Genomic DNA, 120244 nt, shown 5'->3' on the forward strand with positions numbered 1-120244 from the left:
CTTACCACAGGGCTCCTGAGGGAAGGTAGGGTAAGGGGTTTGGGGTGTTAGAGATGGGTTCGCCTAAAGTGCCACATGACTGTAGGCCTGGTCTGTGGAAGGGGAAAAAACTGCACCAAGCTGGTCCTCCCAGGTCAAAGCACAAACTCTGCCTCTGGGCTTCTTCCCACCCCAAGCTGGACTCTTCAACCCCTGACTCTCTATCCTCATGCCTGGATGGTGCAAACAGAAAGTAGGAGCCTGGGCTGCTTCTCTCCCAAACCATTTTCCATCGAGACACTTTCCTCTAACCCACCACCCTTTTACTGGGTGACTCCCACAGAGCTGGTGAGAGTGGGAAGAGGCTCAGGCTAGGCCGAGAGACTGGGAACCTGAGGCAAATGGCCTGGGTGGGGAGGGGGCCTTTGCCCCTGGTTCATTCAGTTGTACTTGCTGAGCACTTACTGTGTGCAAAGCACGGTACTAAGCACTTGGAAGAGTACACTAGAACACCAAAACAAACATTCCCTGCCCACAGTGAGCTTATTGGTTTCTCCCCCTCCAGCGGGGATCTAGTTAAAGAGCTCATAGCCCACTTGGACTGTCTTCCCTGGGCTGCCCACTGCATACGAAGTCCAGAAGAAGACCAAGCTGCACTGACAGGGCTAAAGTGGCCATGGGGAAGATCCGGAGCAGCTGGCCACCGCTCCCCCCGGAGAGCTCTTGCACTTGACAAGCAGAATTCATGGCCCATAGAAGGGGGTGAGGTGTGTTGGAGTTGCCTCTCCCTTTCCCTTCTTCTCAACAACTGAGAAGCAGTGTGGTCTGTCTAGTGGATAGAGCCGGGACCTGGGTTCTAATCCTAGATCCACAACTTGTCTGCTGTGATATTGGGTGAGTCACTTAACTCTTCTGTGCTTCAGTTCCCTCATCTATAAAATGGGGATAAAGCCTGTGAGCCCCATATAGAACAAGAACTGTGTCCAACCTGATTATCTTGTTCCTACCCCAGTGCTTAGCACAGTGCCTGGCACATAGTAAGTGCATAACAAGAAATTCGGTTCTGCTCTGGTGGTGGGGGAAGTCAGCCATTGAAGAAGCTCAGTGCAGGTGGGCATCAGCTCCTCTAATTCATTCAAATGTATTTATTGAGTGCTTACTGTGTGCATAGCTCTGTACTAAGTCCTTGGGGGAATATAATACAACAACAAACAGACATATTCCCTACCCACAGTGAGCTCACAGTCTCCTTGTTTGGGCAGTTATCCTAGCTGAGAAGAGGGAATGGAGGAGAGAGGGAGGGAAAAGGTAGGGTAAAAGGGTCAAGAGAGAGAAGGGCAGGCCTGATGCCTGTGCGACTGCCCCGTCATCTCCCCTCTTCAGTCAGGAGAAGAGAAGCCCCTTGAGACAGGGTGGTGCTCCTCCTGGAGCCAGGCCAAAGGCCTCTGGGGAGGGGCAGTGGGAAGGCTGTCGGGGAGCATGGGAGGAGGAAGAGCAGGCCAAGAAGACAGGGGTCCAGGATTCCCAGCCCGGGGATTGGAATCCAGCTGAGGTCTCCCCATCTTGGCATAGGGGCCATTTCTGCAGATGGACTGGGGCTGCAGGGGCCGCTGCCTGCTCTAGGGTGGCAGGAAAGAAGAAGCATTCCCCAACTGAACTCATCCTCTAACTCACTCCCAACTTCCTTGATCGCACCATCCCATAAAGTGCCCTCAGCGTTTACTCATCCTTCAGGATTTACCGAGTGCGGTACTCCTCGCTTGGGAGAATACGATCAGAGAAAGGGGACGTTTACCCTGACCTCGAGGAGCTTCAGAATCTAATGGGGGAGACAGGCAGCTGCAAAATTGTATACATTCAGTGGGAACAAGAGAAAAAGCTTAGCTGAAATTGGTAATCAAAGCAGTCAAGATGTCAATTGTATTTATTGAACATTTTCTGTGTGCAGAACTCTACTAAACTTGGGAGAGTATAGTAGAACAGAGTTGAAGCCAGAAGGAGCTTCCACTCTCGGGGCAGAGACTGACATTAAAATAAAGTATGGATAAGTACGTAAGTACTGTGGGGTGAATAAAGGATGCAAATCAAAGTGCAAGGGCAGGGAGTAGGGGAATTGAGGATTTAGTCGAGGAAGGGATAAATAGGGATAATTAAGGAATAAGAAAACTGATAAATACATTAGCGCTAGAGGATAGGGAAGGGCTTATCCGAAGGCATTTGAAAGTCAGGAGAGAATGGGACCCAGCAGATTTGAAGGGAAAGGGAATCCAGGCAGGGGGACTGTGATGGTGGAAGCACTGTTGGGAGTCTTAGCTGGAAGGGATGGGACAGACTTCCTTAGGGCATGTACTTTCAGCTTCTGATGTGCTTGAAGTGATGGAAGTTTGTGAGGTAACCCGTCAGTCACCTTGTAGAGAATGTTGATACGTAGAGAGCCCAAAGAAATTAATCAGGCATAGAAAGTAGCGCTGCACTAATTTACATCCAGAGAAGTAGCAACAGAGACTGGGACTCAGAAGACTCCCAGCTCTACCACTTGCCTGTTGTGTGAGATGGGACAAGTCACTTGACTTCTCTGGGCCTCGGTCTCCTCATTTGGAAAATTTGGATTCAGTTCCTCTTCTCCCTTACCCTTAGACCGTGAGCCTCAAGAGGGACAGGGATGGTGTCTGACGTTTATCTTTTATCTTCCTCGGTGCTTAGTACAGTGTTTGATACATAGTAAGTGCTTAATGAATATTCCAATTATTATTATTAAGGGCTTCTGCACTGGGTCAGAGGTGGGAGAGTCAAGATTGAGGTCCAGTGAGAAGGTGAGCTTGGGAGGAATGAAGGCTGTGAACTGGGAGGTGGCAGGTTATTAGAGTGGCTAGTTAAGAAGGAACCGCCAGATGGAGAACCTTGAAGTGAACCATCAGACTTTCCTGTTTGATGTGGAGAGAAAGGCTCTAGACATTCGAGGTTTTTTTGAGGCCAGGAGTGATGCGTTCTGAACAGCAATTCCAGAATGTGATCCAGGCAGCAGAGTGCCAGCTAGGCTGAGGAAGGAAGAGGCCTGAGGCCGGGAGACCAGCCAGGGGGTAGGGGCGATGGCCCTAAGGGTAGAGAGGAAGAGGCGGATATGGGAAATAATGCGGATGGGGCTTTAGAGACAGACTGAATGTGGAGGTGAAAGAGAAGAGTCAAAGATGTCCGCAAGGTTATGTGCTCTGGGACAGAGAGGATGGTGGTGGCATCAACTGTGACAGGCAAGGTTGGGGTGGGTTTAGGAGGGAAGATGACAATGGTGAATGTTGGTTTATTTGTTCCACTTATTCAATTATTGATTTTTGATTTCTGTCTGGATAGCAAGCAGATCGGGCCTCAGCTCCCCCTCTGGCCAGGCAGGGTTGGGGTGGGGGTGGTGACCTCTGTTTTCTTGAGCTGTCAGGGCCAGAGGGAGGGATGGGGTGGGGGGGAGGCCAAGGCTCCAGGTCTGTGTGGTTAATGGGGATGGAGTCTTTCCCTGCCTCCCCCAGTTCCCAGATGGAACTGAAGCGGCAGTTTCCGCCCCAGCGGCCGTCTGGGCCGGACTCCCGGTCTCACTCCCCATGGGGCTCCAACGAGACCCCCAGAGCTTCCAGGCGAGGCTCTCTGACACCTGGTAGCTCCATGCAGCCCACCTGTCCCTCATTCCCCAGAACACTCCCCCCACCTTGACATTTTACTCCCCCAACGCTTCACAGTGAACAATTGGCAGCTATGGGAGCAGTGGGGGAGAGGAAAGTCAGACAAAAAGGAGAGGAGGGATGGAGGTGAATTAGTTTATTCTGCAAAAATAAATTACTGGAAAGGGAGGTGAGGAGATGAAGGGGTGTGGGGGAAACTCCACTGGTGAGACTGAGAGATGCTAACTGTGCCTCACCCAGTCTCCTCTCTTTCAGCCGTGCCCTCTCACTCCAGGACTGTTCTAGTTGGGCTCCCCCAGCACCCCGGCTCCCCTCTCCAGGAGGGGCCCGGTCCTTCCCCCAAGTAGCCGGAGTAAGAGCCGCTGGCCCCGCAGCCTGGAGTGAGGGGAGAGTGTGAGGGGAAGGAGAAGGGTAGTCAGCCTGAAGGGCGGGGGTGGGGGTGCTGAGGGCACAGGGCCAGAAGAGTGAGGAGTGGCTGGAGGAACAAGAAGGGGACAGTCGTGCGTGTATATGTGTGCACACACGTGCGTGCCTATCTACACGGTTTATGGGACTTGGCCCCTTTTCACGTGTGGGGTTGCATTTGTAATACACGTGTGGGTTTGTACGTTTATGCCCCTGCAGCACGCAGCACAGTCTAGCAGAAAGAATGCAGTCTCGGAGGCCGGAGACCTGAGCCACTGGTTTGCTGGGTGATCTCGGGCAAGTGGTTTAGCCTCTCTGGGCTTCTGTCTCCTCCTCGGTAAAATGGGGATAAGAGTAGCTGCCTCTCCCTCTCCCACAGGGCTATTGCGAGGACAAAGTGCGACTATGGCTATGCAAATGCTTTAGAAAAATAAAAGCAAAATAGAAATTCAGGGGATGACGACAATGATGATGAGAGGGGGTGGGGGGCAGGTCGGGAGAATGCCCATTCCCACAGCTCCTGAGGAAACTGGTTTGGGAGACTCCTCCTCTTCCTTCCCCCCACCCCCAACATCAACCCCACAGGGCCCAAACCCTCCAAAGGTGTCCGAGTTCCCGGCAGGCAGTCGGGGGGGGGGGGGGGGGGGGCTCACCTGAAGCGGCAAGGGGGAGGGGTGGTCAGCTGTCCCGCCTCCTTCATCCACCTGATCGTGGCTCAACTCCCCCCTCCCCCGCCCCGATCTGGTTCTGACAACCCGGGCCCCAAACCGAGGAGTAGAGAAGGGTCTTCTAGGGGTCTAGTGAACCAGCGATGCCCACCTCCCCGAGCCCCAGGGGAAACTCGGGAGCCGGGGCCAGGGCTGGGAAGCAGTAAGAGCTTACATGGTGGCTGCGACCGGACGGGGGGAGGGGAAGACATGGGCTCTTCTCCTGCCCGGCGGGGAGAGATGGGACCGGGGCGGAAGGAACTGGACGGACGCAGGTGGATGTGGACAGCACTCCTCCCCGCGAATCCTGGCTCGGCCCCTCCAGTGGGCCGGGCTGCAGCGGTCAGCCGGCCCTTGAGCGCGGGCAGTGCCTGGCCGCCTCTCGTATCAGGGTGTCTTCGCGGGGGGACCAGGGGCGGGCGTAGCCAGCGCGGGGCAGCAGCAGGCGGTTGAGAGTGCCCTCGTAGTTGACGTGGCGGCGGGCGGTGAGCAGGTACTCCCGCCGCTCGGTCAGCAAGGGGCAGGGGCACACGCCTGGGCCCCACAGGTACTCGCGCCGTTCCAGCGGGTAGAGGTTCTTGTAGGTGTGCTCCACCTGCACGTCGTAGCGGGTCTCCTGCCCCACCTGCCGCCGCGCCAGCACCCGGCCTCGGAACACTGCGGGGAAAGGGGCGGGAGTCGAGTCGTACCGTCCAAGCGCTTAGCAGGGGGGCTCTGCGCACCGTACGCCTTCGCTAAAGACGACCGGAAGAAGGAAGAGGGCCGAGGGGCCGGGCGGAGGTGGAGCGGGGGTCCCGGCCCGAGGCTCCCGGGAAGGGGAGGTAGAGGAGGAGTCCCGAGGGCTGGGCCAAAGGGGCCCCGATCGGTTCCGGGGGGAAAGGACCTGGACGTAGGGCGAGGCCGGGGTCGGGGGCCAGGGGGGCGTCCTACCGAAATCACTCTGGCAGTAGTGCTGCAAGCGGCGGGAGTGGCCCTTGGGGTTGGGGCATGCCGGGCAGGTCCCTGGGAGAAGCACGGAGGGGTTGAGGGAAGGGGGAGAGGAGAGGCCGGCCCCGGGGGATGATGGAGGATGGCGTGTAGCGGGGGAGCCGGTCTCCTTTCCCCCAGCCCCACCCCTCGGATTTGGCTGCCTCTCCCACAGGGGAGGGGAGGGTCCGAGCCCCCACGCTCCCGGGGCACTGGGGGATTGGGCTGGTGGAAGAATCGGGAGGTATCTACCGAGGGGACGGGGCAAGGGAGCGTACCTCTCTCCCCGGAGTCATCTGGGAGTCTCTGCGGGGGATCTCGTGGCCTGTGTGGGGCCTGGGGGCTGGGCCGGGCTGGGAGGGTGGGGGTGGGCCAGGCCCTTGGTGGGGGATCCTGGGGGGGGGCCCGCCTCCACCTCTCGGGGCTGGGGCTGCCGCAGGGCACTGAAGTCACCCCAAGTCCCCTGGAAGCTCTGGTAGAGGGCCCGAGGCAGCCAGAATTCAAACTCGATGCCAGGGTTGGCCTCCTGGAACAGGACCTAAAGGGGAGGAGGGGCCGTCGGGGCGGCCGGGGTGGGGGGAGACAGATGGCACAGAATTCCCAGGTCAAGCTCCAACTTTCCTAACACTGGGCCTAACGCCGGGCCTCAGCCCGGTCCCCTGGACGTCTCTAGAAAACATCCACAAGGCAGCCCGTTATAACAGCTTACCCCCCAGGAGCATGGCCTAGTGGAAAGAGTACAGGCCTGGACTCCCTCTAATCTAATCCCTGCTCTGCCGCTTGCCTGCTGTGGGACCTCAGGCAAGTTACTTAACTTCTCTGCTCCTCGGGTCATTTGTAAAATAGGGATTCGGTACCCGTTCCCCCTCCTACCTAGTCTGCGAGCCCAGGGTGGGAACCGGGCTGTGTCCGAACTGATTCTCTTCTATCTACCCCGTGCTCAGCATGGCGCTTGGCGCACAGGAGACGCTCAACGCTTACTACAGTTATTGTTATTATATTCTACCCTAGTAGACCCCCTACAGTAACAATACCTAGGGAACCAAAATTAATCATCTGTGTCTGCCTTCCTCCCCCATTAAATTGTAGGCTCTTCGAAAGTGGGAACTGCAGCTTCTGTTTTTATTACCCTCCTCCCAGCACCTAGTGGATGCTCGGTAAATACCAGTGAATACCTGAAAATGAATAAGTGAAGGTGAAGAAGTGAAATGAATTTACGTACATATCTATAAATTATTTATTTATATTAATGTCAGTCTCCCCCTCAGAGAGTACGTTCCTTGTGGGCAGGGAACACGTCTACCGAGTCTGTTGCACTGTGCCGAGCACGTGGTACAGTGGTCTGCACATAGTGAGTGCTCAATAAATGCCATCGACTGGTTGAATAAGTTCTTCCCAGAGCCCCATGTGGTCACAATTTCTGGGATTCCTTAGGCTCCTCACCTGTAAGAGCAGGTCCTCACCCGTGGGCCCCACTGCCTCCAGGGTCTCGTGGTGGCCAGCCGAGCGGATGTATCGCACCTGGGTCCCCGCCACCTCGTAGACCCCAGGCCAGTCGATGGCCCAGTCCCCGTTGATCACGTGGCGCCCGTCGCTGCCCATCAGCGCTGCAAAGGGAGGGCAAGCAGGAAGGGGCCACGGGTCAGCGAGTTCCCCGTTCCCCTCCAGCTCAACACTGCACCCCTTCCCTCCTCCATTCACGCCACCCCTCTCCCTGCCCCAACCGGGACCCGTGGAAGAGAAACGGGCACGGGAGAAGAGTTAGGCAAAAGAGGGGAGGGACGCGGGACATGTACCGAGATAGTTGCGGCTCTGATCAGTTACCCTGATGTGCCGGGCCCCGGTGGGGATGCGGGTCACATTTCTATAGCCGAAGAAGCCTGGAAGGTGGGAGGCAAGGGGGAGCAGGGAAGGGGCGCCTGTGACTTCGCCTCTCCAGAACCTCAGTCCGCGACTCTGCCCGTCACCGCCCCCGGTACCCTCCCACACCTTGTCCAACCTGCGGCCCGGAAGCAAGTAAGCGCTCTCAGGCTCACGCACGCGTGTCTGTGGGGATGTGCACAGAGGTGAGTGAAATTAGGCGAGCGGCAGCGCACACCCCCAGGAATAGACAGTCGGAAGTGGAAGAGCGCCAGCAGCAGCGGTTCAGTGCTAGAGTTGAGGGCTGGAAAAGGAGTTCCGGCCCTCAGATCTCTCGTCGGCCAATCAGAACGTGGCCTGCCTCAGCCTCGGCCCTCTCGACGACCATTGGGAATGCAGCTCGACTCCGGACCCAGTTCAAAGGGTTGGTGGGGGGAGGAAAGTAAGTGGGAGAGGGGATGGGAGTCCAGGAGCGGAGAGCCGAGAGTCGGAGCATTCACCCATGGAGGGGGCAATCACCGGAGGTAGGCGCGGCCTCCCGGTACACCCGCTGTATGAAGAGGCAGGAGTCGTTGGCGCCACCGCACGTGCCGCAGTGATCCTCCCGAGCCCCCGAACCTAGGACACCATCACAGCCCGCGCTCTGGAGAAGGAAGGAAGAGGCACGGGGGAGAGAGGCGGTGGAAGGTGACAGGAGCCTGAGAGGTGGCATGCCGGTTCTTCCTCCGACCCCAAGATCGGTAACTGAACCCATGGACCCTACACCGCTGTCCACCCCCCCCACCTCCCCTTCCCCGTTTTGGGGTTGGAGCCGGGGGGGGACCATGGGGACACGGGTCGGGGCTGACCTGGGCCCTAGAAGGGGGTCCGGGATGGGGGTGGGGGCAGGGGTCCTCACAAGGCATCGGCCACTGATGCAGAGGCCGTCGGTGTCCGGGCCACAGCGGGTCCCGTCCAGGACCCGGCCAAATGTGTAGTAGAATGTGTGGCCTTCAGCCAGGCAGTTCAGGTCACACAGGTTGGGAGCTGGGGAGACAGAGAGAGGAAAAGGGTTGAGGGAGCGGAATGGAGAGGAGGAAAGGAAAAAGGTGAGGGAGAGGAGAGTCACACAAACTCCCCCCACCTGCCCGTCCCCCTTCCAGCAGGCTGGGCTTTGGGCAGAACTTTTGTGGTATGGGGGTAGGCAGGGGAGTTTTCTGTAGGGATAAGGTGCGGGTGGTATCCTGTGTATTGTCACTGTGGGTCTATCTGCTGGAAAAATGTGGGCTGCATCACCCCCCCCACCCCCAACCCTCAGGTAAATACGCCAGTGTCTTTCTACTGGGGAGGTTCGACCCTGAAAGGGAGCGGAGTGGGGGAGATGGGAATCAGGATGAGCCCTAACCCTGCCCTCTCCCAGGGGAGCCACTCCTCATCAGGTGGCAGAGGAGAGTGTGACAGAAGGCCGGACAAACTTACCCCCATGGAAGGGCACCCACTGGTAGGTAGCCTGGTGGCCTGGGATCGGCCTGGCATTGTAGAGGGCGCACTGCAATTCCCGGAAGGGCACGGCTCCCGGGGGACAGGCCTGCAGGCAGAGGAGAGGTCAGAGCTGTCCCTGGGGCCAGGACGGGGAGAAGGCCCAAACTTTTTTTTTTTCAAAGGGCATTTGTTAAGTACTTACTCTGTGCCAGACATTATACTAAGCACTGGGGTAGATAAAGGTTAATTGGGTTGGACACAGTCCGCGTCACACCTAGGGCTCACAGTTCTAATCCCCATTTTACAGATGAGGTAACTGAGACCCAAAGAAGTGATTTGCCCAAGGTCACACAGGAGACAGGTGGCGGAGCGGAGATTAGAACCCAGGTCCTCTGACTCCCAGGCCCGTGTGCTTTCCGTTAGGCAACACTGCTTCATGCCGGGGTTGCGGAAAGCGGAGAAATGCCCTCAACTTGTCGGGGAAATTAGCAGCACCAAAATCTTCTAACGAGACCTAGTGTCTAGGGATGGGAAAGGCTGAAATAGGGGTATGTGTGTGCATGTGTGTATTGGTTGGGGGCAGGGGTCCCCTTTCTCTGGACTCAGCTCAGAGGTGTTTTAGGGGGTGCTAAGGAGGGGTGCGGAAGTGTTTCGCCTGGACTCACGGTGATATGACACAGACGGAACTGACGGGAGTCTCCATTGCATGGATCTTCCTCTGGAAGCCTGCAGACAGAACAGTCTTACGGGTTTGGCTCTTGCTGGGGGGCCAGGTCCCCCCCCCCCCGATATCCTGTCCCCTCTCGGGAGGCCACCGCCTATTCTTCTCTCCCCCACCTCCCAAGTCCCCTTCTACAGTTCCCCATACACCCACAAGACCCGGCTGCCCATTCCCCTCCCAAGCACCCGGGGGTGGGTGGGCGGGGAAACAGAGCCACATTCCAATCGGATTAAAGGGCAGAAACATGTGCAGGCGGCAGGCGTGGCGGCTGAGATGGGTGCAGCCAAGCGGCTTTGTCCAGGACATACCGTCCATCCCTTTCCCTCCCTCCAAGCCCTGCCCACTAGCCCAGGTCCCCTTCAGAAGGAAGAAGGCTTTGGGGGTAGGCTGGGAACCACTACAATCATAGGTGCCCGCTTCACGAGAGCTATAAGAGCTGGCGTCCCTTCCCCTGGGTTCCGGGCCAGGGGTGAAGCCACCGTTCTCACCTCCACCGCTGCCTGGGATGGACTCCTGGCCAAGCTTCCCCCGGGGCTCTGAGAAGACCTCAGAGCTTCCAAGCAGAGACCAGAGAGACCCCAGATGGGGCCTCTGACCCTTTAGCTCTTGCAGCCTGCCTGACTCTTCCCAGCCTTATCCCACTGGCTTCCTGCCCACTTTCCACCCACTAAGCTCACAGTGAACAGTTGGCACCTACGCCCAGAATCCCAGCTTGGCACTGCCTGACCCTGGCCTGATGTCCGGCCCCTCTGATGTCCCCTCCCCTCTGCTTCATGCCCACAGGTGGCTTGAAAGGACCTAGGCAGAACACAGGTGATGACTGGATCCTTTCTATCTCAGGCCTTGCTGCCCGGCCGGGGGCAGCCGGAGGGGAGGGCAGCAGAAGGATGCCGGGCACGCTCACTCTCCGGGTAAAAGGGAAGCAGGAGATGGGAGGAGCCAGGAATCAGGAAGGTGCTGGGGGAGCTCATAACCTCCCCTGCCCTATTCCCCACCTCCCCCGACCCTCTCCCTACACCCACACTGCACCGGGCCCCTCACCCACCTGATACACCGGCGACTGCGGACACTCGCCCCATTCCCACAGGTGCTGGAGCAGTCACTCCACGCCCCCCATGATGTCCAGTGCCCAGGCCCCTGTTGGCGAGTGGAGTGGGGCAGGGCCAGCAGGCTGAGCCTCAGTGTCCGGGGGTTGGGTCCCTACTTAAGGGAAGCCAACTGGGGTCAGCCAGCATCCTCCCCCCACCTGCCACCCTGCACCTGCACCAGCCATTCCCCTGCCTCCATCCCCACTCCTCTCTGGCCTTTTCGAGTTACCGGTGCTGGCCTGCTCCCAAGCACCCAAGGGACCAGGCTTCCAGTTTCCCCTCGATAATAAAAATACTAATAATAATTATGGCATTTGTTAAGCGCTCGCTAAGTGCCAAGCACTGTTCTAAATGCTGGGGTAGATACAAGATAATCAGATTGGACGCAGTCTCTGTCCCACATGGGGCTCACAGTCTTAAACCCAATTTTACAGATGAGGTAACTGAGCCACAGAGAAGTGAAGTGACTTGCCCCAGGTCGCACAGCAGACAAGTGGTGGAGCTGGGGTTAGAACCCACATCCTCTGACTCCCAAGCCTATGCTCTTGTCACTAGGCCATGCTGCATCTGCCTTTAAGAGGTGTTTAACTACGGATTGAACATTCGCCTTAGCGCAGGGGTATGCCTCAGTCCTTGGGAAACAACCACTGACGGCCTGCCCTATTGAACCACGGTGACAGCATTTGGGCATGTGAATAAAGTCAACTTGAATATCTACAAAGTGTCCCCAGGGTGGCGGACGAGCAGCTTTTTATCTGACAGAATCGAGCCGGTGCCGCTATATTGTCCCGCAACCTTGGGAAACGAGAGAGAAAACCAAAGCTTTTTCACAGATGCAATCATCCCCGCTTTGTTCGATCCGTGGGTCAGACGAGCAAGGTGTGGGAATCCAATGAATGGATTTATTGGGGGGAAGAAACTGGGGAGGGATTTGCTCCCCTCCCAAGTGGCTCATTCTAGCATCTCGGAGCCCTCCCCCTCTGCCCCCATCCCTTTTTCATGCCAGCCCAGCCCCCACCTACCCCACCTCCTTCCATCAGCACTGCTCCCCAGCTCTGAGAGAGGAGGGTGGGGAGGGCACAAAAAGATAATAAATCCCTCTGACACCTCGGCTGACACACCTTTCTCACTCCCCCCCCGCCCAATCCCGACCACTCCTGCCCCCCAGGTGAGGCTGTCTCTGTCAATATGGTTCCTCCCCACCCTCTTCCTCTGCTCTCCTCTCCGGCTCCAGCTCTGTGCCTGCCCACCCGGGGGCCCCTGGATCAGCGACTGCTGGCGACTGGTAACTGGGTGGGGTGAGGAAACTCACCCAGATTGAGTAGTTACTAGAGGCCCCGTCGGCCCCCACTGTCCCCCTGGAAGGGTTTGTTCTCTATGGTATTTATTAAGCACTTACTATGTGCCTAACACTGTGCTACACACTGGGTTAGATACAGCCATAACAGAGCAGACACAGAGGGTGGGGAAGCAGGGGCCGTGGAGCTCGGAAAGACAACCGTTCCTGGCAGTCCTTTGGGGAAACATGGACTGATTTCTAGGGAAGTGGGGACAGGGGTAAAGCGATGGCAGAGAAATGAGAGCTCTGGGACTGCCCCAGACAGGAGAGGAGATAGGGGCAGAGGGAAAGAGGGAAGTGGACAGGAAACAGCATTAGGATCCAGAGGCGCCAGGGACAGGGGGCCCTCGCCCGGGTTCCCAGCTGGCGGTGTTTGGGGGTGAAGCTGCTGTTCCCATCCCCACAGCCCTCTGGGCTGGACTCTGGACCTCACTTCCCCCCAGGGCTGTGACCGGACCTCAGAGCTTCCAAGTGGGTCTGGGGAGACCCCAGGTCGGGCCTCTCTGACCCCCATTAGCTCTGCATAGTTCCTTCTCGACCCCATACAGACAACCCTGCCCCCTTCCCACTCAATCTTCCTCTCTCCAAGGCACTCTTTGAGGGACAAGGAGAGGGGTGGGGGACTGAGGATAGGACTGAACTGGTGGGAAACCCTGGCTGGGAGGCCGGGGGCAGTGGAGAGGCCACTAGACCTCACCAAAGAAGACTGCAGAGCCCCCCACCCCCACCCCGAGGGGAGAGGGCACGCCTGGCTCTCCATCTCCTGCACTTGCCATGGGTACCCCAGCACCTCCCATTCCTGTCCCCCCCGCCCAACCCCGGCCAAATTCCAGGCCGAACAATGACTCAGGCTGTGGGGGCCTGTTTCCCCAGCACAGGAAATGACCCGGTAAACAAGGCGATGTCTCCACTCCCGTTCCCCTGGGGGAGGAGACCTGGCATCAGAAACACTGCTCAGAGACCCTCATGATCCTGTGGATTGAGGAGGCTTGAGGGTAGGATGGTGGGGGAGATTCTGGAGGATGCTGGACTGTCCTAGTGGGTTCAGAGAAGAGTGAGATTCTCCCTCCTCACCCCCTCCATCTCCCGCCCCTTACCGTTTGGCCTTCCTCCGGTTTGGACAGGAGAGGAGGGGCTGAGTGGAGACCTGGTTGCAGGATCAACGACTCCCAGGATTTAGGGCTGGGGCAGGAAGATTAGAGGAGAAAGGGGGTCCCCTCCCTCCCCCACTTAATTCCAAGTCTCGCTTCTGCAGCTCATCAATTTAGACCCCACTCCACACTCCACCCCTACCAGCTTCCCCTGCCCCAGTCCCATTGGGGTGGACAGGCAGGACCCCAGTCAGCTGACCAGGGAAGAGCTGTTTACCTGGGTATAAGCCCTCCCACCCACTCATCTCCTTTCTCTATCGCCCCGCCCCTCCCCCAGTTATATCTTTCTCCCTGAGGCCTGGCAGTGCCTGCTCCCTGCCAGGCTCCCAAGCACCACCCCCAGGGAGGGTTGTAGCAGGGGACCAGGGAGTGGTCAACCCCGTTGGGTCCCTTCCCAGCTTCCAATGCTCTACTCTTGTGGAAATAGGGGACGGAGAAGAATGAGCTGTGGAGATGCCGAGGGAACTGGTCCTTACTTACAAACCTGGTTTATTCTGCCCCTCCTCCCCTCCCGGAGACTCGGGATGGGGGTGAGGGGCACCCAACCAAGAGGAGTGGGGGGGCAGACCCGGAGCCCCCCAGAGCGTCCCACACCTTTTCCCTTACCTGAATGCGGCCCTCTCCTTCCCAGCACAGGCCGAGCCAGGTCAAGAGCAGGAGGCTCCGGGGAAGGCCAGGACTGATGGAGCAAATGCTAGAGGTCAAACGGTGCTGGTTTCCAAGCCTTGGTCGGGAAGGGGGAAGAAACCTGTTCCTTTCCCTCCCCCTCAGCCTTTGTTCTGCCCCACCGCCACTCTCCTCAGTCCAGCTGCCCGCTTCCTAGGCCCTGTCCCCAAATCTCCAGCAGGTCCCTGTCTATCTGGCCCAAGTTCATGGTCTCCCACCCTCCCCCTGCCCCCCACCCTCCCCAAATCCCTTTGGCTCTTGCAATGCTGAAGCTAGGTCGGGGAGGATTTTAGGGTTGGGGGGTGGGGGGGGAATCACACTTCCCCCACGAACCTTCCCCGGCCCACCCCCAGACAGACTATGGACTTGTTTGGCCAAAGGAACAGATAAAGGATTTGCTCTGGGAAACTGGCCGCTCCCTGAAACCTATCCCTTTAGGGACTTCCCTCGCTCGGGCCAGAGATGAAAGGGAAAACAGAGGTGGGTCAAGGGAGGTCAGCGCTGAAGCCAGTGGAGCCTAAATGTTTGGCTGCCACCTGCCCCCCGCACCCCCTCCCCCGTGAGGGGAGGGAATGGAGGGGGCATCCGGCGGCCTTTAGAGGACACAGCAGAGGCAAGAGGACCCTGGCAGCCCTCCCGGGGCCTGGCCGGGGGCGGAGAGGGATGAAAGGGAGAGGCTGATAGATCGGCCTGCCTTCCTCCTTTGGCCCAGACCGGAGCCGACCCAAACGCAGGTCCCAGCGGTCCAGTCAGGGAAACGACGTGTTGGGGGGGCGGGGGGGAGTCGGGAGGAGACGGGTGGGGGGGGCAAGGAGGAAGAGGGGAAGGGGGAAGCGGGCCCTGGAAAACAAGTCGGTGAGGTGGGGGGGGGGGCAACTCTCCAGGGGTGTGAGTCACCCCACCCACGTCGCACCCCAAACCCCGGTTCGGGTTCGAACCTGCTCGCTAATTATCCGCCCCTTCTCGGTGTGGAGGAGGGGAGACCCCGGGACGTAGGGAAGCCGCTTCTCTGGGATAGAGGTGGGGGTCTGGCCCGCACCTCCAGGCAGCCCTCCTCGGGACCCCTTTTTTTCCGGGGTGGCTGCCACTAGGATACCAGATTCATTCCCGGAAATTCAGCCCCGACGCCACGGGATCGCACGTACACACAGACCTTTCCCGAGGACGCGTGTACACGCGCACACACACACGTACACGTAGACACACACACCTTTCCCGAGGACACCGCGTCCCCCAGCGAGCCCGGGGGCGGCAGGGGGAGGAGAGGCTTTAGAGGCAGCGTCCAGTCTAGGTACCAGGACTCCTGGTTTTTCTCCGTTTCGTGTCTCGGGACCAATCCCTGTCCCTCTCTAGTCTCCCCTGCATCGGTCATTTAGGGGGATCGCGGGGGAGGGGAGAAGAGCAAAAGGGGATGTTCGTGGGGCGGGGGTCCTAGACTACCCCAGATTGGTTGGGGCCAGAATGTCCGCTTGGAGCAATCCCCACTCATCTGCCCCAACTCTGAACCGAGCGGGGCAGAAAGCGAGGGCGAGGGAATCCACGAGAAGCAGGATTGGCGGGGGTTGTTCATGACCCCTCTGCCCATCTGTTTGGCAGGCCAGTTTGGATGGTGTCCCATCGAGTCCGGAGCCCTTTTCCCCACACTCCCAGACCTACGTCTCACCACCCTGGGCTTGGAGGGAACAGATCGTCTTGGAACCCGGCAGAGGGAATTTCCAGCTCTGAAGTCACCCCAATCTCTGATCTTGGGGCAGGGGACCGAGCTGGTTTCACTGGGGAGGAGAAGGGGAGGTGTCGGCCTCTCGGGGCCGTGACCCTCAGGGTCTCGAGTCGGGGGAGAAGGGAGCTAGCTTTATCTAGCTGCTGAGGAGATTCGGACCTTCTCCGGGGACCCCCCCCCCCCCGCCTCCCACCAGGACAGCCCGTCTCGCGTGGGCCCCTTCTAGGTGGGTGAAGGGGGCAGAGACTTACCGGAGTCTCAAGCAGCCCAAACCCGGGAGTGCAGCCCGGATCTCCTGGCTCCCCGCGGCCTTCGGCATGTCGGGCCCACGGAGGGGAGAGGATCGCGGGTGGGAATGGGGGTAGGGGGCTCGCCACAGCCTCTGAGCCCCCGAGGAGCTCTTATTCTGGGACGGCGGGACCAGCCAGGACTGCCGAGTTGGGTGGGGAGGGAGGAAGAGAGAGGTCGGGTGGGAGTAGGGGTGGGGGTGGGGGGACCGCCCGAACCACGGCCCCTCCTACCCCCGGCCGGCGGAGGGAGGGAGGGGCCGGGGAGAATTGGGAAAGGGGTGTCCCAGCCCCGCCCTTCCCCTCAACCCACCCAGATCCGGATTCTCCCCCAACCGCCCCCCCCCCCCCCCAGCAGGAGGCAGGGAAAGGATCTGTTAACCCCTGCGGTACTGGGTCTCCCTCCCCACCCCCGGACCCTTGCTGCTTTTTGAGGTGAGGAGTAGCGCCCCCAGGAGGAACTCGCCAACAGCCCGGCGAGGCACAGGGGCCAAGCTGGAGGTGGCGAGAAATCTCCTGTCCTCAATCCTTCTCCTCAGATGCAGACCTCCCCACCGGGACCCCTCCCCATCCTGTCTTCTCCACCTTCAACCTCTCAAACCTCTGGGTTTCCCCTGGTCCCTCTCACTCGTCCTCTGCACCCCCGACCCCGACCCAAATAGCAGCAGCAGCAGCGGCGGCGGCGGCGGCGGCTGGAAGCCGCGATCATCGGGAGAGGCACTGATGTTTGCTGTATTTCGACAGATTTTGACTGCGTCTCCCCTGGGGAAGCCTCCTACTTCACCCCCTACCGAGCCCGGGAGAGGCCAGTGTCCAGCCAGGGGGCCCCGCATTGACCTTGGGAGTCCCCGGGGAGGGGGAAGGGGCGATCCAGGGCTCCCCCTCCCCCACGACGTTGCTATTTTGGCCATCCGGCTCAGGCCGGGGAAATGTGGAAAAGGGAGGGGAGAGGGGGGCGGGGACCAGAGCTCCATCTCCCCCCACCCTCAGGCGGGACTCTTTTGGGACGGATCGGACTCCGGGGTCCTCGATCTGCTACAGGGACCCAACTCCCCTGCTTCTCTGAGAGCCCGACAGCCCTCAGCCGGGGCGACCGAGGGGGTCCGCGGAGATACGGAGCCAGATAGTGGGAGCGGAGGAGGTGGGCGATGTACTCCGGGGAGAAAGGGTTAAGACCCCCCCCCACCTCCTGCAGGGAGACAGCGCCCCGTTCCGGGACTCATGGGGTACTGCATCCCGGTGAAAGGCTCCGCCCTCCCGGTTGCCCATCCCCCCCCCCCCCCCCCGCCCCGCCCCGGATTCTCAGGCTTGCAGGAAAGAAAGGGGACCCCGATATTTGAGGGTCCTTGCCCAGGGTACCACCTGAGCCTCCTCCCCTCTCTCCCTACCCCCGACCTCCCTCTTCCCTCCCTGTCCTCCTTGGGGGCGGGAGAAGGGGCGGGGTTGGGTAAACAGAGGGATCCGATGTCAGATGAGCATTCCTCGGTACTGCCGTCACTGGGAGACGGGAGAGAACTCTCGCCCCCCACTACCTTACCCACCCAATACATCCCCCACAACATCCCATACCCCGTCCCTTCAGGTCTGAGCTCTCTGCAAAGCCCCGACGGAGGGGAAACAGATGCTGGTGGGGTGGCGGCGTATCAGCGGGAATCCAGAAGATCCAACTGACCCAAGTGTTTCTGGTCCCAACCCGATGGGAAATTCAGGGACGCTCTGAGAGTCCAAAAAGGATTTGAGGGAGGGCGAAGAGGGGACGGCAGGCAGAACAGGGAGGGAATCACTAAGGGTCATTTGGGCCAGCCCCTGCCTCCAAGAGGATGACAGAGGGTCTCCAGGGAGTGGGGGTGGAGGGGAAGAGCTCTTTGGGGAGACCTTTATACCTCTCTCAGTCGCCCGCTCTTTTGTCTAATCCCCATGGACATGATTCATTCCTCCGTTTCCAACACCCGAGACCCCTATTCCTTTACTCACGGATGAATACTCCATCCCTGCCAATTAGAAAGCCTAGAAAACAGGCATTGACTCAGAGAGGGGAAGGAGATATGACAGCGAGTAGCAAAGAAGGTTGGTTTCATTAATTTTACTCGCTGCAGCCCTCAGGGTCAACCTCCTCTCCCTCTTCCGTTCCCACCCCAACTTTCAGCAGCTTTGGTATTTGTAGAGCACTTACTGTGTGCAGAGGACCGGACTAAACGTTCGGGAGAGGACCGAAGAGTTAGTAGACGTAATCCCTGCCCAAGGGGAGTTTACAGTCTACCGAGGGAGACGGACATTAAAGTAAATTACAGATAGGAGGAAGTCATAGAGGATATGATTCGCATTAAGTGCTATGAGGGGGGTGCTGAGTACTCAAGTGCCGAGATGATGCAGAAGTGCTGATGTGAGAGTTGGGCAATATAAAATGGGGAAGATTAGAAATTAATCAGAGAAGGCCTCCTGGAGGAGAAGGGACTACAGAAGGGCTTTGACCATGGGGATAGCAGTGGAATGCCGGATGTGAGGAGGGAGGGAGTTCCAGGCAGGGGTGAAGATGTGAGCAAGAGGTCAGCTAGGAGAGAGATGAGAACAAGGCACCGAGAGTATGTTAGTTTGAGAATAATGAAGAGTGTGAGCTGGAGTGTAATGGGAGAAGAGCGTGGACAAGCGTGGCTTAGTGAAAAGAGTCCCGGCTGGGGAGTCAGGAGACCTGGATTCTAATCGCAGCTCTGCCACTTGTTTGCTGTGTGACCTTGGGTTAAGCCGCTTAACTTCTTTGTGCCTCAATTTTTCTCATTTGCCAAATGGGGATTCGATATCTGTTCTCCTTCTTCTTGAGACTATGAGCCCCATGTCGGACAGGGACTGTCTGATCTGACTGCAGCTACCCCAGCACTTAGTACAGTGCTTGACACACAGAGTAAGTGCTTAAATATCATTATAAATAAATAGAAAGGAGAGAACTGATTGAGTTCCTTAAAACCAACTGTGAGGAGCTTCTGCTTGATGAGGAGAGAAATTACTATTATTATTGTGGTTTTTGTTAAGCACTTACTATGCGCCAGGCACTGTACTAAACGCGGGGGTAGGTACAAGTTTATCAGGATGGACACAGTCCATATGGGGCTCACAGTTTCAATCTCTATTTTACAGATGAGGTAACAGGCACAGAGAAGTGAAGTGACTTGCCGAAGATCACACAGCTGACAAGTGGCAGAGCCGGGAATAATAATAATGTTGGTATTTGTTAAGCGCTTTCTATGTGCAGAGCACTGTTCTAAGCGCAGGGGTAGATACAGGATAATCAGGTGGTCCTACGTGAGGCTCACAGTTAATCCCCATTTTACAGATGAGGGAACTGAGGCACAGAGAAGTTAAGTGACTTGCCCACAGTCACACAGCTGACAAGTGGCAGAGCCGGGATTCAAACCCATGAACTCTGACTCCCAAGCCCAGACTCTTTCCACTGAGCCACGCTGCTTCAAATGAGCAACCACTGGAGGTTTTTGAGGAGAGGGCATTCATGTTCAAAATGTTGTTTTAGAAAATGAGCTGGACAGCAGAGTGAAGTGTAGAGTGGAGAGGGGAAAGACTGGAGGCAGGGGGACCCGTGAGTAGGGTAAAGAAGCAGCATAGCCTAGGGGATAGAATATGGGCCTGGGAGTCAGAAGGGCCTGGGTTCTAATCTAGGCTCTGCCACTCGTCTGCTCTGTGACCTTGGGCAATTCACCTAACTTCTCTGTGCCTCAGTTACCTCATCTGTAAAATGGGGACTGAGACTGAGAGCCCCATAAGGGACCGGGACTGTGCCTAACCTGATTAGCTTGTATCTAACCCAGCACTTAACAGTGCTTGACACCCAGTAAGCGCTTAACAAATACCATCATCATCATTATTATTATCGATGCTGTAATAATAATAATAATGATGGTATTGTTAAGCGCTTACTATGTGCCAAGCACTGTTCTAAGTGCTGGGGTAGATACAAGGTAATCTGGTTGTCCCTCGTAGGGCTCCCAGTCTTAATCCCCATTTTACAGATGAGGTAACTGAGGCACAGAGAAGTGAAGTGACTTGCCCAAAGTCACACAGCTGACAAGTGGCAGATCTGGGATTAGAACTCATGACCTCTGACTCCCAAGCCCTTGCTCCTTCCACTAAACCAAGCTGCTTCTCAGTAGTCAAGCTGGGATATAACAAGTGCTTGGAACCAGCAAGATGGCTCTTTGGCTGGAGAGGAAGCGAAGGATCCACCATGTTGTGGAAGGAGAACCAACAGACTGAATATGGGGGTTGAAAGAGAGAGAGGAATCAAAAATAATATCACTACTACTATGTGGTGCTTGTTAAGCACTTAGCATGTACTAAGCCCTGGGGTTGATACAAGATCATCAGGTTGGGGACAGTCCCTGTCCCACCCTGGGCTCACAGTTTAAATAGGAGGGAGGAGGCTTTACTCCCCCTTTCACAAATGAGGGAACTGAAGCAGAAAGAGAAGTGAAATGACTTCCCCAAGGTCACGCAGCAGGCAAGCGGCAGAGCAGGGATTAGAACCCAGGTCCTCTGACTCACAGGCCTATGCTCTTTCCCCTACACCATGCTGCTTTTCACGATTACAGATTTCAGACGTGGGGAGGATGGTGGTGGTCAGGGTGGAGGTGGTGATGTCTGTGGTGAGCCCACAACAAGCTTCCTTGTTAGTGACTGTTTGCGATTTCGCAAACAGCAACAAGGGAGAGACTTTGTGAAGGCACTGATGGGCTCCATCTGAGGCAGGTGATTGCGGGCCTGGGGGTGGGAGGGAAGCATGGAGGGAGGCAGGGCTTTCTCTCCCTATTCTACCCAGTAAGGGGCCTGGACTAATCAGTGACTGCCACACCTAAGCCAGATAAAAGGCGGTTGCTTTGAGGCATTCAAAGGAGGGCAGAGAAATGGGTAGATATCTCTCTATCTAAAGGAGAGGTAGGTAAGTAAACAAACAAACAAACAAACAAACAAGAGGCAGGCAGAGCAGCAGGAGCATGCAGGGAAGCATGCTGAGAATAGCAGCTTGGAAGTATAAAAAAGAAGTATTGGCAGAAAGGGCTCCTTTGACCACAAATTGTATTGATCTCTTGGTAGAGTAGAGTGAGTGTACGTATGTGTCACTCCCTTGCACGTTTGTAAAACTAAGTAAAAAAAACTTTTCACAGTAACCTTGGTGATCAGAGGTGTGGTTTGAACTCTTTTACATGTCACTGAGGCTCCCCTGGTCCAGGAAGATCCTGGTTGGTACAAACGGGGGGGCTTGAGACAGTGTTGCCTATGATGGGCAAGTTGGGTGGAGAAAAGGATTTGAGCTTTGAATTTGGTTGGGCTGTTGTGGCAAAGCAGGGGCACCAGCAGTTCTCTGCACACAGTAAAAGCTCAATAAATATAATTGAATGAACTCTTTGCTGATGATGGGGGCCTATGCCCCGTTGGGCTCCCAGCTCCCCTGATATGAAGCCACCGTGGCATTTGGGGCAACTGCTAATTCAGCCCTCCCACGACACCTAAGCATTTGAGTACTAACAACCTCATGAAGCACTTACGTACATGTCTCAGATACTCTGTTACTCTCAATCTGCAGCTCTCTCTTTCCCCAGCTAGACTATAAACCCCTTGAGGAAAGAGGCCCTGATTTTTACATCCTCTTCTAATAATAATGATGATGGCATGTGTTAAGCCCTTACTATGCACCAAGCACTGTTCTAAGTGCTGGGGTAGATATAAGGTCATCAGGTTGTCCCACGTGGGGCTCATAGTCTTCATCCCCATTTTCCAGATGAGGGAATTGAGGCCCAGAGAAGTGAAGTGACTTGCCCAAAGGATTAGATTAGAACCCACTTAGGGCTTAGGGCTCTGTGCTCTGCCCATAGTGGGTACTCAGTAAATATTATTGACTGATTGAGTGGAGGTGCTACTTGAGAGCTTCTGAGCAAGGCTAAAAAAGAGCCAGAGATTTCTAAGTGAGAAGCAGCGTGACTTATTGGAAAGAGCCCTAGCCTGGGAGTCAGGGGACCTGGGTTCTCTAATCCTGGCTCTGCTACTTATCTGAGGTGTGACCTTGGGCAAATCACTTCACTTCTCTGTGCTTCAGTTACCTCATCTGTAATATGGGGATTAAGACTGTGAGCCCCCCATGGGCCATGAACTGCATCCTGCCTAGGTGATTTTTTTAATGGTATTTAAGTACTTTACTGTGTTATAAGCGCTGGGGTAGATACAAGCTAATCGGGTTGGACACAGTCCATGTCCCACCTGGGGCTCACAGTCTTAATCCCCATTTTAAGGTAACTGCGGCACAGTGAAGTGACTTGCCCAAGGTCACACAGCAGATAGGTGGCAGAATGGGGATTAGAACCCAGGTCCTTCTGACTCCCAAACCTGGGTTCCATCCACTAGGCCACTCGTAGAGAAGCCGCGTGACTTAGTGGAAAGAGCCTGGGCTTGGGAGTCAGAGGTCATGGGTTCTCATCCTGGTTCTGCCACTTGTCAGCTGTGTGACTTTAGGCAAGTCACTTAACTTCTCTGTGCCTCAGTTACCTCATCTGTAAAATGGGGATTAAGACTGTGAGCCCAACGTGGGCAACCTGATAACCTTGTATCTATCCAGTGCTTGGAACAGTGCTCAGCACATAGTAAGTGCTTAACAAATACCATCATCATCATTATTATTATCAGGCCATGCTGCTTCCCTAATTAGCTTGTATCTACTCCAGCACTTAGTACAGTGTCTGGCACATAGAAAAAGTGCCTAACAGATGCCAGTTTTAAAAAGTGGGGCCAAAATTGGATCTTTCTAGGACTTAGAAGTCTGCTCGTCCCTCCACAGCCCCACCCTCCTTGCCAACCCCTACAGTCACAGTGGAAAGTTGACTCTTTGCCTTTAAAGGGTTAAAATCTCCAAACATCTCCCTTGCCCTCCCGCCCCTCCCTAGAATCCCTAGAATTTGCCCCCCTCCCCAGTGCCCATGGACCTCCCCCACCCTGAAGAGGTGAAATGGACTATTTTCAATTCATTTCTCAGCAGGAAGAGAGTTTCCGGTGAGCATTTGTCCACCTCTCCTCACTTACCAACTTGCAGGTGAGTTTCCCCTCTACCCCTCCCACAGGGATCTCCTACTGGAGAAGTAGCAGGGTTTAGTGGATAGAGCCTGGGTCTGGGAGTCAGAAGGTCTTGGGTTCTAATTCTGACTCCGCCACGTGTCTGCAGTGTGACCTTGGGCAAGTACATTCACTTCTCTAGGCCTCAGTTACCTCATCTGTAAAATGGAGATTAAGAGTATGAGCCCTATGTGGGACAGGGACTGTGTCCAACCTAACTTGTATCTACCCTAGCACTTAGTACAGTGCTTGGCACATAGTAAATGCTTAACAAGTACCATAATAATAATAATAGTAATTATTATTATTACTGGGCCTTCAAAGAAGCAGCGTGGCTCAGTGGAAGGAGCACGGGCTTGGGAGTCAGAGGTCATGAGTTGGAATCCCGGCTCTGCCACTCGTCAGCTGTGTGACTTTGGGCAAGTCACTTAACTTCTCTGTGCCTCAGTTCCCTCATCTCTAAAATGGGGATTAATTGTGAGCCTCACGTGGGACAACCCGATTACCCTGTATCTACCCCAGCGCTTAGAACAGTGCTCGGCACATAGTAAGTGCTTAACAAACACCAACGTTATTATTAAAGCCTTATTCATTCATTCACTCAAGTGTATTTATTGAGTGCTTACCGTGTGCAGAGCACTGTACTAAGCTCTTGGAGCCTGTTGTTGGGTAGGGAGTGTCTCTGTTGCTGAACTGTACTTTCCAGGTGCTTAGTACAGGCTCTGCACACAGTAAGCGCAGATGTTTGGGGGGCTGGGGGGATATATGTTTGCACCTCTGTGCATATATATATGCGTCTCTGAGCATGGATGCAAATAGTTTTCCTTGTATATTTCTGTGTCTGGTGGGTCTCTATAAGTGTGATTGTGTCTGACTGTGCGTATCTATGAGGGTGATGCGTTCTCCTCTCCGGCATGTGTTTTCCATTCCACACGTAAGCCTGTGTCTACATAACTCTGTGTTTGAAAAGTGGCTCTGCATTAAGCATTGCATATTGGACCATGTAAGCCTGGGTGAGTGCAACTTCTGAAGACGTAGTCTGCCTACGTGCATCTGGTGTCCGTCATGATTGTGTCCCGTGTAGACTTGCTGTGAGGGTTGTGTGTACACGCATGTGTGTCGTGTGCCTGTATATACCATAAGCAGAAGCCGCTGCTTAAGGAAAAGCAGCGTGGCTCAGTGGAAAGAGCACTGGTTTAAGAGTCAGAGGTGATGGGTTCTAATCCCGGCTCTGCCACTCAGCTGTGTGACTTTGGGCAAGTCACTTAACTTCTCTGTGCCTCAGTGACCTCATCCGGAAAAAGGGGATTAAGACTGTGAGCCCCACTGTGGGACAACCTGATTACCTCGTATCCACCCCCAGCACTTAGAACGGTGCTTGTCACATAGTAAGCGCTTAATAAATACCAAAGAATATTATTATTATTATAAGCAACATGACCTAGTGGAAAGAGCGTGAGTCAGAGAACCTGGGTTCTAATCCTGGCTTCCCCACTTGTCTGCTGTGTGACCTTGGACAAGTCGCTGAACTTCTGTGCCTCCGTTTCCTCATCTGTAAACTGGGGATTAAGACTGTGAGCCCCATGTGGGAGCGGGGCTGTGTCCAATCTGATGATCTTGTTCCTACCCCAGCGCTTAGTACAGTGCCTGGCACATAGTAAGTGCTTTAACAAATAGCGTTATAATAAAATACAAAGGTGATGGGGGTCTCGTGTGTGTGAGTGAGGACATAGCCGTGGGAATATGATTGGATGAAGGAGTAAAAGTACAATACAGCAATTAAGAGAGAAAATCCCTGTCCACAACGGGTTTACAGTCTAGAGGGGGGGAGGCGGACATCAATACAAGTGAACAGGCATCGATATAAATAGAATTATATATACATATATATGCATAAGTGCTGTGGGGAAGGGGGGGAAGAGCAAAAGGGAGTGAGATAAGGTGATGCGAAAGGGAGGGGGAGCTGAAAATTCCATCTCTTCCAAGAGGCCTTCCTCAATTAAGCCCCCTACTCCCTCTCCCTTCTGCATCTCCCAGGCACTTGGATGGGGACCTTTTAAGCACTTAATCTTCAGCCCACCCTCATCTCTACAGCACCTGTCCATATCTGAAACTGGTTTTCCTGTCTGTTTCCCTTTCTAGACTGTAAGATTGTTGTGGGCAGGGAATGTGTCTTATTATTGCACTGTACTCTTCCAAGCGCATAGTACAGTGCTCAGAACACAGTAAGTGCTCAATAAAAGCAATCGATTGATTGACTGATTGACTAATAGGGTCGAGACCAGAATGGCTTAGTGGATAGAGCACAGGCCTGGGAGTCAGAAGGTCATGGGTTCTAATCCCTGCTCCACCCCCATGTCAGGTGGGTGACCTTGGGCAAGTCACTTCACTTCTCTGTGCCTCAGTTACCTCATCTGTAAAATGAGGATTAAGAGTGTGAGCCCTATTTGGGACAGGGACTGTGTCCAACCTAACTTATATTTACCCCAGCACTTAGAACAGTTTGGCACACACCATAGTGGATAGAGCACAGGTCTGGGAGTCCGAAGGTCATGAGTTCTAATCCCGGCTCCCTCATTTGTCTGCCTTCTGACCTCGGGCATGTCACTTCTCTGGGCCTCAGTTCCCTCATCTGTAAAATGGGGATTAAGGCCGTGAGCCCTACGTGGGGCAGGGACTGTGTCCAACGCAATTTGCGTGTATCCACCCCAGCGCTCATTACGGTGCCTGGCACACAGTAAGCGCTTAACAAATACCATTATTATAATTAGCAGCGTGGCTCAGTGGAAAGAGCCCGGGCTTGGGAGTCACAGGTCATGGGTTCGAATCCTGGCTCCGCCACTTGTCAGCTGTGTGACTGGGGGCAAGTCACTTCACTTCTCTGGGCCTCAGTGACCCCCTCTGTAAAATGGGGATTAACTGGGAGCCTCACGTAGGACAACCTGATGACCCTGTATCTCCCCCAGCGCTTCGAACAGTGCTCTGCACATAGTAAGCGCTTAACAGATACAAATACCAACTGTGGGGAGGTCACTTCACTTCTCTGGGCCTCAGTGACCTCATCTGTAAAATGGGGATTAAGACTGTGAGCCTCACGTGGGACAACCTGATGACCCTGTATCTCCCCCAGCGCTTCGAACAGTGCTCTGCACATAGTAAGCGCTTAACAAATACCGACATTATTATTAATTAGTAGTATCACTATTATTCATCGCTGGTGGGGTGCTGCCCTCTGCTGGCCACTATGTGGCCCTGCAGGTCCCAACTGTCTTTCTCCATCTGGACAGCAGAGGGCGCTGCCTCCTCCTTAATCCTCGCGGGCGGCAGCCCCTTCTCTAAGAGGGCTTCGAGCCTAAGAGAAATCCCTTGGTGGCCCGTTCAGAGAGGAATTGAGTCCCACCTTGATGGGTGGCGAAGGCTGGGGGGAGGGTTAGCACTTATTAATAATAATAATAATAGTATTTGTTAAGCGATTAGTATGTGCCAAGCACTGTTTTAATGGACAGGTGTCTGTCCACCTGGGCCCCCAGGCCTATAGTTGTAAAGTGGGCAGGTGAGGTCGGGGCTGGGGGGTGTTGGAACGAGGAAGAGGGAGCCCTGGAATGGGAAGCAGGGCTTCTAGCCCTCTGGGTTCCCATCTGGAAAAGGAAACATATGTGACTCCTACTGTTTTTGTCTGTCTCCCCCGATTAGACTGTAAGCCCGTCAATGGGCAGGGACTGTCTCTATCTGTTGCCGATTTGTCCATTCCAAGCGCTTAGTACAGTGCTCTGCACATAGTAAGCTCTCAATAAGTACTATTGAATGAATGAATGAATATTCACTGAAAGACATGAATGTATTCACCGGAACACGCATGAACCTGCATACCTGTACGGACATCAACTCACAACTTTCACGTGCACAAACACCCGCCCACGGCTATGTCCTCACTCACACACACGAGACCCCCATCACCTTTGTATTTTATTATAACGCTATTTGTTAAAGCACTTACTATGTGCCAGGCACTGTACTAAGCGCTGGGGTAGGAACAAGATCATCAGATTGGACACAGCCCCGCTCCCACATGGGGCTCACAGTCTTAATCCCCAGTTTACAGATGAGGAAACGGAGGCACAGAAGTTCAGCGACTTGTCCAAGGTCACACAGCAGACAAGTGGGGAAGCCAGGATTAGAACCCAGGTTCTCTGACTCACGCTCTTTCCACTAGGTCATGTTGCTTATAATAATAATAATATTCTTTGGTATTTATTAAGCGCTTACTATGTGACAAGCACCGTTCTAAGTGCTGGGGGTGGATACGAGGTAATCAGGTTGTCCCACAGTGGGGCTCACAGTCTTAATCCCCTTTTTCCGGATGAGGTCACTGAGGCACAGAGAAGTTAAGTGACTTGCCCAAAGTCACACAGCTGAGTGGCAGAGCCGGGATTAGAACCCATCACCTCTGACTCTTAAACCAGTGCTCTTTCCACTGAGCCACGCTGCTTTTCCTTAAGCAGCGGCTTCTGCTTATGGTATATACAGGCACACGACACACATGCGTGTACACACAACCCTCACAGCAAGTCTACACGGGACACAATCATGACGGACACCAGATGCACGTAGGCAGACTACGTCTTCAGAAGTTGCACTCACCCAGGCTTACATGGTCCAATATGCAATGCTTAATGCAGAGCCACTTTTCAAACACAGAGTTATGTAGACACAGGCTTACGTGTGGAATGGAAAACACATGCCGGAGAGGAGAACGCATCACCCTCATAGATACGCACAGTCAGACACAATCACACTTATAGAGACCCACCAGACACAGAAATATACAAGGAAAACTATTTGCATCCATGCTCAGAGACGCATATATATATGCACAGAGGTGCAAACATATATCCCCCCAGCCCCCCAAACATGAGCGTGGCTCAGTGAGAAGCAGCGTGGCTCAGTGGAAAGAACACGGACTTGGGAGTCCGAGGTCATGGGTTCGAGCCTCGGCTCTGCCCCTTGTCACCTGTGTGACTGTGGGCAAGTCACTTAACTTCTCGGTGCCTCAGCTCCCCCATCTGTAAAATGGGGATAAAGACTGCGAGCCTCTTGTGGGACAACCTAATTACCTTGTATCTACCCCAGCGCTTAAAACAGTGCTCGGCACATAGTAAGCGCTTAACAAATACCAACATTATTATAAATCAGGGTACATGGAGGGGCACACATGTATACACGTGGACTCACTCCAGACAAGCACGCGGGCACACATACACACACTTAGAAACGGATCCAGACACTAACCCCCCCACCGGCAGCTCTAGGTTACTTTGCAGCTGCCTCTGTGCGTGACCTCTCCCCTCTCCTTCCCTCCCCCTTCAGCCCCCTCCTCCCCAGGGATTTGGCTTGCCTCTCTTTCCCCCCCATCCTCTGGCCCCCCTTCCTTCCTGGCCATCCAATCAGGACACAGTGGGCGGAAGGCTTAGCCCCTGGGGGGTATATGAAGCTTTGGCCAGCCAGGCTCACCCTGCAGACCGGAGCCCAGTGCAGGACACTGGGGCAGGGGCAGGGACAGGGGCAGGGCCCCCGGGTGGGGGTGGGGGGGCTGCGTGGGGGTGTGGCAGGCGGGTGGGACAGGATGGACCTGAGGGGCTCGAGGCGAAGGGAGAGAGACACCCTGGGCCGCTTCATCCGGGACCCAGGCACCGGGCGCATCTACAAGAGGGGAAAGCTCCTGGGAAAGGTAATGGGGAGACCTCCCCGCTCCCCGACTCCGCAGGCCCTACAGCTCCCTGGAGACCCCCTCCCCAGATTCACTGGCCTGCCCCCGGCAGAAAGCAGGAGAGGGGAAACTGAGGTGGTGGCGTCGTCCCGGGGGGCTAGGGGCAGGGTGGAGGAGGGGGGACTCTCCTCTTGGCTGGCAGCTGGGGAACACGTGTGTCACTGCGTGTGCACATGAGTGTGTGTATTTCAGCACATGAGTGTGCGTCTGTATCTGGATGCGCCCGTGTGTGTATTTCTAGATCCATCTCTGTGTATATCTGGGCTGTATCTCTGGGCGTGCATTCGAGTGCAGCTCTGTGGGCTTGTGTATCTATAGCTGAGTGTCTGGGAGTATCTGGTTTTTGTGTGTGTGTGTGTGTGTACCCCTTTCCACATATCTGTGGGTGTGTCTCTGTGGGTGCACATATCTGTATTTAGAGTGTCTGTGTGGCAACTAATAGAAGAACGGCCATATATGAGTGGAGGGATGGCGGGGAGAGGGCTGGGGCTCCAGTGGGCCTGGAGTTGGGGTGGGGAGTGGGACGCTCCAGACAGAGAGGGAAAGAACAGAGGTAATTCTAAAGAGGTTATTCTGTGCTGAGCACTGTGCTCAGCGAAGGGTTTAGGCACGTTGCCTTCTCTAGGATACCCACAGCTTCCTTCTCCCCAACACCTCATTCCTCGCCCCTCCCCCCAGGGTGCTTTCGGCCGCTGTTACAAGCTGACCGACATGTCCACCAACAGAGTGTTCGCCCTCAAGGTTGTGCCTCGAACCCATACCGGCCATCTGGAGCAGCGGGGCAAGGTAAAGACCAGTCCCCTTCCCCCATCAGCTTCCCTCATAGCTGATGGGGGGCAGACAAAGGGGACCCCTGTACCCCAATATCCCCCCCACCGGCCCTCTCGGCAACCCTGACCCCTTCCCCACTACCTGCGCTCCACCCCAGAAGCAGCCGCATTTCCCGCTGGCAGGTGGAGCGGGAGATCGAGCTGCACAGCTGCCTGCGGCACCGCAATGTCGTTGGCTTCCACCGGCACTTTGCTGACCACGACCACATCTACATGGTGCTGGAGTACTGCAGCCGCAAGGTGGGGGCCCCTGACTCCGTGGTCGGGGGGAAGGGGCGGGGAAGGTTCGATCTCTAGGGCTCTCTGGGTGCCTGCCCTGGGGTGGGAGCGGGCTTCGTGGACTTGGTGGATCTCGGCCCCGGGTTAAGATCTAACCGGATCATTCCTCTGGGATCTGTGGGGTGGGGGAGATTGGGGCGGGTGGGGCGGGGGCAAGGAGGAAGGCAGACAGCACCCACAACCCCCATCTTTCCTGATCCCTACAGTCGCTAGCCCACATCCTGAAGGCCCGGAAGACTCTGACTGAACCCGAGGCCCGCTATTACCTGCGGGGCATCGTTGGCGGCCTGCGCTACCTGCACCAGCAGGGAATCATCCACCGAGACCTCAAGCTCAGTATGAGCCCCTGGAAGGCCGGGCAGATGGGAGGCTGGAGGGAGAGGAGGTGGTGGTTGGGGGCGGGGAGGAGGTTTATGGAGAGGGTCCTGAGCGAAGGAGGCGGGTGGGAGAAGAGGGGATAGGAGGCTGGGGGAGAAGGAGTTGGGGAGAGGAAGTTGGGGGATAGGAGGCTGGTGGAATAGGAGGCTGGGGGAAGAGCGTGTTCACCCCTTTCTCCATCTCTGCCCTCACCCTTCCTTCCCCTCCCTTCTCCAGGTAATTTCTTCGTCAATAAGAATATGGAAGTGAAGATCGGAGACCTGGGACTAGCCACCAGAGCAGAGCCAGGGGGCCGCTGCCGAGGGTGAGTGGGAGAGTGCGCGCGTGTGTGTATGGGAGGAAATTAGGAATGTCTGGGGGAAGGGAGAGGTGTCCAGGAGGGCCCCCGTCGTTCAGTTCCTCCAAGTGTTCCGGTGCCGCTGGCAGAGGGGACAGGGTCCTGGGCTGGACGGCCTTTGGGGCTGCCCCAGAATGGCCTGACTCGGGGTCTCATGTGTCTGGGACAGAGCCCGAATCTGAACCCGTCGAGCACCGTATCTGTTCCCCTACTTGCCTTTCTTCACCCCAGCCGGAGGAGGGCGGAAATAGGGGTGCACGGGCCAGTCCCCGCCTGGCCCTGCCTTCCTCCAGTCCGTGCACGATTGATATGTGTGTCTCAGGCTGGGCGTGGGGGTTACTGTCCCCACCCACGACCCTGTCCTGCCCTCCTCCTCCCTCCAACCACAGGGTGCTGTGCGGGACGCCCAACTACCTGGCCCCTGAGGTCATCTCCCGGAAGGGTCACTCGGTCCAGTCGGACGTCTGGGCTCTGGGCTGTATCATGTGAGTGGCGGGCAGAGCCGGGCTGGCGGGTGGGAGGAGGGGGCGGTCCATTCCCTTGATCCAGGGGCTCTCCCCACCCCGGCCTCTCCCTCCCTCCTCAGGTACACGGTGCTGACCGGCAGCTCCCCGTTCAAGGTGAGCCACCTGCGGGAGATGTATCAGAGCATCAGGGAGGCACGCTACCCCGTGCCCGCCCACCTCTCCCCCCATGCCCGTCACCTCGTTGCCTGCTTGCTGGCCCCCAACCCTGCCAACCGGCCCAGCCTGGACCAGATTCTGGCGCATGACTTCTTCACCCAGGTATGTGCGCTCGCAGGTGGGTTTGATATGGGGGTGTGGGGGAGGGGAACCCACGTGGCTCCGGGTTTCCACACATTCCCCACCCTACAGGCCCTGGCAGAAGTCACACGTGCATGACCATGTGCTCTAACTAGTGATGGCCTGTGAGCTGGTGCGTGAAGGGAGATGTCGGGAAGAGCGGGGACCCTATCTCCCCAACCCCGGGAGTGTCCACCCCTTGCCTCCTGTTCAGGGCCACTGCTCCGGAAAACCTTCTTTGACCCAGCCCTCACACCCCTTCGACTGGCCAGCACCATCTATGGACCTGTTTCTCCTCTGCTCCCTCCTGTCACGGCTCAGTAGAGATGGCTGGCTAGGGCTGGGTCCGTTCCGTGTCCCCCACCGGACCACCTGAAGGCAGAGGCCCCTGGCCCCTCTCCAACAGGGACCAGGCGTGCTCAGGAAAGACTTGGTTACAGGCTGGTACCTTGTGCACCCCTTCCTTATCCAATGTCCCCCACATCCTCCTTCAGGGCTTCACCCCCGATAGGCTCCCCACCAGGTCCTGCTATGCGGCTCCCATCTTTGCGGTCACCCAGCCGCTCGGCAAGCTTTTCCAGAAGGCCACACAGAGGTTCCTGGGGGGTACTGCCCTGCCCTTGCCCGCACAGCAGGCCCGTGAGTAGAGGGGGCACCGAGGAGGGATGGGTGGGGGCAGGGCTGAGGAGGCTGGCTGAGGAGACGGTGGGAAGGCCCCCGGTGTTCCCGGATCCCTCTCCCTGCCACATCGCTTTTCACCCACTCACCCATCGGTCCCTCCCCTAGGACCCCCTGTCCAGGAGTCGCCAGCAAACCACTGTCTGCGGCCGGCCCCACAGGGTCCCAAGAGCCAGAACATTGAGGTAAGTCACTGATGCCCCCTCCCCGCCCACCCCCCAGAGAGGGGAAGGGGCAAGACAGAGGGCAAAGGAGGGCAGAACGCTTCCCATCCATCCTAGTGTGGGGGAGAGGAGAGTGGTCTTTGTCCTGCACCCATCATTATGAATGCGGAAGTCGGGACTGTTAATGGGGGGCTGTTAACGGGGGCACCAGCAGGATGGGGCCGCCCCGGGAGGGTGGTATGGGCAGGCAATCTGGGGTCTGTCTAGCCCCTTCCAGAGGCTCTGGGGCCTTGCGGGAGCCCCAGGAGGAGCGAGGCCGGGAGCCCAGCTCAGACGGCAGATGGGAGTGGGATTGGCTGGAATGTGGGGAAGCACTCCTTCCCCTCCCATCTCTCCTTGCCTGCTCTCCTTCCCCAGATCGTGCACCCCTATGGAGGAGACCCATCCAGCGGTGCCCGACTAGAGCCTCCGACCCTGGACCCTCCAATCCGGCTGCTCATGCGTGGGACCCTCGGGAGCCCCCTGGATGGCAGGGAAGGTGAGTTGGAGAGGAGAGGAGGGAGCGGCTGAGATGTGGGCAGGTTGATTGCCGGCAGGCGTTGGCCGATGGCTTCCCCGACCGTGGCTGGATGCCACCATGGGCTGCCGCCGGCTGAGAATGGGGATTTGGTCCTGCAATTCGGCGAGGGGAGGATGGGGGCAACACCCCGGGTTCCCTTCTCCGGTCGCTCTGGGTCTTCTTCCCTCTCACGCCCGGTTACGGTCTCTTCCTTTCCCACAGCAAGGCCCGAGGGGAGTCCAGGATTGGGGGTGCACCCGGCCACCCGGATCCTGCAGTGCTGCTTGGACTCTGGACCTCCAGGTAAGGCCTCCCTCCCCCCCCCCCAGTTAGCCCCTCGTCCGCACTGGGTCTTCCTACCCACGTGCTCCGGTCCCAACTGTCCCGGTTCCGTGATCGAAGGGGGAGGTCCGGGGATGCTCTGCCCCCACTGAGTTCCTCGCTCTCTCCCCCCCGCCACCTTGCCCAGCGGAGCCGATTCTCTGGGGGCAGCGGTGGCGTCAGCAGAGGTGGTGGCAGCAGCGACAACAGCGTCCCGTGCTCTGCGTCACTAAGTGGGTGGATTACTCCAATAAGTACGGTTTCGGCTATCAGCTCTCGGACGGTGGCTTTGCCGTCCTGCTCCGCGACGGCACCCACATGGCTCTGCGTCCACCCCTGGGGTGAGTGCCCCGCTTGTCTCAGCTGGCTCTGGCTCCAGCCGGGGGTGGGGAGGGGACCCCCCGCAGATTCAGGGCCCACGTCCCGGCTACCTGCTAGACACACGCGTGCACTCTCTCTCTCAGACGCTCACACACTCACTCTGCTCTGGCCTCTCCCAGGTGCGTCTGCTACTCAACGGGGCAGGGGGAGCCCATGACCTTCTCCCGGACGGAGGTGCCCCGGTTCCTGGCGGGCAAACTGGCCGTGCTGCAGTTTTTCACCCGCTACATGCAGCAGCAGCTGCTGGAGGTGAGGCTGGGAGCGGGGACGGGAAGAACCCCGGAAGGGATTTCGGAGCACTCACTCACCTGCTCCGTCCCGCCTCCTGGGAGGCTCCCTCCAACCCTGCCTCTACCTCCACAGGGAGGGAACCCGCCAACACCTCCGCTGGCTGACATAGCAGTCCCTGGCGTCTCCCTGCAGCATTTCCTCAAGTCGGATCAGGCCCTGCTTATGCTCTTCAGTGATGGGACACTGCAGGTAGGTTCCAGGGGATGCTCTGGGGCCAGGGCACAATGGAGCCACATTTTGGCTGGAAGCACCTTGAGGGCAGGGATCATGTCTACCACCCCTAAGAATAATAATCATCATCATCATTATGGTACTTGTTAAGCCCTTACTATGTGCAAAACACCGTTCTAAGCACTGGGATAGATACAAGTTAATCAGGTTGGACACAATCCATGTCCCACATGGGGCTCGCGCTCTTATTCCCATTTTACAGATGAGGTAACTGACTTGCCCGAGGTCACACAGGAGACATGTGGAACAGCTGGGATTAGAACCCAGGTCCTTCTGACTCCCAGGCCCGGGCTCTACCCACTAGGCCACACTACACCTCATCCTTCTACTGGACGCTCCCAAGTGCTTAGTACAGGGCTCTGCACACAGTCAGTGCTGGATAAATGCCGTCGATTGGTTAACTGTGAGAGGGTGGTGGAGAGGGCAAGGGCCAGGTCGGGGGAAAGAGAGAGATAGAGAGAGCCACATTTGTCCACGCCCACGGAGAGTCTGCTGCTCAAGCCCGTCTTCAGCCTTTCCTACAATAGAGTGTCCAACAACATCTTTCTAAAACTCCTCTCCTCAACTGGCTTTCTCACCACCCCTGGCATCGAGCAAAAATTTCCCCGCATTGGGTCTGAGGCCTCCTTTTCATCCATCTGCTCTCTCTTCCTGCTGCACCCCAACTTACTAGACTGTAAGCTCCTCGAGGGCAGAGAACGTGACTACCAACGCTGTTGCATTGTACTCACCCGAGTGCTTAGTCCAGTGCTTTGCACGCAGTAAGCGTTCAATAAATACTGTTGATGTGATCTACTGATTACTCTCCCAGGTGCTTAGTAGAGTGCTCTGCCCACAGTAAGCCCTCAATAGATACTATTGATCAAACTCACACTTCACCCCTCCCAAGCAAACCTCCTTACTGCCCTTCGGGCTTTCCTCTCCCCGCACCCAATCCATTGTTTCTGCCTTTCCCCTTGCCCTGGAACTCCCTGGCACCCCAAATCTGCCAAACCCTGTCCCCTCTTTTCCTTTAAAGACTAACTCCCCCTCTCGGGATCGCACCTGGGGAATTTCAGTACTCTACCAGTCTTGACTACGGGGAGGGAGAGTCAAGCAGAGGCATATTCATTCTTAGCTTGGGCAGTGGCTAGCGAGTGGAAGGCAATCTGCTACAAGTCAAAACTCACCTGCGCTGGGCATGCAGCGGCACGGGAGAGAGTCGAGGGTGGAGACTCAAGTTTACTGTGTGGAAGGAGGCGGTGGTAAACCGCTTCCGTATTTTTGCCAAGAAAACTCTATGGATACGCTACCAGATAGATTGCAGATGGAGGTGGGGTGTTCTGGGAGAGATGTGTCCATGGTGTCGCTATGGGTCGGAGACGACTTGACAGCATAAGACAAGACAAAAGACTAACTCCTCCAGGATGCCTACCCTGATTTATTCCGCCCCCCCCCCCTTCCTGGTCATTCGAGTGTATAGCATTTGCATGAATGTATAATCTGGGGGTTTTTTGCTTGCTCATCAATTTGTTTAATGGCCTCCTTGTTTTATTTTTATCATCTGTATCCGGGTTCTTGTAGCCGGCTCCTCTCGTATGTTTGGCATGTCCACTTGGCTACCCTATTTGATGATGATGAAAATGATGAGTTGGGTGCTCAAGGAGGGGGCAGTTAGAACTTTTTCCCCGCCAACCGCTCCTTCCTCCCCACTCCCAGGTCAATTTCTACCGAGACCGCACCAAGCTGGTGCTGAGTTGGATGGGCGAGGGGCCCCTGCTGACCTACATTGACCAGGAGCGCCGAGCCACCTCCTACCAGCCGGGCACCCTGCAGCGAGAGGGCTGTGCCTCACCCCTCCGCCAACGCCTAAGTTATGCCCTCCGCCTGCTCCAGAAGCTCTAAGGGGCTCCTCCCTCCACCCCAGGGATGGGCTCAGGCTAGGACGACCAGGAGCCAAACGGGCCCCGGGGTGGGTGTGGCGGATCGGCCCGAGGGCTGAAGAACCGGACGACGGCTTCATCGGGAGGCTTTCACCTGGCGAAACAGCCCTGGGATCCGAGGCGCAGAGAGACACTGGGGGATGTGGGGAAAGCGGGGGGAGGGAAGGAAGGAGAAAGGGGAGGGCGTGGGGGCTACAAGGCAGAGATGAGTGAGCATTGGCTGGGAGCAGCATAGGGCTAGGGGCTACCTGAGGGTACAGAAAGTACAGAGGGTTTGACTGGGAGAGCAAGAGAGCAGAGGCTGAGAGCAGGAGGGCAGAGGCTCAGAGCAGGAAGGCAGAGAGGCACAGTCTGAGTTGAAAAGAGACCGAGGAACGGACAGATAGGTTTGGATGGAGGGTGGGGGAAGGGGCAGCGTAGGCCTGCCTGGTGCAGCTTGGGAAACCCAGCAGGTTGGTGGGATGGAAGCTCAGGATGGTGGAGCAGAAGAGGCCGAAGAATGGACATAGCCCAAGTAATCCCCAGGGGGGTTTTCATACCTTGCCTCCAAGGGGAACCCGCCCCAGTGGATGCCAGTCCCTTTGCCACCGCTGATGTTGACCGGGGTAACCTGGCCCGGTTGGTCTCCTGAGCTAGAGGTGGAGAGGTGGGGAGCCCTGGAGTGGGTAGCTTGGAGGGGCTGGGGGTTAGGGCAGCCAGAGGGACGAGGCCAGAGCAGGGTTCTGGACAGGCTACGACACAAGAACCCTGGATCGTCGGCAAGGTGGAGGTCGAAAGGGGTGTATCCACGCCATCGAGGCTGCTTCTCAAATGCTCTTTTTCCATTAAAGTACAACTTGCTGCATGGCGTCCGCTGTCTGTTCTGGTGTGTGCGCCGAGGAGGGTCTGTTAGGGATAGCAGCCCCTCCCCCCACTCCTATGGAGCCTCCCTCTGTGGGCTCTGGCCTAGATGTGAGAACTGGATGGAGCTACCCCAGAGGAAGGAAAGTGGGGGAGCAGCGGTGTTGCTGGATGGGCCCGGATTCACGCTCCTGGGGTTGGGCTCCAGCCAAAGCTGGGCCAGCGTTGGGTCCGGGTGGGGCTCGATTACGGACACGCGAGTCCCCGGCTCAGCCCCAAGGTCCATTCGTCCGAGGGTTGTGTCTCTGACAGCTGCGCTGGGACGCTCGCGGGAATTGAGGAGCTGCGTGGCCTGGTGGAAAGAGCCCGGGCTTGGGAGGCAGAAGTTCTGAATTCTAATCCCGGTTCCACCACTTGTCTGCTGTGTGATTTGGGCAAGTCACTTCACTTCTCTGAGCCTCAGTTTCCTCATCTGCCAAATGGGGATTCAATACCTGTTCTCCCTTCTACTTAGACTGTGAGTTCTAGGTGGGACAGGGATTCTGCCTGACTTGATGATCTTCTATCTACCTAAGCACTTAGTATAGTGCTGGGCACATAGTAAGCATTTAACAAATACCACAATAATTATTGAGTGATGGTGACCCTCCTGGACACCCATCCTCAGTTAGTGATGGATCATCTGACACTGCTGACATTCCTCCTACAACCCTGACTTCCCCTCCAGCAGCCCATTCAAGACCCTCAACCGTCGTTAATTTCCTCTCAACATCCTTAGCTTCTGTTTCTGCCTCTCAGTTGTTCATAAGACCCAAAGAGCGAGGCTCAGCTCCGTGGTCAGTCCAGCCCGGAACTCTTTTGTCTCTTACAGAGGCACTGGGATGGTTGGAGGAACCGGGTGACCATGACCCTCCTGGACCCCCTATCTTCGTAGCCAGCAACGGACCATTCGACACCCTTGAATTCCCCTCTACATCCCCGATTTTCCTTCTAGTCATCTTGCACGGACTGTTCTTCCCTGGACCTATCTAAACCCCTCTTGACCCCCGCTGATATTTTCTGCTACTCGGCTTCCTCTGGGGATGAATTCCATCTGCTCACTGGTTGAAAAAGTGGTTTTTGTTGGATTGTTTTGAACCTACCACCTTGCAGCTCCACTGGGTGCTCCCTCACCTTGGTGCCATCGGATCTGGGGAACCACAATTCCATTTTCTCTCTGTATTATTCTGTAACTTTCAACCTTGTCCCCTCTCAGCCCACGTCTCTCCAGCTGGAAGAGCCCTCAGCCTCTGGCCTGGGTCAGAGGCCAGAGACCCATGCCGGGGAGTGAGAGGTGGGAGATGTGGGGGGAAGGAGAGACCGGAAACCTGCCAGAACAGGAAAATCCACGTGACAGGAGCCAAACCGCTCAGTGCTCTCACAGCGGATGGCACGACCATCCTTCCCGTCTCTCAAGCCCGCAACCTCGGTGTCATCTTTGACTCGGCTCTCTCGTCCACCCCACACATCCGATCCGTCACCAAAACCTGCCGGTCTCACCTTTATAATATCGCCAAGATCCGCCATTTCCTCTCCACCCAAACGGCTATCTTACTGTTACGGGCTCTCGTAATATCCCGGCTGGATTATTGTGTCAGCCTTCTCTCTGATCTCCCTTCCTCCTGTCTCTCCCCGCTCCAGTCTATTCTTCATTCCGCTGCCCGGCTCATCTTCCTGCAGAAAGCTCTGGGCATGTCACTCCCCTTCTTAAAAACCTCCAGTGGTTGCCTATAAACCTCCGCACGAAACAAAAACTTCTCACTCTAGGCTTCAAGGCTCTCCATCACCTTGCCCCCTCCTATCTCTCCCCCTCCTTCTCTCTTTCTACTGCCCACCCCGCACGTTCCGCTCCTCTGCAACCCACCTCCTCACCGTCCCCCGTACTCGCCTAACCCACCATCGACCCCTGGGCCACATCCTCCCGCTGTCCCGGAACGCCCTCCCTCCTCACCTCTGCCAAACTAATTCTCTTCCCCTCTTCAAAACCCTACTTAGAGCTCACCTCCTCCAAGAGGCCTTCCCAGACTGAGCTTCCCCGTTTCCTTCTGCTCCCTCTCCTCCCCCTCTACCTCCCCTTCACCTCCCCTTAGCTAAGCCCTCTTTCCCCCCCTTTCCCTCTGCTCCTCCCCCTCTCCCTTCCCCTCCCCTCAGCACTGTGCTCGTTCGCTCAATTGTATATATTTTCATTACCCTATTTATTTTGTTAATGAGATGTACATCACCTTGATTCTATTTATTGCTATTGTTTTAATGAGATGTTCATCCCCTTGACTCTATTTATTGCTATTGTTTTTGTCTGTCGCCCTCCATTAGACTGTAAGTCCGTCAATGGGCAGGGACTGTCTCTATCTGTTGCCGATTTGTATATTCCAAGCGCTTAGTATAGTGCTCTGCACATAGTAAGCGCTCATAAATACTATTGAATGAATTGAATGAATGCTCTTGCCACGTACAAAAACCGAGCCCTGGTGGGAGAGGAGAACCGGAACGGGTTGGGGAAGGCTGTGGAGGTGGTAAACTAGTTCTCCAGGTAATGACTGTTAAGTGCTTACTATGTGCCAAGCACTGTTCTAAGCACTGGGTAGATACGAGCTTATCAGGTTGTCCCACGTGGGGCTCGCAGTTCTTAATCCCCATTTTACAGATGAGGTAACTGAGGCACAGAGAAGTTAAGGACTTGACCAAGATCACACAGCAGACAAGTGATGGAGCTGGGCTTAGAACTCATGACCTCTGACTCCCAAGCCTGGGCTCTTGCCACTAGGCCACGCTGCAGAGAGCGGGGAGGTGGCTGAGAGGTGAGGATGCAGGAGCCCCCCCCCCCCCCACCCCATCCAAGTGGTCCTGATCCCAAGGACAGGAGGGAAGGATGAAGGATAGGGAGACCCGGACTTCACGCCTTGACTCCCAAGGGCCTGCGCATTTCTCTTCTCCTGACAACGGGGGTGGACAGGTGGGCGAGGCCAGGGAACAGTAAGGCAGGGAAAGGTAATCTGCATTTCGCTTTGTTTTGCTTGTCTGTCTCCCCCTTTTAGACTGTGAGCCCGTTGTTGGGCAGGGGTTGTCTCTATCTGTTGCCGAATTGCACATTCCAAGCGCTTAGTACAGTGCTCTGCACACAGTAAGCGCTCCATAAATACGACTGAATGAATGAATGCATCCCGGGAGAGATGGCTACTGTCTAGACGACACGGGCTGGGACAGCCATGGCAACATCTAAAAGAAATTGAAGGGACGGGTATCGGGGGAGGCTGACTTGAATGGTGTGAGTTGGTGGCCGGCTCTTCCTGGCCCACTTGACCATATAGCCATGAATCTGCCTGGATCTCTGCCTGCCACACCACCCTCTTCCCTTGTAAGGACGGTGGCTCCAGGATGGTGAGGGGGGGTGATGGGGCTGTTCTGCCAAGCTCGGTGGAAAGGAGGGGGTGGGGACAGAGTCCAGGCAGTGAGGATGCTTACAGGAGGGCTGGGGTGGGGGAAGGAAGCTGGGAATCCTTTGGGAGGGAAGAGCAGAACTCCTCTCCGGCCCCCCGCCACGTCTGGGCTGTTAATACCCGTCTGGGCTGGAAATAGCGGGGGCTGGAATTAGGTCGGCGTGGGACGGGGCTGGGGCCCTGTCCCTGTGGGGGGCTGGGAGGGGCTGTCTGAGGCAGAGGGCAGTCGGGGGGGGGGGTACCTGGGATAGAGCACTAACAGTGGAGGAGGGGCTGGGCGTACACACTTTCGACTGAGAAGTTCTTCATGCACCCACATTAACCAGCCCACTGGGACAAATTCAAGATCCTCCCTCTCCAATACAGAGAGCAGGACTTGGAAATCGATTCCCCCCACCCCAAGTCAAAAAACAGAGCTTTGTACTCATGATCGCCTAAAGACTCCCCTGCCGCCGTCCCACCCCCCCGACTCCTCCACCATTTCCTCCCTATAACTTTTCCTCTTGCAACTTGGGTTCCAACTTTCCATTTAATCATCATAATAATAATAGTACTTAAGCGCTTACTATGTACCAAGCACTGTTCTAAGCCCTGGGATAGATACAAGTTAATCAAGTTGGACACAGCTCCTCTCCCCCTTGGGGCTCACGCTCAATCCCCATTTTACAGATGAGGGAACTGAGGCCCCAGAGAAGTGAAGTGACACACCCAAGTTAGAGAAGCAGCGTGGCGCAGTGGAAAGAGCACGGGCTTTGGAGTCAGGGCTCATGAGTTCAAATCCCAGCTCTGCCACTTGTCAGCTGTGTGACTGTGGGCAAGTCACTTAACTTCTCTGTGCCTCAGTTCCCTCATCTGTAAAATGGGGATTAAGACTGTGAGCCCCACGTGGGACAACCTGATTCCCCTGTGTTTACCCCAGTGCTTAGAACAGTGCTCTGCACATAGTAAGCACTTAACAAATACCAACATTATTATTATTATTATAGGTAACACAGAAGCGTGGCTCAGTGGAAAGAGCCTGGGCTTCGCAGTCAGAGGTCATGAGTTCGACTCCCGGCTCTGCCACTTGTCAGCTGTGTGACTGTGGGCAAGTCACTTATCTGGGCCTCAGTTCCCTCATCTGTAAAATGGGGATTAACTGTGAGCCTCACGTGGGACAACCTGATTACCCCGTCTCTACCCCAGTGCTTAGAACAGTGCTCTGCACATAGTAAGCGCTTAACAAATACCAACATTATTATTACGTGGCAGAGCCGGGATGAGAACCCACATCTGACTCCCAGGCCCGTGCTCTTTCCACTAGGACATGCTACTCCCTTCCTCTCTCCCCCACCCAACTCCAAACACCGGTGTCTGTTTGGCAAAATATTTGTTCCTACTCACTCCCGAAAAGCTTACGCTTCCACTGCAGAAACCTAGGACCTAAAGAGGAGCCCTTCAGAGGTCATCGGTACCCACCCCCTTCCTCCCATGCGAGAAAAGAATGACTAAACCCACAATTGCCTATTTAGTGGAATTTATGCTTGGGAAATTGTGTTTTTCCTCCAGATTGGGGCCGTCCCTCCCACTGGTGTTGGGGGGCGAGGGGAGGGATGTTAGGTGTGAGTGCACTTGTCGCTGTCAACCATGTCTTCTCTTGCCTCTGAGGGTCCGATCCTCAGTCTCCTCTCTTCCCAGAGTAGCTCCCCGCTACCTTCCTCAGCTCCTGAAGGGTTAAAGACCCCAGGCAAGCGGGGGGAGGCCGAGAGTAGGGGTGCTCTCCCATTACAGTCCGAGAGGAGCTGGCGGGAGGTAGAAATAGCAGAACCGGTTTCTCCGATTCCCCCGCCTCTCCCGCTTCCCAGGAGGAGGACGGAGTGGTGCTGCTGCAGAGGGCGAGGACGATGACTTCATGGGGTCGGATAAATCCAAGCCTGCCAAGAATGTGAACCCGCGTGTTTTGGGGTAGTGATAGTTTGCATAGGGCCGAGCTGGAGGCGAGCAGCTGAGAATACCCACAATATTAATACCAAGGCAGGGGAGCCCAGACGTCGGGTCTGGGGTGGGGGTGGGGACAGGGGCAGGGGATGGAATCTCAGTCGTTTGGGAGACCAAGGCCTCCCTCTCAGCCCAGGGACAGGATTTCCCCCAACTTTAAACCTTTCCCCTTTTCCACCCCAGGGGGAACGTGCTGGGCAGGGGGACAGACCGAGGTGGGATGCCCAAGTGGCAACGCGCTGCTGCCTAGGGACGGAGAAAGGAGTGACGGGGCCCCGAGAGGTAAATGGGGCAAGGGACCCATTTATCTTTGCTTATTAGGACTCCCCCCATCCCCTCTCTCCACACCAAGGGCCTCAGTAGGAAACACAGATGGGATTAGAATTCTTTTCTCCTCATTTAGCCCAAGCTCTTACCTGAGGGGAAAGGCTTTAGGTGGAGTTGTGAGACTGCACCCCTACAACCCGGCTACCTCCTGGATAGAAACAGAAGACCCAGAGCAGAGGGCTTTGCTCAGAGTTGTGTCTCTTGTGTCCATGTGATATATCACATGGTTCCGCCCCATACACTATTCTGAAAGCACAAGCCACAGAGGTTCTTTGCAAATGCTAATGAATAGTTTACAGGGCTGAGGAACGGCAAAGAAAGCAGCAGTGTGGACTAGTGGAAAAAGCCCGCACCTGGGAGAGGACCTGGGTTCTAATTCCAACTCTAACACTTGTCTGCTGGGTGACCTTGGGCAAGTTACAACTTCTCTGGGCCTCAGTTAACTCATGTGTAAAATGGGGATTAAGACTGTGAGCCCGTGTCCATCTGTTGCCGAATTGTACATTCCAAGGGCTTAGTACAGTGCTCTGCACATAGTAAGCGCTCGATAAATACTGCTGAATGAATGAATGAGCTTCTATCTACCCTAGCGCTTAGTACAGGGCCTGGCACGTAGTTAAGTGCTTAGAGATCTTTTTTTAAAAAAGGATTCAGGTGGCCAAGATTGAGTCACAGGTCTGGTCTAGCCTGCCCACAGTCGCCACGCACTCCATTCCCTCTGGGTGTTCACCTGGCTTCAAACAGCAGGTCCAGGGTCAGGGAGCAGAGAGACACGAACTTGGCCCCCCTCCCGCCCCACCCCTCCCCCTGTTCCCCGCCCCCACTTCAGGACGAGAAACTGCTGCCCCACCAGTAGTTTAGAAAACACTTTTATTAGTGTTGGGTGGTTCACGAAAACCCAATCCTTGTAGCAGGTTGGCTGGGCAGAATCACTACAAACCCTCACCCCCGAGGAGGGAGGGCAGGAGAGGAGAGGGGGTACTGTTTTCCATGGGGGAGGTCCAGGGAGCACCAGAGCAGACTACCCTATAAGCCTGCAGGACATAAGGCTGGAGGGGTGAGAGGCTAAAACCAAATCATTTCCAAGAGACTAAAACCTTAAACTCCACCGAGCCATGTTTGGTGACAACTAAAGCTCGCAAAGAACACACATACATGCACACGCTAGCTCCCTCCCTCCCTCCCTTCCTGCAGCACACACCAGCAGGCCTCGCTGCTCCAGCATTCAGGGAGCCCAAAAGGAAAGATGCCCACAATTCAAAGCTCAACTTTGGAGCTTAAAAAAAAGAAAGGATTTAGAGGGGATGGGGGGAAGGAGGGAAGGAGGGAGAAACACGACAGGTGTGCTCCGAAACTGCAGCCTAATGTTTTCCCCAAAAAAGTTCCCTGATTTTTCCGACTGGAAGGGGGTGGGGAGGGGGGGAGGAGCCAAATGGGGGCCTGGGGGCCATTTGGGCACGGAGGGAGATTCAGCTCTGTCTACAGGGTGCCAGGAAATGACTCCCGCCTGAGGAAGACACCACACTGCACTGGAGACCACCGAAGGGAAGGCAATGGGAGGGTGTGTGTGGAGGGGGTGCCTAGGCTGCATAATGCTGACAGTGCCGGTGGACTCTCACACCTGTCATTAGGTATTTTTAAGCTGGTTCCCACTGTGCTCTTCTCTTCGGAGATTTTGCTGAATACCTGAGCTCTACTCGGCTGCAGAAATCTCCAAAGCACAGGGAATAGCTCATGGGACAGAGCGAGAGAAAACCGCTTATTCAGCTTAGAAACTGGGGAGGAGAGGAGAGGCGGTATGTAATCTGGACTGAGGTTCCCTACCCTCTCCCCGACATGCCCACACACACTTGAGGGAAAGCGATAATAAAACCAAGACAAAGGACTATCAGCTCAGGACCTGCTTCCTGGTTATAGGCCAGCCACCCAAAGCACCTTGGGGGGCAAGGGAGGGGGAGGAGGAGGGAAGAGAGACAAAAACAGAGACACAGTGGTGTGCCCGGGGCCGGCTGGAGAAGAGTAGTATCTAACCCCACGGAGGGACAGGTGTCTTGAGAGGGTGGCCGGGTCAGAACAGCAAATGGCCAAGGATGGGAGCAAGTGCCAAGTCGAAAAGGGGAGTGGGCCATTTCTGGAGAAGCAGTTTAACATCCTTCTTGGGTGGGGGATGGCTGGGCCTTTAAGACTCTGCCCAAACCGCGCTTTTAATAATAATGACGGTGGCATTTGTTAAGCGCATAGCAGCACAGAGCACTGTTCTAAGCGCTGGGGTAGATACAGGGTAATCAGGTTGTCCCACGTGAGGCTCACAGTCTTAATCCCCATTTTACAGATGAGGGAACTGAGGCACAGATAATGTCGGTATTTGTTAAGCGCTTACTATGTGGAGAGCACTGTTCTAAGCGCTGAAGGAGATACAGGGTCATCAGGTTGTCCCACGTGAGGCTCACAGCCTTCACCCCCATTTTACAGATGAGGGAACCGAGGCCCAGAGAAGTGAAGCGACTTGCCCACAGTCACACAGTTGACAAGTGGCAGGGCCGGGATTCGAACCCATCACCTCTGACTCCCAAGCCCGGGCTCTTTCCACTGAGCTACGCTCCATACCCACCACTGCCCCCTCGGAAGCAAGAGGAGAACGGGGCTTACTTCGGATGGTTTCGGGCGGGCCAGTCAAAGCCAACCTTCTCTCCCTCGGCCCCCCTTTCCCCCTTGGGCTTTTTATAGATCTTCTCCCCAGTGCGGGGGAGGGGCACGGGGCCAGAACATACCGCGACACCCCGGCCCAGATGTAGCATTCCCGGGTCACCACGCTGGTCTGGGAAGCGAGAAGGCTAAATAAAGGCGGGCTCGAGGCTGACAGTCTGCGGCCCCGAGACCGTCCGCAGACTCCCCCCGGCCCCTCGGGACGTTTTTAAACCACCGTTTTTAACCGGACCCATCCCCTGGACCCACACCTAACCCCCCCCGCCGGCACGAGACGTGCCCAGGTCCCAGCTCCACACTCTCTAGAAGAACGTGGGGGGTGGGAGGGGGTGAAGAGAACACACTCAACTTTTCATTTCGAGCGCAGGGGGCATGGAGCGTTGGGAGAGGGGCAAAGAGGGAAAAGGAGGAAGAGATGAGGAAAGGAAAAGAGGGGAAAGAGGGGAGGGAGAGAAGAGACTCCAGGCACACGACCATCCCACCATACGGCCAATTTGGGGGAAACCCGACGTTGCCAACCACCCCAAGATACAATCACCCCAGAGAAACATACTTTCACCGCATACATACGCTCTCCAGGTAAGTCAGTCCCTTCCAGCTGCCTGCCCACCTGTCCTGAGAGGGGACAAATGACAAAAAAAGGACCTCGAAGGGGGCTCTGCCCGGGGTCTGCGGGTCAGATTTTCAAGGTGCTGAAGAAAACTCTAAGGAGATGACTCAAGAAGACTCCCCAGCTGGGGAAGCAACTTCATTTAGAAATGGATGGTGCAGCTGCTGCTGAGTGAACTGCCTCTCGTTAGGAGGACCCGTTGTCCGGGGAGGATGCCCCGCTGAACTCCCACGACTCAATTAGCTAGTTGCTCAGATAGATGGAGAAGGAATAGTGATTGCTCCATGATTTAAGTCTTGCATCAATTTTCCCATACTATTTAACAGGGGGCAACAGGGTCGGAATGCCCGGAGCTCATCAAGACCCAGCCCACAGGAAAATGGCTTGAAGCCCCTTTCCAGCAAGGACTTCAAAAGTGGCAGCGTTGGCAGGGTCTTCCTCTTTCTGATGGAATGGAGGAGGAGGCGCCACCATTTTGGCTCTTCCTCTGGCTCTCCACCCTCCCACCACCCACCAAAAAAAAAAAAAGGAACAGGGGAGAAGCTAACTACCCTGCTTCCTCACTCCCAACCCCAAGGGGACAATGGACCCTGTTACCGCCTATGGCTCTGGGGTTAAAGGAGACCACAGAGGGGGCCTAAGGCTCGCCCCCACCTTGGAAAGAGAAGTTATTTCTTCCCATCTCCCAAGGCATATTGGGGTTGGGGGAGGAGAAGAGAGGGGTGAGACACACACCTACACACTCATACACACACCTACGCACACTCATAGACTGCGGCTTTCAATTCCCCGAAGTCCCAAGCTCCCGCTAAATTAAGCATTTAAAAATACACACACACACAAAAATAAAAAAAGTCACCCCACCGCAATCCCTAACTCTAAGTTATGATTTTACCCATTGGAAGCTACACTATCTCATAGGAAAGAATCCTATTTTGCTCTTCCTCTCTGGAACAATTCCTATTTAGAAGTGGGTTCCTATCACGTGGGGAGTTCCAGAAAGGGAGGATGAACAAAGAGGAGACCTGCAGTTTGCTGAGATTCTGTCTGTGTGAGAGAAAGACACAGGCAGAGAGAGGGGAGAGATTGAGCTTGCTGTCTTTGGCGGCTCCCTGAAACGATAGGTCCCTAACTAAATGGCAAATACCATAATTACTTACATAATTGTCTCTACCACATAAGTTCCCCACCCTGGTTTTTGTGGAGGAAATACAAGATTACTTTTTGTACCACATGACTGTAAGCAGTGATAGGCACGAGGAGGGGCTGAAGATGGTTGAGAAGGTGACAGTGGAATGGCAGATGGGTGCCTAGTGTACTCAACACCTGCAAGAGTGCGATAGAAGTCGGAGTCCGTCTCAAGGGGCCTCTTACCTTCCTCGCCTCTTTTTTTTTCTTCATCCGCCTCTTATTGCTGGATTTAATTCCTATAGGTCCTTGCATGACCCCCCTCCTTCTCAGTTTTAGTGAAAAAAAAAATTACAGCCAAAGTGGGACAATTATGTAAGTAAATATGGTAAACCTGACCCCCTTATTTGTAATGGCTACCTGCTGAATTCAAGCTTTGAGGATGGAAACCCTACTGGCCAGGCTCTGGAAATCCTTTCCAAGGGAATTTGCGTGGAGGGGCGGCCGATCCCCTCTCAACCCGTCTCGAACTGGGGAGACCTCTCCTGTTGAGGGTTTAAGGCAACAGGACAAAGGGCAGGACAAAGGGCGTCACGTCAGGTGGGGTCCCAGCAGCCAGCCCCAGAGGAAATGAACCTCACACCATCTGCCCTCCCACCCTGGCCCCGGGGCTGGGCGAGGCCCCTCAGCAGGCTGAGGGCAGTGAGGTACTCTCCACCTTCAGTCCTTTGCTCTGAAGGAAGGCATCTTGCTTGGGGTCTCGACCTAAGAACTTCCTTAGCATGTCGCAAGCATCCACGGAGCCCCCTGGTTTCAGGATGCAGGTTCTGTAGTCTGTTCCAACCTGCCAGGAGTGAGAGGGGGAGATCAGGGGAGGGCAGGGAGCCCAATACCCCCCCGCGAACCAGCCCCAGCAAACCTCACCAACCCCCCCTGCTCTCGACTCTCCTGCCTCCCACCTTAGTACAGTGCTCTGCACACAGTAAGTGCTCAACAAATACCATCGACTGATTCCCTATCCCCACCAGAGTCAAACTCATACTTCAACATGGGGGGGGGGGGACGACGACACGTGTGTGTGTGAGTGTGTTAGTGAGAGAGAGAGAGAGAGAGAGAGAAAGAAAGAGCTGGGTCAAGGGGAATGCCTGCTGGGGCTCTCCCACTAGGGGTGACAGTTTATGACCAAAGAACCAGCTAGGGCATCTTTGCATGGTGGACAGGCTATGCAGGAATCCTGAAAATAACGGGCTAACATGGGCAGAGAAGCCCACAGTGGTCTCCAAAGCGGCTCCCCCTCCTCTAGACTGTGAGCCCGTTGTGGGCAGGGATCGTCTCTATTGCTGTATTGTACTTTCCGAGGGCTTAGTACAGTGCTCTACACACAGTAAGCACTCAATAAATACGACTGAATGAATGAATGGCTCCCCAGCTGGGCTGCGTCATGGCACTGCAGCACAGTAGTGGCACTTTGCTGCAGTCACTTTGGCCGTAATAATAATAATTACGCTATTTTTTAAGTGCTTACTATGCACTGCTCTAAGTGCTGGCGTAAATACAAGGTAATCAGATTGTCCCACGTGGGGCTCACAGTCTCAATCCCCATTTTACAGATGCGGTAACTGAGGCCCAGAGAAGTTAAGTGACTTGCCCAAGGTCACACAGCAGACAAGTGGAGGAACCGGGATTAGAAGCCACGACCTCTGACTCCCAAGCCCGTGCTCTTGCCACTAGGCCATGCTGCAAAAAGGTCCCGCCCGTTAAAAAATCTGCATATGCACCCTTGCCTGCCTTCTGGCTTGTTTCCATGCCCCAGAGGAAACATGACTGGAGAAGAGAGGATGCAGGTCCTCGGGTCTGGGTTCTAATCCTGGCTCCGCCGCTAGTCAGCTGTGTGACCTTGGGCAAGTCACTTAACTTCTCTGTGCCTCAGTTACCTCATCTGTCAAATGGGGATTAAAAAACTGTGAGCCCCACGCGGGACAGCCTGATCACCTTGTATCCCCCAGCGCTTAGAAGAGTGCTTTGCACATAGTAAGCGCTTAACAAATACCACAATTTTTGAAGTCCTTGCGACCGGACCAAGGCTCATCCACCATTCATGGCAGGAGACACCATCAACATTATGCCTATCTAGACTCTACGGTATGTTGGACCAGTTAATGCCTCCTCCCCCATTAGACTGTATGGTCTTTGAGGGCAGAGAGCACATCTTTTTTTCCTTCAGCACGTTCCCCAAAAGTCTGGTAAAGCGCTCTGATGGTAGCAGGTGCCCAGCCCCCATCGGTGAAACTGATATTGTCTGGGGAAGAGGAAAAAACACACAAAATAATCGAGATGCTCTGTAGCCTCCAGCCCAGCTCTCTTATATCAAAATGGGGCTCCGAGTCTCCCCTTTCGAAAAATTGTTTCTAAGACTCACAAACTGTAAAACACCAAGGAGGTGCACGGGGAAAAGGGTCTCATCACTCTCTCCCGCTGACACACTCTGGGGATGGAGGGAAAGGAGAATAGATGAACAAGGAAAAAGAAAGGTGAAAAAAGTAAAAATGATAACTTGAGGCAGCAAGGGTACAGCCTGAAGGGAGGGGGATTTTTGGAGGGGGAAAGGCAAAGTTCCTGATGAAGCTGTGCCCACAGCTGGAAGACTATGTGGAGTTCATTCAATTGTATTTATTGAGCACTTACTGTGTGTGGCGCACTCTAAGCGCTTGGAAAGTACTATTTGGCAACAGATAGAGACAGGTTGAGGTGGAGAAGAGTTGAAGTTGCCAGAGCAGAGAAGCGGGTGGGGAGGGGGAAACAAGCATCCCAGTGCTGCTGCTGCGGCCGGGTGGACAGGGGCCGGGTGGACTGTGAGGAGGGATGGGTATCCACAAAGGTATTTTGGAAAAGCTTCCTTCACTTACCTTCGCATTCAGGATGCCTTCCTGCTTGAAGCGGGTGTGGAACATGTCCATGGAATACACTTCGCTCCAGAGGTAGCCGTAGTACTGTGCGTCATAGCCCCCGGCCAGGTGGCCAAAAGTGGCTGGCATATTAGTACCTGGGAGAGTGAAAAGAGAGGTGCAGAAGAGACCCAGGGGAGTGACAGGCCTCCCTCACTGTGGTCTCCCCCTTTCCTGGGATGTCTGCTTGGGATCGAGGGGGGCGGGGAGACAGAAGACTCTTTTCCCTTGAGAATGCCCTGGAGCTTTGGCCAGGTCGGCTCAGTAAACTATGGGGGACTTCAGAAAGATCCAGAAGGGGGTGGTGGGGGGTTATCAATTCCTCAGTGAAAGCTTAGGGTGGTGAAACACATGGGGGGTGAAGAGGGGGTAGGGAGAGGAGAAAGCAGGAGAAGCAGCGTGGCCTAGTGGAAAAAGCTCGGGCCTAGGATGCAGAGGACCACGGCTCTGATCCTGACTCCGCCATGTGCTTGGTGTATGCCTGCGGGTAAGTCACTTAACTTTTCTGTGCCTCCTTTCCCTCAACTGCAAAATGGGGATTCAATTCCTGTTCTCCCTCTTACATAGACTGTGGGCTCCATGTGGGACTGCATCATCTTTTTTATCTATCCCAGGGCTTAGTATTGTGTTTGGTACATGATGATGATGGCATTTGTTAAGTGCTTACTTTGTGCAAAGCACTGTTCTAAGCGCTGAGGGAGGGATACAAGGTGATCAGGTTGTCCCATGTGGCACTCATAGTCTTAATCCCCATTTTACAGATGAGGGAACTGAGGGACAGAGAAGTTAAGTGACTTGCCCCAAGTCACACAGCTGACAGGTGGCGGAGCCGGGATTAGAACCCACGACCTCTGACTCCCAAACCCGTGCTCTTTCCACTGAGCCACGTTGCTTCTCCACATAGTAAGTGCTTAACAAATACAATTATATATTACATTATTATTACTATTATGGGGGGGGGGGGGAGAAAAAAGGGAGGGGGGGAGAGAAGAGGGGAAAAAAATCTTCCCTTGACCCCAAGGCTCCCTCCAGTTATTGTCCCACATCCCTCTAACCATTTCTCTCCAAACTCCTTGAGAGCTGTCTACATTTGCTGCCTCCACTTCCTCACCTCCAATTCTCTCCTTGACCCCCCTCCAATCTGGTTTCCGTCCCCCTCATTGCACTGAAACTGCCTTCTCAGAGGTCATCATGGATTTCCTTCCTGCCAAATCTGATGGCCTCTACTCCATCCTAATCCTCCTCAACCTCTCAATCGTATTTATTGAGTGTGCAGAGCACTGGACTGAGCACTTGGGAGAGTACGATATAAAAAGACACATTCCCTGCCCACAGTGAGTTTACAGTATAGAGGGAGAGACAGACATTAATATAAACAAATAAACTACAGATATGTACGTGGGCAAGTCACTTAACTTCTCTGTGCCTCAGTTACCTCATCTGTAAAATGGGGATTCAGACTGTGAGCCCCACGTGGGACAACCTGATTCCCCTGTGTCTACCCCAGCGCTTAGAACAGTGCTCTGCACATAGAAAGCGTCTAACAAATACCAACATTATTATTATTATTATCCATACTTTATTTTAATGTGCCTCCCCCTCTAGGCTGTCAGCTCCTTGTGGGCAGGGAGCGTGTCCACCAACTGTTATATTGTACTCTCCCAAGTGCTTAGTACAGTGCTCTGCACATGGTAAGCACTCAATAAATATGAGTTAATCCACTTTGAGTGTTTACTGTGTGCAGAATATTAAGCATTTGGGAGAGTACAATATAACAGAGATGGTAAACATGTTCCCTGCTCAGAAGGAGCTTTCAGTCTAGAGGGGATTGAGGCGGGGAGAGAGACAGGAAAAGGGGGGGAGAGAGGAAAGGGGGGGGGAAGGGGAAAGAGGGAGAAGGGAAAGGGGGGAGAGAGGAAGAAGGGCAAGAAAGAGGGGAAAGAGGGGAGAGGAGAAAGGGAAGAGAGGGGGAAAGGGAGAGAGGAGAGGGAAAGGGGGAGAAAGGGGGGAAAAGAGGGAGGGGGAAAGGGGTGTGTGGGGGTGTGTGGGGGTGTGTGTGTGTATGAGAGAGAGAGAGAGAGAGACAGAGAGACAGAGACAGAGAGAGAGGAACAAATGGAAAAATGCTTTTCTCTGAGAGGGCAGAGAAGTCCAACTCGTCCAAGATGAGAGGTGGAAAAAAGCTACTAAAAGGACCTGCAGTCACCCCCCACCCTTCGGCTTCCCTGGGCATGCGGCGGGACGGGGGTACCTGGAGTGGCTGGGACCCCGAGCACCTCCTCACACAGCCGGGCGTACTCCTCGGCAGGATCTGCTTTGATCTGGGTGTGCAGAGCCTGGTCCACCTTGGCCAAGACGATCTGACGGAGGTTGAAAAGACCTGTCCCCAGAGGGGAGCCAAGGGAAAAAAACAAACATCCATCTGGGGCGGGGAAGTGCTGGGCAACTCGGGGTTGAGATCTGGCAATGTCACTTCCCGTTCTGGAGACCCCTTGTCATTGCTTCAGTTAGCCCTCTTGACAGGCCCTCTCCCCGCTACCTGGCCCTACCGCTCGGGGGTTAAAATACTGTTTCCCTTCTCAGTGGTGTCTAAATCAACCAATCGATCGATCGTATTTATCGAGTGGATTTTGTGTGCAGAGCACTATGTACCCCAAGAGCCAAACCAGACTAGTGAAGGGTCTCGGCGCCTTGGGGACCGGTGCGGTGGGGAGCTGGAGGAAGTCGGGGACAAACGGGTTCAGACCTGTGTTTGCCTGGCGAGATTTCATGAGTTTCTCCAGGAGCTCGTGAGGAATGGCGTTGCCAGTCTTGTAGTGCCTGGACATTCGCTGTAGGGGCTCCTTCTCCCACACCCAGTTTTCCAACATCTGTGACGGCGCCTCCACAAAATCTCTCTCCACGTGGGTTCCGCTGAACATGGCAAACTCGGCCTGTGGGAGAGAGTAGGGCTGGTGTGAATCAGGTGCAGGTGTAAGGCACTGGGCTAGATCTGGCCCCTGCCCATTTTTACCTATCTGCTGCTGCTAATAATAATGGTGGTATCCGTTAGGTGCTTACTAAGTGCCAAGCACTGTACTAAGCACTGGGGGAGACACAAGATCATCAGGTCCCACATAATAATACTAATAATGTTGGTATTTGTTAAGCGCTTATTATGTGCAGAGCGCTGGGGGAGATACAGGGTAATCAGGTTGTCCCACGTGAGGCTCACAGTCTTCATCCCCATTTTACAGATGAGGGAACTGAGGCACAGAGAAGTTAAGTGACTTGCCCACAGTCACACAGCTGACAAGTGGCAGAGCTGGGATTCAAACTCAGGACCTCTGACTCCCAAGCCCGGGCTCTTCCCATTGAGCCACGCTGCTTCCCTAACTCCCTAGCCATGTCCTCTAACTCTATTGTACTCTCCCACGTGCTTTAGCGCGGTGCTTGGCTCACGGTTGGTACTCGGTAAATGCTACCGATGGATAAGCTAGGTGACGCCTAAAGAGTTGTCCTTCCAATCTGACTGAACGGTAAAGGTTACCTCTAGGTTCAAACGTGGCCCAAGAGGCCAATGCCAGCTTTACAGTCCTGATCACCATATGCTCAGATGCAGGGAGAGGAAAGGCAGCAAGCCTGGGAAGCCAGCCTTACGGCTGCTTTTTTCTTTCACCTCCCTCCTTGAACAGTCCCTCCACTGAACTGGCCATGGAAAGGGGGCTTCTGGGGAAGTGGGGTCCCCTGCCTTTAGCACCAAAGCCCCAAGGACCCGCACGTTTTACTACTGTCTTTTCCGCTCATTCACAATCTACAACGGGCGCTGCCTCGCAGAACCCCTTCTGGACGCTGATACTTTTGAACAGGGAGAATAAGTTCCCTACTTAACACTGGGTACAAAGCAGACTGATCTGGAAGTCAGGTGAAAGAGCACGGGCCTGAGAGTCAGGCGACCCGGGTTCTAATCCCAGCTCGGCCACTTGCCTGCTGTGTGGCCTTGGGCCGGTCACTTCACTTCTTTGGACCTCAGTTTCCTCATCCGGAAAATGGGGATTCAATGCTTTTTTCCCTACCTTAGACTGTGAGCCCCATGTGGGACAGGAATTGGGTCAACCTGATTATCTCATATGTACCCCAGGGCTTAGTTTAGGGCCTAAGCACTTAATGCCACAATTATTCTGAAATTTTGTTTCAGGCAGGGGTCGGGGGGATATCCCCCCGCCAACGGGACATGCGCTCGGATTGTTTTTGCAGTAGTGGTGACAGATCCAGCTGAGTCATCCACATTCTCACCCGGGCCCCCTTTGACGGACAGCACACATTATGAGGCTGTGGGTTGGGGGCACGGCGCAGTCGGAGGCGGTGGACCAGAAAAATCTGTGTCTCCCCACTGCTGTGCCCTCGTCTGGTTCAAATGCTGATGCTGAACCAGACACTTCCATTCAACGTACAAACTGCTGGGGTCTTTTCCCTGAAAACTCTAAAGTTGGGAATTGGTGGCTGTACAATGGGGGGGAGGGTCAAAAAGTAGAGCGGAAAGTAGACGACGACTCTGGGCTTGCCCTCTACCCGTATCCTTGGCTGGGGGAGGTAGGCCAGGGACCTCACGCTACCCTAAAAGTGTCCCCTTTCTAGGGCAAGCCAGTAGAGGAACATGCCCCGATCTCGGTCTAAAGCAGACAACACAGACGCATCTGCTTTCTTGGGAGAGGCCAGGGCACCACTTTGGTCTGAGCTGGCATGTCACCTGGCATTTGAGTGGCTCTTCCTCATCGCTCTCTCCCAAAGAGGATTCTAAGAGGGGGTAGGGAGGGATAGGCATGAGAAGTTAGGTTAGCAATCTATCTACCCTCCCTCTCTTTGCCGTCTATGCACTTGACTATGTACCCCTTAAGCACTTCAATATTCACCTCAACCTCACGGCATTTAAGAACATATCCTTATTTCAATAATGATGATGACGGTAACGGTCCTTGTTAAATGCTTACTATATATCATGCACTGTACTAAGTGCTGGGGTAGTTACAAGATCATCAGGTGGGATGCAGTCCCCGTTCACATGGGGCTCACAGTCTAAGTAGGAGGGAGTAAATTTTACAGATGAGGAAACTGAGGAATGGAGAAGTTAAATGACTTGTCCAAGGTCACACAGCAGACAAATTGAGGAGCCGGGATTAGAACCCAGGTCCTCTGACTCCCAAGCCCTTGATCTTTCCACTAGACCGTGCTGCTTCTCTTTTACTCTATTTCTCCTATCCCTAATCTATTTTAATGTCTATTTTATTCAGCTCCCCTCCCAGCTCCTCACCACGTTACTTATCTATATATCTATTTATTTATATTAATGTCTGTCTCCCCCTCTAGACTGTGAGCTCATTTTGAGGAGGGAATGTGACTGATGTTATACCGTACTCTCCCAAGAGCTTAGTACGGGGCTTTGCACACAGTAAGCACTCAATAAATCTGATTAAGTACATATCTGTAATTTCATTTATTTATATTAATGTCTGTCTCTCCCTCTAGACTGTAAACTCCTGCTGGGCCAGGAACTTGTCTACGAGTTCTGTCGTACTGTACTTCCCCAAGCGCTTAGTCCAGCGCTCTGCACACAGTAAATACTCAGTAAATACCATTGCTTAAATGACCGAAAGCCGTTTAGACGGCTGCCTGACCCCACCGTACATGCAAAAAGAAAATCTTCTGCCTCATTTCCTCTCAGTTTGAAAATATAGTTTGACTATTGGCGGTACAGTCGGATCTCCTTGAACGAGCGCTTCCATCGTGCGACTTGGAGAGAACGCTATTGGAGAATTAGGGAGTGTTTTGCCCTCAACAGGCTTCTGTCTGGATGGCGTGCGGACCACAGGCCGGTGCAAGGAGATGCAGTGTTATGAGAAAGGGCTGTGGATGTGTGCGTGGCATAGCGGTTTTGGCAATTTTTCCCGTAAGTGAAGTTCTTCAAGAACAAATCCCCAACGTTACAGAACTGACTACTCTGGAAGACGCCCTCCCTACCCATGTGCACCACCCACTAACCCCCTGCAAAAAAAAAAGAGGAGGTTGAGCAAGACTGTTCCAAGGAGACATATTTATACGGGGCACTTTGTGGTTAAAATGAAGGACCGGCAAGCCCAGGCTCCCAGTCTCTCGACTTCTCTCCAGCGCTGGTCTGGGTCTTACCTGAGAGCAGAGCTGGTGCATCACGTGCCCAAACTCGTGGAAATACGTCTCCACCTCGTCGTGCTGGAGCAGAGATGGGGCGTCCGGTGTGGGCTTGGTGAAGTTGGCCACCATGGCTGCGATGGAGATCTGGCGGCTGCCATCGGACAGGAGGCAGCCGGGCTGCAGGCCAAAGCAGGCCGCGTGGCCGTATTTCCCTTCCCTGGGAAGGAAGGAGAGAGCAGGGGGCGGGGGTCAGCCCCACAGGGTTCCAAGTGTCAGGTGACCCAGGGAGGAGCTTGGGAGCCGGAGCCGTGAGGAAGAGCGAGTGACCCTCCACCGGGAAGCCCTGCCCCACTTTACCCACACCCCGGGATCCCCTCCGCTCTATCTGGCCGCCGAAGTCTCGCCCACGTCCTGCTTCTGGCCCGGGACACCCTCCCTCCTATCCGACAGACAGTTACTCTCCCCCCTTCAAAGCCTTACTGATGGCACATCTCCACTAAGAGGACTTCCCTGGCTAAGCCCTCCTGTCCTCTTCCACTCCCCCTGACTTGCTCCCTTTATTCATCCCCCATCCCAGCCCCTTGGCACTTCTGTACATATCTATAATCTTATTTCTTTTACAACAATAATGATATGAATAATTATGGTCCTTGTTGAGCACTTACTACGTGCCAAGCACTAAGTGCTGGGGTAGATATGAGGTCGGCAGGTTGGACCCAGTCCCTGTCCCAAACAGGGCTCACACTCTTAATCCCCATTTTACAGACGAGGTAACTGAGGCCCAAAGAAGTGAAGTGACTTGCTCAAGGCCATACAGCAGACATGTGGTAGAGCCAGAATTAGAACCCATGACCTTCTGACTCACAGGCCCATACTCCATCCACTAAGCCATGCTGCTTCTTTATATTCATGTCTCCCCGCCCAGACTGTAAGCTCACTGTGGGCAGGGAATGTGTCTGTTATACTGTTAGAGTGTACTCTCTCAAGCGCTTAGTACAGTGCTCTGCACACAGTAAGTTGACTGACTGCCCAGACTCACCGCGGGTACAGGTCCAGGTAGAACTTCCCAATCTCCTTCCCCGAGGCTACATCCCTCACTGAGTACAGCTTCACATCCTCGTGCCACACCACGGCGTTCTCTTCCAGGTTGAAGGTCAGCCCCAGCAGCTCCTGGTAAAGGCCCAGGAGGCCCTGCGTGACCACCTGCATGGGAAAGTACTCCTTCAGCAGGTTCTGGTCCACACTGTAGCGGGTCTCCTCCACCTGATTCATGTAGTAACGCATGTCCCAGGCGTTGATCCGGGAGTCGAACTCCAGGCCTCGCAGCTTGCACTCTTTCTTTTTCAACTCCAGGATGATGGCTCGCTCCTCCTCTCCCAGTGGCTTCAGTTTCTGGGCCAGTTCGTCTAGGGAGGGAGGGACCAAAAGCGTGGGAAAAAGTTGGGACTGCTGTCTCAGAAAGCGGCTGTGGGACAGGTCCGGGGGGAGGGGGGAGGTGGGGAGAAGGGGTAGATGGGTCAAGGGTGGAGAAGGAGAAAAGGAGAGGGGGAGGAGAGAGGAGAAAAGGGAAGGGTGGCGGGGAAGAGAATTAGGAAGGGGAGAGAGAGGCCAATACCTAGGAAAGTAGCCACATTCTTGCTGGTTTTAGCCATGTTCATCTCCAGGACATAGTCGGCGTGAGTGCTGAAACCCAGCAGGCTGGATTTTTGGGCCCGCAGGTCCACTAGCTCCTTGAGGATCACACAATTCTCCTAAGGCACACCAAGAAGTCAGCCAGTCAGCAGGGGAGATCAACCCAATAGCTCAGGCGACCGGCCCTGACACAGCAGAGAACAGGCATCAAGTGCCTGAGAGTCAAGGGTCAGTCCTTCCCAACTCTACTGAGTGCCAGGCCTGTACTAGGCACGGGAGAGGGAGATGGCCAGAGGGAGGCAGAGACTCAGACCTGAGCCTCGAGAGCCTGACAGTCCGGTAGAGACAAACATGCTGAGACCACTGAGATGGTCTCCATCCACAGGGAGCATAATCTAATGGAGCCTCTGGACTCTTTGGAAAGCAATAATAACTGTGGCATGTGTTAAATGCTTGCTATGTGCCAAGCTCTGTACTGAGCGCTGGGGTAGAAATAAGGTAATCAGGTCCCACATGGGGCTCATAGTCTAAGTAGGAGGCAGCACAGGGGCTGAGTGCCCATTTTGCAAATTGAGGCACAGAGACCCGAGGTGACTTGCCCAAAGTCACAGAGCAGGTAAGTGGCAGAGCCTGGACTCAAAACTTCCAGGTCCGTGCTCTTTCCACTAGGCCACGCTGCTTGCCCTCTTGCAACTGGAAATCATTTCCAGCACCCACAGTACAGGTGGCTTTCCTTACAGGCTCCGCTGTGGGCGGAAAGAACACTTTCTCGATTTTGAACACTCAGGAAAAATGTTTAGATTCACTCAAGCCAGGGGAGCATTACCATCCTCACTCCACCCCGCCCCCTTCCCCTGTATGAACTCCTCGGTACCTGTGGACAGGGAGTGTGTCTGTTTATTCTTGTATTGTACTCTCCCAAGTGGGTAGTACAGTGCTCTGCACACAGTAAACTCTCAATAAACATGAATGAATGGTTGGAAGGTGCTGAGATGGGGCGATGAAGATGACTGCTTCTTACCTCCTTGCACCTGCAATTGAACGCTTCCTCCACCTTCCGCCTGGTCTCTGGCACGTGGCACTTCTTCAGGAGAGGAAAGTAATGGGGGTACTTGAGGGTGACCTTCAGCTTCTCATCCTCCGTCTTCTCCAGAGAGTTGAGAAAGTCCTCCGGGAGCCCTCCTGGGGAAACAAGTGGGCCGTTCAGGGGCTGAAACCCCGAGTCCTGAAAAGATGGGCTTCCCTCTGCATGGAGAGTCTCGGGAGGAAGTCGTCCCCCCGCCCCCCACCCCACCTGCCCAGAGAGCAAAAATTGAAATGGAAATTCTCTTCAAAATCTACTTTGATTTGGGTCTCAATTTGAGGGACGCTGTACTGCCGGGGTGCTCCCGAGACTGAAAAACCGGGGAACGGGACGGCAGCCGATGGAGCAATCGGGGACCTTCGAGCATCTGGCGATCTCAGAACTGGGGGAAGAGGCTGGGGCAGAGGCCCAGTTGGACCTAGAGATGATTCTTCTTCTCTTTACAATCCAACCCAGAACACAACATGAGCCAGGCCCAACGCCTCCCTCATCCCAGCCCCCCCGGATCAGACCCATCATCTGCCCAGCCCGGGACCCAGTCTCTGCTAGCTGCGTCTGGGTGTTTGGAGGAGACTGCCAGGGTTGGTCTCTGATGGAACATTCAACACCCACAACTTGCCCCTCCAGTGGCCCGGTACGGACTGCTCGCCCGTGGATCGGCCCACTCCTTCCACCGGCAGAAGCGGCGCTTCCTTTGGTCGATTTGGAACCTACCACCTTCCACCTCCAAATGGACTGCCCCTCCCAGCGCCCCCGGTGCTGCTGTATCGGTTTTGGGAAACAACACGTCCATGTTCTCTTTTGTGAAATCTTTAGTGGCACCTAAACTCCCAGGAGCTAATGCTTGGAGGGCTGGATCGGCAGGAAACCATTCCTCAGGAAACACTCCTTCCCCGACCCACCCTACAAGGGCCTCACCCAGCTCCTCCCTGGAGAAGGGTAGGAAGGTGGTGTCCTCATTTAGGTTCTTGTTGAAGTCGATGCAGAGGAGGCTCAGGTTCTTCTTAATGGCTTTGATTTTCTAAAGGGGAAGGATGTAGAGGAAATCAGGGGACGGTCTCAGTTTTCTACGAAAATTTGGATCTTGCAGGTTTCCTCGAGGGGATCGGGGAGACAAGGGATTTGACGCTCCTACCCTGCGGGCCTTGGGCAAAGGATGAAGCCGTCAGCTTGGGGAAGTGAGTGAAGGGGGTAGGGGAGAGGCCCAGCAGAAAGCAAGCAGGGGGTGGGGAGACAGCAAGGCCCAGCTGTTCCTCCATCTGGGAGGCCCTGGGGGAGATCTGGAAGCTCACTTCTTGAGTCTCTTCAGGAAGGTGAAGTCCGTTCCTTTTCCCCAGCTTGATCAGCCGTTCCAGGTACCGCTTGGCTTCCGGCTTCAGTGACTCGGTTTGCGATTTTTCCTATCAAAACAGGAGAGGAAAAAAAAAACAGCCACCCCAAACTTTTGGATTAGGAATTCCCAAGAGATCACGTGCGCTCTCGTAGACCACTTAGCAACGCCATCCTGGCTAAGCCCTATAAACCAGCCAGCCCACGTCTCTAAGCGAAGTGCTAAGTCCAGTGCTTGGCACACAATAAATGCTCAATAAATACCACTGACGAATGGACTCACAGTGGCCCCTGGATTAGGGGACGAACCATCAAACGTTCTCTTGGACGTCCATCCTCACAGTTAAGGACGGATCATCTAACGCACTTAAATCTCTTTGCCCATGGAATTATCTGAAGCTTCCTTGGCCTAACGTTGCCTACATCTCCCCATGATAACCCATCCAGAGCCTTCTGGAACTCTCTTCTGCCTCCACAACCTCCCTTGGAAATATCCACCAGGTTGGTTTTCCAAAGATTGCTTGTTCTGCTTCTCACTTGTCTGAATGTCACCTTTCCAGAGGGCACCCACTACATCCACGCCCGCCCATCAGTGCCGTGAGGACAAAACTTCCTCATTTGGCTCAGGTCGACCTGTCTGGCCTGACTGACTCTTTCCACCTTCCTCACCTGCAGCCAGACGATTCTCTGGTACACATCATGCCTCATGCTCATTTCCACATCAAACGCAGAGAGCTTCTTGTCCGCCTCGGTACTGGCTGAGCGAATTTCCTTGGAAGGGGAGACGTGCTGGGGGAAATCCAGAATGTTCCTCTGTACTGAAATAAGATCAGCCCACAAAAAACAGGGAGTGAGGTCAGGCCACCCATTACGGAGAGGCTGGGGCAGAGTGGGCAGTCCGGGGGCCCGGGAGGAGAGAGCGAGCAGACCCCAAAGACCCAGTTCAAAATAATCATTATTGATGAACCCAAGAGCTCAACAAGTCTCCCACGCCCTGCCTGCCACAGAAGCTCAGTCAGACCAAATCCTTCCTCGTAAACAGGACCTAAGAACACCATGTAGAGTTCCTGACCTACAGCAGCTAAACTTCCTAAAACAAGCAAACAAAACAGACCCTTTCCTTAGAGCAGGTGACGTGAAGAACACTGGACAGGAGCTAGGTCTCGGGGGGTGAGGTGCCAGGGGCCTGAATTTAAGTCTTCCAAAGGGGCAACTGATGAAAGCTTTCACCAAGGGCCTGAGTTGTCAAGAAGGATTAGGGAAAAGGAGTGGGCTGGGGGTGGGGGAGTGGGTAGCGTTGCAAGTCAGAGAGAGAGGAGACCACTTCAGATACAGTACTTAACACAGAATCATTCACGCCCAGATGCTCAAAAAAGTTCCAGACTTAATAGGGCATCGGAGGTGGGGTAGAAGAGGGAAGAGCAAGAGGAGAGACTGAGATGGGCGATACCACTGGCCTGGAACACCTTCCGACCGTAACTCGGCCAAACCAAATCCTCCCTCGCCTTCGAAGTCTCCTTAAGAAGGCACTATATCTCCAAGAGGCCTTCCCTACATCTTCTCCATCATGCCATCGCTTCAGTCATCTTTGTCTGTTATGAATTATAGCTATCTACACCGCCACTATCAACCATGATCTATCTGTCCATTTATATCCCCCGTCCCTCTAACATAATAAAGCTCTTCCATGGCAAGATCAAGTTTGATACTTCTTTCGTCTGTTTCCCAAGTGCCCGGCACAGTGTCCCGCACGTAACAGATACTCGATAGCCGCTGCCGATCCCGGTACTGAAACAAAGGTTTAGGTGGCCAGATCAGCAGGTCAGAGGGAAACCCCAACTCTCTGAAAAATAAAAGGATGGGGGCAGGCTGGGACACTCAGAGAAAGGTTTAAAAAGGCTAAGGTCTCCTTGCTGAAATCTGAGCCGGGTCTTGCGCGCGTCCACGGTCGATGCCGGTTTTTTAAAATTCCCAGCTCTAACCGGATGAGGACCAGCCATCTCCCCGATCTGGCCTCTTTCAAATAAGGACCCTGGGCGCTTTCCAAAGCACAAGCCTAATCCCTGCTCTGGTTTACCTGTATACTCCACCTCCACGTCAGCCAGAGCCTTGAGGGTGTTTTCGTAAGACACCTCTCTCCGCTCCTGGGCGCCCACCCGATCGTACACCAGCTTGGTTTTTTCGATGAGCTCATCGGTCAGGTTTTCAATTTGTTCCGCCGTCAGGTCCCATCGCAGGTAATTCACCATGGGGGCCTGAATCGAGTTATCCATGACGTCACCTGCGCAGGGAAGACGGAGGGAATGGAAAGGCTTCGTGATCAGGGCAGGGAAAAGCCATCCACAGGCCGGTGAAGCCTGAATAAGGTGTGTGGGTGCGCTTGGGGCGGGGTGGAGAGGGGTTGTTGAGACCGGCAGAACCGGATGGCTATTACTTGACCCCTAACACCAAAACGGGGCCCAAGAAAAGCCAACCCAGCGGGAGTAGAGGCTTGGGGTTCAAAATGGGGCAAGTCTCAAGAGGGAGTGCAGGTGGTTTCGACGTGATGGAAGGACCTAAGGTAAGGAGCGGGGAGAGGGAGGAACCTATAGCCAAACAGGGAAGGGGGATGCCACCTCCCCACAGAATTCCAACGGGGGAGGGGCAGGAGCCCCCCCACCAGACGAGGGGACTCCCAGGAGCCCTTCTCTCATTGCCTCTAGCCAAGGAGGGAGTTCAGGAGACCCTCCCTTATTCCCAGGCGGGGAGCCCAAGGGCCTCCTCCCTCCTCCATCGGGGGGGGACGGGACCCGGGAACCCCTTCTCGCAGCCAGGATGGGCACCCAGAGCCTTCGACGCGTAGCCAAAAGGGAAAAACCTTAGATCCTCCCCTTCTCCCCAGCAACTGGGACGGATGATGGGCGAACCAAGGCCGGTACCTGTGGGGGGCGCCATGACGACGGGAGGGAGGGCGGGGGAAGGGGCCGTTTCCGGCGGCGGCGGCGACTCCCGCCTCCTCCGCCTGACGCGGGAGCCCCGGGGGGATGTTGGGATAGTGGAGGACTGAGCCGTGGAGAAGAGGAGGGGGAAACTACAGAGATGGCGCCTTGAGAAATAGAGAGGGCGGGGAAAAGGGCCATCATGCCGGCCTGCTGGAAGGCTCCACTCTGCTTAAGAGAAGCAGCGTGGCTCAGTGGCTGGGGACGCAGAGATCATGGGTTCTAATCCCGGCTCCGCCGCTTGTCAGCTGGGTGACTGTGGGCAAGTCACTTCACTGGGCCTCAGTTACCTCAAGTGGAAAATGGGGATGAAGACTGTGAGCCCCACGGGGGACAACCTCATCACCTTGTATCCTCCCCAGCGCTTAGAACAGTGCTTGGCACAGAATAATACGGTGCTCTGCACATAGTAAGCGCTCAATAAATACTACTGATTGAATAATAATGTCGGTATTTGTTAAGCGCTTACTATGTGCAGAGCACTGTTCCAAGCGCTGGGTTAGATGCAGGGTAATCGGGTTGTCCCACCTGAGGCTCACAGTCTTCATCCCCATTTTGCAGATAAGGTCACTGAGGCACAGAGAAGTGAAGTGACTTGCCCAGAGTCACACAGCTGACAAGTGGCAGAGTGGGATTCGAACCCGTGACCCCGGACTCCCAAGCCCGGCCTCTTTCCACTGAGCCACGCTGCTCCTCTAGGAAGCGCTTCACAAATGCCATCTTTTAAGGACTTTGAGAAAAGAGGTGGCTCAAGTTCTTTTCATAGCCACCCGTGGGGACTCCCTCTCCCTCCCGCCACAGTAATTCAGCGTGCATTTCCACGGACAAATGGCCTGCTTGTCCCCAGGGCCCCCCGTCGTCCTTCTCTTTCAAGTCTCCCAACCCGCCCAGCCGAAGAAACTTATGCGTGTAAGGGGGAAGGGTGTCGGGTGGATATTTTCCACACAGAATAAGAGGCGTCCATTCATTCATTCATTCATTCAATAGTATTTATTGAGCGCGTACTACGTGCAGACCACTGTACTGTGCGCTTGGAATATACAAATCGTTAACAGATAGAGACAGTCCCTACCCTTTGACGGGCTTACGGTCTAATCGCGGGAGACGGACAGACAAGAAAAATGGCAATAAATAGAATCAAGGGGAAGAACGTCTCATTAAAACAATAGCAAATAGAATCAGGGTGATGTACATCTCATTAATAAAATAAATAGGGTGATGAAGATATATACAGTTGAGCGGACGAGTACGGTGCTGAGGGGATGGGACGGGAGAGGGGGAGGAGCTATCCACTCCAGCGCTTAGTACAGTGACTGGCACATAAGCAAGCGCACAACCAATGCCGTCCTTATTGAAGCGGGCAACCGGGTGGGTGCTGCGCGACTGTCACACAATGCACCCCTCCACCGACCCACTCTACGGTGGGCCTTTAGCACGTCGCGCAGGCCGTGTCCTGGGGGAACGTGAATAGGAGAGTACGAGTGGCGCTGTGCAAACCACGAGCACTAGAATAATAATAATAATGCCGGTATTTGTTAAGCACTTACTATGTGCTGAGCACTTTTCTAAGCACTGGGGTAATAATGTTGGTATTTGTTAAGCGCTTACTATGTGCCGAGCACTCTTCTAAGCGCTGGGGGTAGATACAGGGTAATCAGGTCATCCCAGGTGAGGCTCACAGTCTTCATCCCCATTTTACAGATGAGGTCACTGAGGCTCAGAGAAGTGAATTGACTTGCCCACAGTCACACAGCTGACAAGTGGCAGAACCAGGATTCGAACCCACGACTTAGTAAGCGCTGGGGTAGGTAGAGGGTAATCAGGTTGTCCCTTGTGAGGCGCCCAGTCTTCGTCCCCGTTTTCCAGATGAGGTCCCTGAGGCCCAGAGCAGTGAAGTGACTTGCCCACGGTCACCCAGCTGCCAAGTGGCAGAGCCGGGTTTGGAACCCACGACCTCTGCCTCCCAAGCCCGGGCTCTTTCCACCGAGCCACGCTGCTTCTCATGAGCAGCAACTGTAGAAGCACTCCACGCCGCGGATTCTCCTTCCTGAAATCTGACAGTTCTCGACCGGAGGCGCCACTATTATCACGGTCGCCCTCTGACCTCTCAAAAATCCCCCCCCCCCCCCGCAGCGCCGAGGACCGGCCACGCGGGGCTTCTCGTGCCTTTCAACTTCCGCTTCCGTCCTGGAAGGAGCAGCGGCGGGGTTCTGCCGCGCCTGCGCCGGGTGAGGAAGGGTCGCGGGGGGGGGGGGGGAGGGGCTTGAGGACGGGAAAGGTCGTTGGGGGGGGGGGTTGACGCGCAGTCGCAGTGAGAGAGAGGCGGGGTTGACGCGTGGGCGCAGTCGCAGAAGGGTCAGCGGCCTTCGGGGCGGGCGGGGCGGGTGCTGTGGTGAACCGGAGGAGGTGAGTGGGTCCGCCGGGCTGAGGGGGGAGGGCGCGGGGTACGCTCTGCCCCCACCGCCCGTCCCCTCGGTCTGAGGAGGACTCGAGAGGTTCCTCCCCCTGCCTCCCTTTAGATCCACAAACCCCTCGGTAGCCCCCGTGCGAGGGGAAGGGAGAGCCAATCCTCGGAGTGGGGGGGGGGGGGCAGGGCGGGAAGAAGGGGGGTGGGGCGGAACTCTGTCGCGCTTGGCTGCCTTTTAGGGGTGACCCCTCGGGACTGCGAGAGGCCGGGGGGGGCCTCCTGCTGAGGGGGAAGAGGGAGTTCGGCTTTCGAAAAAATCTCTTTATAATGATGTTGGTATTTGTTAAGCGCTTACTAGGTGCCGAGCACTGCTCTAAGCGCTGGGGGAGATCCAGGGTCATCGGGTCATCAAGCGCTGCCACTTGTCAGCTGTGTGACTGTGGGTAAGTCACTTCACTTCTCTGTGCCTCAGTGACCTCATCTGGAAAATGGGGATTAACCCTGAGCCTCACGTGGGACGACCGGATGACCCTGGATCTCCCCCAGCGCTTAGAACAGTGCTCTGCACATAGTACGCGCTTAACAAATACCAACACTACTATTGTCAGGTTGTCCCCCGTGAGGCTCACAGTCTTCATCCCCATTCTCCAGATGAGGTAGCCGAGGCACGGAGAAGCGAAGTGACTTGCCCACGGTCACTCAGCTGGCAGGTGGCAGAGCCGGGATTCGAACCCATGACCTCCGGCTCCCAAGCCCGGGCTCGTTCCACCGAGCCGCTCCTACTTCTTCTACGTACCTCGGCCCGGAGCCCCTGCTCCATCGTGTGGGTAACTTCCCACGTGTGAGACACCTCCGATAGTTGCCGTTATCCTCAAATCTTTAACGCTCTCAGTAATAACCCCGTGCTCCGGTCCTGTTCCCACTCCGCACACGATGTAGGGTAATGAACCTCCAAACCTGTAGTAACGGTTTGGGAAATAATGATAATAATAATGTTGGTATTTGTTAAGCGCGTACTATGTGCAGAGCACTGTTCTATGTGCTGGGGGAGATACAGGGTAATCAGGTTGTCCCTCGTGAGGCTCGCAGTCTTTATCCCCATTTTCCAGATGAGGGAACTGAGGCACGGAGAAGTGAAGTGACTTGCCCACAGTCACCCAGCTGACAGGTGGCAGAGCCGGGATTCGAACCCACGACCTCTGACTCCCAAGCCCGGGCTCTTTCCACTGAGCCACGCGGGTCAAGTTACAGTAGGACTAGTTGCCCGAGTAACTTTTCCTGAACGCCAAAGTTATTTTCCGGACAGATCATGATAAGAGGGAAATAATAATAATTGTGCTATTTGTTAAGCGCTTACTATGTGCCAGGCCCTGTGCTGAGCGCTAGGGTGGGGCCCATTGTTGGGTAGGGATTGTCTCTATCTGTTGCCGAATTGTACTTTCCAAGCTCTTAGTACACAGCTCTGCACACAGTAAGCGCTCAATAAAGACGATTGAATGGATGAATACGAGCGCATCGGGTTGGGGACAGTCCCCGTCCCGAATGGGGCTCACTCAAGTCTTCATTCAGTGATATTTATTGAGTGCTTACTGTGTGCAGAGCACTGTACTAAGTGCTTAATCCCCATTTTACAGATGAGGTAACAGGCACAGAAAGTGAAGTGACGTGACCAAGGCCACACAGCGGACAAGTGGCAGAGTGGAGATTAGAACTCCTGACCTGAGAACTCCCATAGGTGTGACGTGTCCGAACTTTGTAGAAGGGGGGGGGGGGGTAGGGAGAAGTATTGCTTTCATCAACTGTTTCATATTTGAGCACTTGGTGTGCTGCAGAGAATGTACAAAACGGCTGTTTGTGATCTCCAGCCCATAAACGGAACGTACACTTTTCACTCTTTAAAATTAGGTGTGGGGACTGGTTTATGCTGATCTGGAAGGACACAGGCTGAGAAGGGATACCCCTGAAGATCGTGATCGGCGGACCTGGGAAATTGGTTTCTCCAGATTCCCCAGCACCAGGACCAGGGGGCAACCGCTGGAGCTGGAGGGTCGCAGGAGCAAAGCCAACTGAAGGACACGCTTCTTCGTTCAGCTGGGGGTGAGCAGATGGAATTCCTTCCCATAGAAAGTTGTGTGGCTAAAAATATCAGCTAAAGAGGGGTTGAGCTAGATTTGTGGATGAGCAATCTCTAAGGGGTACTGCAGGGGAAGTTGGGCGGGGTGGGATGTGTGTGTGTGAGGAGTGGGCGGGCCGGGGGGTGGGGAGGGGGCGCTTGGACGGTACATCCCTAGCCATGGGGGTGGGTATCCAGGAAGGCACCTCTTTCACGGGTCCTCCATATGTCCCGGTGCCATGGTGGGAGACAGAATCCCGGGCTGGATGGGCTATGAGATTGGCCCAGGAATGGCATTGTTTGTGTTCTCGAGGGTGACGGAGTAGCCATATGTGAGCTATGTTTTGGGGGTGGCTGGGGCTTCCTGGAGAAGGGGTCTGGGAGAAAGTAGGGAAGTGAAAAGGAGTCTGGACTTGGCGTGCATGTGAGAGAATGAGAAAAATGAGAATTAGCGGTGGGGCCCACTTCCCTGACCAGCGTGGCTAACTCCGGCCGTGTTTGAGTAACTCTTAAAATCATAGACTTTGTTTTTTTTTTTTTTTAAGTATATCTTTCTGTCTGTGCGTTTTTTCTTTCCACTGGGCTAATATCTCGAGTTTACCGTAAGTGCTTTCATACCAGTTATTTTTGAGCCCTTAGTTTATTGAGCGCTGTGGGCAGAGCACTGTGCTAAGTTTGGGGAGAGTACAATACACGGCACCCCCGTGAGGTAAAGAGGAATGAAATTCTCTCCATTTTATAGGTGCGGAGCCTGAAGCTCAGGGAGGTTCCGAGATTTGTCCAGGTCACCCAGAAAGTCAGGGGCAGAACTGGGACTAGAACCCAGGCTTGCTGATTCCCAGCCCTGTATTTGCCCCCTAGACGGCGTTGCCATCCAAGCACCACCCCGGCCCCGTCACTTATGTCCGTATCCTTCCGCTGCTTCCCCTAGCTGTAATTTACTTTGTGTCACCCTCACTCGATTGTAGGCTCTCTGGTCTACTCGCTATATTGTACTCTCCCAGGCGCTTAGTCCAGGGTGCTGCCCAAAGTAAGCGCTCAGTGATCGATTGACTTAAAAAGATTCTGAAGCTGTGGGCTTCCCGGTCCGAACCTGGGGGTGAGCCGGACACTGGAGAGTTGTGGTTCCTCAGTGACGACGGGGCTCTTTGATGGTGGGTATCGAAGCAACTCTTTTCTTGCTTCTCCCTGCTTCTGACCTAGGTGTTTGCGATCCTGCTTTGAAGATAGCGGTAATAGTATTTACAAAGCACTTAGTATGGTTTTTACCCCCCGCCTCGCCAAGAGGTACAGGGATTTGGGTTCCTGGGGATCTCGGCCCGTCCAATCCCAGAAGCTTCTTGAGTCCCCTGTTTGCAGTCGTGGGTTGTTTGTGCTCTCGAGGCACGCGTTGCTATTAATAGTGGGATCACCGAGTCCTCCTCTCCCTGGCCTAGGGAAGTTGGCTCAAGCTACTGCCGCCTGACTGCTCCCCCTCTCCCCTGTCCACCCTCAGCCCGGTGTTTTAGGACTAGGGATTTTTCTGCAAAGCCTTAAGAGTTCATTTGAGGTTACCATGGCTTCTTGTAGCTATTATTGCAAAGGGAGCTGTGCAGAAAACAAGAATAGCTACAGAACCACATTTTACTAAATATCCAGGAGGACATATGTAATCTATAGAGAGCTTAAAGTTCATGCTCGTTTTGGAACAACTGGTGTAACAGAAGCCCGGTGTCCATCTTCAAGGTATCTTTCTAATAATAATAATAATACCAATTTTAGTTTCCTCGTCATAGAGAGCTCATTTTGAGAAGCAGCGTGGCTCAGTGGAAAGAGCCCGGGCTTAGGAGTCAGGGGTCGTGGGTTCTAATCCCGGCTCCTCCACCTGTCGGCTGTGTGACTCTGGGCAAGTCACTTAACTTCTCCGTGCCTCAGTTACCTCATCTGTAAAATGGGGATGAAGACTGTGAGCCTCACGGGGGACAACCTGATTACTCCGTATCTCCCCCAGCGCTTAGAACAGTGCTCGGCACATAGTAGGCACTTAACAAATACCAACATTATTATTAGTTTGTTGAGTGCTCACTTTGTGCCAAAATAATCAGGTTGGACACAGTCCCACTTGGGGCTCACAGTCTCAGGGGAGGGAGAACAGGCATTGAATCTCCCTTTTACAGATGAGGAAACTGAAGCCTGGGGAAGTGGAATGACTTGCCCAGGGTCACTCAGCAAGCAAGTGGCAGAGCTGGGGTCAGGACCCACGTCCTCCCACTCCCAGGCCCGTGCTCTTGCCACTCGGCTTCCCTTAGCTCTGAGGATCAGCTCTCTTTCCCTTGTCCTCAGGGGATCCTGCTGGAAGCCAGCCACCTTCTGCCCCCGGGGAGCATAAGGTAGATGCCACTCCTGCAGGTTCTTAGTTTGTTGTTCATTCATTGTCTTTACTAAGCGCTTTCTGTGTGCAGAGCATTGTACCAAGCTCCTGGGAAGGTACAGTACGACAATAAAGAGTGACAGTCCCTACCCACAGCGAGTTGAGTTTTGTACCCTCCGGTCCCTGCAGCTGAAGTGGGCCTGCCGACTTCAGCTGCCATGCAGGGTCATGGGGAGTGGTTTTGTTTTCCAATTCTGTGCCTCTCTCCACCTAAAAATGGCAGGCACTTTACAGACAAATCTTAAAGCTTTGGGTTAGATCCTTGAGTCCCTCAGATATCCTCGGTTAAATGTAAACAAGGTCGTGATTGAGTCAGACCCACGGTGGGTGTAGCTCAGGACTCGGCTTCCGTCAGCAGCTGCGGGACGCTTGGGGAAACTGCGTGGTTGAGGAAGGGCCGACTGACACTTCAGTGGAAAGAGCGCAGGCCTGAGAGTCAGAGGACCTGGGTTCCCATCCCGGCTCCACCTCTTGTCTGCCGTTGGGTAAGTCACTTCACTTCTCAGTGCCTCAGTTTCCTCATCCGTACAATGTTCTCGATACCTGTTCTCCTTCCTACTTAGACTGCGAGCCCAATGTGGGACGGGGACTGTGTCTGAGCCGCATGTACTGATGTACCTCAGTGTTCGACACCTAGTAAGTGCTTAACAAGTACCACAGTTGTTTTCATTATTATTATTCCCGCTCGCTTTCCCTCCGTGACTCACTATGGAGTCCTTGTCCGTGAGTTTATCGGAACCACTTGATATTTTCAGGTGCACCTAGTTGGGGTGGGGAGGATTCAGTAAATCTCATTACTCGGACTACTACCAGAGAAGCAGAGTGGCTTAGGGGATAGAACACGGGCCTGGGAGTCGGAAGGACCTGAGTTCTAATCCCGGTTCCGCCACATGTCTGCTGCGTGACCACGGGCAAGTCGCTTTAACTTCTCTGGGCCTCAGTTACCCCATCTGGAAATGGGAATTAATAATAATAATGATGATGCTGGCATTTTTTAAGCGCTCACTATGTGCACAGCACTGTTCTAAACGCTGGGGGGGATACAGGGTGATCAGGTTGTCCCACGTGGGGCTCACAGTTTTAATCCCCATTTTACAGATGAGGCAACTGAGGGACAGCGAAGTTAAATGACTTGCTGACAAGTCACTGACAAGCGGCGGGGCCGGGATTAGAACCCATGACCTCTGACTCCCAAGCCTGGGCTCTTTGAGCCCCGTGTGGGACAGGGACTGTGTCCAACCTGCTTAACTTGCCCCAGCGCTTAGACTAGTGCTTGGCACGTAGAAAGTGCTGAACAAGTACTATTATTAATATTACTACCACTCTTTCCTATGGGAGCAAATCCCCTCTGCCTCCTATTATTTGTTCCGAACCTGCCCCGCTCAAGGTACGGTGGGACGCCCCCTCATCCTGGTAGAACGGGATTTGGGCAGCAACGATTCTGCGTCCGCCTTGTCCGCCTTAGTAGTTCTGTTAAGCCTCAGTCCTGTCCCCTCGCAGCTTGCGCTTTTCCCGCCAGTTTTCACTTTGCACACGGGGACGTAAAGGAGGCAGGGATTTGGTTTGAGGACTGGGGTGGTGTGGAGGCTTAGAGGTCTGAGATGAGTGAGGCTGGGAGTCCACTCGTATAGCTCTGGGGGCCATCACTCCATCGCCGCTCCAACCTCGCCCTGACCATCCTGGTTGCTCCCTGACGTCCCTTTTCAAAAAACGGTATCTGTTAAGCGTTTACTATGTGCCAGGCACTGTGCTAAGCGCTGGGGTGGTTACAAGCCAATCAGATGAGACGCTGTCCCTGTCCTACGTGGGGCTCCTGGTCTTAATCCCCAGTTTTCCAGATGAGGTAACTGAGGCCCAGAGAAATGAAGTGACTTGCCCAAGGCCACACAGCAGACAGGTGGCGGAGCCGGGATTAGAACCTGCGTCTTTTTTTACTCCCGGGCTCTGTCTGCTAGGCCACGCCGCTTCTCCACCGGCAAAGTCACTGACAGAGTTTGCATGGGACAGGTGTATTTTTTTTGCTGGAAAACTTCCGCTTTGGACCCAAGTCTACGTGAGGCAAGACCAACACTTGGTGTCAAACCATTTTTGCAGGGAGAGTTCGGTGTAGGCAAGGGTAATATTTCTGGGGCCAAGATTTCAGCGTGTCCTGATTTGACAGACGGCTCTTTGGATTCTTCCGTTTTCCCAGCCGCGTCCCCTCGGGCTGGCGAGCCCGAGGGCAGTCCACGGGGGCAGTCAGGCAGCAGGTACTGGGTAGCGGGGAGGGTAACGGTTCAGAGCTGCCAGGGCCTCTGAGCAGCAGCTGTCGGTGAAGCAGCCAGTGTGGTGTAGTGGATAGAGCCCGGGCCTGGAAGTCAGAAGGTCGTGGGTTCTAATCCCACGGGTTCTGCTCAGTTCTCAAAGTCCGGCACGATGCCTACCGGGGGGGGGCCTTCCGGGATCCTTCTAATGAGAGTGGCCTTGGCCTATCGCTGTGCTGTCACATGAGGCTTCTGGGATTCTAACCTTGTTCGGAACAGCGTGCTTCCCACCCCTCACACCCAATCAATCCCTCCCTCCCACTGCCAAGCCGCAGCCTTGAAAAGTTTAGGAGCGGGAGGCCATCAGCGAGGCCGTCCCGAGCCGGGCCCACCGGTCGCCCAGCCCGGGGCTCTGCCTCCGGACGCTCGGAGGGATCGGGTGACTGTAGCGGGCACTGCGTCCAACCGGATTTGCTCGTATCCACCCCGGGGCTTAGTACGGTGTCTGGCACGTGGTAAGCGCTAAACAATTGCCATTATTATTGTTACTCCACACAGTCGCGTGGTCAGAATTCCAGGTCTACATGGACTCCCACAAGCAGCTTTTAGCCGATCTGGAAAAATTCTGTCCCAGAGGCAATTTCAAATTGAGAAGCAGCACGGCCTAGCGGGTAGAGCACAGGCCTGGGAGTCCGAAGGACCTGGGTTCTCGTCTGGCTCTGCCACTTTTCTGCTGTGTGACCTTGGGTGAGTCACTTTACTTCCCTGGGCCCGTTACCTCATCTGTGAGATGGGGATTATTTTCCTGAGCCCCGTGTGGGACGTGGACTGTGTCCAACCTTCTAAGCTTGTATCTCCCCCAGCGCTTAGTACAGCCCCTGCCACATAGCGCTTAACAAATACCACAGGAAAAAACCCATCCGTGGGTCTGAAAGGGCGCCATTGCGAGTAGCACGGTCTATTAATGATGATAGCATTTGTTAAGCGCTTACTACGTGCAAAGCACTGTTCTAAGCGCTGGGGCGGATACAAGGTGATGAGGGTTGTCCCACGTGGGGCTCACAGTCTTAATGCCCATTTTACAGATGAGGTAACCAGGGCACAGAGATGTTACTTGCCCAAAGTCACACAGCTGACAAGCGGCGGAGCCGGGATTTGAACCCCTGACCTCTGGGGCCCAAGCCTGTGCTCTTTCCACCGAGCCACGCTGCTTCTCACGTTGGTCTACTGGAAAGAGCACAAGCCTGGGAGTCAGAGGCCTGGGAGTCAGAGGACCTGAGTTCTAGTCCCGGCTCTGCCACTTGCCTGCTGGGTGACCTTGGGCAAGTCACTTCACTCCTCTGCGTCAGTTACCTCATTTGTGAAATGGGATTAAGGCTGCGAGCCCCATGTGGAACGTGGACTGTGTCCACCCTGATTATCGTGTGTCAATGTCCCAGCGCTTAGTACAGTGCCTGGCACACAGTAAGCGCTTAACAGACACCATTAAAAACAAACAAAAAGGAGTCCTCCATCCCCAAAGAAGTGTTGGTTTGGTTTTTAAGTGGTCGTATTTCTGAGGCGCATAGTTCTGGGTGCTCTAGAAAAGTGGGAGTACTACAGGCGCTAGAGAAAAAGTAAAGAATTACTGCTATTAGGACAGAGGCCTTGGTAGTCATTTTTAAAACTATTGTCTGGACCCCTATTTTTTTTTTCAAGTTATGCTCTTAATGATAGTCATCTGAATAGGGCGATCAACAGCCCCCTCCTGACTCAGCCCCACAGTCCATCCAGCCCAGGACTCTTGTCTCCGACAGCCACCCCGGGACCCCCTTTGGAGGGACTCTGGGATAGATTGTATTGTCCTCTCCCAAGTAGTAATAATAATAATAATGTTGGTATTAAGCGCTTACTATGTGCAGAGCACTGTTCTAAGCGCTGGGGTAGACACAAGGGAATCAGGTTGTCCCACGTGGGGCTCACAGTCTTAATCCCCATTTTACAGATGAGGGAACTGAGGCCCAGAGAAGCGAAGTGACTTGCCCACAGTCACACAGCTGACAAGTGGCAGAGCCGGGATTCGAACCCATGACCTCTGACTCCAAAGCCCGTGCTCTTTCCACTGAGCCACACTGCGTCTCAAGTGTTTAGTACAGTGCCCTGCAAGCGCTCAGTAAATGCCGTTGGTTGATTGATCACTGTCTTCTTGATTGGTCACTGTCCTTTTGATTAGGGATGGACCGTCTGCCACCCCACACGTTCCCTTCTCCATCTGTGACTTTCCCTCTAGTGATCCAGCGTGGTTTGCTCTTCTATGGATCGATCCAAGTTTATCTCAGGGAGCCGATACCAGATGTGAATAACCAATCATTTAAGCCCGTAGATGGATCCTTTGGGTGAAATCAGGAGGAGTTCCCTCCTTACTATCCAAAGATCAAAAACGGGTTCCCGTCTCTTCGTGGTGTCCCGATTTTGGAAGTGAAACGAGGTGCTTCTTATTTCTGTCCCTCTAATCCTGGTTCTCCTGGGGCCACAACACAGACTGTTAGTTCCGTATATATTACGGATGAGAGGCTCACAAAGGGTAACTAGTGGGAAAGTCGGGGATGTCGAGGGGGAAGTTGGGGGTGTCCGACAGGCCGCCGTTAACCTCGAAGGCGGGTGAACAGGAGGGCTCACCTCCGAGCGATCCCTCCGAGCGTCCGGAGACAGAGCCCCGGGCTGGGCGACCGGTTGGCCCGGCTCGGGACGGCCTCGCTGATGGCCTCCCGCTCCTAAACTTTTCAAGGCTGCGGCTTGGCAGTGGGAGGGAGGGATTGATTGGGTGTGAGGGGTGGGAAGCACGCTGTTCCGAACAAGGTTAGAATCCCAGAAGCCTCATGTGACAGCACAGCGATAGGCCAAGGCCACTCTCATTAGAAGGATCCCGGAAGGCCCCCCCCCCCCCCCGGTAGGCATCGTGCTGGACTTTGAGAACTGAGCAGGTTTATTTTGTTAATGAATTGTACATCGCCTTGATTCTATTTAGTTGCCATTGTTTTTACGAGATGTTCTTCCCCTTGTCTCTATTTATTGCCATCGTTCTCGTCTGTCCGTCTCCCCCGATTAGACCGTAAGCCCGTCAAAGGGCAGGGACTGTCTCTATCTGTTGCCGACTTGTTCATTCCAAGCGCTTAGTACAGTGCTCTGCACATAGTAAGCGCTCAATAAATACTGTTGAATGAATGAATGAATGACTCTGTCCCTCTTGGACCGAGCTTTGAAATGCCGCAACAGGCTCAAGGTTGCTTATTGGCCTTGTCTTTTGAGCAGCTACTCAGTCACTAACTCCCTTGCTTAGAAGAAGCGTGGCCTAGTGGGAAGAGCCCGGGCCTGGGGGGCGGTCCGAGGACCTGGGTTCTAAACCCAGCTCTGCCACTGGTTTGCTGGGTAACCTTCAGCGAGGCACTTCACTGCTCTGTCCTTCAGTTTCCTCATCTACAAAATGGGGTTCGATACCTAGTCACCCTCCTAGTTAGACTGCGAGCCCCACGTGGGAAAGGGTTCGTGTCCAACGTGACTAACTTGTATCTATCCCAGTGCTTAGAAGAGTGTTTGACACAAAGTAAGCGCTTAACGAATGCCTTAATTTATAATTCATTCCTCTCCCTTCCTTCTTCTCCCAGCACTTAGATGTGTTACGGGTAGATGACCTGTCATTTGTCATTTCCATATTGGTTCGTTTGGGTTTGCGCCTTCTCCCCACCGAAGGGCCCCCGAGACCGGATCTTGTTTTTCTCTCGAACCCCTGACTAGCCAGCACGGTACTCTATTCAAAGCGAGCGCTTGGTGAATACCTTTGGACTCCCTCCCAGAGAGGGGAAATCATTTTTCTTCCTTTCCTCTGTGCCTTGTTCGGCTCCTTTCCTCCATCCCGTTTCCATTTCCGTCTCCGATCAAGCCTTTGCTTGGACTCCTCGCCCTTCAGTAAAGACGGTATTTGTTACATGTTTACTACGTGCCCGGCACCGTACTAAGCGCTGGGGTGGATACAAGCAGTTCGGGTTGGACACAGCCCGTGTTCCACGTGGGGCTCACAGTCTCGGTCCCCATTTTACAGATAAGGTAACTGAGGCACAGTGAAGCGATTTACCGAAGGTCACACAGCAGGCAAGTGGCAGAGCCGGGACTAGAACCCATGGCCTTCTGACTCCCAGGCCCGTGCTCTGTCCGCTACACTTTTGTAAGGCCATCGGGCCATCTGCAGATATTATAAGGTCAAAACCAGTCTATGATTCCGTCTCCAGTAGTGGCCCCAGGAGACTCAAAGGAATGATGAGTTGGTCACCCTCCTGGACCTCCTTGTTAGGGGTGGGTTGATCCAAACCCCTCTTGCACCTTCTAACATCGCTCAATTCTCCCTGCATCTCCCTCTCTTTCTTTCTCACTCAGTTGTGACAAGCAGCGTGGCTCAGTGGAAAAAGCCCGGGCTTGGGAGTCAGAGGTCATGGGTTCTAGTCCCGGCTCCACTGCTTGTCGGCTGTGTGACTTTGGGCGAGTCACTTCACTTCTCTGAGCCTCAGCTACCTCATCTGTAAAATGGGGATCAAGACTCTGAGCCCCACGTGGGCCAACCTGATCACCTTGTACCCCCCCCCAGCGCTTAGAACAGTGCTTTGCACATAGTAAGCGCTTAACAGATGCCATCATTATTATTGTTACTATTTACTGAGCACTTACTGTTTGCAGAGCACTGTACTAAGCGTTTGGGAGAGTACAATGCAACAGAGGTGGTAGACATATTCCCTGCCTATAACGAGCTTCCCCTCGCACGCTCGTCCTCTGTCACTCGCACGCTCTCTCTCTCTCTCTCACTCACTCTCATATCACCCCATGGGAGCACCATCCCTGGAGCAGCCCCGGGTCTGTTCCACCCAGGATCCCGTTTCCGTCCGTGGCATCGGAACACTCGGGGGCATCGTGTGCTGTTTGCCCCCCTGGAACCTGCCTTCGGGTCATTTTTTCCTCCCAAAGGTTCCTAGACTTGTCCTTGTCTTTATATCGCCCTTTGCCAATCTGGGCCCAGCCCTTTTCCCTCTAAAGCCCCCCTTCCAGCCCACCCTGGGGTTCGGCTGGCTGCCAGGAGTCCCGTCCCCTCAGGCCTGCCCCTGTGAGCTTTGGGATTCTTCAGCAGGGACTCCTGAGGGAAGCTGGATTTTCTTTGCTTTACCACAGCAGAGGTCGCCAGGAAATTAGCCAGAATGTCACGTGCTGCTCCGAGTTGGCTTGCTCAATACATGCCTTTTTCCTAGCCAAGGTCTACTCGGAGCACAAAAGCTCTTTCGCTTGGTGTTGACAGACGTCAGCAAAGAGGAAATGTGCTGGTGTGGCAGATTGTTAAGATTCAGCACCAAATTTTAGAGCCCCGCCCCACCCCCCAGGCCCCCCAATCGTGGCAGCTTGAGAAGCAGTGTGGCATAGTGGATAGAGCCTGGGCCTGGGAGTCAGGAGGTCATGGGTTCTAATCCCGGCTCTGCCGCCCGTCTGCCGTGTGACCTTCACTTCTCTGGGTCTCAGTTACCTCATCTGCAAAATGGGGATTGAGGCCGTGAGCCCCACGTGGGACAGGGACTGTGTCCAACCCGATTTGCTTGTATCCACCCCAGCGCTTAGTACAGTGCCTGGCACATAGTTAAGCGCTTAACAAAAACCATAATTATTATTATTATTACTACCAGGTGGGGCTGCACAGCTCTCCTAGAGGCTGGAGGTGGTGGGGTGTTAACCAGAGATGGAGCGGAGAAATTTGGGGGTGGTATCCAGGTATCCGCCTGTCCTTTCGAGGGATAAATTGATTTTGACTTTATGGATACCATCCTTGTGATGAAAACTCTCTCATAAACAAAGTCTTCTACCCAATCCTGACCAGTCCCACTTTACTTTATTAGCCTTCATCTTCATCAGCACTTTCTGGGTGCCCGTTGTGTGCAGGGCACTGTACTAGATGTTTCGGAGACAGATGTATGTCCCTTTGTCGTTCCCCTTTGATTTTAAGCCCTTTGAAGGTGGGGACTGTGTCATTTCCTTCTATTCTTTGTTCCCAGTTGCCTAAAATGCAGGCACCTAGTAACTGCTGCCCTCAAAGTGTTTTCAGTCTAGTGGAGGAGCCTCGCAGACACAGATCAATAAGAGCCCCGCAGCTTTAAATCCGTGATGATGATAATAGTAATAATGATGGTATTTAAGCGCTTACTATGTGCCAAGCACTCTTCTAAGCGCTGGGGTAGATGCGCGGTGATCAGGTCGTCCCACATGGGGCTCACAGTCTTCCTCCCCATTTTACAGATGAGGTAACTGAGGCACAGAGAAGTGAAGTGACTTGCCCCAAATCACACAGCTGATGAGTGGCGGAGCTGGGATTAGAACCCACGACCTCTGACTCCCAAGCCCATGTTCTTTCCACTAAGCCACGCTGCTTCCCGTGATAAATAGTAGTCACTTAAGAGGCCCGCGGAGACGGGCGGAATAATAATCACGGGGGGGGCTTCCTGGAGGAGGCGGCTTTGACGAGATGGGTTTAGGTGATGGGCTGGGTTGACGAGCCAGAATTTAGCATGCGGAAGCGTGTGGGATGTACTCTAAGTGATCGCGTCGCCATTTTTAATCCTGCTTCTGGCTTTTCTGCGTTTGGCATCTGTAAATTCTGTTTGGGCTTCCCCCCCCCCCCCCCCCCCCCCGCCCCTGCTCCTCAGGAACCATCTTTCAGGTGGCAACATGGAGAACAATAAGCACCTCGCTTACTCTATCATCCAGTTTCTCCACGACCAGCTCCAGAATGGCGGGCTCTCTCCTGATGCACAAGAAAGCTTGGAAGGTAAGTGGTAGGGAGATACCCATCCATGGTACTGGGCTCAAGAGGACCTCTTCCCCACCGCCCCCAGTCCCTCCGTGAACCATTCTGGATGTATCCTGACGGCATCTAGAGTGGGCTTCTGGGCGGCAAGAGTACGGGCGTGATCCCAGAGATTCTTTTAGATGGCTAGCTCTCCCCCGAAATGGTCTGACTTTCCTCTAGGTGACGATAACTGTGGTGTTTGGAAGGGGCTTACTTTATGTCCGTCAGATCAGACTCAGGGCTCACGGGTGTTTAATCCCTATTTTCCAGGTGAGGAAACTGACTCACAGACTTGCCCAAGGTCACACAGCAGGCATGTGGCAGAGCTGAGGGTAGAACCCTGTCCTGTGCTTTTTCCTCTAGGCCACATTGCCCTCCATGATCGAGCAATCAGTCAGTGGTATTTATTGACCTCTTACTGCGTGCAGAGCATTGTGCTGAGCGTTTGGGAGATTAGGATACAATCGAGCTAGTAGACATGATCCCTGCCCTCGAGGAACTCATAGTCTTGTCCTCTTCTCTGCTCCTAGGGGCTTCCCACACCTGCCTAGCATTGATGAAGCCGGGGAGCCAGCTGGGTCCGGTAAAAAAGCAAGGCAATTCGGACTTAACCCCTGGCCTTTCCTTTACTTAACCCCCTGCCCCCCATAAAGGGTCCACCTGTGCAGGGGCCAAGCCTTCCTATTGCCTTCACCGATCAGTCGGTGGAATTTATTGACCACTTCTTGTGTGCAGAACACTGTACTCTGGGAGAGTACAATACAGCAGAATTGGTAGGCTTGTTGTGGGCAGGGAATGTGTCCGTTCATTGCTATGTTGTACTCTCCCAAGCGTTTAGTACAGTGCTTTGTGCCCAGTGAGTGCTCAATAAATACGATTGAATAAAGAGACATATTTCCTGCCCACAATGGGAATTTTCCCCAACCATCAAGTTTTTTGTAATCCTGGGCCCTTTGGCCTGCAACACTTCAATGGGAGGGTTTCTCAGCTGGAGGAGCCCAAGATTTCTTGAGTAAATCCCCACCACCCTCCTGTGACTGACGGTTCTAGTCCCCGACACCCGCATGGGAATCAGCTGGGGGTCGGCCACCTGGGCCTGCTCCAGGCTTGAGGGTATAGCTGGGCTCGGGGGGGTTCACCCGCCTCCCACCCCTCCCTCGACAAGGTGGACGTAGCCCCCTGGAACACAGACCACAGGGGCTTTGCCTTCCATATAACAGAGAGAAGAGAAATAGTATTACGAAAGCAAGGCAGTTGAAGAAGTAGTAAAACGGACAAGCGACTGGTATTGACCAAGCTCGCCGCAGATAACAAAGATCGCACCAATATAAGGTCAGAAGAGCAGCAGATCAAATCCAGTCCAGAGATGCAGTTCTCCCTTAATTCTTTTGTACCGTTCCCTCAGTCAGTCAGTGGGGTTCCTTGAGCACCTCCTCAACGTAGAACGCTATATAGTTGTGCTTAGGAGGGCATGCAAGAATCAGTCAGTGGTATTTGAGTGCTTACTGTACGTACAGCAGTGTACTGAGCGCTTGGGAGAGTACAACAGTAGCGACACGTTCCCTTCCCGTAACGACCTAGAGGACGAGAAGCAAGGTACATGTTCCCTGGCCTCAAGGAGTTTACGCTCTAGTGGATTGAGCCAGAATCCAGGGGCCTAAATAACTGCAAGTTACTTATCCATCTGTGGGCTTTAACTGGGTCTTTTCTGTCCATCCATGGGGCTTCTCCTTAACCCTTCCAAAGTGGATGTCCTGGCTAGGTCACCCTCACAGCAAAGAGCCCTCCGCTTCCTGCGACGAGTGTTTTAAGCCCTCACCTGCTCCTCGTCCCCAACCCGATTCTTGGATCCGTCTTGGTTCAGCTCCAGGAATACCATCAGGGCTCTTCCCCATTTGCCTGTTTCATTCCCTTTTTAAGGCCAGGCAGTAGGCTGGAAGCTATGAAGATGTCATTGGGGATGATAACTCCTAGCCCTCAGAGATGTTGGGAGGGTAAAATGAGATAATGGATGTGAAAGCGCTGTGGAAAGTAAAAAATGCTGTACAAATTGAAGGTACTACTAAGTGGACTTTCCCTAATTATAGGCTAAATACAAGTTAATCAGGTTGGGCCCAGTCCCTGTCCCACATGGGGCTGACAGGCGAGAGAAGAGGGAGAACAGGTATTTCTTAACACAGTGCTCTGCATACGGTAAGCGCTCAATAAATACCATGGGCAGTTTTATCCCCATTTTACAGAAGAGGAAATTAGGCCCCGAAGAGGCAAGTGTCTTGCCCAAAGTCAAACATCAGGCAAGTGGCAGAGCCGGGATTAGAACCCACGTCCTCTGATTCCCGGACCTCGTCCTCTTTCCGTGAGGCCACGTTGCCGCCTGCTGCCATTTTAGCGAGATAGCGTCTTTTTACAATGCCGTGGGTGTGCAGGGCAGTTCAGAAATCCAGCCGAGGTCTTTGAGTTCACATATTTTACAGCTCTTGGCACCCAGGCACACAGAATCCTAGCCTTCAGAGGCTTGGCCCCAGGGAAAAAAGGAAGAAGGCAGCCACGTTGGCACAAGCCTTTGCTTTCCTGCCTCTCCTTCTGCATTTGCCCCGGCAGCCACCTCTGCCCACAAGGGAGGATGCAAAAAGCAAACCAATGTTGTCGGGTTGAACGTCGTCTCCGACCCTTCCCAGCTTTGGCCCGGAACCATACCGGCCGCTCAAGGCTCCCGGGCCCAGTCTCAGCACGGTGGTTTCGGTATAATTCCTCTAACTCCCCCGAAAACAGAATCGTGGGGCCCTTAAGGAGTCGTGGCTCTATCTGACTTGCTCGGTCTTGGGGGTCCAGCTCCGGACTGGCAGAGTGGTTCCTGTTTTGTTTTTGCCTTGAACTTGTGGGGCCCCTATGCTCTCAAAGCGCTCTCACTCCATTGATCTATAGGCAGGTGGCCATCTGCCCATTATACAGAAGAGGAAACGGAAGCGTGGAGCAGTGCAGTGCCACGGCTGAGGCCCCACAGCAGGCCAGTAACGGGAGTCAGGACTAGAACTCGGGTCTCCTGACTCCCAGATCTGGGCTCTTTCTGCTAGCCCATGCTGCCTCCTTCCATCAGCGGGCGCGGCTCGTTGTCATCCACTCTCTCCTGTCTCCCTCGGGGACCGTTAGGCGAAGGGGCCTTCCCGACACTTTGTTTGGAGCGGTCTTGCAGGACAGAGCCCGGCCTTGGTTCTAGTCCCCGATTTGATGGATTTCTTGCAGTCGTCCTCGGTGTGGGCTCCCCGACCGTCGGCATTTGTTCCCCCCCTCCCAGTCCTCAGGTTCGGCAGGCAGCTGCCAGAGGTGAAGTTCAGGAAGGTTGGTTTGCCATCCAGTAAGGGCCCACGTTTCAGGCAGCTGCAGGCTTCACAGACAGCGGAACCTCCAGAGACGGCAAGCTCAGTCTCTCCTCTCTCCCTCTGCCACTCTCCCCCCCCCCCCCCCCCGCCCCGCTTTCTCTCGCTATCTCTCTCACACACCCAAGCGCACCCCCTCTCCCCCCAGCCATTTGTTTGTCTCTCGCTTGAGTGACGGCGTCCTAAACGAAGACTAGAGAAAACAGCTGGCCCAAGAAATCACACCCTTGAAACCGGGGCAACCTGGTAGCCTCTGCGTTTGTGCCTGACCGACCAACGGTTAAGGAAGTCTCACAGATTGACTCGTCTGCCTCCCTGCCCCATTTGCCCTGTCTGATGAATCAGAGGCCCTTGCCCGTTGAGCCTGTAAGAGGGTTGAAGGAGAGGGAGGTGAGGGGTGCAGGCGGGGCCGGTTTTTCCCCCGCGGTCCTCAGGCCAGGCTGCTTGCTGACTTCTCGCCTAGGAGTCTAGTTCTGGCGGGGAACAGACTCGTAGCGACCTTCTCTAAGCTTTCTGCCCAGGGGAAGCTGACTTAACTTCAGCCTGCAAGGAGGCCTGGAAGGAATTCATTTCACTCTTCCTTTTTTTCCCAGTGGCAATTCAGTGCCTGGAGACAGCCTTTGGGGTGACGGTGGAAAACAAAGAGCTGGCTATAACCCAGACCCTCCCTGAAATATTTGCCGCAGCTGCAGGAAAGGTGAGGACACCCTTAGCTGTAGACTTCTTAAATGGAGACCTGAAAGGAGCATCAGACTGTAATTTTTCCCTCTAGTAAGCCATCAATGTCCAAACTGTTCAATCATCTCTTCCCTCTGTCTTTGTGTCTCTGTCTCTGTGTCTGTCTGCCTGCCTCTCTGTCTGTCTCGGTCTACCATCAGATCATAAGCATGTACTTTCCTGGGTCAAACTCGTGGTCCTAGGACTCTGTCTCGAGCTGCGGTATTGAACGCTCAGAGAAAACGGGTGATGGTCGCCCTCCTGGACACCCGCCCTCACAATCGGGGTTAGAGTGCGATTGATGTTCGGCACTTATGGCAACTGGCAAACTCCCCGGGGCTCTTAGTTCTGGTCTCCTTGCCCCTCCCCCTGGGGGACAGGGGACCGGCGTGGATCCCGTGGAACGGGACTATCGGCCTGTCAGGTAAAACCTCTTGCTTTCTCTTTCTGCTGATGGTAGGAGCTGCCCTACATCCCCTTGAACTCCCAGTCTTCCCCCCCGTCTGACGAAGACACAGCCGAAGCCGAGAGGCTCAAGACTGAAGGTAATCGTGAATGGGGTTGGTTCCCCTCAAAGGAGTTTCCCATTTCCCTCGCCTCACACCCTCCAGCTGGAAGAGGCCTGGAGATGGACTGATGTTTTAGGTGCCAGTGGTCAAGGAGATGAGTGGGGGGGGGGTTGACGGGGTGGGAGGGAGACGAAGGTGCGAAGGTGAATCGCACACGTGTGTAACATTCCGCTCACTCGTCGTGGTCCCACTTGGTGAGCCCGGTGAGGCAGGCGATTTTTCGGAAAACCTTTTTTGGTTCCCTTTGTCATTCAGGGCGAGTGGGGCATTTCTAAATAGGGCTGCTCAGGCACCGAGTCCAGTGCCACGAAAATCAAAGATTTAAAAGATTCGGGGGGCACGAACGGGTCCATAGGCTGCGGGTAGCCTCCTGGCTCTTGTGCATTGGCTCCCACCAAAGCTGAGCTCCTTCTCTGGTCCCCTGAGCCCACTTCTGCTCCAAGCCGGGGAATGGGAAAGAGATGTAGATACTTGCTGAACATTCCCTCATTCATTCAATTGTATTTATTGAGCGCTTACTGTGTACTAAGGGCTTGGAAAGTACAATTCAGCAATAGAGACAATCCCTGCCCACACCGGACCTCCAGTCTAGAAGGGGGGAGACAGACATCCAAACAAATAGGCATCAATATAAATAAATAGAATTATAGATACATACACATCAGAACAAGTAAACAGGCATTTAATAGAAATAGAATTATAGATACGTACATAGATACACAAATGCTGTGGGGCGGGGAGAGGGGGATAGAGCAAAGGGAGCGAGTCGGGGCGACGCGGAGGGGAGGGGGAGCTGAGGATAAGGGGGGCTTCCCCTTCCCTAGTTCACCTTTCTTCTAGCCGGCCCAGCCCCGTCCCATTCTGAACGTAGGTTGGCCACCTTGGGGGAGATTGTTTGGGCACTGGGAGACTGGCTGAGTGGCAAGTGGTGAGTGGGGATGGGAGGGGCTTCACGTCAGGAGGCGGCTGTGGCTGAGACCACCCTGACTTAAAATATTCACATCTCTGTCATGGATTACATCGTGACACACTTTTCTCGCTTTTTAAAGCATTTCAAAATTTTTGTATCTCGTAGGAAATGAACAGATGAAAGTAGAAAACTTTGAAGCGGCTGTCTCTTTTTATGCAAAAGCAATCGAATTAAATCCAGCCAACGCCGTGTATTTTTGCAACAGGTAATTGACACGGTTTTTTCCGACTTTTATCTCCCTGTCTGGGGGGTGAGGTGTGTTGTGTGCAAGCCCGTGTCGGTCCTCTGGGGGAAATGATCCAGTTTGTGGCCACTGAGAGCACAGAACGGAGCTCGTTTGGCCATGAATTTGTCACTGCTCTGCTGCTCTTTGCATGAGTCTGTGTGTGAGGTGGGGAGGGATGTGCCTTGATGAGGCTGGGGGTGGACGTGAGGGGGATGGGGAAGGGGAGGCTTTGGGTTAACCCTTGCGCCTGCAGGGAAATAGTGTCTTTTAACACGAAATTGAAAAACCTTGTGAGGGTTTCAGCTTTGGTGTCTCTGGTAATTCAGCCTAACCGGTGTTCATCATGATGAAAGGGGTGGTTTAGGGTCCTTGACTCTCTCCTTTCTTTCTCTTTCAGCCTCTCTCTTCCCATTTCTGCGCAATGCACTCTCCATCCATTTGTGTCTAGTTTTCAATCTCCCTTCCTGCTTTTCTTCTTCAAGTCTTGGTGTGTCTAATTCTCAATCTCCCTTCCTGCTTTTCTTCTTCAAGTCTTGTGCCCCTCTTCCCGCTCCCTTGGGAGCCCTGCCTAACAAGAAATGAATAGGGAGATACCGATTCGCCAGTTTCATTCCCCGGTATTAGGAAATGAATAAATTGGTCAGAACACCTATTAGCAATGTGCAGCTTTCTTAAAGGGTGGCTCACGCGCTAAGCAATAACCAGAGGGGGAAGCTGTGTGGCCTGGTGGAAAGGGCCTGGGCCTGAGGGTCAGAGGACCTGGGTTCTAATCCCGGCTCTGCCGCTGGTCTGCTGTGCGACCTTGGGCAAGTCACTCCTCTTCTCCGTGCTTCAGTTCCCTCAGCTGTTAAACAGGGATTAAGATTGTGAGCCCCATGTGGGTCATGGACTGTGTCCAATCAGATGATCTTGTATCTGCGCCAGTGCTTAATACAGTACCTGGCCCACAGTAAACCCTTAACAAATATAAAACAATATAAGAGGCTCATCCTCAAGAGTATAGATATCTTCCCTCCTCCTTAGACTGCGAACCTCCGGTGGGACAGGGACGGGAGTCCAACCTGATGAACTTATATCTACCTCAGCACTTAGTACGGTGCTTGGCACACAAGCGAGCTACCGAAATACTATTTTTAATTATTATTGTTATTATTACTAGACACTGGTCCCTTAGGCTCATAGGCCATCCTGGGTTTGTCACCTCGCCTGTAGTCTTCTGGGCTGCTTCTCCTGGATTGGGCTCCCACCACCTGCCCTCCTCTTTTTTGACCACCCCAATTTCCAGTGGGGTGGAGGGCGGTGCCAGAGGGAACTCTGGACAGTGCCACGGAGCCCGGGAGCAGCAGTGATGATGGCTTTTTTTTTATTCTTTTTTTTTTTTTTTTAAATGGTATCTGTTAAGCGCTTACTATGTGCCAGGCACTGTAGTGACCACTGGGGTAGATACAAGCTAGCTAGGTTGGACACAGCCCCTGTCCCACGTGGGGCTCACAGTCTTAATCCCCATTTCACAGATGAGGTAACTGAGGCCTAGAGAAGGGAAGGGACTTGCCCAAGCAGACAAATGGTGGAGCCAGGACTGGAACCCAGGTCCTCTGACTCCCAGGCCCGGGCTCTTTCCACGAGGCCACGCTGTCGTCTCTATCTTTTGCTGACTTGTCCATTCCAAGCGCTTAGTACAGTGCTCTGCACATAGTAAGCGCTCAATAAGTACTGTTGAGTGAATGAATGCCACCCAACCACGAGTGCCAGATTGCACCAGGTTGCTGTGGCAGAGGAAAGGACGGTGGGGGCTCCATCCTGCCCTGCTCTCGGCGGATGAGCCCCGTCTGCCAGCCCGGCTCTCTTTCAGCCCCTTAAACCCTCTCTTCTCTCTCTGCCCCCGCCCTGGGTGTGTCCATTTCCTCCTCAGAGCTGCAGCCTACAGCAAGCTGGGGAACTACGCTGGCGCCGTGAGGGACTGCGAAAGAGCCATAAGCATCGATCCAAACTACAGCAAAGCCTATGGCCGAATGGGGTAGGTCCCGGGCACCGGGGAGGTGGGCTGGGTCACGCTTGGGGCGGAGAATCCGAGCGGGGCGGAGGTGGGAGTCCTTGGGGTTTGGTTCCCGACAGGCCTCAACTGGCTGAAGGGCAACTGTTTTCAGTGGCGACAGGATCGACCGACCGTCTGCCGTGCACAGAGCCTACGGTACGGAGCGCTCTACTGGGTGCTTGGGAACGTTCTTAGAAATGGGAGAGTCAGGGTCTCCGCCCTCAAGGGGTTTAGAAGCTAACAGGCAAGAGCTTCATACGGTGCTCTGTATGCAGTAAGCGCTCAATAGGTACTGACCGAATGAGGCAGCGAGCGTAAATATTCATTCTTGGCTCCGTGTCTTCGGATGCTGGGATGCCCATCTCCCTTCAGAGGTCTTTATTATGTTGTTGTTTCTCGTGTCGCCTGCCCACCCTCCCTCTGTGTCTTTCCCCATCCTCCTACCTGCCTTCCAGTTTAGCTCTTTCAAGTTTAAACAAGCACACAGAAGCTGTAGTTTATTATAAAAAAGCCCTGGAGTTGGATCCGGACAACGAAACGTACAAATCCAACCTAAAAATTGCCGAGCAGAAGATGAAAGAGATACCTAGTCCTGTAAGTCCTTTAACAGCCTAACTGGTTTAATTTGAATGGGGTCGGGAGAGAGGAAAGGGGACCAGAAGCCAGAGACTCCCAAACTCTGTCAAAGCGGGGAGGTTTCCAAAGCCATCCACTCTGTCTCGTGACTCCTGAGTTTTTCCAGTTACAAGGAGACTGGGGATTTGGGCCAGCGGTTCAAAGCACCTTTTTGGGACAGCCGGGGAAATTCAACTGTTCATTTGAAAAGCCACCTCCTGGCGAGCTGGGATGGATAGACAAAACCGTGTTCCGTTTTTCGAGCTGCATGCCTTTTCAATATCAAAACGGGCCCGGCCCTGACCTATATCAAGCCACAGCTCCATTTCCAACTGTCCCGTGATGAAATCTGTGTCTGATCTTTGCAGACGGGAGGCACCGGAGGCTTCGACTTAGCCGGCTTGCTGAATAACCCTGGCTTCATGAGTATGGTAATGTTCTCCACGTACTTGGTCCTGTTGGCGTGGGTAAATCGACCAGGGCCCAGGCGGGGAAGTTGAGTCCTTTTTCCGATCGCACTGGGTTGAATAGCAGACAGGAGAAAGCCGGGGGTATCTGAAGACCCTTCCCTTAGAAAGACAGCGGGAACAAGGGTCAGCAGCAGTAGCGCCCAGTACAGTGCCTGGCACACAGTAAGGACTTCATAAATACCACATTCATTATTATTATTATTCGTCCCAGCACTGCGGCTGGCCTCCTCTTAAGACCTCAGGGCAGTCTGGGCCTCATTTTCCTCGTCTGTAAAGAGGGGTATTTGACCCCTGCCCCTCCGACAAGTTGGGAGAATAAAATGAGATCACTGATGTGAAAGTGTTCTGGGAAAATAAGTGTCATACATTATTATTACTCCCTGAGCCCAAACTCCGGGTCAGCCTTCCCCGTTGGGGCAAGCCTTTTAGGGTTGTACAGAGTCTTTGTTTCTCTTAATAGCTTAGGCGCTAGTCTTATGATGCCTTGCATATTGGCCAAGTAAAGTTAGAAAGGTTTACTGTGAGTCCCTTTAATGGTAATTTTGCCTTGGGGAGGGGGCGCTGGGGTTGCCGCGCTGTTCCCGTCATCTCCCCCCCGCCCGTCAGCCTGGGCTGCGGGGACCGCGGTGAACGGTGTCTCTCCCCTGCCTCCCGCCGTGAGGATCAGCACGGGGAGGATCAGAGGCTGACGTACTGACGTCAGTCCGGGCTTTGAGACGAGACCGCGGATTATAAGCGGGCCTCCCATCCCGTCTGCCCGGTGCCATCCCCCGTTAACGTTCGAATGGGCTTCCCCGAAACGGAGTTGGGCCAGGAAATTCCTTTCCCTTTTTTCTTTTTTATGGTATTTCAGGCGCTTACTAGGAGCCAGGCACTGTATTAAGCACTAGGGTAGATACAAGCTAGTCAGGGTGGACACAGTCCGTGTCCCGCATAGGGCTCACAGTCTTGATCCCAGTGTCACGGATGAGGTAACTGAGGCCCAGGGAAGTGAAGGGACTTGCTTAAGGTCACACAGCAGACAAGTGGCAAAGCCAGGCCCTCTGTCTCCCAGGCCCGGACTCTTTCCACTAGGTCACGCTGCTTCCCCGTGGGTAGATCTGCTCTGTTGAGGCCGGCTCCCTCCTGTCAGTCAGTCGGCCGTATTTATTGAGCGCTTACCGGGTGCAGAGCCCTGTACTAAGCGCTTGGGAGAGTGCAGTATAACAATAAACAGACACACTCCCTGCCCACGACGAGCTTACAGTCTAGAGGATTGTACCTAACCAAGGTGTTTCTGTCTTTGCTTAAACAGGCATCTAACTTAATGAACAACCCTCAAGTACAACAGCTGTAAGTTGGAATCTTCTCAGCCTTGCTTTTCTTTTTCATCCAGCCCAGTGTTGGGGCTCTGATAGCAGCTCTTGGGGGCACTACGGGACGGTGGTCCTTTTGGGCTCCCATCCCCATGGCCAAGGGTGCACCGCCGAACTGCCCCCAACTCTCCTTCTCCATCCTTATCGGGCGGCTCGTACTCTGGGGGTGAAATGTCTTCAAGTTAAGAGCGGTTCACTGAAAGATTGGACACAGTTCCTGGACGGCGTTGTGAATGGCCAATGGGCTGGGGGAGGGCTCTTCATGATGGTGAAAGGAATCCTCCAGGCGGCCGCGGGAAGCTATGTGTGTATAAAATAAAAGAAATACGTGAACCCGGGGAGGCGGGTTAGTCCGGAGTGCCAGCAGACCGCGGCGTCTGAGACGGGGGAGAAATGAGTCCAGCCCGCCTGGGAGTAATACGTCCTCTGTTCACAGCATGTCGGGGATGATCTCCGGTGGGCACAATCCCATGGGAGCCGCTGGAGCCAACGCTTCCCCAAACGACCTGGCCAGCCTCATCCAAGCGTAAGTAGACCGGTCGGGTTGGGGTGCGGGAGTGTGGGAGAGAGAGGCTGGGAGGGGAGAGAGCCCTCTGAAACGTCGGGGGCCAGACTGGATCAGAGTCCCTGCTCCGGGTTGGGAGAAACCCGTCGCGGCGCCTCAGGCGGAATGAGGGCAAGTGCAGTGGTTGGATTCCGAGTTCAACTCTCCCTGCCTCTCGGGGTCAGCCAAGCCGAAAGTCGCGAACGTGGGGCGTTGGTCACTTCCCTCCGCTTCAGGTCATCCGGAGGGGCTTGGCACCACTCCACCATCACCGCACGAAAGCAGGTGGACGTTTTCAGGAAAGGCTGGATGCCGTGCCCTGTCCCTGCAGCAACCCCGTACATCCATCCATTCGTTCAGTTGTGTTTATTGAGCGCTTTACCGTGCGCAGAGCCCTGTACTAAGTACTTGGGAGAGTACAGTATAACAATAGACCGACACATTCCATGCCCACAGCGAGCTTACGGTCTCGAAGGGGAGACACTCTCAGTCCCACAAGACCATCCCGGGTGCCTGCCGCTGTCTGCCGAGCTCTGTCCTGGGTGCCCACCGCCTCCTGAGTACTGTCCCGGCCACTCGGGCGCAGAGGGAGGACGTGCATCATGGGCCCTACCCTCGAGGACGTTACAGCCTAGCGGGGAGGGAGGCGGTAGACAACTGTCCAGGCTACTGTAGTCAGAGGTAGAGAAGCGACACAATAGATCCAAGGGAAAAAAATGATGAACAGCCAGCAGAAAAATCCCTGAATGTTGCGGGGTGGGGGATGGGATGCGTCACTCGGGGAAGACCTCCTGGGGGAGGTGACCTGGAAGGGAAGAGATATCATCCCAAAATAAGGCTATACCACGAGGTGGGTCCCCCGGATTCAGGACCGGATACCAGATTCCCCTCGGAAACACGAATTCCTCACCGATTCCCTCTCCCTCTCCGGCGTCTCTCCCCAGAGGCCAGCAGTTTGCTCAGCAGATGCAGCAGCAGAACCCAGAGTTAATAGAACAGCTAAGAAGCCAGATCAGAAGTCGGACCCCCAGTGCCAGCAATGACGACCAACAGGAATAAGAGAGAGAGAGAGAGAGCAGGTGAGTTCTCAGCGCCAGCCGTCCACTCGAAAAGAAACGGGATCCTAGGAAATTGGCGTGGTCCAAGTGGAGACTGCCAGAGCTGGCAGGTGGAGGGGCTGGGCTCCATCGCTGACCTGCTGGGTGACTTTAGGCTGCTCTGTCGACCCCTCTGGGCTTCTGGGCTCCCCCGCCCCAATCCCATCTCCTCCCCTCCCCCAATCTGTAAAATGCAAGTAGTGTCTTTCCTCTCTATTTCAAAGGGATGGTGGGAGGAAAAGGCGGCAATCCTATGTGAGGAAGTGCTTTGGGAAGCAGCGCGGCCTAGTGCAGAGAGCCCAGACCGGGGGATCGGAGGGCCTGGGTTCTGGTCCCGACTCCATCCCTCGCCTGCTGTGTGACCTTGGACAAGTCACTTAACCTTTCTGTGCCGCAGTTCCCTCATCTGCAAAATGGGAACTCAATACCCGTTCTCCCTCCCGTGTATTTTGTGAGCCCCCAAGTGGGGTGTACTTATCCTGTATCCTGTATGTATCCTCTATCCTGTGTCTTTCTCAGCGCTTTAGTACAGTGCTTGGCATTTAGTAAGTACCAAATGCCACAGTTATCGTTATTATTATGACTGTGTCAGGTGGGCTCAGTCCACTGCGCTTTGGAACCTGGACTTCAGAGCCTTCCTCTTCCTGTAAGGTCTCCGACTGAGACCGGGCCCCTAATTTTCTATCTGTCTAGGAGGCAGCAGAAAACAGGTTCTTGGTTCCAGGGCGGTTTGAAGAGATTCGTGGAGGAGTGGGCCACGATAAGTCACTAGAGGGGCAAGTTAAGGGTGGTCCATCCCTAGCCGAGAGGGCGACCCCTCCAAGCGTCCCGGAGACAGGGTCCTCGGCTGGACGGGTCTCAGGTCCGACCCGGTAGCGGCGTCAGGTTTTTAACTAGGCACGGAGCGGTTGGGCAAGCCCCTTGGAATAACGCAGCGAGGACTGGGGGGGCCGGACCGGGCTGGTGTCACTTACGATCTGAGAGTCTTAAGGCGCTGTTGGATAGGAAATGAGGGACCTTTTGTTGTTGTTCATAATTCAGGTAACAACCACTTAATGAAGGAAGGGTCAGGGCTGGGCCTGTTCCGGATTAGTGAGTTTTCTGGGCAAAACTCAGCCCCAGAGCGGTTCTGAGCCGGGAGCCAAATGCCCCTGGCCGAGTCTGTCAGGCCCAGGATCCTTTCGAGTGATTTCCTCTTCACGTACCAAAGCATCCTGTTAGCTTTCACCATCCCCAGCCCCGACGCCCATCCTTTGGATTTGATTGCCTCGGGTCCACGAGCTGCTGTGTTCTCCCGTTCTAGGTTTATCCCGGTTTTAAACAGCCTCTAGTTCTTGAGCCTGGCTTTATGCCAAGTTGGAATCAGGCCCTGCCCTCCCCGGGCCTTTCCTCTGCTGGCAGCTGCCAGGTGATCAGGGCCCCCAGGGGCGACGTGGCATTCGGGAAGGGTGCATTCTTAGGGCCAGTGGCAGGGTGGCGACCTGGTTGTGGTGGTGATGTAGAGGAAGGGGATCCAAGGGTCGGATGGCGGAGAGGGCCACTCGGACCCTTCTCCGCCCAGGGGTGGAAAGAATCGGGCGGGGGGAAGCGGGACGCGAGCGGATCTGTCAGGCAGCGTCACCGAAAGATATGTAAGGACCCAGGGTCCACGGGCTCTGCCCCGAAGAGCTGAGCAGCTGGAACCGGGCAGGTGGGAGCCACTGCCTTCCTGTGTACGGGGAAGGGCGCGTGAATGGCAGTCCGGCACCCTGGGCGGCGTATTGTAGGACTGATGGATGAAGCACCTCCGGGGCTATTGCTAGGGAGCGGTTCCGACAGGTAGGTGAGCCCCGACGATCCCCACCGTGTGAAAGGCTCCGGGTGCTGTGATAAAAAGTCCGAGTGTTTTCCTGATGAGAACCGGTCTGGGGCGACCGTGGAGGAGAAAACTCCTTAATCGCGGCATCGACATCTCCAGTACGGACTGGGCAGTCAAACGTCGCCGGGGCAGCGTGCCGAGTGCCCCCCCGCCCCAGGTTGCGTGGCTCCGTGCTAGGTGCTGGCGGAACCGTCGGAAGTAAAAGCCCCGATCCCTGGCCTCAAGGATCTCCCAGTGCAATGGGGGAAGCGCCAGACACAAACCCTCCGACGTTCAGCGGTTCAGGGGAGAGAAGAGACAGAAACAAGAGACCCGAGGGACTAAATCGACGCCCGAGAAACAGATCAATCTACGAGGGCCGAAGGTGGCCGAGCGGGTGGCATGACTGAGGAGTTGAGGGATTCATCGGAGAGGGCTTCCTCGAGGAGGTGGACTTTCAGGAGGCTTTGCAGGAGGGGAGGAGAAAGTTGGGGGTGGTGAGAGGAAGGGGAGAGGAGTTCCAGGAAGTGGGGAGAAAGACACGAGCAGCAGGTAGAAGGCGGGTGATTCCCTCTCCCCGGGTGTGACTCGGAGAGGAAGGAGATGGCATCTCTTCTTGGTGAGTCGTTGGTTTTTTTATTCCAATTGCATCTACAATCTTTCTCTACAGGAGAACTAGGGACCCTTGAGTCCTTCGCTCTACCGACTGCAATCCATGTGATTTGCCATTTTTCCCGTTGGAACGTCTATGAGAGAAAAGAAACAAAAGTTGGACCTGCATGTGAAGACGGATCCTTACTTGCCCCCTCCTTTTCCTCCGTCCCTTTCTCCCTCCCATCTCTTTGTTCCCCCCCCCCCCTCCCTTCATTGCCTCCCTCCCGCCCCTTCTGCCCACGCCCCCCCCCCCAACCACCCCCCTCCCCCGCAGTCACCAGTCCCTCCTAGAAGAAGAGCCAGCTTTAAGCACAAACCAGCATCTGCTCCCTTTCCTGCTCTCAGAAAGATCCATCACCTCACTGTTTTCCCCAAGGCTCTAGGTCCCCAGCCCCCTTCCCGGGAGCTTAAAGAGTTTTGTCTCTGCCATCTTCTCATCCAGAAGCCACGGCCTCGGGGACCTGAGGCTCGGCAGGGTGTGGCCTGGCTCCTCTTCTGGCCTGGCTATTTTTTTTCCTCCAAGTTTGTTTCCCGTCCCAGTTAGAAGTCGGTTCCTTAAACGCGCCCATCCTCTCGGGTGGCTCAGCGTCTCCCCAGGCGTTACTCTGGCTGAAGGCCCCCCCCCCGCTCGCCGTCAAGCACCGCCATCGCCCAGCGTCGGGGGGCAAGTGTGTTGGTCGGGACCATTGGGAGATTTTTTTTTTTCCTTTTTTTCCTCAGTTTTGAGCAGTTCTAGAAGCTTTTGTCCGTGTGAGCCTTTCCGGGAGGGGAGCGTGGGGAGTATCTCATGAGACCATTTTCTGTGACTTCCAAACCAACCGTTTTGGATATGTGCCCCTTTGCTGGCGACTGCGCAGTCACCCAGCTAAAGATTCGTGGTGTCTGCCAGCGGCCCACCCAGGGCAGGGGAGGGGAGAGGGCTAGGTCTCCCTCCCCGCCTCCCAAGCGTCTGTCTCATCCTTCTGTCTCCTCCATTGGCGGGTGAAGACCTGGGCTTCTGCCCAGGAGGAGGGACTGCAGATTTCCATCTCTTTCCCCCTTCTCCGGATGGGAGGGCTAGCGGGGGGCACCCGGTCCCACCGCGCGGGTTGTAGGTGGGAGCCGGCCACTGGACCGGTCGAGATGTAGCATTACGAAAGGCAGGGGATTGCCCTTCCTTCCCCCCCCCCCCCCCCTCCCAAGCCCCCAGCTCTAGCTGGACACGGGAAGAGTTGAGTGGGGGGAAAAAAAGGGGGGGAAAGGAGGGGCCGGGTGAGTCATAAATGCCGTAATGTGGGAAGTTGTCGCCGAGCAAGGGAATCCTGGGAAAGGCTCCGTAGCTAGAGAGCTGGCAAAAGTTCACTCCCTGGCCCTTTCCAGAGCCGCTTCGTGTTGTATTCTAGGGAATCTGAAATCCATTGCTCAAAATGTTTTTGTTTTTGTTTTTTAACTTCCCGGTTTGGACTTTTGGTGAAGAATGTAACATGTGGGGAATAAATCTACGTTGTGACCTTTTGCTGTGTCTTCAACCTTGGACCCGCTGACCTTGCCGCTGCTTGAGCCCAGTGAGCCACTGCCCCTCCCTGCCGAGCCCTGCCCCTCCGTCATCTTTACGGCAGTTGGACGGGGCGGGGGAAACCATTTCGGGTCGTCCGCCCAAGCGGTCGGGCTGCCACCCCCTGACTAAGGCCTCCGATCGAAATGGGGAGCTCTGTGGGGAACGGATTTGAGGCCCGCTGTTCTGCCCGTGAACGGGTCCGGACCCGTGGCGCGGCTGCCGGGCTGGTGAAGATTTCAGTGATGTGCTGAAGCGCATCCACACCCTGTGGGAATTAAGGGTTTGGGGGAAGCGATCCTTAAAACAATCCCCCGAAGCACAATTTTGGACATTCCTCCTCTGTCCCAGGCGTCCGTCTTGGTGCACGTCTGTGTTGGAACCGGACAGGGGTGCCTCTGGGCCGCTTTCTCTTCCCCGTGCTTCTGGGAGCCCCAAGGGGCTGGGACTGTGACCTGGCAGACCCCGAGGTGCTGGAGAGCGCTGTCCGACTGATTCCTAGGACAGTAGCATTCTCAGCTACCCCGTCGTCATGTTTCTCTCTTTCACGGCCCTTCCATCAGCCTGCTAAGCTGTGGGCCTCGTTTCCATCCGTGGGCTCAACTGCTGGTGGGTTCAAGCTCTCTCCTTCCTTCCTGGGTGCCGGACAACCCTTGGGGCCAAAGGGCTCAGAGAAAAGGGATTTCCTAAGCAGTCTCGCCACCTACGAGATGGCAGCCGCCCCACCTTATCTGGCACCGCGGTCCAGCTACCGATTCCTTGGTGCCACGTGTCCGTGCCGGGGGAGAAAGCTGCCCGGGCCCAGCAGGACGTGTTAAGTCTAGCAGCGTGAGGCTGGCCGTTTGCAAGACTTTCAACTTTGATTTCCCCCCGTAATCTGGGCCCGCCGCCAAGTGAAAGGGAATCCAGCCTGGATAACAGGCATTACCCGTCCGGATTTCCAGAGTTTTCTGTTTGCATCTCTGCTGGAAGTGCCCCACGGGGGCCGAGGATGTCTGGGCCCCCAAATTCCCAGCAAATCACTGTGCCTTTCTGAGCTCCGAAGCGAGCCAGGGAGCTTTTGAGGCTTACATAGCCGTGCCTTCGATCTGTTTTGCCTTTCTCTTGCCAAAAGGTTGAAGTCCGGCCTATCGGCTTTATTTGGCATCCCGACCCTACCCCATCAGCCGGCAGGGAGCTACGTGTGGGGTCGTCCCTGGTTTTTTTTTTAGATGGAGAAGTGGCTCAGGCCGGGAAAGCGCAGCAAGTTGGTGGCCCAAGAGGTCAGGTTTACCGACTGTGGGGCCCGTGCCCACTCCCCGACGCGCCGGGGCCAAACGCCAAGGGCTGGGTGCGGCCGTCTCATTTGACGACGACGGACAGAAGAATCACCACCCTCCGCCGGCCTTTTAAAAACTCCAGCTTAGAACCACGCCAACAGGGTTCTCTGAGGAAAAGCCTCGGGGGTTGGAAGCCCAGAAACAGATGATGTGCGGTGCTACCGTGGATCCGACTCACGGTCCATCCAGCCCAGGACCTGACCTCTGGCAACAACACGGGGACTCTCGGAGAAGGCGGGCGCCGGCTGCCCTCCCGGACAAGCCATCCTCGTGGCCTTGAATTCCTCTCTAACAACCCTATGGGAACTACTGGTCCGAGGATCTATCCAGATCATTCATGAACTTGCTGGTGTTTGTGGCCGCCCAACATCCCACGGGAATTAATTCCTTACGCTCACCCCGCCCCCACCACCGGCTCAAGAAGTGAATTTTTTTTGGAACCTACCATCCTCAAAGCTTCATTGAGGACCCCTCCCGTGTTTACCCCGTCCACCCCCTTCAGGATTTCATCTCCTCTCCTCTCGAGTCTTTCCGGGCGGTGGAGTTCTAACCCTCTCAGTCTGACCTCGTATAGAAGGTTCTCCATCTCCTCGACCGCCAACTCATTCGTACCCCATCGTGCCTCTGGGGTGCTGATTGCGTGCAGGGCATTGTGCGTAGCCTTCCGGGAGAGTAGGACAAAAGGAAGCCGGTCCCTGCCTTTAGGGAGCTTGCAATACAAGGGAGGAGGCGAGTGAATACAAATGACCGAGAAATAGAGCAGGAGTAGGGCGGGGTAGATGAGAGGTGAGACTTGGGGGCTCAGGACCAAGAGTGGTTGTTGGATTGACGCGACTTGGGAGGGTGGAAACGAATCAGGGAATGGCCCGACGCTGCCTCTCTGCTCCAGCTCTAACAACCCTGCTGAGACGCGGCAACCGAAACCGTGCATGGGATTTCAGGTGTAGGGCATACAGTGGGCTTATAGCATCACGGCACTTGTGCCTCCTTTTCCATTTTCTAGCCCCTTCCCTACAATACCCAGCACTCAGTCGGTCTTCGGGGGTGGCTGTCGCCCATTGGATTGACGATTTGCAAGGAAGAGCTGTCAACAAAGACTTAGTGGGGAAGGCTTGAGTCCCCCGGGACCCTCAGTCTGCCCCCAACGTGGTCAGGCAATGTTTCAGCTGGGACAGATTGGGCAGCAAACGGACGGGGGTTGGGAGGAGAATTCCCAAGGCAGCTGCCAGAGATGAGGTTGGGGAAGGCTTATTTGCCACCTAGGAGGGACCCGCTTTTCAGAGAGCTGCGGGCTTCACAGAGAGTGGAGCCCCCAAAGACAGCGGGGCTCAGTCTAGCGTAAGCACGCCCAACACACGGATACTCTGGCCCCAGTCTGCCCTTTGTCATTTGGGGAGTTGTATTTACCGAGCGTCAGTTCACTGCCCTCGGGTAAGTACATCAGAAGCAAAACAAAGCGGCCAACCGCACGGAGCTTCCGTTCGTGGGACGGACAGGCCCACGAAATACTTACAGCTGGTGGGAGCGGTAGGGGAGCAGTCCGATAAGGAGTAGAACGAATACGGCAGAATAAATAACTGACTCTACCCGCGTGCTGGTGGGGTGGGGCTGACAGGTTCGCTTATTCGGTGAGCGCTCAGTGTCTCAGCTGGAGTCACTGTATCCTGATGAAGGCTCCCTACTGGCCGCGGAGTCTCCGCCATGTTCAGCTCTTGTGGTCTGTACCCAGCGCAGTCGATCCTGGGCCTGTCTCCCGAGGGCCGGGGCCCTGTGAGAGGTGTCCTCTCGCCCTCCCTGCGGCGCCTCCAGAACTTCCGGGTGCCACGGTGCTTCCTGTAGCTCCTCGGCCTTCCCGGGGCACCGCTGGGAGGTGGCCGGGCCATCGGCTGCCGGGCGGCCCGCCCCCTCTCCGCCCCCCGAGAGCTCTGGCCCGTCGAGTAGACTTCCGGCCTTGGGGGCCTCCCCGGCTGCCGTGTTGTCAGGGCCTTTAGCTGGCAAAGGCGAAAACCATTTACCTCTTTATTGTCCTCTGAGGCAAAGGACAGTCTGAGTAGCCGACAGACTTCACAGAAAATTCGACTTGGGTACTTGGCACTGCATCAGAAAAGTTCTATAAATACTGGCCTCTTTCAGAGCTAGAGGTTCCTCGCTGGTGCCGCCTCTGGGACGGCAGGGAGCCCACCCACACAGGAGAGGGCAGAACTTTAGCTGATGAAGTGGTGAGGGAGGAAGGTTTGAGCTTTCTTTATAAGCACCCTGGGAGGGCACTTCCCGGCTTAGAGGGGATGCTCCTTTTTCCCCCCTCTTTCTCACGTCCTCCCCCACGAGGAAAAGTCCCCGACCCCTCCCACCCCAGCTGTCCCGAAGAACCGCGATCGCGACCCACGGCAGCCTGCCGGTAGTAGAAGCTTGAACCCCGAAGTGCCAACTCTTCACACGTGAGTGCCGGGACAGAAAGGGGCCTGGATTTTGGCAAGGCGGGCAGGCTGCCCAGAACGGGTCAGAGAAACCCATCCACGCGGGGGGTCTCTGCGGCCGCTCTCGGGTCTCGTGGGAGCCCCGGGGAAAGGGAGGCCAGGAGCTCAGAAACCTCCATCGGCTGCCCATTTCCCACCAAGTCGAGCAGACTCCTCGCTGTCGGCTCTAAGGCTCTCCCAAGCTCTCCTAGCTGTAACTCGCTCTCGACTCTTCCGACTCGGTCCCCTCCATCCCCTCCTTCCTGCCGTTCTCCGGGCCTGGAGCTCCCTCCCCAAATGTGACAGACCGCGCGTCTCCCCACGTTCAAAGCCCTTCTCCGATCCCACCTCCAACAAGACACCCCCGACCAATTCCCATCTCTCAGGTCATTAGAAGCCTGGTGGCCGCCTCTACCAAATGTGGATTTACTTTGGCCCCTCCTCTGGGCTCGTGTGTATATGTGTAATCAGCGGTACCGTCGGTTACGTGTTCCGATTACCCCATCTGCACTTTTCTGTCCGTCTCCCCCGTTAAGAGTGCCAGCTCACTGTGGGCAGGGATGGTGTCTCTGGCTTCTATCGTACTTTCCCCAAGACTTGGTACAGTGCGCTGCACCCAGGGGACGCTCGTTCAAAAAATGCCGTTACTACGAATCGGAGGTAGTTATCGAGCGCTTACTGGGTGCAGGGCACTGAACCAAGTGCTTGGGGGAGTACAATATAACAGACGCCTCTTCTTACACCACTGGGGACCACGGGGGGCCGGGGGGGGGGGCCCGGCCTCCATGGAGCCGGCCCCCATGCCGGTCTTTTCTGCTCCTCCAGGTCCCTTCACCAACCTTCTTGACCGTGGTGCCAGGAACCCTTTTCCATTTCTGTTGCTCAGTATCATCCGGAGTTCCCCCAGGGCAGGGGCTGGGATAGGGTGACTTGCTCCGTACAGGACGTGCTAGCTTCTCATTGTGAGTGTAGGGGGGAAATACGGGCGGGGGGGCGATGCAGCGGAGGAGGTCAGGGAGAGGCGGGACAGGCTTCAAAGAGCTCGGGGATCAGAAAGACCCAGTTTCAGGTCTTGTCAAAGATCTGGGGTGACTGGGAGTCTGGCACAGACCGCCGTGGGGGCGGTGCCGGGGGGAGCAACCGCCCATACTTAGGAAGCAGCACCCCCAGGGCTTTAGGCCGGGAAGGGCACGGGAGAAGTCTCCCATCCCAGCCATCACCTTGAAGCGGGGACCACGTTTCAATCGTCTGGGCCGGATCAGAACTTTTAAAGGCAGCTGAAGAATGATTTTCCACTGCTTCCCTCGGTTACTTGGCCCCCTCCTGCAGTTTAATCTAGGTTCCTCATTTCCCGCCGCAGTTTAGGTCTATTTCCTCCTCGTCCCGATCCCCGGGGAGAAGGAACCGCTGGTCATCGTCCCTTGCCAGATGCGCCCTCGGCTTTCTCTTCCCCCGGGACCCCCCCGCCTTGGTTCTGTTCATCTTCCCTCCCTCACCTGTCGCGCCGTCTTCTTCGGGGCTTCCCTCTGGACCCCGAACGCACCGAGTCCGAAAACCTGTCCCCGCAGCCATCCCGCCTAGTCCAAACTGGTGCCGCCGGTGAAGCTCGAGTGCTGGTTCGGGGGCGGGTTTGCCATCTGTGGTGCCAGGTGGTGTCGAACGATCCATTCAAATCTGCTGCTGGAAAAATCCTGTTCCCTTCTAGAGTGGCAGCAGCCAGGACCAGCCTGTCTGCATTCAGTTGTCTCCTGGTTTGCAGCCGTGACGCCACGTGGGCTGAGACTGGGCTTCGCTGCCTCCTTGACCCACCGGGCGATGGGCCGTGGGAGAGGAGAAACAAGAAGGTGGGCTGCGCGGTCCTCAGAGAGCAGACGTCACACTGGGGTACGATAATAATAATTGTGGTATTTGTTGAGCGTTCACTACGTGCCAGGTACTGTACTAAGCACTGGGATGGATACCAGCAAATCGGGTTGGACACAGTTCCTGTCCCACACGGGGCTCACGGTCTCCATCCCCATTTTACGCATGAGGGAACCGAGGCCCAGAGAAGTGAGGGGACTTGCCCAAGATGACGCAGCAGACGTGGCGGAGCGGGGATTAGAACCCATGACCTTCTGACTCTCAGGCCCGTGCTCTATCCGTTATGCCACCAGTAGGCGTGTGCCCGGTCTCTACTGTCGACAGGTGCCTGCTGGGGGGTTCCCCCTCTAGCCTTTAAGCTCGTTGTGGGCGGGGAATGTAGTACAGTGCTCTGCACACAGTAGGCACTCAGTAAATGCGATTGACTGACTGAGAATCAGATGCAAGGAGAAGACACCCTCGAGAGGTTTAAAGTATAATGGGGGAGACGATAAGCATACACGGACATATTCCGCAGAGGAGCGTGAGAGGAGCAGCGTCGGCCTACCTAGTGGAAAGAGCGTGGGCCTGGAAGCCAGAGGACCCGGGTTTTACTCCTGCCTCTGCCACATGCCTGCTGTGTGACCTTGGGCAAGTCACCTAGCAAAGCGGCGTGGCTCAGTGGAAGGAGCCCGGGCTTGGGAGGCAGAGGTCATGGGTTCGAATCCCGGCGCTGCCACTTGGCCGCTGGGTGACTGTGGGCAAGTCACTTCACTTCTCTGTGCCTCGGTTACCTCATCTGTAAAATGGGGATTAACTGTGAGCCTCACGCGGGACAACCCGATTACGCTTAGGACAGTGCTCTGCACGGAGTCAGCGCTTAACAAATACCAACATTATTATTATTATTATTATCAGCTCTAGGCCTCAGTTGGCCCTTCTGTAAAATGGGGATTCATTACCAGTTCTCCCTCCTACCTAGACTGTGAGCCCCCAGCGTATCTATCCCTGCGCATAGTTCAGTGGTTGGCACATAGTGTTTAATAAATACCATGATAATAATAGGTTTAAACCATTGACACAAGGGAGTAAATCAGTAGCAAATAAACAGATAAGTCCACGAGGGCAAAGATAACCGATGGAGTGGTGCGATCAAGCAAGTGGCAGGCATCAATCAGGGAAGGCCTCCTGGAGGAAATACATTTTAAGGAGGGGAGGGGCGTGGTTTGGCCGATTGAAGTGGGGAGGGAGTCCTAGATGGAGGGAAAGACTTGAACAGTGAGGCAACGGGAAGGATCGTGAGCGAGGAACAGTGAAGAGGTTTGTTTGAAAAGAGTGAAACTGAGGTAGGTGTAAGGGAAGAAGAGACTGGAAAGGTGAGAGGCAGCCAGCCGGTGGCGAGCCTGAGAGAATTACAGACCGTCAAACAACAGGTCACTCCATCTGTAGCATCTGTCGAGCGCCGACTGTGTGCGGAGCACTGTGTTAAGCGCTTGGGAGAGTATAATAGAGGTGGTAGATCCCTGTCTTCAAGGGCGGGGGTCAAAGGAAATTACAGATTCGAGGAAGAAATAGAGACTATAAGATATGTAGAGGAGCAGCATAGCCCAGTGGAATGATCACGGGCCCCAGGGTTGGAGGGGCTGGGTTCTAATCCCGACTCTGCCACGTGTCTGCCGTGTGACCTTGGGAGAGTCACTTAGCTTCTCTGAGTTTCGGTCGCCCCATCTGTAAAACGGGGATTAAATCCTACTCCCTCCTACTTAAACTGACTGTGTCCAAACTGATCAACTTGTATCTACTCCAGTGTTTAGAACAGTGTTTAGCGCACAGAGGGTGCTTAATAAGTATCATATTTATATGAGTGTATTTATATGAATGTCGGTTTCCCCTTCTAGACTGTAAATTCGTTGTGGGGTGGGGATGTGTCTAACAGCTCTGTTGTACTCTCCCAGGTGCTTAGTATTCATTCAGTCGTATTTATTGAGCGCTTACTATGGGCAGAGCACTGTACTAAGCGCTCTGCCCACAGTAAGCTCTCAATAAATACGATTTATTAGAGTGTGACCCGGCCGGGGGGGCGGCGGCGCGGGTATTGGGAGTTCTAGTGCCTGGCGCATAGTAAGCACTTAAATACCATCATCATTATCATTATTATTATTATTATTTTTCTTAAATGCTTAGGTGAAGCAGAAGGGTTGAAGTGGCAGTTGGGTGACAGGAGCAGTTGAATACTGACTTTCTCCGCTTCAAGTGCTCTGCGTTTAACTAAGGATTTGGCTGAAGGGATGAGATGGCTCGAGGCGCGGGGAAGGGTCGTCGTCGGAGGTGGGGTTTTCGCAGAGATCCGATCGTGGGGAGGGCTGGGGTCGGACTGTTGTCGGAAGGGAGACGTCTCCAAGCCAGGGCAACGGCGCGAGGGCGGGATGGAGGCGGGCGAGTCCGGAGCGAGGCACGAGCTAGAAGCCTGGCTTCAGAGGAACGGAGCCAGCGAGCAGGGGAAGTGAGGCTGAAGAGAGCAGATAGGTAAGGTGGGGCCAGATGGCGGAGAGCGCGCGTCGTGACTTGGAGAGCAAGCCAAAGGAAGATCGGCTGCTCCCAGAAAGGAGGAGCAGAGAGCCCACGGCATCCCCCACCTTGCGAACTAGAATAATAGGGTTTGGGGCGGGGGCGGCAGGGTGACGGATCGGAAACCGGGGTTGGGAGCCGAAGGGCCGGGACGGTGGCGGCGAGCGGCCAGCAGAGAGCGTTCCGCTGCCGCGTCCCCTCGCCTTCCGGCCCTTCATCCTCAAGCCACGGTCAGGGACGGGGAAATTCCGATTTCTGGAGGGAGGGGTGGCGATCCTCAATCCCCCGGCTGGGCCGTAAACCGAGGGAGGGGGAGCAAGGATCGCAAGAGCTCCCCCTGCTCTTTGACCAATCCCCCGCTTTTCTGGTCACGTCACCCCCGTCGGCCACTTCTGACTTCATGGGCATAAAAGGGTTTGGGGTCTTTTAGGTGGTTTTGGTAGGATAATAATAATGATAAGGTTGGTGTTAAGCGCTCACCATGTGCAGAGCACTGTTCTAAGCGCTGGGGGACATTCAGGGTCATCAGGCTGTCCCACGTGAGGCTCACGGTCTTCATCCCCATTTTCCAGATGAGGGAACTGAGGCACAGAGAAGTGAAGTGACCTGCCCACAGTCCCACAGCTGACAAGCGGCAGAGTCGGGATTCGAACCCACGACCTCGGACTCCCAAGCCCGGGCTCTTTCCACTGAGCTACGCTGCTTCTCTAGTGCTTACGACGTACCAGGCACGGTATTGGGCGCTGGGGTGATCGGGTTGGACACGGTCCACGGCCCATATGGGGCTCACCGTCTTAATCCCCACTTCGGGGATGAGGTAACGGAGGCACAGAGACAGAGAATAATGACAGTGGTATTGAGCACTTAATGTGTGCCAGGCACTGAACTAAGCACTAGGGTGGATACCAGCAGATCGGGTTGGACACGGTCCCTGTCCCACGTGGGGCTCACGGTCTCAATCCCCATTTCACAGATGAGGTAACTGAGAAGTGAAGCGACTTGCCCGAGGTCACCCAGCAGACAAGTGGCAGGGTTGGGATCAGTACCCTTGACCTTCGGACTCCCAGACCCGTGCTCCACCCGCTAGGCCGCGCGGAGAAGTGGAGTGACTTGCCCGAGGTCACGTAGCAGACAAGTGGGGTAGCCGGGACTGACGGTCCGTTTAGGTTACCTGTTTAATTTCTTGCTTTCGATTTCATCACCTGTATCTACGCTCCTTGCTCTTGGGCTGTTGTATGTATTTTTCGATTTGTGTCATCGCGGCTCCCTCATTAGAGGGGACAGGGACTGGGTTTTTTGCTTCTTATTGGGCCCAGGATGGTGTTCCGCCTGCAGTGAGCGCTCAAATACTGTTATTTATTAGGTGCTTTTAATACGCGCCAAGAACTTGGGTGGCTCCAACGCGAGGCAAACGTCTAAGAGGGAGGGAGAGCAGCTATCTTCCGCCCACGTTACAGACGAGAGAACTGAGGCCCGAAGACGTTAAGGGACTTGGCCAGAGTCACCCAGCAGGCCAGTGGCAGAGCTGGGACGAGAATCCAGGTCTTCTGACTCCCAGTCCCGTGCTCCCGCTAAGTCACACCGTTCCCGATGAAGGATTACGATTATCCTTGAATCTTGAGCCAGATTACTTGGCGGCGGGTAGGTGGTCAGTGGCCCGACTGGGCTCTAATTCTCTGATCCATCACAGGTCCAGAGAAGCTGGTCGAAGTAATGAGTCGTCTCCCGCGGGGTCAGACGTAGCCCAGATCGACCCATCTGAGAGCTGGGCTATAATTCTTCATCCCTTACCAATCGCCACTGACCTCCACCCACAAGGGGCCTCCTAGGAAGTGAAAGAGAGAAAATCCACACTCATTATGGCCGAGGAAAGAGGAGTGTGGATTTGCGAGGGGAAGGGGAGGAGGGTACTGCCCCCGACCTGCTGTGTTACCCATCCTAAGGGACTTCTCTACCTTACCTCTCTGGGCCTACTTAAGAACAAAAGCCACGCCGCTACTGAATCAAACCCACGGCTCATCCGTCCCAGGACTCCGTCTCCGGGCTACTCGAAGGGGACCGCATAACGGTCCATCCTTATGGTTAGGGGCAGGCCAGCCAGCATCCCTAACTTTCCCCTCTACATTTCTAACCTGCCCCTTGGTATCCCATCATGTACCCCTTAGCCATGAATCCATCCAAATCCCTCTAAAACCTGTTTTGGGGGCTGCCCAGCTTCCTGTGGGAGCAAATTCCATCTGCGTCCCTCCCATCTGAGCAAAGAAGCGTTTGTTTCGAATTTACCTCCGTCAAGCTTCGGGAAGTGCCCCCTCAACCTGGTGGAGTAGGATCTGATAACAATTCCACGTTCATCCTATCCCGCACCCCGCAATCCTGTCCACCCCCAATGTGCATCTCCCCAGACCGAAGGGGTTGATGAGCGCGTGGCCTACCAGGGGTCGGGTGTACCCGCTGACTGGGGCGGCCCTTTCAGATCCGGTCCTGGGATTCATTGACAGATTGGAGGAGGAGGAAGAGGAGGAGAGGCCACAGTGCCAAGAAACAGAAGTGAAGGTCAGGGCCGAAAACTAGCCCCTGGGAGAAAACCTTTCCAGCATGGTCTAGTGGCAAGAGCACGGGCTTGGGAGTCAGAAGACGTGGGTTCTAACCCCGGCCCCGCCGCTTGTCTGCTGTGAGACCTTGGGCAAGTCGCTTCACTTCCCTGTGCCTCAGTTCTATCATCTGTAAAATGGGAATAAAGACGGTGAGCCCCAAGGGGGACAACCTGATTACCTTGCATCCGCCCCAGCACTTAGAACAGCGCCTAGCACATAGTAAGCACTTAACCAATACCATGATCGTTATCATCGTTATTTAAGGAGCAAGGAATGAAGTCAAGGGTCAGAGGGATTACGCCGAGGGCCCGTGACTGGTTTCTCTCTACGTCTCGGGAAGGCGGGGGCGAATCTAGAGGAGTGGGGTTTGAGCTGCAATGACGGGACTGACCGTGAAGATGGGAAGGAACATCATGACACGGGAAAAAGAGCGGGGGACGCAGAGATAGCGGCAGTGGAAAAAAAATGGAGAGATCGTCCCCCATCCGGGTTGGTGTGCTCAGAAGCCGGGGGAGGGACGAGATAACCTTCGCCCTGTCCTAGCCCGAGGAGTCTAGAATTAATTGGGTTTTGACAAGCCTATAAAGGCACTCGGCTCCTCGGAGACCGGTGCTATGGAAACCCTCGCCGAGTGTCCTCTATTTGACTGGAAATAGGTCTTCTGGGGGGGCAAAGAAGGGGAAGAAGGATGCAGTTGACCGTCCTGCTAGCCATGTTGCCTTGAGATAATCTGAGCCCCTTAGATCATCTCCCCGCCGTCCAAGTCTTATTAAAAAGCACATCTCCTCCAAGAGGCGGAAGGAGCATGGCCCGGTGGATGGAACACAGGCCTGCGAGTCAGAAGGATCTGGTTTCTACTCCCAGCTCCGCCACTTGTCTGCTGGGTGACCTCGGGCAAGTCCCTTCACTTTTCTGGACCTCGGTTTCCTCGTCTGTAAAAAGGGGATCGAGACCGGGAGCCCCACATGGGAGAGGGACCGTGTCCAACCCGATTAGCTTGTATCTACCCCCAGCGCCTAGTACAGTGCCCGGCACCCAGTAGGCGCTTAGCGAATGCCCTGACAAGGGGGCCTTCCCCGACTAAGCCTCATTTCTTCTAATCCCACTCCCTTCTGCCTCACCCTTTAACTTGGATTTATACCCTTTATTCACCTCACTCGCAGCCCCACCGCCCTTAGGTACATATCTGTCATCTGTTTAGTCGCATTAACGTCCGTCTCCCTTCTAGCCCGTCGGCTCGTCGCGGGTAGGGACCGTGCCTACCACCTCGGTTATACCGCGCTCTCCCAAGCGCTTAGCGCGGTGCTCCTCACGCGTGAGCAGCAGCGCGGCTCAGTGGGGCAAGAGCACGGCCTTGGGAGTCGGGGGTCGGGGGTTCTGATCCCCGGCCCCGCCACCCGTCAGCCGCGTGACGGTGGGCAAGTCGCTCCGCTTCTCCGGGCCTCGGCGACCTCATCCGGAAAATGGGGTTTAGTGATAACGTTGGTATTGGTTAAGCGCTTACTATGTGCCAAGCACTGTGCTAAGCGCTGGGGGGGGAGATACAAGGTCATCGGGTTGTCCCGCGTAGAGGGTCACAGTCATCGTCCCCATTTTACAGGTGAGGCACGGATAAGTGAAGCGACTTGCCCAAAGTCACACGGCTGACGGGCGGCAGGGGCGGGATTCGAACCCGCGACCTCTGACCCCCCCCCCCCCCCCCCCGCCAAACCCGAGCAGCGCGGCTCAGTGGAAAGAGCCCGGGCTGGGGAGCGAGAGGGTTCGAATCCCGCTGCGCCGCTCGTCAGCCGTGTGACCGTGGGCAAGTCGCTTCACTTCTCTGGGCCTCGGCGACCTCATCGGGAAAATGGGGACGAAGACCGTGAGGCTCGTGTGGGCCAACCTGACGCCCCCCGTATCTCCCCCGGCGCTTAGAACGGCGCTCCGCACATTCACCGTCCCTCGGTCTCGCCCATCCCGCCGTCGACCCCCGGGCCACGTCCTCCCGCGGTCCCGGAACGCCCTCCCTCCTCACCTCCGCCAAACCGATTCTCTTCCCCTCTTCAAAACCCTACTTAAAACTCACCTCCTCCGAGAGGCCTTCCCAGACCGAGCTCCTCTTCTCCCTCTACTCCCTCTACCACCCCCCCTTCACCTCTCCGCAGCTTAACCCTCTTCTCCCCCCATCTCCCTCCGCTCCTCCCCCTCTCCCTTCCCATCCCCTCAGCACCGTACTCGTCCGCTCAACTGTATATATTTTCATTCGCCTATTTATTTTGTTAATGAAATGTACATCGCCTTGGATTCTATTTAGTCGCCACTGTTTTTACGAGATGTTCTTCCCCTCGACCCTATTTAATGCCATCGTTCTCGTCCGTCCGTCTCCCCCGATGAGACCGTAAGCCCGTCAAACGGCAGGGACCGTCTCTATCTGTTGCCGACTTGTTCGTTCCAAGCGCTTAGTACGGTGCTCTGCACCTAGTAAGCGCCCAATAAATACTCTTGAATGAATGAATGAATTAACGAGCACCAACGTTATTATTGCCCCGAAGCCACGCCGTTTAAGACGGTGAGCCCCCACGCGGGACGAGCTGCTTCCGTTGCATCTCCCCCAGCGCTCAGAACAGTGCTTGGCACACGGTGAGCGCTTAAGAGATGCCGTTATGACGATGACCGGGGGGGGTGGTGATTAAGCGCTCGATTGAGAGGATCGATTCCAATGACTTCTCCCCCGCGACGGGGCGAATTACCTTCCCAACCCGAGCCGGCGTCGACGGAGTTTGCCCGCCTCCCCCGCCCCCCGGGCCCGGATCCTTCCGTTGGGCGGCGGTCGTTTCTCGCACGCGCCCGTTTCTGTCGCCCGCGCGCCGCCCCTCCCCCGCCGCAGGCCGGGCGAACGGCTCGGCGGGCTCCCGCTCCCCTCCCCCCGCCCGCGGCCCGGGGGGTGGGCGGGCCCGAGGAGCTAACCGACAGGCGGGCCGACCAAGGGGAGGCGGCGCTTCCGGCCTCCCCGGCCCGGTCCGCCAATCGCGGGCCGAGGGGGGCGGGCCGAGGAGGAGGAGCGGAGGAAGAGGCGAAGCGGCGGAGGAGGGGTCGGGCCCGCTCGGGGCCCCCGAAGTGAGTGACTGACTGGCGGGGAAGGGTCTCGGGGGCAGCGAAGCCGGAGGAGGAGCCTCCGGGGGATGCAGGGCGAGGGGCCCAAGGCGGCCGGTTAGAGGTGGAGCGGAGTCTCTTGGACGCTGGAAGGAGAGGGGTTTCCCGAGGGGCGGGGTGGGGGGCGGAAGCGAGGTCTCCCGAAGCAGGTCCGGGCAGGAGGGACTGAGGGGGGGAAACCTGGCCGGCGGGCACACTCTCCTAAGGGGAGACGGTGGGGTAGGGACGGCCTGGGGACCGCTCGTGGCCCCGTCGGGGGGAAGGGGCAGAAAAGACCCCATGGGGCGAGGTCCCGAAAGGCGAGGAGGCTGCGAGGGCCATCCCCGCATCCATCAGGTCCTCAGGCCGCCCGCTCTCCTAAACCCAGAGGTCCCCCGAGGAATGGGGAGAAGGAACGGGGTGGAGGGGTTCGGGGGTCAGGGTGCCTACTGCCCGAAGGATCCCAGGGGTCCTCTCCATCCCAAGGCAGAAGGAGAAGGTGCACCGTGAGCCGGGTGGGAGGGAAAGGGAGGGACACTTGGTCTTCCTCGTCTTGGAAGTCCCGAGATCCCTTCTTTGCTTGTGCTAGAGTGGCTCTCTCCCCCTCTCCTCCTACCAGGAACGATGAAACCATGGTAAAGTCGGGGGGGCGGGCTGCTGCTTAGCTATTCAAAGACCCGTGGGTTGGTGAGGGGCTCTTCTTTAAGCCAGGTGCCCAAGCCGTCACTGTGGTTGTGACAGGAACGCGTTCTGTGTCGGCTTAGGAATGGGTCAGGGCAGCGAGGGAGCAAGCCGTAGGCCCATCGCCCTTCCTTGGGAGAGGAGTCGAGTCCCCTGGGGTTGCCTGCCGCGGACAGGTATTTCCGGAAGAAACGACAACTGGGGGACCGGTCTGATCTAGTCCGGTTCGGGCGGGGCCCCGTGATTTCAGCTGATGCAGGGTGTCGATAAAGTGGGCCTCAAGAGGCCGGTCTTTTACTTCCGTTTTACGTTCCCCAAAATCCCGGTGAGGTGCCCCGCACCCGGTGGCTGTCTGTTGATGATGAAGACTGAGTTCCACCTGGTTTTCTTTTTTTTTTTCTCTTCTTCCCCCAGCCTCCAGGCTAGCGGACTCCTAGGATTCCCCAGTCCCATACCACCAGAGCGGGTAGAAGACACACCTCCGGTCCCCCACGCTTACCTGGCCCGCTTCTCCCACGCCCCTCTCGCCACCAGGGCCGGGACCCTGCCGGCAGCAGGCCACGATGAAGATCGTGATCATCAAAGTGACGTGCCTGGTGAGCATGTTTATCCTCATGCTGCTTGGCTCCCTCCTGCCCGTGAAGATCATTAAGGCCGATTATGAGAAGGCCCACCGCTCCGGGATGATCCTTTCCCTCTGCAATTCCTTTGGCGGGGGCGTCTTCCTGGCCACCTGCTTCAACGCCCTGCTCCCTGGTGTGCGGGAAAAGGTAAGGACGCTTGCCACCCTTGGGGGCCTCCTGGTCCCTGGCGGGCAAAGGATCACTGAGGCAGTCAGTCGGTCGTATTTATTAAGCGTTTACTGTGTGCAGAGCACTGTACTCAGCACTTGTGAGAGTACAGTATAACAGACACATTCCCTGCCCACAGTGAGCTTACAGTCTAGAGGGGGAGATGGACATTAATATCAATAAATCAATTGCATAAATGAAATGGGGTCGGAAGGGGAGGGACGCATAAAGGGAGCAAGTCAGGGGGTCGCAAAAGGGAGTTGAAGAAAAGGAAAAGAGGGCTTAGTCGGGAAAGACCTCACCAGGAAAGGTGCACCGTGAGCCAGGTGGGATGGAAAGGGAGGGAGACTTGATCTTGGGGGATATGTGCCTTCAATAAGGCTTTGAAGCGGGGTAGAGTCATTGTCTGTCGGATACGAGGAGGGAGGGCGTTCCAGACCAGAGGCGGGCCTTGGGTGAGAGGTCGGTGGCAAGACAGATGACATCGTGGTGCAGGGAGAAGGTTGGCGTGAGAAGAGTGAAGCGGGCCAGGTTGTAGTAAGAGAGTAGCAAGGGTGAAGTAGGGGGGATCAAGGTGACTGAGTGCCTCAAAGCCGATGGCGAGGAGTTTCTGCCTGATGCAGAGGTGGATGGGCAACCACTGGAAGTTCTTGAGGAGTGGGGAAACGTGGCCTGAACGTTTTCGTAGAAAAATGATCTGGACAGCAGAGTGAAATTTGGACTAGAGTGGGAAGAGATAGGCGGCTGGGAGATCAGCAAGGAAGCTGATGCGCTAATCGAGGCGGGGTAGGATAAATGATTGGATGAACGTGATAGCAGTTTGGTCGGAGAGGAGAGGGATGTCGTGAAGAGGGGACCAACGGGGTTTAGTGATGGATTCAGTCATTCATTCATTCAGTCGTATTTACTGGGCGCTTACCGTGTGCAGAGCACTGTCCTAAGCGCTTGGAGAGTACAATTCAGCAACAAAGACAATCCCTGCCCACAACAGGCCCACAGTCTAGAAGGGGGGAGACAGACATCAAAACCAGTAAACGGGCATCAATAGCATCAATATAAATAAATGATTGTAAGTATATACACATCAAAGCAAGCAAACAGGCATTCATATCAATAAATAGAATTATAGAAATGGTGCATATATATATACCACTTGTCAGCTGTGTGACTGTGGGCAAGTCACTTCACTTCTCTGTGCCTCAGTTACCTCGTCTGTAAAATGGGGATGAAGACTGTGAGCCCCACGTGGGACAACCTGATTCCCTTATGTCTACCCCAGCGCTTAGAACAGTGCTCTGCACATAGTAAGCGCTTAACAAATACCGACATTATCATTATTATTACACAAGAGCTGTGGGGCGAGGGAGTAGAGCAAAGGGAGCGAGTTGGGGCAACGGGGAGGGGAGGGGGAGCTGAGGAAAAGGTGGGCTTAGTCTGGGAAGGCCTCCTGGAGGAGGTGAGCTTTCAGTAGGGCTGTGAAGGGAGAAAGTGTGATTGGTAGATTTGAGGAGGGAGGACTTTCCAGGCCAGAGGTAGGAGGTGGGCCGGGGGTCGACGGCGGGACGGGCGAGAACGAGGCACAGTGAGAAGGTTAGCACCAGAGGAGCGGAGTGTGCGGGCTGGGCTGTAGAAGGAGAGAAGGGAGGTGAGGTAGGAGGGGCCAAGGTGATGGAGAGCTTTGAAGCCAATAGCGAGGGGTTTTTGTTGGATACGGAGATTGGGAGGCAGCCACTGGAGATTTTTGAGGAGGGCGGGTGACATGCCCAGAGCGTTTCTGTGGGAAGATAATCCGGGCAGCAGAGTGAAATATAGACTGAAGTGGGGAGAGACAGGAGGTTGGGAGATCAGAAAGGAGGCTGCTGCAAGAATCCAGTCGGGGTAGGATGAGTGATCGTACTAACGTGGTAGCGGTTTGGATGGAGATGAAAGGGCGGATGTTAGCGATGTTGTGAAGGTGAGACCGGCAGGTTTGATGACGGATTGGATATGTGGGGTGAATGAGAGAGCGGAGTCAAGGATGACACCAAGGTTGTGAAACGGGAAGGATGGTAGTGCGGTCCACAGTGATGCGAAAGTCAGGGAGAGGATAGGGTTTGGGAGGGAAGATAAGGAGCTCAGTCTTGGACATGTTGAGTTTTAGGTAGTGGGGAGGCCATCCAAGTGGAGACGTCATGAAGGCAGGAGGAGAGGCGAGCCTGGAGGGAGGGAGAGAGAACAGGAGGAGAAATAGATCTGGGTATCATCCGCATAGGGATGATAATTGAAGCCGGGCGAGCGAATGAGTCCACCAAGGGATTGAGTATAGACGGAGAATAGAAGGGGACCAAGAACGGACCCTTGAGGAACCCCTACAGCTTGGGGATGGGAGGGGGAGGAGGATTCCGTGAAGGAGACCGAGAATGAACGGCCAGAGATGGGAGAACCAGGAGAGGACGCAGTCAGTGAAGCCAAGGTTGGATAATGTGTTGAGGAGAAGGGGATGACCCACAGTGTCAGAGGCAGCTGAGAGGTCGAGGAGGATTAGGATGGAGTAGGAGCCATTGGATTTGGCAAGAAGGAGGTCATTGATGGCCTTTGTGAGGGCGGTTTCGATGGAGCGGAGGGGACGGAAGCCAGATAGGAGGGGGTCCAGGAGGCTGTATCCTCAGAGGAGGTCTCCTCCCTCCTCGCAAGTGCCACCCCCTCCACCTATGCCTCGGACCCCATTCCCGCTCACCTTATAAGAACTATCGCCCCTTCCCTCCTCCCCTCCTTAACTTCTATCTTTAACCGCTCACTCTCCAATGGCTTCTTCCCCTCTGCCTTCGAACACGCCCACGTCTCCCCCATCCTAAAAAAACCCTCTCTCGACCCCACTTCCCCTTCCAGTTATCGCCCTATCTCCCTACTACCCTTCCTTTCCAAGCTCCTGGAACGAGTCATCTACACTCGCTGCCTAGAATTCCTTAACTCCCATTCTCTCCCGGACCCCCTCCGATCTGGCTTCCGTCCCCTCCAATCGACCGAGACTGCTCTCTCAAAGGTCACCTGTGACCTCCTTCTTGCCTAATCCAATGGCTCCTACTCTATCCTAATCCTCCTCGACCTCTCAGCTGCCTCTGACACTGTCGACCATCCCCTTCTCCTCCACACCTTATCCCACCTTGGCTTCACGGACTCCGTCCTCTCCCGGTTCTCCTCTTATCTTTCTGGCCGTTCATTCTCGGTCTCCTTCGCGGGCTTCTCCTCCCCCTCCCATCCCCTAACTGTAGGGGTTCCTCAAGGGTCACTTCTTGGCCCTCTTCTGTTCTCCATCTATACTCACTCCCTTGGTGAACTCATTCGCTCCCACGGCTTCAACTGTCATCCCTACGCAGATGGCACCCAAATCTACATCTCCTCCCCTGTTCTCTCCCCCTCCTTTCAGGCTCGTTACTCCTCCTGCCTCCAGGACGTCTCCACCTGGATGTCTGCCCGCCACCTAAAACTCAACATGTCCCAAACTGAGCTCCCTATCTTCCCTCCCAAACCCTGTCCTCTCCCTGACTTCCCCGTCACTGCGGACGGCACGACCATCCTTTCCGCCTCACAGGCCCACAGCCTTGGTGTCATCCTTGACTCAGCTCTCTCATTCACCCCACACATACGATCCGTCACCCTCGCCTGCCGGTCTCACCTTTACAATATCGCCAAGATCCACCCTTTCCTCTCCATCCAAACGGCTATCGTGCTGGTACAAGCTTTCATAATGACTGGATTATTGTGTCAGCCTCCTCTCTGATCTCCCTTCCTCCTGTCTCTCCCCACTCCACTCTATTCTTCATTCTGCTGCCCGGATCATCTTCCTGCAGAAACGCTCTGGGCATGTCACTCCCCTCCTTAAAAACCTCCAGGGGTTGCCTATCAGCCTCCGCACGAAACAAAAACTCCTCACTCTTGGCTTCAAAGCTCTCCATCACCTTGCCCCCTCCTACCTCTCCTCCCTTCTCTCTTTCTATTGCCCACCCCATACACTCTGCTCCTCTGCCGCTCACCTCCTCGCTGTCCCCCGTTCACCCCCATCCTGCCATCGACCCCTGGCCCACGTCCTCCCGCTGTCCCGGAATGCCCTTCCTCCTCACGTTCGCCAAACTAACTCTCTTCCCCTCTTCAAAGCCCTATTGAGAGTTCACCTCCTCCAAGAGACCTTCCTAGATTGAGCTTCCCCCCTTCTCCCTCTGCTCCCCCTCCACCCTCCAGTCCTCCCCCTTCCCCCTTCACCTCCCCTCAGCTGAGCCTCCTTCCCCTCTGCTCCTCCCCCTCTCCCCTTCCCCTCCCGTCAGCACTGTGCTCATTTGTATATATTATTTATTACCCTATTTATTCTGCTAATGAGATGTACATCCCCTTGATTCTCTTTATCGTGATAATGTTGTCTTGTTTTTGTCTTGTTCTGTTTCGCTTTGCCGTCTGTCTCCTCCGATTAGACTGTGAGCCCATCATGGGGCAGGGATTGTCTCTATCTGTTGCCGAATTGTACATTCCAAGCGCTTAGTACAGTGCTCTGCACTTAGTAAGTGCTCAATAAATACTATTGAATGAATGAATGAGAGTTGGAAGAGAGGAATTCGAGGCAGCGATGGTAGACGACTCGCTCCAGGACTTTGGAAAGGAAGGGTAAGAGGGCGATGTGGCGATAACTGGCGGGATCTGTGGGGTCAAGGGAGGGTTTTTTTAGGATGGGAGAGACGCGGACGTGTTTGAAGACCGAGGGGAAGAAGCCATTGGAGAGTGAGCTGTTGAAGATGGAAGTTAAGGAGGAGCGGAGAGAAGGGGTGAGAGTTTTTATAAGGTGGGAGGGAATGAGGTGTGAAGCACATGTGGAGGGGGTGGCACTTGAGAGGAGGGAGGAGATCTCCTCTGAAGACACTGCTGGGAAGGATGGGAAAGTAGAAGAGGGTGTCGAGAGGAGCGGGGATGGGGGGCAGTGATTTTGGGGAGCTCAGACCTGATGGTGTTAATTTTCCTAATGAAGTAGGTGGCCAGATCGTTGGGGATGAGGAATGGGTGAGGGGGAGGAACAGGGGGCCTGAGGATGGAGTTAAATGTCCAGAACAGCTGACGAGGGTGATGGGCATGGGTGTCAATAAGGGAAGAGAGATAGTTTTGCCGGGCAGAGGTGAGGGCAGAGTTAAGGCAAGAAAGGACAAACTTAAAGTGGACAAGATCAGCCTGGTGTTTAGATTTCCGCCAGCAGCGTTCAGCGGCTCGAGTGTAAGAGCGAAGGAGGCGGACGGTGGAGGTGATCCAGGGCTGTGGGTTAGTGGTGCGAGAGTGACAAAGGGATGGGGGAGCGAATGAGTTGAGTTGAGTAGAGAGGGTGGAGTTGAGAGTACCTATTTGGTCACCCAGAGTGGGTAGGGAGGCTAGGTGGGGTGTGATGCGCTGAGAGAGATGGATGGGGTCGAGGGAACGGAGGTCTCTGTCGGGGAGTAATACAGATTTACAGGGAGGAAGAGTGTGAGAGAGGAGGCAAGTGAGAAGGTTGTGGTCAGAGAGAGGAATTTCAGAGTTGGTGAGGGTGGAGATTGTGCAGCGGTTAGAGATGGTGAGATCGAGTGTGTATCCAAGTCGGTGAGTGGGTGAGGTGAGGTGGAGCAGGAGGTTGGCAGAGTTGAGGAGTGATAGCAGGCAGGCGCAGAGGAGTCACCGGGTACATCCATGTGGATGTTGAAGTCTCCAAGGATCAAAGTGGGCATGGAAAAAGAGAGAATATGTGGGTTGACAGAGAGAGGGGAGTCAAGGATAACGCCAAGATTATGGGCTTGTGAGACAGGAAGGATGGTGGTGCCTTCTAGAGATGGGAAAGTCAGGGGGAGGACTGGGTTTGGGTGGGAAGGTAAGGAGTTCTGTTTTAGACATGTTAAGTTTGCAGTGACGGGAGGACATCCACGTCCAAGTAGAGGTATCTTGAAGGCCGGAGGAAATGCAAGACTGCAGAGAGGGAGAGAGATCAGGGCTGGAGATGTAGATTTGCTAAGAAATGCTAAGCATTTAGCAAACCAGGATCTCCTTCCTCTGAGCCCTGCCCTATTCCCCAGTTTCAGAACCCACCTGTAGCAGAAAAATGCCCCCAGAATCCCTTTCCCATCCCCAGCAGATAACCACTGGATCATCCTGGCTCAGCCCCACGGCCGGGACAGTGGCATCGGGGCACTTGGAGGAACCTTGTGATGGTGCCCACCTGGACACCCTTAACCTGTGCTCTGTCTACCTCTGTCTCTCTCATGCTCTCTGTCTGTCTCCCTGCATCTGCCATGAGCACTGCCATCAAGCACCTAGTACAGTGCTCTGTACGCAGTAGGTGCTCAGTTAATCCTGATGATGAGGATCATCCGGCTCAAGATTCTGTTTTAGATTGTGGTCCCAGGCCAGGTTGTCCATCCATGTCAGCATTATGAATAACAGTAATAATAACAATAGTGGTATTTGTTGAGTGCACACTATGTGCCAAGCGCCGGGGTAGATATGAGATCATGTCAGAGATGGTCCCAGTCCCACATGAGACCCACCTAGGAGGGAGAACAGGCATTGAATCCCCATTTTACAAATGAGGCAACTGAGGCCCAGAGAAGTGAAGTGACTTGCCTATGGTAACACAGCAGAACGAGCAGAAGGGCCTTCAGTTGCTACTCTCCCTCCTCTCCTCGCTCCTCTCCCACTACAACTAAGCCCCGTACACTTCGGCCCTCTAAGAGCAGCTTGCTTATTGTGCCGTCGACCCCTTGCTCACACCCTCCCTCCTGCCTGGAACTCCCTCCTCCCTTCGTACCCGACAGACCACCACTCTCCCCACCTTCAAAGCCCGCCTAAAATTCCACCTGCTCCAGGAAGCCCTTCCCAAAAAACCTCTCATCTCCCCACCCTCTTCTCCCCCTTCTCCACGTCACCCATGCACTGAAGTCCGTACCCCCTGAGCGCTTTGATGCTCACCCTACCCCCCCGAGTACTTCTCTACCGATCTTTATACCCGGTTGTTTCCCCTACCTGGAATGTATTTTAATGTCTGTCTCCCCCACTGGACTGTAAGCTCCCAGAAGGCAGGGCTCTTGTCTCCCAGCTCCGTTGTATTTTACTCTGCCGAGCTCTCACTTGGTACAGGGCTCGGCCCGGGGCAAAGCGCTCAGTAAAGAGCATCGATGGGTTGATTGATTGGCAGGCGAAGGATGGGTACTGTGGGTGCTCCCGGTGTGGGGTGAAGCAAGCGTACCGTTTTCACCGCCGTGCCTCTCTGTGTCCCTCCAGCTTCAAGAAGTGCTGAAGCTCGGAAACATCGTCACCAACTACCCGCTGGCCGAGACGATCATGCTCGTGGGCTTCTTCATGACTGTGTTCTTGGAGCAGGTCATCCTGACCTTCCGGAAGGAGAGGCCCTCGTTCATCGACCTGGAAACCTTCAACGCCGGCTCCGACGCGGGGAGCGACTCGGAATACGAGAGCCCTTTCATCGGGACGGCCCAGGAGCAGCACCTGTACGCCAAGCACAGCCCGCATCCGCACAGCCACGGCTTAAACGTCAAGGAGCTCTCTCACAACAACCCGCTGCGCCTCTTCAGCCTGGTCTTCGCCTTGTCGGCCCACTCCATCTTTGAGGGCCTGGCCCTGGGCTTGCAGGAAGAGAGAGACAAGATGGTCAGCCTGTTCATCGGGGTGGCCATCCACGAGACCTTGGTGGCCGTGGCCCTCGGCATCAACATGGCCAAGAGCTCGCTGCCCTTGAAGGAAGCTGCCAAGCTGGCCGTCACCGTCAGCGCCATGATCCCTCTGGGCATCGGGATCGGGCTGGGCATCGAGCGGGCCCAGAACCTGGTCAGCAGTGTGGCGTCCGTGCTGTTGCAGGGCTTGGCGGGTGGGACCTTCCTCTTCATCACGTTTTTTGAGATCCTAGCGAAGGAACTGGAGGACAAGAACAACCGGCTCCTGAAAGTTCTCTTCCTGGTGATGGGCTACGCGGTCCTGGCCGGCCTGGTCTTCTTCAAGTGGTGAGCGCCGATGTGGAGCAGCCGCGCATCTCCCCGGCTTCTCTTCCCCGACTGGCCGGGGAAGCCCACGGGAGGTGCCGGCCCCTTGCCAGCCAAATGAACACTGACTGCCCCTCCCCTCCCGGCCCCTCCCCCACCCCCCAGTACGTCCAGCCATCGGGACTCAGTGAACTTCCTCTGTCCGCAGGGCCCCAGTGCCAAAGACCGGGGGGCTGCCCTCCCCCCCCACCCCCCAACGGACGCATCCCCAGGGTCATGGGTTCGCCGGCGGGCGCTCGCAGGCTAGAGCGCCCTAACTGCCGCGAGTCTGTGGTCTTGCAGGTATTTTCTTCTCACTGAGCCAATATCACCTCCTCAAGCACTTTAACCGTGGCGTGGGATGATGTTTGCACCTGGGGCCGGGGCGAGCTGGAATCTCGCCCTACCTCTCTCCCCGGAAGGGTCTCCCCATCAGGAGTGTCAGGCGTCGGGCCGGGAAGCCGGGAAAGGGTACCCGAACCCCAACTTTTCTCTGAGTGTTTCTTGGGACTGTGGGCTGCCCGGCTGCTCTGACCCTCTCTCTCTCTTCCCCTCCGGTGTCCGGCAGGGTTGAGGGGTTGAGGTTTCCGTGGGTCCTCCTCTCCCCCGACCCTCGGGCTGAGCAAACTGTGCAAAGGGATGTCCACAGGCGTCTCAGGAATTTGATGAAAGTTATCGGCCGCCTCCCTCGGTCCGAACAAGCCACCCCACAGGGTCTCCGAGAACCTCCAGCTGCTCTTTTGAAGTCGATCACCAGCAATTCGACAGACTGGATTCACCTCTGCCGGGGATCCAGGCCCCGCTGCTGGCCTGCGTGTGCACCCCGGGCCAGCTGCAGTTTTGCTTTCCTGCCCCCACCGTCTCTCTTTCTCAGCGGCCCCCCTCCTCGGGCTTCGATGGGCGTAACTGGCAGTTTTAGGGGCGAGACCTTTGGGAAATGCAGACGGGGAACTGGCGCTGCTAGCTGGGCCACCCAGCTTTCGTGGGATTGGCCAAGGGGACCTTCACCAAGGGGACCGGCGAAAGCGAGGGCCGTCCTGTGGGGCACTTGAACATAACCGGGCAATGGCAGGCCTTATCCCCTGGCGATCGGCCAAAACCTCCACCTACAGATGGTCCCCCCGGTTGAATTGCCCCCTGGCCCCTGAGTTAATGAATTCACCCTGTGGAAGGTTTAGGTTTGCTTTGCTGTAAAGCGGGCTAAAGTGCAGCTCGACTGGTCGGTTTGGTTGCCCGCTCCTTGGGGGACAGGCAGGTGGGTGCCGAAGGTGGAAACCTACAGTTTGTCCCATCTTCCTTTTCTCTCTCTCTCTCTCGCTCGCTCGCTCCTGCTAGATCCCTGAAAACCTCCATTGCTGCCCCACCAAACATCCCCAGAAGCTTCGTTGGAGCTTTGAGGGGGAGGCGGTGGGAGTGTCCGGGGGGGGGGGGGAGAACAGTCCTGAAGGAGGCCTTTTCCCAAGCCTCATCCTGCGCCCCCCCCACCTCTATTCCCCCCCCCCCCCAAGGCTGATGTATTTCCAGGGACAGGTCCTGTCTCAGCAGGTCACAGGGCTTCTGCTCCCCGTCCCCCCCAGAGCCAGTGCAGTTTCA

At 55.1% G+C, this 120244-nt stretch overlaps 5 protein-coding genes and 1 long non-coding RNA gene across 12 annotated transcripts; 3 read left to right on the plus strand and 3 right to left on the minus strand.

Annotated features, from left to right (window-relative positions):
* Positions 1-4695: 4695 nt before the first annotated feature.
* On the minus strand, positions 4696-16199 carry ADAMTSL5 (ADAMTS like 5). Its single transcript, XM_029052001.1, is given in 13 exon segments — positions 4696-5416; positions 5690-5761; positions 6004-6097; positions 6099-6263; positions 7169-7332; positions 7522-7605; positions 8105-8228; positions 8484-8611; positions 9044-9152; positions 9712-9772; positions 10813-10967; positions 13952-14024; positions 15983-16199. Coding segments are annotated over 13 exon segments (1611 nt in total). The 5' UTR covers positions 16051-16199; the 3' UTR covers positions 4696-5102.
* A 12549-nt stretch (positions 16200-28748) lies between these two features.
* On the plus strand, positions 28749-36230 carry PLK5 (polo like kinase 5 (inactive)). Its single transcript, XM_016227354.3, has 15 exons — positions 28749-28853; positions 29571-29678; positions 29846-29962; positions 30208-30337; positions 30596-30683; positions 31106-31201; positions 31303-31501; positions 32014-32158; positions 32306-32382; positions 32779-32899; positions 33143-33223; positions 33390-33582; positions 33742-33871; positions 33986-34102; positions 35843-36230. The coding sequence occupies exons 1-15, from the start codon at positions 28749-28751 to the stop codon at positions 36026-36028; spliced, it is 1893 nt and encodes a 630-aa protein (XP_016082840.2). The 3' UTR covers positions 36029-36230.
* An 11260-nt stretch (positions 36231-47490) lies between these two features.
* On the minus strand, positions 47491-63213 carry THOP1 (thimet oligopeptidase 1). 2 transcript variants are annotated; one of them, XM_029051485.1, is made up of 13 exons: positions 63186-63213; positions 62345-62548; positions 60937-61085; positions 60231-60338; positions 59857-59959; positions 58876-59036; positions 57838-57973; positions 57262-57628; positions 56238-56439; positions 52822-53008; positions 52327-52455; positions 50037-50173; positions 47491-47974 (listed from the first exon to the last, which is right to left on the minus strand). In XM_029051485.1, the coding sequence occupies exons 1-13, from the start codon at positions 63199-63201 to the stop codon at positions 47816-47818; spliced, it is 2058 nt and encodes a 685-aa protein (XP_028907318.1). In that variant the 5' UTR covers positions 63202-63213; the 3' UTR covers positions 47491-47815. The 2 variants fall into 2 exon arrangements, with proteins under 2 accessions (XP_028907318.1, XP_028907319.1); XM_029051486.1 differs by lacking the exon at positions 63186-63213 and adding an exon at positions 63125-63181.
* A 2241-nt stretch (positions 63214-65454) lies between these two features.
* On the plus strand, positions 65455-93863 carry SGTA (small glutamine rich tetratricopeptide repeat co-chaperone alpha). 4 transcript variants are annotated; one of them, XM_029051490.2, is made up of 14 exons: positions 65570-65651; positions 67558-67749; positions 70739-70811; positions 79129-79250; positions 83242-83345; positions 83826-83910; positions 85010-85109; positions 87043-87147; positions 87621-87759; positions 88149-88211; positions 89545-89582; positions 90042-90131; positions 91094-91223; positions 93751-93863. In XM_029051490.2, the coding sequence occupies exons 4-13, from the start codon at positions 79151-79153 to the stop codon at positions 91206-91208; spliced, it is 939 nt and encodes a 312-aa protein (XP_028907323.1). In that variant the 5' UTR covers positions 65570-65651; positions 67558-67749; positions 70739-70811; positions 79129-79150; the 3' UTR covers positions 91209-91223; positions 93751-93863. The 4 variants fall into 4 exon arrangements, with proteins under 4 accessions (XP_001507204.1, XP_028907323.1, XP_028907322.1 ...); XM_001507154.4 differs by lacking the exons at positions 65570-65651; positions 70739-70811 and adding an exon at positions 65455-65473; XM_029051489.2 differs by lacking the exon at positions 70739-70811 and having other exon boundaries at positions 91094-91228; positions 93754-93863.
* A 6491-nt stretch (positions 93864-100354) lies between these two features.
* LOC114806538 lies at positions 100355-104944 on the minus strand. Its single transcript, XR_003754577.1, has 2 exons — positions 104628-104944; positions 100355-100925 (listed from the first exon to the last, which is right to left on the minus strand). It is a non-coding gene; the product is annotated as an uncharacterized LOC114806538 (long non-coding RNA).
* Positions 104945-109060: 4116 nt separating this feature from the next.
* SLC39A3 (solute carrier family 39 member 3) lies at positions 109061-119826 on the plus strand. 3 transcript variants are annotated; one of them, XM_029051487.2, is made up of 3 exons: positions 109061-109146; positions 110257-110612; positions 117897-119826. In XM_029051487.2, the coding sequence occupies exons 2-3, from the start codon at positions 110406-110408 to the stop codon at positions 118635-118637; spliced, it is 948 nt and encodes a 315-aa protein (XP_028907320.1). In that variant the 5' UTR covers positions 109061-109146; positions 110257-110405; the 3' UTR covers positions 118638-119826. The 3 variants fall into 3 exon arrangements, with proteins under 3 accessions (XP_028907320.1, XP_039766344.1, XP_039766343.1); XM_039910410.1 differs by having other exon boundaries at positions 110257-110438; XM_039910409.1 differs by lacking the exon at positions 109061-109146 and adding an exon at positions 109159-109246.
* The last annotated feature ends 418 nt before the right edge of the window (positions 119827-120244 follow it).

The sequence above is a fragment of the Ornithorhynchus anatinus genome, chromosome X1 (assembly GCF_004115215.2).
Source record: "Ornithorhynchus anatinus isolate Pmale09 chromosome X1, mOrnAna1.pri.v4, whole genome shotgun sequence".
Classification (NCBI taxonomy): Eukaryota; Metazoa; Chordata; class Mammalia; order Monotremata; family Ornithorhynchidae; genus Ornithorhynchus; species Ornithorhynchus anatinus.

Coding starts and splice junctions, on each gene's coding strand:
- PLK5 (XM_016227354.3), top strand. CDS start 28,749: ATGGACCTGAGGGGCTCGAGGCGAAGGGAGAGAGACACCCTGGGCCGC. Junction 33,224..33,389: donor CTTGGACTCTGGACCTCCAG/GTAAGGCCTCCC, acceptor CACCTTGCCCAG/CGGAGCCGATTCTCTGGGGG. Junction 33,583..33,741: donor GCTCTGCGTCCACCCCTGGG/GTGAGTGCCCCG, acceptor GGCCTCTCCCAG/GTGCGTCTGCTACTCAACGG.
- THOP1 (XM_029051485.1), bottom strand. Junction 57,629..57,837: donor GAATGTGGCTACTTTCCTAG/GTATTGGCCTCT, acceptor CTCCCTCCCTAG/ACGAACTGGCCCAGAAACTG. Junction 52,456..52,821: donor ATCTCGCCAGGCAAACACAG/GTCTGAACCCGT, acceptor CTCTGGGGACAG/GTCTTTTCAACCTCCGTCAG.
- SGTA (XM_001507154.4), top strand. CDS start 79,151: ATGGAGAACAATAAGCACCTCGCTTACTCTATCATCCAGTTTCTCCAC. Junction 85,110..87,042: donor GCCGTGTATTTTTGCAACAG/GTAATTGACACG, acceptor TTTCCTCCTCAG/AGCTGCAGCCTACAGCAAGC. Junction 90,132..91,093: donor CTGGCCAGCCTCATCCAAGC/GTAAGTAGACCG, acceptor GTCTCTCCCCAG/AGGCCAGCAGTTTGCTCAGC.
- SLC39A3 (XM_029051487.2), top strand. CDS start 110,406: ATGAAGATCGTGATCATCAAAGTGACGTGCCTGGTGAGCATGTTTATC. Junction 110,613..117,896: donor TCCCTGGTGTGCGGGAAAAG/GTAAGGACGCTT, acceptor GTGTCCCTCCAG/CTTCAAGAAGTGCTGAAGCT.